Source organism: Globicephala melas, chromosome 9, assembly GCF_963455315.2.
Source record: "Globicephala melas chromosome 9, mGloMel1.2, whole genome shotgun sequence".
Taxonomy (NCBI): Eukaryota; Metazoa; Chordata; class Mammalia; order Artiodactyla; family Delphinidae; genus Globicephala; species Globicephala melas.
Genome location: NC_083322.1, coordinates 48,015,479 through 48,159,657, shown reverse-complemented (window position 1 = coordinate 48,159,657; position 144,179 = coordinate 48,015,479). Strand labels below are relative to the sequence as shown.

General features: G+C 39.5%; 1 protein-coding gene across 3 annotated transcripts; it reads right to left on the bottom strand.

Annotated features, from left to right (window-relative positions):
* Positions 1-38,531: 38,531 nt before the first annotated feature.
* HIBADH (3-hydroxyisobutyrate dehydrogenase) lies at positions 38,532-143,521 on the bottom strand. Of its 3 annotated transcripts, none has more exons than XM_030857412.3 (8): positions 143,329-143,521; positions 133,532-133,692; positions 122,329-122,438; positions 119,745-119,866; positions 53,064-53,197; positions 51,408-51,484; positions 44,152-44,308; positions 38,532-39,497 (listed from the first exon to the last, which is right to left on the bottom strand). In XM_030857412.3, exons 1-8 carry the CDS (start codon positions 143,417-143,419, stop codon positions 39,339-39,341), a joined length of 1,011 nt encoding a protein of 336 aa, XP_030713272.1. In that variant the 5' UTR covers positions 143,420-143,521; the 3' UTR covers positions 38,532-39,338. The 3 variants fall into 3 exon arrangements, with proteins under 3 accessions (XP_030713272.1, XP_069902432.1, XP_069902433.1); XM_070046331.1 differs by having other exon boundaries at positions 133,532-133,682; positions 143,329-143,447; XM_070046332.1 differs by lacking the exon at positions 143,329-143,521 and having other exon boundaries at positions 122,329-122,434; positions 133,532-133,672.
* Between the last annotated feature and the right edge of the window lie 658 nt (positions 143,522-144,179).

The window sequence follows — 144,179 nt, the reverse complement described above, 5'->3', positions numbered from 1 at the left end:
TGAAGGGAGAGAGGAGGGGTCAAATATATTAGGAAGAGACTCAGTATGGTGCAGTATCTCCAGAAACAAAAAGAAGAAAATTTCAATAATGATTTCTTCATGTTAATTTGGCTCAAGCCATGTTGGAGCTGCACACTGAGTTATCTGTCCCACGATGCAAGTATGGTAAAGGACACAGAGGCAACGCAGAGATCAGGGCAAAACTTCAGGGAATAATGACTGTTATCTTCAGAGAGGAAGGGAAATAGCAAGATGCTAGAAAAGAGGAATATCCAGTGTACAATAGAAAGCTCTTGGAAATTAAATACATGATAACAGAAATTTTTAATGTAACAGAATTGGAAGATAACTGACTAACTCTTCCAGAAAATAGTATAAATAGGGAAAAGTATGGAGAAGAGAAAGCTGGAGAATCAATTCAGGAAGTCTAATTTCTGAAAGATGATAGAACAAATAAAACAGACCAGGGAGCTATCAAAGAAATTACATAAGAAAACTTTTCCGAAGGATATTTTTCAGATTGAATGAGCTCCACAAAGGCCCAACACAATGAATGAAAATAACCCACAACAATGATATTGATAGATATCAAAGATATTATAGATTTCTGGGGATAAAGAATAAAAGCTCTGAGAGACAGAGACAGAGAGGACAGATAACAGATCACATGCAGAAGCAGGATGGTATCAGACTCTTCAGTAGCAGTACCAGAAGTTAGAAGACAATGGAATAATGCCTTTGAGGTCCTAAGAGAAAATAATTTCCAAGCTAGAATCTCATACCCAGCTAAGCTTTCAATCAAATATGATGGCAAAAAAGGACAAGATCTCAAAATGTATCTTCCATGTGTCACTTTGTTTTTTTTTTTTTTGGCCGTGCCTCGAGGCTTGCAGGTTCTTAGTTGCCCGCCTAGAGATTGAACCTGGGCCACCCGGGGCCACGGCAGTGAAAGCACCGAGTCCTAACCACTGGACTGCCAGGGAATTTCCCATGTGTCACTTTTCAAAAAGTTCCTGGAGGATATGCTCCACCAAAACAAGGTAGTTAAGAAAGAGCAAGACATGAGATTAACAACATCAGTCACAACAAATAAACAAAAATTAGAGGATCCAACAGAGAAGAGAAGAAAAAGGAATTTCAAGGATGACAAGGTAGAGGAGCATGAGAGCTGAATTCTCATTTCCACGACAGGAGGTTAATGGGTAGTAGCTGTAACTGAAAAACAAATAGCAGTATAATATTGTCATTTAGAAATATGAAGGTAAATAACAGGAGGTACAGCTAAAGAGATGAAAGGAATTTCCTGGACTCTCATGGAAGAAGAAATTGGGGGAGGGGATCAGTTGGGGACAGGGTTGCTGTTTTTCTTTCAAAGTCTTGTAGTAGTATTGGACTTTTAAACTAAGCACATTTATTACTTTCATACAAATTAAATTTAGGTAAAAAGTCCATGAGTATGCCAGAAATCATTTGTAAAATGTGTGTAAAAATAGCCCCTTCACCCACACTATTAGAACTCATCTTTCAGGAGAGAAGGCAAGCTCCTCTGATTGGTCTTTCTTCTTCTCAAATGGTTTTTGAGCAAACTCTTGGGAGCCCATCAATGCAAGAGTAACAGCAGGAATCAGGACTGCAAGGAAACAGTTACCATCCCATAAAATTATTGCCTTTACCAAATTAGAATAAACCTGTCAAAGCGATGTTTAACTATCTTTATGTAAAAATCAAAATGGTCTGACTTCAGCTGTCAAACAGACTCTTCCAACTTGTCTGTAACAAAGTGCTCCCTTAGTAAGTCATATACTTCAGGTTGCATTTGCACTTTGGGGAGATGGAGCTGCCAGCCCAGGAATCCCTGCCTTTTCCACGGCTGCCTCTGGCACACATAGAATGGCCCGCTAGCTAAGTTGGCCTGGCAGTTGCAGCAGGATGGGTGAATGTCGCTGCTGCAGGAAAACTATGAAGTAAAATATCATTGTACCTACCTCACTGATCAATAAAACAAAATTAAAAATCTAGCTTCTCCACCTGAATGAGAGGCAATTTTCTGTGGCTTCTCACATTTGCTAGAATTTTACAAATATGTTTCCCCCAAACCACCAGATGAGAAAAATCAGTACAATACTAGTTATTTTTATGTGCTGCCTCATCCTTTATACAAAGTATCTCAGATCACTTTAAAGTGAGCGGGAAGAATGGCAAGTGTGATTTATAGAGCCTGAGGGACCAGGGCTAATGCTGCAGAAGTAGGGGATGGCCCACGGAGTACTCAGGAAGGAAGGAAGTCTAAGAGTCGGATACGAACCACAGTTACTTTACCCTTGCAGGGACAGGGAAAGAATTGTAGCAGGAGTCACAACTTTACTCTCAGAGTTGAGGAGGTCATCATGGAGGGATGGTCAGAACTAGAAGATAGGTGAACACTAACAAGGGTTGAAATGCTTATAAATCTCTCTTCACACTAATTATTTTTTAGAAAGAGCTTTACTGAGATATAATTTACATTTCATGCAATTCATCCACTTAAAATTCAATGGTTTTTAATATATTTAGGGAGTTATGTAACCATCAATCAATTTTAGAACATTTTCATCACCTCCCAGTACAACCCATACTCCTTAGCGGTCACTGTCCCATCTCCCTCCCTGCCTGACATACAGTCGTACGCAACCACTATTCTACCTTCTGTCTCTATGGAGTTGCCTTTTCTGAACATCTCATATAAACAAAATCATACAATATGTGGTCTTCTGTGACTGGCTTCTTTAATGTAGCATAATTATTTCAAGGTTCATCCATGTTGTAGCATGTATCAGAAGTTCATTCCTTTTTATGGCAGAATAATAATCCCTTGCATGTATGTACCACGTTTACTTACCCATTCATCAGTTGGACATTTGGATTGTTTACGCTTTTTGGCTACTATCACTAATACTTTAGAGAACATTTATGTATCAATTTTACTGTGAATATGTTTTCAATTCTCTTGGATACATCTCTAGGAATTTCTGGGTTAAATGATAACTCTATGTTAAACATTCTGAGGAACTGACAAATTTTCAAAAGCACCGTTTTACATTTCCATCAGCAATGTATGAAGTTTCTAATTTTTCCACATCCTCATCAACACTTGTTTTTACCTGTCTTTTTAATTATAGCCGTCCTAATGGGTATGAAGTGGTATCTCCTTGTCCCAATAATTTCTCATCTTTAATTTCGTTCCTACACTCTCATGATATGCGGGCTTTAATGGCCAGTGGCTGTTTTATTAAAATTCCAAAATGGAAAGAAAAGGATCAATAAAGAACTCTTGAACCTCAGTGCACCTCTTAAAATTGTCCACAGACCCCAATGTTTGGAAGAAAAATCACCCCGATGCTTGGAAAGGGTAAGCACAGAGATTAAATAAACTATACATTATCACTATTCATTACCACCATTACTTACTGAGGACATATATACCACCAAAGGACCATGCCATGTGCCTTAGAGGAAATGAAAAACACACAGGCTCCTGACCACCAAGGATTTGCAGAATTCTGGAACTCATAATGATGGCAATAATACTGTTTGCACACAATTTAACAGACTATAAAGGGTTTTGAGATCTTAACTCTGGGTTGTTTTGGGTTTTTTCCTCAGAAGTTGAAAGTTAAAGCAGCCAGGGGCTCTGTGAGCCCTCTACTCCCACAAGACAAGGGATCAGGGGCTTATCAGGAGGTAGATGTGCCATGGGGCAGCATGGCAGAGGAAATGTATCTGACAATGGCTCTGACAAGGAGCCCCACGTGCACAGAGCATATGAAGAGCCAGGAAGGACTGGTAGCCTGGGAAGGAAGTCCGATCATGTTATGACACCATGGGCAGGAGAAATCATGGGGTACAGAGACACGCACTGGGGGGCCTAGGCGCCCAGACAGGAGATTGGGGACCAAAGGGAGGGTGCCTGGGCACACATCTGCCATGACCTCGTGAGCTGCCACTGGCTTTCCCAGGCCACCTCCACTTCCCTAGCAATACTGGCCCATTTGTGAATTTTTGAATGTGCTGCCCATTCTTATCTTTGTATGTTTCTTCTATAGGTTGTTTCCTGAAACACGTTCCTCCAATTCCTACACAACATTGCCAAAGACATTACCATTCAAGACGGCATCGGTTGCTTATTGAAAACCTTTTGCTCCCTCACCACCACTTAAGTAAACGTGACCAAAATGTGGCATTCAATGCTGTTCCCAGTCTGCCCCAGTCCCCCTTTCCCAGCTCCACTGTGCCACCAGGTAAGCCCACTTCTATATCCTTTCTGAACTGGAATCAAAAAAGAGCTCTAGGGCTTCCCTGGTGGCACAGTGGTTGAGAATCCGCCTGTCAGTGCAGGGGACACGGGTTTGAGCCCTGGGCCGGGAAGATCCCACATGCCTGCCACGGAGCAGCGAAGCCCGGCGCCACAACTACTGAGCCTGCGCTCTAGAGCCCTCGAGCCACAGCTACTGAAGCCCGTGCGCCTAGAGCACGTGCTCCGCAACAAGAGAAGCCACCGCAATGAGAAGACTCTGCACCGTAATGAAGAGTAGCCCCCGCTCGCCGCAACTAGAGAAAGCAGGAGTGCAGCAATGAAGACCCAATGCAGCCAACAATAAATAAATTAATTTAAAAAATAGGATATAGAAGTATTATTCAACCAAAAATGCAAAATGACGAAATATAAATGAAAAAGTGAAATGCAAGCATGCTTTCATTTAACAGTGGTCATCAATATCAGTGAGCCAGAAGAGTAAACAGAAGCATAGTTCCTGAGCCCGATTATTCTCCATCACAGTAAGATGTGTATGAAAAAGGAGGGGATGGTGCTGGCCTTTGAGTTGATTTTTTAAGAAATGCAGTAGACTTGTACATTTGTGAAACAATTGGGCAACGTCAGAGATACATTTTGTGGTATACTGTGTCCTCAGCAAGCAAATTGATCTCTAGAGAAAATACCTATAGTGCATTAAACATGGCTGCAAGTTCTTTGCCACTCCTCTCATTAAGAGGTGGATCTATATCCTTTTACCCTGAGTCTGCGCTGGCCCTCTGACTTTCCTCATCCAATAGAAAGCAGCAGAAGTGACACTGTGTAACTTCCAAGGCTGAGCCTGGAGAGGCCTGCAGTTTCTCTTGTGTGCGAGAAATGCTCCCTTTTGGAATCCAGACTATGCCATGAGACACTCAAGCCATGTGGAAAAACTGAATGGAGAAGAACTAAGGTGCTCTGGTCAACAGTCCCAGATGAGCGTCCAGCCACCAGCCAGTGCCAACTGCCAAGCACACTGGTGAGGCAACTGAGAAGTTCCACCCTGGTGAAGTCCCCACCCAGCACCACACAGAGCAGAAGAAACATCCAGCTGAGCCTGGTTAACGCTCAGAAATGTGAAAGACAGTAAACGGCTGTTGTTATTTTAAGCCACCAAGTGCTGGTGTGGTTTGCTTTCCAGCAGTAGATAACCAAAACAAACCCTGACTCAGAACCAGGCAGGGTGAACTTACTGGAAAGTGAGACCAATTCAAAATTCTGCTCAGCCCTAGGAATACCAAAGTGGGACAGAAATAAGACTTTCTGCCTCCCAGGCAATTCCCAAGAGAAAGAGCTCAGTTGGCTGTGGAAGAATTAATAAAACAATGCAGTAAAGTGAGATAAACTGCTTTGTCAGCAGTGTCACTGGCAAAGTGTACAAAACCTATCATGCCGTTAAAGTAAGCAGTCTAATTACTACAATATGTATGAAGTGAAATAATCAACTTGCAGTTTGATGAGAAGAGTATATAAAATCAGTAGCTGTAAACAGCACGGTGAATCAATAAAGCTTATGAAAATGGGATTTGTTTTGTGTGACTGTGAGTAACAAATGCACATGTCTTGCTCTTAGGAAACGAGGAGAGGGCCCTCTGTGGTCTGAGGCCACATTCAGGATAGAGGGTTGATGTGTACCTATCTACTGCTTGATTTATTTTGCTTACATCCAGGACTGTTGGGTTTATTCTGATTCTTTAGGTTTCGCATTTGCCCAGACACCTGTCACTTGCCCATTTTGCCTCCAGCCCAGTGGACTCCTGCTTATCAATGTCCAGTTAATACCACCTCTGTGAAGCCTTCCTTTATTCCTCCTACCAATAACTAATCATTTTCCTTAGTGTGTCCCAATGACACCTTTTACAAGTTGTTAAAACAGCACATATCACCTTGTTTCAATTTCTCATTATGTGAGCTTATTGGGGGCGGAACTAAGCCCTATTCAGGTTGGTATGCCCTCTAATGGGTAAGACCTGGTCCTGGGCATGTAGAAAGGCTACACAGTGGGTATTCAGTATTCAAATGGATGTGGAAGGACAGAAAGAAGGTTAGATGGGGGCGGGGGGTAGATTCCCCTTAAATGGTGACTTATGGAAAATCCTAAGGGTTGAAAAGATAGGAAAGGAAATTATGCAATGGCTTGAGAATTTCTCTACGGGAAGGGTCTAAGCATGGGAGTACTGTTGGAAGGAGAGGTTAGAGAGTCTGCTTAGAAGCACACTCTTAATTTAGACTTCATGTTTATTTGGGGTGGATTTGGGGCTCTGTTTGAGGCTATGGAAAAGCTAAAGCCACCCCTTGGTACAACCACTGAAAAACGTGCTTGCAAAATAAGTTTGATTGGTTCTCAAAAGCTTACTGGTTGGTGGCAACATCTAATGTGCCCAAAGAAGGCAACTGGGACTGAGAACAAAATTACCTGATTGGGGTTTGAAGCTTGACCACTGGGGCAACAGCAAGAAAGCGTCATGATTTCACAGCACCGGGCATAGAGATCTCTGTAGATGGGGTCTCTGTCTTCCAAAACTGTTTCTCAGCCATGCCTGGGCTCGCCCCCGTTCCTTGGAGACTTTGATTTGAGGACAGGCCCCTCAGCATTTTCTAAAATCTTTCCGGGTGTTTCTAATGGACAGTCAGGATCAGAAACCATTCATTGCTCTAGGAGCTTACATTCAGATCCAAATGCAATGACAGGGACCATAGTGTTTTCAGGATACTCTGGCAACAGAATAAAAACATTGCCTGCGTATGAAGAGAGCCACATTGTATATACATTAATTGAGCTGACATTTATTGAGTGGCTATGATGTGCCAGGCCCCATGCCAGGGGCTGGGAAACAACCATGTGCAGCGCTCGTGGCGTTTACATAAGTCTAGTTGGGCTATTAGACATTAAATAATAAACACATATGTAATTACGAATTGTGATGAATGTTCTGGAGGAAAGGACAAGATGCTGTGATACAGAATAATCCAGTTTAGGTGGAGTGGGGCAGGAAAGGAAAGCAGAGAGCAAGTCGCATTTAGGTTGAAACCTCAGAATACAATTCAGTGATAGGTGTGTTTGAGGAGATGGAGGTTAGCATTAGGTTGAACCACATGAAATTACTGAGATTTAACCATTTATGACCTACAAAATGGCAATTTCATACGGTTCAACCTAATATAAGCATGTAATCTGAGCAGGGACCGGGGAGAGAAGGCATGGGGTGTTCTCCTTTCATCGTAGCAGGTACAGATGGCTGCAAGATTAGAGACAATTGCAGCCAAGGAGGAAAACCTGCAACCCCACATTACAAAAGTAGCACTGGAATTTGAGCAGTATATCGAATGTTTATAGCATCCCTTGATTTTAAATACCCATACTCGTTCTCAAATCACTGAATCGATGTTTGGAGAAAAAGCCAAACTTCCGTTATCTCCCCTCCTTCTAAAATAGAAGTGGAGAGGGGCTGTTGTTTAAAGTTTGGTTCCTGGGGGCTGTGCATTTCTGAACAAATCAGCTGCTCCCATCACCAGGTAACCACACAGCGGCACACAACATGGTCCACTTACCATGACTGCATAACAAACCTCCCTGAACTTAGTGGTGCAAAACAACCACCATGTAGTATGCTCATGGATCCCAGGGATCAAGTATTGGAAAGGCCACAGTGGGATGCTGCTTCTCTGCTCTACCATGTCTGGGGCCTCATCTGGGAAGATTTGGACTACGAGGGGCTGGAATTGCTGGAATTGGAGGATCTATCTCCCACATGGGCTCTTCACTCCCTTGTCTGCTACCTGAGCTGGGATAGGTGGAAGGCTGGCTCAACTGGGACTGTGGGCTGGACTACTGCCCTTGGGCTTCTCACAGTCTGCTAGCTAAGTTCTGAGAGGAAGGGTCCCAAGAGGGGACCTTTGAAGAGCGAGCATTTCAAGAAGACCAGATCAAAGCCAACTGGCCTTTTGACCCTGTTTCAGAAGTCACAACGAATCCTTTCTGCCACACTCCATTGATGGAAACAACAACAAGCTTACTCATATCCAAGCAGGGGGAGAGAGGGACAAAAATCCCACCTCTTGATGGGAAGACTGTCAAGGTCACATTGCAGAAGAGCATGGGGGATAGGAGATATTACTGCATCCATCTTTGAAAATGCAATCTGCTGTGAAGTGATTAGAGAGTAACACCCAGAGAAGCCTTCATGAGGGGCCAGGTAATGGCTTTGCACAGGATAGTTGTGCCTGGACAAAGTGAAGGTGAGGGCGAGCTACCCCTGTTACAAGAAAGAAGTGATTCCAGCAAAAGGACTTTCCACAAACAACACTTCTATTGTCATAGTGTGCAGAGCAAACAACACTTCTATTGTCATAGTGTCTGGTTCTTCTTGAGAGGATGGAGACACGCACACGCAGTTTAGAGAGACAGAGGACTTCTGCTGGCAGAGCCAGAATTTTGCAAAGCATGTTAGAGGGAAACAGAGTCTTCCAAAGAAATCAAAGTCTCAGTTTGAAAAGACCTCTTAAAGAGAACTGCAGAAGCAATATCTGAGATTTAGTGACTGGAGGCAAGAAGCAGATGTCAAGATTTAAGACGCCTTAGACTGCAGCCTGGAAGGAAGGAGCCAGGGGGATAAATACCCTGACCTTTCTCAACTCCTGCCCTTTGATCTCCTGCCAGTACCTCCCTTTGGCCAAAGCAAACCAGAAGCCAGAGGGCAGGAAGTCTGGGCCAGGCAGCCCCTGGAGGCCCGCTTTTCCAGGTACAGAGCGGTGTGGACAGCGGTGGAGGTGGATCCAGAGCACAGACCCTGAATGAAAGAACACACTCAGAGTCTGTAACCCACACTGTGTGGACACCTGGACCTGGGAGGTCCAATCTGTACGCCTAACCTAACTATTACATTCAAGGTTTGGCCACCGGGATGAGCACAGCTGGGATAAGCATTGTCCTTATTTTGTGTTACTGAGGCTGAACTCTGTTCACAGACGGTATTTGTTGGAATGCTCCTGCAGCGTTAGTACACACAGACAGAGTGAGTGTCTCTGTGTCCCACGTTATTTATTATATAAGGCAGGGCAGCGAGGGGGTTGAGAGCCAAGCTCCGGAGTCACACAGCCTGGGTTCAAATCCTTGCTCTGCCACAGATTAGTGTGGTAGGTGAGTTACTTAACTTCTCTGTGCTTTAGTCCCCTCATCCTGAAAGGAGGGATGAAGATCACTCTGCATGGGGTAGTCTAAGGGTAAAATGAAATCGTGTGTATCAAGCACAATGCTTGACATGTAGTTTAAGGATCTGATAAATGCTGTTATTGTTCTCTTGCAACAGAAGCTTTCTGAGGGTCGTTTACATGCGGAGAGCTCCATACTTCTTCAGTGCAGTGTGAAGTTGCTTTAACACCCTTTTCAGTGCTATTTTAATAACACGTCTCTTAGTCATACTTTAACCCTTACCCCCGATACACTGTCAGGCGGGCAAACATGTAGAACATTACAGTCACAATTTAAAATACATATGCCTTTTGACTCAGCAATCTAAGAGTAGGATTTTAACTCACAGATATAATCACAGATACATCTATTGTACCCAAAGAACTATGCACAAGAATATTCTCTATAGTTTATATTTCAAAAGATTATAACACAGTTTAATCTTTTAAAAAACATCTTTAAAAACATTTAAAAAAATCTTTTACTGCTGAAAAACTGTGAGAACAACACAGTTTTTCAGCAGTAGGGACTGGTTAAATTACGGCACACAGAATGAGGCAGATCATTCTGATATGAAACAAACTCCAAGATATTCTACTGAGTGAAAAAAATAATATGCAAAAACAATGCTTACAGCGTACCACCTCTTGAAGTTCAAAAAGGATACGGTGTATATATACGCATGTGGGCGCACGCACACACACACACACACAGGCTGGTATATATGTAGACTAGCTCTGGGAGGACACAGGAAAACTAGTAACTGGGGTTGCTCCTTGTGCAGGGGAAACAAAGGCCTGGGGGGGAGAGGGGCAGAGGAAGGGAGCCTATTCTTTGTCATACATTGTTTTGGACATGTTCAGTTTATAACTAGGTGCATGTATTACTTGGTAAAATTGATTAAAAATCCCAACACAGTAAATACACAGCAAAGGATACTGCTCTATACAGTATACAGCAATGACACGTTTGGGGGCTGAAGGAATAATGTGAGCACATTATTGAAAATGTAACACTTAGGTATCACATTTCTAATGATGTACAGCTAGGATTTCTAGGGATGTGGAGGAAACAGGGAGGGACGATCCACATGAAGGGGAACATTACCTCGGTTTCCTCAGCTAGGAGACGTGGCTCCACGGTGAGGGCTCTGACGATGAGCAGGGGTCTCTCTCTGGGTGGCTTGGCCAACTGTCCACATCAAATATCATTCTCACTCCTGCCGTCTGGCAAACTGGATGTGAATTTTAAGAGGCAAAGCATCAAACTCTGACTTCCATTCATTCTTTTCCAAGATGTCAGTTGCTAACATTTTTAGCAAAATAGGACTATCTTAAGGATGCAGAGTGAGGAAGCCTGGCAAACGCTGGGAAAGTGAAGGCCTTGCCTGGAGAGCAGGAGAGGTTTCTGAGTGACCTTCAAAAGCATGATTTACTGCCCTGCACCCAAAACCCTCCCTGCTTCCGAAGGGGAAGGCTGCCCATGCAGAAGCGATGCCTACCCTACACCACACGGGGCTCTGTGAGCTCCACCACCGGGTTGCTGCCGGCGCAATTTAACCTTAGCCTGGGCCCCAGGAGCTGACCAGAAGTGGCAGCCTTCCCGTGAGGCTCAATGGCCTCCAAGACCACACTGCATCCTTAGCAATGGCCCATCTGCAAATGACCAGGGCTCTCGGTGACCCCCCTGAAGAAGTCACAGCCCTGGACCCCCTTCCCCTTCCGCCCACTCTGATGGACTGAGCCAGCACCTCCGTTGCACAGGGCTAGAGGCTGGTCACCTAGTAGACAGTGATTAGACCCTGAATCAGGCAAAATTAAAGCACAGACTTCTAAATTCTGGTGTGCAGAGCTTGGTGGAGTGGAAAGTTCCCTTGACTGAAATCGTGTGGACAAATAAATATATCCCATCTCGGTGCCTACATAATTGTTCACAGGCTTCCCACATAGGCCAGAATTACCACAATAGTACACACGTTTGATGCAGAGAAAATCAAGGAAACAAAGGCCTGAACCAGAGCAGCAGGGCACTAAGTAGCTGATAAAATCCAGCTCCTCTGATTTCTCTGGGGTCTGGCTTCCTCTATTGGATCCTCACCTGGCCCGGGAGTCCTACAGATGACTGCACGCTTCTCTTACCTCTGAATCCCACTTCATACTGGGCATATTTGCCCAGAAGGAATTCATCTGTCCTACATAATTTTTTTTTAAAGAAATATACTTTTCTTTTAATGAGAAGCCTGTAATTTTCACTTGACCCCTGACTGCAGTGGAGATCCCAACCTAGGTAGCCTTTCCCCTGGAATCTGGAGTGTGAATAAGTCCTAATTTGCCGTCACTTCCTCTGGGCCAGGCCCCTACTAGATGGTTAACAGCATCATCTCACCTAACCTTCACAACATTTTCTGAGCTGTGTTTTATTTTTAGCCCCATTTTACAGAGAGGAGACAGGTTCAAAGAAGAAAAGCAAGTCACCTATAGTCACCTGGGCAGTGTGACTATCACTCAATACACCTCATGCTCTTTAGTAGTTTAACAAACAACAAAAACTCAAAAGTTAAAAATCCGAGATTCCATTTCTTGACTCCCAAAGTCCTGCTTTTGAATTCAATGACATGGCCCTGAAGTCCAGGCCACGCAGGGTGGAGATCAAAACCCGGCGGCCGCGCGGTACCCAGGTGCATGCAGGGAGAGGGCACCGCTGCCCGCCGCTGTCCCAGGGGTGGCACCTTTTCCTCTGCCAGGCCAGATGCGTTCCCAGGTGTCTGCCCCAGTGAGAAGCGGCTGCTTCCAGGCAGGTGGGGACTGTGTGTAGGCAATGGCAGAGTTTGACTAGGCAGGCTCCTGGGAGTGGGGTCTGCCCTGGCAGCCGTCATTGGGCATTCCCTGGGGCTCAGGACGCCCAGCTGCGGGTGCGCGTGGGGCGTCTCCTCAGGGGCGGTCCTGCGCGGGTCTCCATTCAGGCTTCCTTGCACCTTCTCCCAGCGGGGAGACCGCCTGTTTTCATCAACCTCTAATGAGGTCCCTACCTGATTTAACAAGAGCCAGCGCTGTCTCAGCTATTCCTGGAGTCTTTACAAATCTTTACTTTGAAATCCCTGGAGAGAAAGAAAGGTGCCCTAAACCTTTCTGCCCTACCTTTAAAGGGGTTCCCATCCCACATCCTCTCCACTCCCCCACTTCCCTAAACCAAAGGAAAAGCATTCTTTGCAATCCCTCTAATTAACAGTTTGTTTTTATTTTTCAATATTTGGTGGCCGATTTAGTTTAAGATCCTTGGGGAATTTAAACTACATAGATTAAATAAAAGCAGCTGAAAAATGGAGAATGTTTCAGCAGAGTTTCTTTTCTGTTTTTAATTGGTAGCAGCACAATCTGTAACAAGGTGAGTCTAATTCCATTCTGCTGAAAGAAGAAAGTTTTATTTTATTATCCTTCCAAGAATATCTAGCAAATTGGCAGTGTTGGTGGGGTTTTTTTCCCCCCTAATATAATGAAAGGGAGAAAAGCCCCAATTTCTTTCCATTTCTGAGGAATCATCAAGTGTGGGAGTCAAATGAGGACATGGATACGTCCCTTGCATCAAGACTCTGCCTTACTCCAGAGCCCTGACCCTGGCACCCATTTTCTCCAGTCCAGCACAGGCTGGCTGCCCCATCCCCAGCCATGAAGGCCAGCCTGCTCCCGCTCCACTCGGCAGCACCAAGTGCCTTCTCCCCTGCAGCCACTCTGAGACATCTCCCCACTGGAGACAGGCGGGCCTCTGCTTCACATCAGCTTTTTCCTTGACCTCTGGACCAGTCAATTACCTGCTTTCAAGCCTCACCTCCTCCATGAAGCTTCCCCAGACTAACACAAACTCATCAGACTACTCCCTTTCCGTGAATTCCACACAATCCTGCACTGTTGGGCATAATTCTCTAGCATGGACAGCAAGCTTCAAGCTTTCACAGACACTGTTAAAAACTATTATTTATATATTCTCAGTACTCTTATACTGGTCAATTAAAAAGCAACTAGATACAGCCTTAATGAAAGGCAGCTTAGTAATATGAATCAAAAAACTTAATATTTCATCGGCCCTTTGACCCCAATTATACCTCTAGGAATATATCCTCAGGAAAAAACATGTATGAAGGAATGCTCATTAGAAATATTTATTACTTCTAAAATTTGGAAATAATCCAAGTGTCCAACAATAGGAAAATGGTTAAATAAATTATAGAGCAGCTATACAATGGACTATTCTACAGCCATTAAAAATATTATATAATAATACTTAATGACAGGGAAAGTTATTCAGGTTATATTTTTAAGTGGAAAAACAGGCTTTAAATTAATGGCAAATTTTACTTTTAATCATCTAGCTTTAGCTCAGAAGAGCTAAAAAGGGAAATAGACAAGTCATAAAATTACAAGGCTCCCTTTATTCTCCCTTCTTCACATGTTAGATGAAGAAAAAATTAAATATAGACAAGCAAGGAAAAAATTAACCAGGTTGTTTCTATCCACATATAACCACAATTAACATTTTGATGGACCGTCCTATCTTTTTTCTATGTGTGCGTGCATGTATGCATGGGGGTGATTGCATGTATCACGTTATACACTCTTTTACTATTATTAGAGTCATTGAGACTATAATATACATCTTTGATATTAAAAAGTCTAATGTTATTTTGTATTTTTACTCTCTTCTGATGATACAAGAAGCTTAGGTCACTACTTTACCTCTCTTCCACTTCTGATCTCATGTGATATTGTTGACATGTATTTTAATTCTATATATATTATAAATTCCACAAAGCATCTTCATAATCAATATTTATTTATGTTCCCTACATACTTACACTTCCCATTACTCTTTATTCCTTTCTACACCTCTTATTTCCATATGTGATCATTTTCCTTATGAGTAAAGAACACTCTTTAGTATTTCCTTTAGTACATGTGACAAACTCATCCATTTTTGGCTGAAAAATCACCTTCATTCTTGAAGGATATTTTCACTGAGTATAGGATTCTAAACTGGCAGTGATTTTCTGTCAGTTCTTTGAAGATGTTTTGAACAATTTTACTCTGATTTGCCTAGGTCTGGTTTTTCTTGTATTAGTCCTGCTTGGAGTTTGTAGTGATTCTTGAATCTGTGGCTTGATGTATTTCATCAATTTTTTCAAATCCCAGAAACTATCACTGCAATTGCTTCTGCTCAATTTCTCTCCTCCACTTTTGGGATTCCACTTACACATTATGTTAGACCTTCTCACAGATTCTTCATATCCCTTATTCCTTCTTCTGTTTTTTCCTCATCCTTCAAAATATCATTCCAAATATTTTTTAGTGACCTTTCAGTTCATTAATTTTCTATACAGCTATGTCTAATTTTCTATTAAACCCATCCAATGAGTTCTTCAGTTCAGTTCTACAGTTTCCATTTCATTTTTCTCTGCCCAAAATCTCAATTTTATCTTTTATATCTTTGAACATATCAAGCATGATTATTTTAAAATCTTCATTAATACCTCCATTGTCTGGATAATACCATTGTTTCTGTGGGTCTGTTGTTTCTCTGGATTTTTATATGTGTGTTTTCTTTCCTTGTGTGTCTGGTTATTTTTGACCGAGAGTCTGAAATTGGATAGGAAAAACAGTAGAAAGAATTTGAAGTCTAGGGTGATGTTATCATTCCTTCAGAAAGGATTTATGTTTGCTTCTGGATGATAACTAGGGACATAGCAATCCAAATTCAGATATGAGAGGATTTGAAACCGGGGTTCAGACTCTTTGAGAGTTAGTTTACTTCTGGTCACCTTTACTTCCAAAATATAGATATTTAGGGGTATCACCCAAATTATGGGATGCTTACTAGGCTCCCTCACCTTGGGAAGACTTAGACTCCAATTTCTGTCTCCCCATGTCCTGCAAGGCTACCAGAGCCCTGCTTAGCTTCTCAACCTCCCCACCACCTCTTCTGTAATCGGCAGATGTGACCCTACATGCCACTGGGTTTCCATTGCTCTGGGTGTCTATCTTCTCCCAAATCTTAACCTGGTAATTCTTTTCTGCCTTATTCACTCTCTAATGCCTTCAAGTGGATTTTTTTAAAAAATGAATTGGCCCAGCTTTTCTAATTGTTCTCAACAAATAAGTTGATCCAAGTGTCCTTATCTGCCACTACTGAAAGTAGTGGGTAATTGGCCACTGTGTTTCTTGTCATTATTATTGAGTTAGTTGTTCTTTGTTCCTTTGAATATCAAAAGAATTGCCAACAAAAACTGTAGAAAATCACTTCTGCCTGGGGTAAAGTTGGGGTAGATAGCCATTCAAGGATCCTTTCTTTGTGGTTTATCTACTTTCCCCCACTTTACTGGTCAGAGACTGATCCATGATGTTGCCTATTTCCTAGCAAACCAAGGCCCAAGTGAGACTAAATCCTGATGTCTGAGTACATACCACACTGCCTTTTCCTCCCTGAGGTCTAATTCTGGCCGAGAGGTGGAAGCCTGTAGTGAGTCAGTTCTACTGCCTCAATTCTATTGCATGGGGCTGTGGAGAAGAAGGAAAATTACAGTCTGCAATTCCACACACCAAATACCTGGGAAACCAAGCTGATGCATCCACAAGATAACATTTTAATTTGCCTTTTGCCCCTCTCACTTGAATTGGTGAGATCTGCAGCTACTGGCCCCTTTTCTGAGTGACTCACACACTTCTGTGGCTAGTGCTGAGTTTTGCAGCTACCAGAAAGAGAATCTAATGTTTCTTTTTCAAAGGTCAAGTATATCAGTGTTATTAATTTCCTATTTAAGCTAATTTTAAGAAACAGCCTTTGGAAGGAGAGAGGATGAGGTGGTATTCTATAATAGCGCTTCCCTCTCCAAGGCTCCTGATGAACAGAAGTGGGTCTCGGGAGGAGGTGAATGTAGTGGTGTTGAGGACCTCAGGGCATGATGCTTCATGGTTTCTGGCTTCTTAAGGAAGCATCAGAAACAATGGGTTTTCTGTGCCCCATAAAGCCTATGTCAGTTAGTGACCTTTGGACACCGATTAAGGATGAGTACCATAGAACTCATGCCTTTAGAGAACTGGGAGGTTTCTTTTTGTTCCTTTTTTTTTTGCCATGCCACATGGCTCACAGTTTCTCAGTTCCCTGACCAGGAATTTAACCTGGGCAATGGCAGTGAAATCTCAGAATCTTAACCATTAGGCTACCAGGGAACTCCCTAGACAACTGGGGGTTTCTAAGCCTGGCAGGGAGGGAGCTATCCTAGTTCTATCACATTCCTTCCATCTTTCTATGAGAGGAAGATCTGCCAGACTGCACCTGCTCATGTGAGCACCAGCTCCCCTCATAGCTCATGAAAGATTTTAACAACACTGCTAGCCCCTCTCCCTCAGGCAAGTTCTTAGTGTAGCTCTTTCCCCATCCTAACCCGGCTTCCAAACCCATGGGATCTAAAGTAATAAAGGCTCTGGGGAAGCAAACTTTAGAAATTGAATTCAATTTAAATCACCTTTGTTGAATTCTTGGGGCTGAGAATATGACCAGGACATTGCATCTTTGAAAGAATCAACAGTCTTTAGTATTGATATAGTGACCTCAAGATGTCTATCATATGCTTTTGGGGGGAAAATATTTGATAATACCATTTTAGACAAATAGACACATCTACATATAAGTAAATGATAGTATATACATTTTAAAAATCTAAAAGAACACAAAACATGCTGTTAATATAATTAGGAAGGGAGGACTTAGTTTTTTACTTTATATACTTTTTTCCTTTTTTCTTTTTTTTTACAAGCAAGAATTACTTCTTAATAAAGATTTAAATTTTTTAAAAATAGAGGCTTTGGGGCTTCCCTGGTAGCACAGTGGTTGAGAGGCCGCCTGCTGAACCCGGGACACGGGTTCGTGCCCCGGTCCGGGAAGATCCCACATGCCACAGAGCAGCTGGGCCCGTGAGCCATGGCCACTGAGCCTGCGTGTCTGGAGCCTGTGCTCCGCAACGGGAGAGGCCACAACAGTGAGAGGCCCGCATACTGCCAAAAAAAAAAAAAAAACAGAGGCTTTGGAAGAGTTTCAGGAAAAATAAAATTATAACAAAATACACAGGAATACTCAGAACTTTAAGTTATTTTAGATTTAAAATTCTTTTCAGTAATTGATTCATTTTTTATTCATTCCACACATATTTTTGAACATCTCTGTTCTTTGCATTTTATTACTAGGTGATTTTTAAACTTAAAATGGGTAGAGGGAGCAGAAAAGAACCATGAAAGGAAGACCAAAGAACTAGAAAACAAGGTCCTTATGCTTAAACTTACATAATTTATTCATCTCACCCAAGCATCCATCCATCCTCTCAATGAATATATACTCATCAGATACTTAACTTCTTGCAGGACTCTATGCTAAGTACTTCAGGGGATAAAGAGATTAGAAAAATCACTCCCACCTCTAATGATTCCACAGTCATGGCCCTAGAATGTTTGTACAATGTCTTGGACATAGTAATGCACCTCCCAGATCCACCTTAAACAAAAGATCTGCTAACTCAGCTGCTGGGAGTGTTGGACAAGCAGCCTTCAGTTGTCAGTTCCTTCAGGGATGGCCTCAGCTCCGGAGAGCCACCTGGCCCAAGGTGTGGCCCCTTCCCAAGTGGCCGATATCCAGTGACTGATCGTTACAGGAGCATAAAGGCCCAGACATCTCAGTACAACTTGGGAACACTCTGAGGGGATATTCTACGTCCAGAGCTCCTGTGGAACTGGCTGAGCCTACTGCTGGGCTTGCATCACAGCTTGGCTTCTCTATCTACTCCAACTCCCCTCTCCCCCATTTTCCACAGGTGATGATACCAAAGGCATTCCTTAATAAACATTCTATTCATTAAACTCACTCTCAGAGTCTGCTTCCTAGGGAATTCAACGTGCAACACACTAGCCCTAGAAAACTGAATGGTTACAGAAAATGTTAGAATAAGTCAGGTTCATCTACTTCTTGGCATTAGTCCAGCCAGGGCTACAGAAGCAGTATTGCATAGGGCAGGGGTTGGCAAACTTTTCTGTAAAGGGCCAGATAGTCGGGCTTTGCAGGCCACATAAAGTTTCTGTTGCATATTTTGTGTGTGTGTGTGTGTCTATGTAAGTGTTTAAGATGTAAAAATCATTCTTAGTAGATTGGCAGTAGAAAAACACAGGCAGTAGAAAACAAGCTGCATGCCGTTGGGTCATAGTTTACTGACCCTGGTGTAGGGTATTAAGAGCATAGACTTGTTAGGAGACCATTCTCCGTGGGTCGCTTGTATTTCTGCACATCTAGCAAAGCAGAGCCATGAATGACATTGTCCCACACTACCTTTTTAAGTATTTTGTATAGCCCACAGCCTAGGAAGATACAGCCTCTCCCTCCACAGAAGAGGTCAGGCATGCTCTCTGCCCACTGTAAAAGACTGCCACTTAGGTAACATGGGAGATAGAGCCCATCTAAGTCTCTCTTGGCGTCAAGCCTATTTCATGATTTTTCCAAAGTATACTGTGCCTCCTTCTCTACCCGCTTTCTGATGTGCCTTCATGAGGGAACATGTTTCCTTCCCTCCCCCACTGAGAATCTCTGACTTAATGTCAGTGGAACCTCAGCAGGGTAAAGAACTATAGACCAAGTACTGTAGAGTGTGTTCAATTTTTATTACTTAAGTGAATTCTCTGTTATTTGTAAAGTGTAGGCCTACAAATACAGAGAAAGGAAGACTTTGCTAAGGGCTGAGTGCTGTACACGCCTTCCCTCAATTAACTACACAACAGCTTTCACGATGGCAGCATCAGCACCTCCCCTTTGCCGATTAAAGAAATCAAGGACCCAGGAGGTTGTGCCTCTGCCTGAGGGACTGCCAGCTAATCAGTGGTCCAGGGGTATCCCCACGTCTACTGGACCCCGAGGCCTGTGCTCTCTTTCATATCATGGGGTGTCCTCGCTGTTCCTTTCTGTTCGTGGGTCTCTAATCAGGCCGAACCAGGATCACCTGGGAGTTTTAAAAAATATGGCTGCCCAGGCCCCAACCCAAACCAATTCAATAAGAAACCCTGGGGGGCTTCCCTGGTGGCGCAGTGGTTGAGAATCTGCCTGCCAATGCAGGGGACACGGATTCGAGCCCTGGTCTGGGAAGATCCCACATGCCGCGGAGCAACTAGGCCCGTGAGCCACAACTACTAAGCCTGCACGTCTGGAGCCTGTGCTCCGCAACAAGAGAGGCCGCGATAGTGAGAGGCCCGAGCACCGCGATGAAGAGTGGCCCCTGCTCGCCGCAACTAGAGAAAGCCCTCGCACAGAAACGAAGACGCAACACAGACGTAAATAAATAAATAAAATTCACCTCTTAAAAGAAGAAAATTTAGGGCACTGAAAATTATATAGGACTTCAGCTTAAAAGGGAATCCTTGCTTCTCAGTTGCTGGAATTATTAAAAACAATAATAATAATAAAAAAGAAACCCTGGGGATGGAGTCTGGGCATCTGTATTTTTAAAAAACACCTCCCCGGGTGGTTCTCATGTGCAGCAGTGTTGAGAGCCACTGACCTCTCTGCCTCTGGGGGGAGGCCTGTCCCTTCAAGGCCCCGTGCTCGCCTGTGGGTTGAGGGGAGAGGAAGGCTCACTGAAGCCCGCCTGTTCCGCCGCTTTTCCCCACACACAGAGCGAGGTCACTGGCTTCTTGGGTGCCTGGGAAGCTGCCAGTCCTGGGCCTGCCTGCTCTGGCCATGGCCCTGGAACAGAAGGCTGGAGTCCCTGCACCGCCGATGGCACTCTTAGTCTGCCACTTGCCAGGAACATTCTGTGGCTGAATATTTCTGTCAAGAAGGTGACCAATAAAAATGGTACCTGCTCGAGAGAAAGAGCAGCTATTAAAACACCGGGATGCCTGGGGTGGAGGCTGGGGGTTGGGAGCTTACTCACAGGGCCAGACAGGGAGAGGCGTGACCTGGGCTTCTTTCCAGAACTCTTCCAGAACCAGAACTGCTGCTCTGACCCTGCACAGTTATTCTCTTCTCGGTGCCAAGTAGGACGGAGCGCGGGGCTCCGGGATGTTAGGTCTGGCAGATTCCAGAGCTGATCATCTAGCAGAGGGTTGTCCGAGCTCCTTGCCTGCTTCTGCCTCCGCCTCCGCCTCCCTTACAGCCCACCTGGTGCTCATTTCACTGCTCATTAGCACCTCCTCCAGAAGCTGAGGCGTTGGGGAGGAGGTGAAACTCAAACCCAGCAATTCTGCCTGTTAGCAGCGCTTATAAAAGCCTTGACGCTTATAAAAGCCTTCACGGAGGAGCAGGTGAATGCAGTTGGCTAGAACCCGAGCCTCCGGCATCCTGGTGCCGCAGCTGCCTGGGGCCTGGCATTTGCCGAGCGTCTCCTGTAACCACCAGAGCAGCAGCTGATGGTGTGAGAGGCGCTTGGGAATCTGAGAGGTGCTTCAGAAGTGATCCTCCACCAAGCCTGTGAGGTGGGTACAATTCTTGTCTTCCTTGACGGGTCTGGGAGAGGCCAGTGACTTGTCCAAAGCCACGCAAACTACAGCGAGTAAGTCCACCAGGAGTGTGAATTCTGGCAGAAGTCGGAGTCCAGATGCTACAGGCCTTACTCTACCCCTCTGGTTTCCTACCATGCACGCTCCATGTGAGGCTTAAGGTCCCCACTCTCAAGGGACTTCTGACCCAACAGGAAAGGAATGTCATTTTTTGAGTTAAAGTTGAACAACCCACAAAACCCAAAAGGGAAGTGACATGTGAGAGTCACAGCTGCTGAGAGGAAGAGAACCAGGAGGGGGATCTTGAAGGGGCAGCATCGGAGACCCACTTTGAAAGGGAGCAGCATTTGGGTAGATGAAGATCAGAGGAGATTCTAGGCAGGGACATGCGACGTCGGGGCTGGAAGCCCTTCAGAATGACAGGGGCTGTGGTCAGGTGAGCAGAGGTGGGATCGCGGCTGGCCTGGGGCAGTGGAAACACCTGCTGCTGCCTGGCAACCTCTGAAGGCTGAGCAGGTCAGGTCTGAGTTGTGGCTGTGCTCCAGGAAGGCCGCAGGGGCGACCGTGGGTGGGATAGGCGGAGGGGAGAGCGCACAGGAAGCAGGATCAGTTCTGCTGCCATCCTGGTCCAGGCTGAGCCAGGAGGGAGGAGGGGCCTGACCAGCAGAGAGATGCCCCACAAACCAAATCATCCCCGTTCTTGGAGCCGGTAACCAACTCCAGGCGGTGCCTTTAAAATGAGACTACGGGGCTTCCGCGAAGTCAGGTTACCTTGTTACGGCGTCAAAGGGGTTAGTTTTTGGTCCCCAGATGGCTGACATATCTGCTCTGGGATTTACAATTTTTCTAGAAATACTCAAGTTCCTGGAATTCTTAAAGATTTCAAATCCTTCAGTAATTTTTTTTTTTTTTGCGGTACGCGGGCCTCTCACTGCTGTGGCCTCTCCCGTTGCGGAGCACAGGCTCCGGATGCGCAGGCTCAGCGGCCATGGCTCACGGACCCAGCCGCTCCGCGGCATGTGGGATCTTCCCGGACTGGGGCATGAACCCGCGTCCCCTGCATCGGCAGGCGGACTCCCAACCACTGCGCCACCAGGGAAGCCCTTTCAGTAATAATTTTTAAACATTAAAATTTTCTCCAGCAATTTCTTCCAGGCTTCATAAAGTCAGCTATGCTATTAGGCTCTCGGAAGAGATATAAGAGGGTGGCCTGTCTTCTGAATAATCACCCAGCAAATCTCAACCAGTGCGACTGTCTCTCACCAGGCTCCCATGTACATAGTTTTCTATCTTGTCATGATATGTCTCTAAAATGAACAGGCCCACAGAAGATCTTAAAATGAATGCTCAGTTCCCCATACACATCTTTCCCTCCTTCCTACCCTAGAACAGGTCTGGCAATAGATGATTTAGGAAAGTTTTCTATTGTCTTGGCGCACACTGACATTTGCCTTGTGAAGCAGGTAAGTGCTTTTTTCCAAGATGCATTCAGAATTTCATGCTGTGTTTCTTAAAAGCTGTGATTAGATTGATGGGTGGTCAGGAGCCCACCTCTCAGGACTGTCTCCCTGCCTGCCGGGCAAGGAGCAGCCTTTATGCAGACCATTTGCCTCCCATTGAGCTGATCGAAGAGTCCAGTCCATAGGCTGGCCTGTGACTACGGGGGGCTGGGAGCAGAACACTGAACTGGGCCAATCAGATTCCAGCTCTTGAGAATTTGATCTGGCAAATATGGAGGAAATCAGGCACCAATATGAGCTGAAGTTGAAAGGACGTGATGATGGAACAAAGTATTCGGAGAGGGACCATGATGGGCCAAGTGGAAGACAAAGTTACGAGGCAGCAGAAGCAGAGGGCAGCCCACTCCCTAGAGCTGCCTTGGGTCTTGATTTCAGATTCCAGCTCGGGTCCATGTATATCCCATCAGTAAACCTTCTGCTTTTGGAAGTGCTCTCAGTCTGTGTTTTCTGCTCCCAAAGAATACCCCTTCAAACTAAAAACTTACTAATTATAACCTAACACAGTATCCCCTAACACAGCATGGGCTGAGCCCTACTCAGTCACCAGCTCTTCTCAGACCTGAATGTGAAAAGATGCTGTTATTTTGCAGATTCTGATTCAGCAGGTCTGGGCTGGGTGCGGCTGGGGTTCTGCTCCCAGGTGATGCCATTCCTGCTGGTCCTAGGTCCACAAGAGCCAGGGGATAGGTAACTGTTGTTACTTATTTGGAAAGAAAGAAAAACCTAAACCAAACAAAGCCAACAAAGACTAGGTTTCCAAGCTATCCAAAAGATAGGCAGTAAAGAAGCAAAATCAGTGATACTTTCTAGCCCTTTTCCTTTCTATGGCATTTAGAAAGAGAGTGGATGTAGATGGTCAAAAGTGACACGACTACAGGCCACTGAAGTTTCAGGATACTGTAATATTTGAGGCAATCTTTTTTTCTTTAATTTTTTTTTAGAGCAGAACTCTTGGGTTTTTAAATAAATCTGCTCTCTGGCATCAATAAATTCCATCATTTGCTAAACGGATTGGTTTTGAATAATGTCTATGACTCTTACAAGAAACTGTTACATTTCACTAGAAGGGAGTATGATGGAAGTTGGTAATCATTCTAAACTCAGCAAGTAAGTTTCCTGCTGCGTCATTTCCAACAATGCTGCTTTCCACTGCTGCTGAAGTTTGGGATTCATATTTTGTCATTGAAATTAGAAGGCTAATTCTTGACTGAATGCAAACATCATCTTCCTCACATGTATTTTCCTGTTCTAACTGCAAGATGGATCAAACTGCACACCCTCTTCCAACACCAAAAAGCCCCGCCAGGGTAGAGGTAATAGTGAGATGGGAAATAAAGGGAAGACAAGGGGTACATTACTGCAAACATGAAAGTCAACCTTGGAGCTGGTTTAATGAAATCCAAAAGCATAATATAAAAATGTGAGCTCTAAAAATATCCAGTAGACTACATACTTATCTTAAGGGGGAAAAAAGGACTTTGCCTCGGTGGTATCTTGGGCAATGGCTCTTTTAGTCCATTACAGTTGTGAGCCTTTACTGCCTGTGATAAGCTGGGGCCTCACCATGAATTTTTAGTGCTTCAGGTAGGGCGAGCACAGCTTTCCAAACTGTAAATTACTTTAGCAAATACTCTGGACAGAGGAAGTAAAACAGAAGACTGAAGCTGAGAGGACCGTTTTTTATACTCCCTCGACCCTGCTGCTTATCTGCATGGGACATTCGGGTAAAAGCAGGTTTATGCCACCCCCAATCCCTAATCTGAGCAGCCTTTGCAGTTGGATTTTGAGTAAACTTCAAAACCCTCTGTCACTCATGCAATAGATGTGAACACAACTCACCACGATGACAAACACAAGTGCATATTGCAGGCCTAAGCACCACCTTTCATGAGATCACATTTTTAAAATGTTTCTCTTGGCCTTACTAATCTACTTCTTCACTATTGAACCAACTTCTGCTTGAATCAGTCAACAACAGGGTCTTTAATCGACAAGGTTAGTACAAGGGTAAATGCTTTAAAATCTCACTAAGATAATGAAAAGTATGCAAACTATATAAACCAGACCATTCACATGTGGAACATAAGATCATTTTAAAGATGCTGCATTGATCATGTCCTCTGAATGTGAAATCAACGCACATTGTACAGCACACAGTTTTCTTAAGGGGACAACAGGACCAAATATTTGAAAGTGGAACTGAGTTTTATCGAGTATCTTCCATGGGTCAGATGCTTTATATATACTCTTTCATCTCATTTATTTCTCCCGAAAGCTCTATGAACTGCTTTTCCATTTCAAAAATAAGAAAATTAAACTTTAGAAATGTTAGTGTGCTAATGCCATGCTGGTTTTCAAATATAAGTCTGCCATACTCCAAAGTCACTATTCTTTCCCCCGTCTCTCTAGCTGCCAAATAAAGGCAGCTCTCTCTTTACTTCTCTCTTCTCCCCTATTCCTGACCCCGTCTTCTCCTGGCTGCGCACAGTAGCTCTATTTTATTTTCTATGGCTCTATTATTTATTCTAGGATCATGTTTGTCTGCCTATGTACAATCATTTGCACTCCCTCTCCAATAACTAGGAGGGCTATAGGTAGCTAGAAGCAAGGATGGATGGATAATTTTCACTGGCCATGCTGTGCCTCCATTGACAATTTAACAGATGTAGGGAGCATTCAGGGGTTCCTATAGTCCTGTGGTAGCTCTTCATACCTTTCTCCCACCTCCAAAGCCAAACCTCTTCACCAGTTGACTCTGGGCCTGACAAAGCTTGGCTGGAAAGAGCCCAAGAAGGAGGCTAAAGCACAGAAAAGGCACCGAACCACTTGTCAACACTATAAAAACAAGCTAAGGGGCTTCCCTGGTGGCGCAGTGGTTGAGAGTCCGCCTCCTGATGCAGGGGACACGGGTTCGTGCCCCGGTCCGGGAAGATCCCACATGCCGCGGAGCAGCTGGGCCCGTGAGCCATGGCCGCTGAACCTGTGCGTCCGGAGCCTGTGCTCCGCAACGGGAGAGGCCACAACAGTGAGAGGCCCACGTACCGCAAAAAAAAAAAAAAAAACAAGCTAAGATGAAGGAGTACACTTGTAAATATATCTCTGTGTGCTCAATTACAAATGTTTCATTATTTCTTTAAGATGCATTACTAGGAATGAAATGACTGGGTCAAAGCGTTTACTCTGTGGCAGGCACTGTGCCACGTGCTGCACATACATTGTCTTTTTAAAGCCTTTCAGCTCCCCCATAAGGTAGGTAATGTTATCATCTCTATTTTAAGATGAGAAAACTGAGACTGAGGGAGGCTGTCACCTGTCCAAGGTCACATACTAGGAGATAGTAAAGCAGGGATTCACGCTCAGGCCTGACCTCTTTATGGCCCAACCATCCTGCTTCAACGTTGCCATGTTAAAAGATGCAGGAGGTGAGTGAGGGAATGAAGGGTGGCTTTCATCATTATTTTCCAAAGTTTGATTATAAGTTTGTAAAATAAAGGTGGGTTTTTAAACCTATGTCGCTCATGTATATAAGCCCAGGAAAACGAGAATAAGCAAAGCTTCTGGCTTTCTGCTGCGATGGGTTTCCATGTTCCCTAAGCTTGGTGATTAGCCAAGCAGCACTTCAACGAAATGGGCCTGTGAGTCCAGTCGAAGCTTTTACCTGCCAGCATCCAGATACAGCCGTACTGGGACAGGGACGTTTATTGAGTATCTGCTGTAGGTCAGAGGCTGGGCTAGTGGTTTTACATGTGTAATCCTGATGCCTTGGAATTGGCCTTGGGGCCCTTAATAACAGGGGCTAAGCGTTGTTGCTAACTCAGGAGAGCTTCCAAAGCTTGGGGCAGCACCCAGATGGCGCCCCCTCAGGCTTCCTGAGACCTGGCAGACCTGCCCCACCACAGCCAGTCTGCTTCCCTCCAACCCCTCCAATCCCTCGTGCTCAGAGCCCATGGCAGCAGAGCCCACAGGAGCTTGGCTCTGTTCCTGGTGTTCCAAAGGAGGGGGAGTGTCAGAGTATTACTAATGAAAACTGGGGATGCTTATAACAAAAAACTGGTATCTCATTCATTCATTCATTTATTCATTCATTCTCCCAACAAATGCAGTATCTAGTGAGTCTATACTATGTGTCAGGCACTGCACTGGGTGGCTGGGACACATGTAACCACAACGGACCTTGTCTGCATGGAGCTCCATCCGGACATCTGCTCAGGCACTGGTCTTGCTGACCTGCCTCAGGCTGGCCTGAGCTGGGAAGAAGTGAGCTGGAGAGAGATGTCTATAGAAATAGGGAGAGGAGCCAGGATTCCCACTGTTGCGCGTCTAGGATGCAGGTGTTGCTACGTGTCAAAGACTCCTGAATGGCAGGTTGGAGCCTTCTTGTCAGTAACCACATAGAGGGCTCCCCCCCAGGCAAGTGCACCTGCCTGAAAGACGCCGTCAGGTGTATTCCCCCGTGGAAGCTGAGAGAGATGTAGAAAAGGGCAAGTTGGAGGGGGATCTCCCTATGAGGAAATACTGTGTGTGTGTATGTGTGCAGGTGCGGGGGACGTGAGTGTCAGAAAAGGGACCCGTAAGGCCCTCCAAGGCCACATGTATGTTCCCTTGAGAGATACAGAATGTACGTGACCCAGCTTTCCTAAGGAGTACAGGTGTCTTGCTTGGTCGCAAATGGATTTCACTGGAACCCTCTCCCTAGCAATCTTCACAAGCAGGCAACTCAACAAGACGTCCTCTTCCTCCTCAGCCTAATCAAACCCATCTGGAGAAACACAGGGCATGGCCTCCCTTTACACCCCCTATCCATCTGAATTACCTGGACAGGACCTGGAGTCCTGGCCAAGTCAGTATGAAATTGTCCCCGGCCTTTTTTCTAACACTTCCCAGAGCTGGAACTTTTTTTTTTTCAGAGTGGAATGTCTCCAAGGTGACATTTATACGAGTGTGCTGATTTGATCTGGCTTCTAGGAAGCAGGGTAAGGTTGAGGTCCTTGGCCTTGACAAGGCCAGACACAGAGGCTGAAGGTTATTATTTAAACCCAAGTTCCCAAATGAGCAAGTTAGTGTCACCAATGTTTACAATGCTTAAAAGCATCTCTCATAAGCAGAACGACGCTGCTGCAAACCAAAGAAATAGACCACTGCCCACCGTCAATTCACTGCCGTTTTGGAAGGTCAGAGTTGAAAACTTCCGAAATCATTTCATTTTCTTGAGAAACTGTTTATTTTCAAAGTTCTCAGTTGTCTCTACTGAGCTGCCCATTTGTTATCTATTCAAGGATCAGAGTAAGCAAAGGTTTTCTTTTGACATTTTCTTCACTCCAAAATTTAAGGAGAGAAGATATTCTTGATTTCTGATAGCAAGGCAATTACTAGTTATTCTGAAAATCAAAAATAAAAGTACAGTTTGACTGATCAGAGGATCTTTTCTCTCTGGGAATACTGGTCTTGCCATCTCTCAAGCAAAGGGCTGCTAACTAGCAGAGATTTTAGAACATGTGTTTCCTTTCCTCTACTGTTCCCATTTCACCATAATGGTAGGCTCTAGAAGGTAGGCTCCGTGAGGGCAGGGCTTCTGTCTGCCTTGAGCACTGAGGGAGGGAAGCCCGGCCCATAGAACACAGCCTGACTCCAAAGAGGTCCTCCAGAAACTTTTGAAGGTAAATAAATATTTGTGGTCTGAGTCTGCAGCTCCATGTTACCTTTTCTGTGATAATTCAGATTAATCCTCCTTTATCTCTCAAATAACATAGAAAGGGAGAAAAGCCTTTTTGTAACCCAATTTTAAACTCATAACCTACATCCTTCATTATATCCTTCACAATTTGGAGCAAGCAAAACAGGTCATCATTTTCCCATTAGCTGCAGACAGCAAGGGTTCACTTTATATGAATATTCTTTCCCTTTCCCACAAAATAATTACCTAAGATTTCTAGCTAGAAAAAAAAAAATGGTGTAATTTCTAACCTGAAACGGCATCGCTCATTAAGGTTGAAAAAGTGACTGGGGCTTGCTGAATCCTATGCAAATCAGTCCTGATGAGCCCTTAACTAATCTGTTTACAAACCAGACCTGCTAGACAGGCCTCAGTGATTTTCTATCAAAGCAAAGCACTGCTCTTTATGGGCATCTGGCTGTCCCTGAATGGGGAGTTTAAACATAGACTCTTTCCTTCAAAGTAAGATCAAAGGATTTATTACTCTCAAATGAGTGCATTATTTCCACTTACTACCTTCTTGTTTGTAATCTGTGTTTATTAACAGCACTGTCTCAGGTTTACTTTGTGAATTACTAGTTTCTGAAAACAGTAGAGCAGTTTTATGGACCACAGTATACATTGGTGGAGATTATGTAGCATATAATACATAGAATGGTCCATCAGATAGGACATTACGCAAAGACAATTCTCTGCAAAGATGACAATACCTGACCATGCAGAATTCATTTATGATTTCTTTTTTTAAGAGGAAACCATCTGGGGACTTCCCTGGTGGCACAGTGGTTAAGAATCCGCCTGCCAATGAAGGGGACACGGGTTCGATCCCTGGTCTGGGAAGATCCCACATGCCGCGGAGCAACTAAGCCCATGCGCCACAACTACTGAGCCTGCGTCCTGCAACTACTGAAGCCTGTGCGCCGAGAGCCTGTGCTCCGCAACAAGAGAAGCCACCGCAATGAGAAGCACACACACTGCAACGAAGAGTAGCCCCTGCTCGTTGCAACTAGAGAAAGCCCGTGCACAGCAATGAAGACCCAACACAGCCAAAAATCAATCAATCAGTCAGTCAATAAAATTTAAAAAAACAAAAAAAGAGGACACCATCTGGCATAACAGGGCTAACATAAGAAAAGATTCCCCAACTCTAAAGAGCTGGAGATTAGGTAACCCTCTGACTGCCTCGAGGAGAATTTTCTTTGAAGTTTTATTTCTTCCGAAGAGAGCAAGTAGGCCAAGCTGTACCATAGATGAGGGATGCTATCAGTACTGTTCCAGGAGAAGCACAACCAGGTATTTTCAAAAGATAACACGCAGATTGTTTTTAAAAACCAAAAATGCCAGCATGTGACTGACATCACTAATGGAATCCTTCTTTCAGAGAGTCCTTCAAGCCAGCAGTCTCCCCAGGGCCCGAGTGAGGGAGGACAGAGGCATCTGCCCTCCCTGGTCTTAACATGGAGATTAGAACCCTGTCCTTCACTCCCACCCTCCAATTCATCTTAGGAGGATGAAGCTGCCAAGAAAATTGCATCTTTTAAGATTTGTGGTGACACAGGTATACAAGGTGTCACTGGGTGTCGAGGGTGTCACTGACCTACAAAAGGGGCCAGACTAAACTGCTGTGAGCACAGCGCAACTCAGGGAACATGCAACGTCGGAAGAGGCAGCTTTTAATGCCGCTAGTTGGACCAGCCAGAAATTAAATGGGATGGCCGGGAAAGGCCATAATCAGGGATCAAGCCACTGTTCAAAGTCATATCAATTTTTAATAGTGTTTTGTTTTGGACACTGAAGCAAGCATAAATTCACAAGAATAAAAATACACTTGTCAGAACCCCATGGTCAGACCCCTACCAACCCAAAATGAGTTGGGCTGAAAGTGGAGAGGCGGACAACAGGGGAACTAAACCTATCGTAAATCTCTTTAAAAGTCTCTTCCTGCTTATCACTTTCCAAGAGTCCTTGATGGCCCAGGTATGCCGCTGCAAAATTGGAAAAAAAATCAGATAATATGTATTAAAACCATGTCAAAAAAGCATTCCCGGGCTTCCCTGGTGGCGCAGTGGTTGAGAGTCTGCCTGCCGATGCAGGGGACACGGGTTCGTGCCCCGGTCCGGGAGGATCCCACATGCCGCGGAGCGGCTGGGCCCGTGAGCCATGGCCGCTGAGCCTGCGCGTCCGGAGCCTGTGCTCCGCAACGGGAGAGGCCACAACAGTGAGAGGCCCGCGTACCGCAAAAAAAAATAAAATAAAAATTTTAAAAAAAAAGCATTCCTGCACACACAAACAGGATCAGAAATTACGTTACAGAGACTGGAGAAATAAGACATTCAGACCGCAAAGTCGCAAGCACAAAATTATTTAACCTGGAGACATGACTCCTACAACTCAGAAGAGGAAAGTGGTTCTGCGAAACTGCACATTAGGGCGTAACTGCCCAATAAAATATGTTCTTAATGAACGTTTGTACTGTTATCTATAACATGGTACACATATTTGTGTGCAGAGGCACGGAATACAAAGACTCCCTCCTTCTCCAGCAGTTTGCTTTATCTTTCATTCCTGGGTAGTGTCTGTCTCCTGACTGGCTTGTTAATGTTAACTGTTTGCATCTCCTTTGTCTAAAATATGGACTTTTCATCTCTGAGACAAAGGGTCAATTCTAGGCAAAAGTAAAAGCCAAATAAATGAGTTAGGAGTTAACTAGTAGAGCATACTTATATTAGCACAAATAAGCTATCAGGTCTCCCCTGGTCATCTTGGCTCATTAAAGGGACAAAACTAAATCAAGCAAGGAGAATGAATCATGTTTGGCACTTATAGAGAGCAGGCTTGGGGTCAGGGTTAAGGTCATTAAGAGGAGAGAGGGATTAAAGCTACATTTGCCCTTAGGGTCTCTGAGATTGGAACTCTAATGTGAAATTTCTGGAGAAAGGCTTCAAATTGTCTAAAATTACCATAGACTATTTCAAGTTCTATCCATAAATGGAATGAAAATTAAGTTCAACAGGCATAAAACAAATGCAAAATAGCGAAATTGATATCATCTGAGCTCTGCTCAGAGGGGCTGAGAAGCTCCATCTGGAGGTGAGTTTACCCTTTCAGGGCACAAAGCTATCTCTTCTTAGAGTCAGGAGGAGTAATCCACCTCCAAAAGGGCCAGACCGTACATTTTTATAAGGAGAACTGGTGACAATTATGCCCAATTTCCTATGATTTAAAGGGAAAATTATGAAGGATTTTTTATTTTCTGATTTGACAACGTCAGTGAGAAGTTTTCTACTGTAGGATAGCGTTTGGTCCTGAAACAATATTTGTTCTAACCTACAATAATCCCAACTCTCAAGCATTTTAGGCATTTATCATTTTTAATGACTATAGCAAATGCCAAATTTTGTCCTTTTGAAGATAAAATGCTACACTCAAAAAGTCACGGGATTTGCATATACAGCCAAGGCTGAGAAACACACCCCAAACCTGCCCTTTGATTTTATGAGTCTGGCTGTGAGGAAGGTTTCCATAGTCTCTCCCTCTGCCAATGTCATTATTTTACAGAGAGGCCTGCCAAAATGCAGCTCGGAGCTAAGCGTGTGTGTCAGGTTTATTCAAGTGGCTCATTCTAGATGAGCTCTCTTGCCATCTCTTTACCAGGCATGACGGACTATCATTAATAAAAATGTATTGATCTCTGAATCTATTCCCAGCTATATATATATATAAAAAAAAACCCTAATACATGAAATGGCTATATGAACAATAAATAATCCCTAACCAGACAGAGTCCAAAAACTGTCAGAAGCACATGCCTCACATTTTCTTAAACCCTTAACTAAGAGGAATAAGAATTTTAAGCTAAAACAAACCTCAGAGATCAGTGCAATGCCCTCATTTTCAACAGAAGGAAACTGACCCATGATATTGGACAGGTGAGTGCTGACCCAGGGCTAGAAGGCAGGTCTCCTGTCTCCCAGCCAGGGGCAACTCGGGGAACCAGGGCACTGGAAGTCACTCCCTACAGGCTGCTTGCAGAGCGCCTTAGCTTTACTGTATTTTCCTATTAACATTCTGAGAGAGTCAAATTCTAGTCTGAATGAAGAAGTCTTCATCCCTTTTAGGTATTCTTGAATTATTAAATGATGAATACAATTAAATAGTAAAAGGTCATCTTCAATCTCTCTGCCACCGACGAGAGACGATTCCCCGTGCACATCGGCGCGATGGACGTGCTGGTTTATGGGCCTGACACCTTGCATGGAACGTTACAAATCCCTATGATGTCCTTAAGCTCCCTCTTCAATTGAACTGAAAGATGGCTAAAAACCCTACTCAGGCAGATGACTCCCCATTGGCTGGCCATCTGAGAATGCTCAAGGGGGCAGTTACTGCAGCTGAGGCTGGTGGTAACCTGTGCGCTTTTCCTGAGCAGCAGCAGGCTTCTGACAGTAGCCTGGGTAGGATTTATGCACCTGGATAACACCGCCCCCCATTCTCTGCCCGCGTTTGCCTTTCTCTCTCACCCCACCCCCACCCGCCACAGGAAGCAGACAGACCGCACACATTTCTGAGTGCTTAGAAAACAAGTCAAGATCAAAATCCCTGCAATGAGAAGAATGGCCAAAGAGTAGACCCAAACCATTTGGGGTTCCCTTACATATGGACCCAGCTGTGCCTGAGCATATGCTCCATCAACATGGTGTCAGATCACTGGGATGGCAAAAGAGTCTCTCAAACACCTAAGTATTCACAGAACCCCTTGAATAAATCAAACTTGTGTTATTATGAAATTTACCTTATGCCTCAAGGCCTAGGCAGCACGGTATAAAAGATCCCATTCGGAACTGCTGTGCTCCTTAAAGGGGAATATGTGTGCTTTATCTGCACGCAAGTTGACGTTTAAAGTACATAAAAACATGAGACTAGGGCTTCTCTGGTGGCACAGTGGTTGAGAGTCCACCTGCCGATGCAGGGGACACGGGTTCGTGCCCTGGTCCGGGAAGATCCCACGTGACGCGGAGCGGCTGGGCCTGTGAGCCATGGCCGCTGAGCCTGTGCGTCCAGAGCCTGTGCTCCGCAACGGGAGAGGCCACAACAGTGAGAGGCCCGCATACCAAAAAAAAAAAAAAAACATGAGACTAAAGCTTGCTATCAAAAATGCGTATTTTGACCCCATAAGTTTCTTCAAACAGCATACGCTAACCTTTTGACTAAGAAACCTTTGTAAAAGATCCCCACTCTGCAAGACTTCTGTGTCCAGCAAACTGCATCATTTATAACCCAAAGGAAAATAAACTTGATCTGCTAAGGAAGCATCTTTCAGGGAAAAGTTCATGCAGTTTGTAGTTGACCTAACACAAACGCAATGCCGCCGCTTCCACTCACTTGGTCATTTATTGAGCTCTTATTCAATGCCAGGTGCTGTCTTCAACAGGGGGACTCAAAGCTGAATAAGACACATTCTGTGCCCTCAAAGAGCTCACAGTCTGTTGTAGAAGACAGATGAACATAATGCAAACATAATGTGAGAAGTCCTATGATGCAGGCTGTATCAACAAAGAGCTATGGAAACATAGGGGAAGTGACTCAGCCTGAGGTGGCCAAAGAAGGCCTTTCAGATGATATGGTGCCTGAGCCAGTCGGCCAGGAGTGGAGGAGAAGGGCGTTTCAGGTGAAGGAAGCAGCACGTGCAAAGGTCCTGAGGTGTGAGAAGCATGGCATGCTTGGGAAATGGCAAGTGCTGTGATTCACAACCTGTTGCCCACAGGGTACCATAGAGGAAGCAAAGGGCAACGGCGTTGGTGAAGTAAAACAGGAGCCAGAGCGTGAAATTGAGGGGTTCACACTGCACCCGAGACTAAAGGTTGATGCAGGTGAATTTCAGCCTTCCACTTCCCTTGCAGCAGGGTGAAAAATGAATTGCGGAAGAACCAGACTGGTGCCCAAGAAGCAGCTGCGAATCTACAGAGGCAGAAAGATCAGTGGTTGCCTGTAGCTTCGGGGTTGGGGGAGGGAGAGAATGCGAGTGACTAAATGAGACTTTTCAGGGAGGGGGTGGCAGTGATGGAAAACTGGATTGTGGTGATGACTGAAAGTCACTAAATCATACATTTAAAAGGAGCAAATTTTACTGTATGTAAAATTATACCTCAGCGAAGCTCTTAGGAAAAAAAGAGAAGCAACAACACAGAGACAGAAGTATTCTAGACAGGAATCCATGACGGTGTGCAGTAGGCACCAGAGATTTAGAATTCGCTTTGGAGAGTGGGTGGAGGAGAGAGCGGAGTCAGGGATGGCTCCTGGGAACTTGGATGGGACAGGGACCAGGAGGAAAAGCAGGTCTGCTGGGGAGGATGCAGAGCTTGGGTTCTGACACACTGAGTTTAAGATACTTGTGGAATATACACCTGAGCAAGGTTTCTCACACTCCCTGTTATTGACATTATTCTGATTGAGGGGGCCTGCCGTGTGCACTGTAGGATGTTTAGCTGCATCCCTGGCTTCTACCCACTAGATGCCAGTAGAATCCCCTCCCTCAATGTCTCCAGACATTGCTGTATGTCACCCAGGGCAAAACCTGGTTGAGAACCACTTATCAATAGAGAAGGATCTTAACTCATGACTTTTCCTTAGTTTTTCTTTTTCAAAGTTATTTCACACACCATAAAACTCACCATTTAAAGTGTACAATTCCGTGGTTTTCAATGCATTTGCTAAGTTGTGCAACCATCACTACTAATTCCAGAACATTTTCATCACCCCAGAAACCCCATACCTAGTAGCAGTCACTTCCCATTTCCCCCTCTCCCCTAGTCCCTGGAAACCACTAATCTACTTTGTCCCTGCAGATTCACCTTTTCCCCGACAGTTCGTATAGAATCACAGTATGTGGCCTTTTGTGACTGGCTTCTTTCACTTGGCATCTGTTTTCACAGTTGATCCATGTTGTAGCGTGTATCAGTACTTCAATAAATTTATTTTTTATTTTTGGCTGTGTTGGGCCTTTGTTGCTGCATGCGGGCTTCTTCTAGTTGTGGTGAGCGGGGGCTACTCTTCGTTGCAGTGCACGGGCTTCTCATTGCTGTGGCTTCTCCTGTTGAGAAGCATGGGCTCTAGGCGCGGGCTTCAGTAGTTGTGGCATGCAGGCTCAGTAGTTGTGGCTCGCAGGCTCTAAAGCGCAGGCTCAGTAGTTGTGGTGCATGGGCTTAGCTGCTCCGCGGCATGTGGGATCTCCCCAGACCAGGGCTCGAACCTGTGTCCCCAGCACTGGCAGGCGGATTCTTAACCACTGCGCCACCAGGGAAGTCCCTTCATTCCTTTTTATGGCCAACCTTCCATTGTATGGATATACCACGGTTTGTTTATGCACTCATCAGTTGAGGGATGTTTGGATTGGTTTCCACTTTGTGGCTATTTTGAATAATGTTGCCATGAACATTCATGTACAAGTTTTTGTGCAGATGTATATTTTCATTTTTCTTGAGCACTTTCTAGGAGCAGAACTGCTGGATCGTATGGTAACTCCATGTTTAACCTTTCGACGAACTGCCAAAGTATTTTCCGAAGTGGATGCACCGTTTTACATTCCTGGCAGCAATGTATGAGGGTTCCACTTTCTCCACTTGCCAACACCTGTGATTGTCTTTGTGCTTGCCAACACCTGTGATTGTCTTTGACTCATGTTTTGTTTCAAGTTTCCAAAAGAGCACTTAATATTACGCTACACTGTTTATGATAACTTTATACATGAGAAAACTAATGGTCAGGAGGGTGACCTACAGGGGTAAGGCTTAGAGGTCAGTAAAGTACTTTCCAGCACTAAGATTTATTATTCTCTGTTGAAAAACTGTATAATTAATTACAATACCACTCTATCACTCATATAAGATGCTGGCAGCTTGACACATGATGTCTGTGCCGGGTTTTAGTTTTTAAAGCTCCATCCATGCTTCTACCCTTCCTCTCTCTACTCAAAGATCCCACTTAGCAAGTATCCTCTTTTGTGCATCATTGCTTTTTCCCTCTATGTGATCATTCCACCTCCATCAGCATAACCCCATAACATCTCCCATCCTAAAAATATAATTAAACTTCCCTTGACCCCATGTTCCCTACCAGTATCTATCCCATTTGTCTGTTTTCTTTTTACAGCAAAACTTGAAATTTGTCTCTCTTCACTTCCTCCAGTTTCTCTCCTCCCATTCCCAATCTCGTTTCTAACACTCCACCAAAGCACCTGTCAGTCAACGACTTCTATTTCACCAAATCCAAATGACTGATTCTCAGCCCTTATATTACTCAACTTATCAGTAGCTTTTGATACAAACTTGCATTCCCTCCTTAAAGCCTGTCTTCATTTGGCTTCTAGGACACTGTTCCTAGAACTGTTTTTTACCTACCTTACTGGTCACTGAGTCTCATCTGCTGGTTCTGCCTCATGTTCCCAACCATTAAAAGCTAGAGTAACACAGGGCTTGGTCCTTGGACCTGTTTATTAGGCACCTCTATTAGGTGCCTAATCTATTAGGACGTCTATTAGGCACCTCAAATAAACCCGATTTTTTTCTCCTATACCTCCCCCGATCCTCCCTCAATTCTTCTCCTACAATCTTGCTCTCACAGAAGATGGTCTCCTTTCTTCCACCTTCTCCACCAACCTTGGAGTCGTCCTTGACTCCTCCTTTTCTCTCTCTCCTCATCCATCAGTTAGTGGCTCTATCTTTTATGTTCAGAATCTGACGACTTCTCGCCTCCCATCTTTATCATTCCGTCCCAGCCACCATCACGTCTCACCTAGATTATTATAACTGCCTCCTACCTGGCCTCCTGCCTTCCACCCTTGCCCCAGGGTCTATTCTCCACACCACAGCCAGAGTGATCCCCCTAAAAAGTAGCTCAGGGCACATCAATCCTCTGAACAAAATCTTCCATGGGCTGACTGTGATATTATGGTGTTTGCAAAATCGCCCCCCTACTGCCCCCTCTGTGTCCACACTCTTACGTAGTCCCTGTCCCATGCTAACTCTGGACTTGGCTAGGTGACTTACTTTGACCAATGGGACAATAGAGCCATAAAGCAAGCAGAGGCTTAAAAAGCGCGTGTTCATTTGGTCTTGTCCTATGTTGCTGCTGGGAACCTTCTGCCACCAGGTCAGCAAACTTGGGTTAGCTTCCTGAAGGATGGGTGACCATGTGGACAGAAGCCCCAAGCATTCCAGCTGTCCCTGCTGAGTGAGGCCAAACTAGACCCTTCAGCTCCAAATGAGTTAGCCTAGTCAGATGAATAACACGGCCCACCTTGAGAATCTTGAAAAATAATAAACGTTTGTTATTTTAAACCACCAAACTTGGGGTGTGGCAGTGTATCAGTTAGCTTTTGCTTTTGGTAACTGACACACTGCCTGTTTCACTCAGAATAAAAGCCAACATCCTAACATGGCCTCCAAGGTCCTACACGATCTGGCCTCCCTCATTTTATGGCACTTCACTAACAGCCTCGTTGGTCCTCATATCTGGTGTTATCCTACCTCAGTGCCTTTGTACTTTCTGTTCCCTATGCCTACAGTGTTCTTTCCCCAGATATCTACATGGCTTGTTCCCTCACTTCCTTCCTATCTCTGCTCAAATGCCACCTTACAAAGGTAACTTCCCTTACCACCCTAATAAAATACCCCAGGACTCCCCATCCATCCCCCTTACCCTGCTTTATTTCTCCTTTTAGTCCCGATTATTACCTGACATACACATTAAACATTTATTTCTTGTCTGTCACACCTCCTCACACACACACATGCGAGACACCAGAATTTATGGTCTACAAGGGCAGGATTTTATCTGTTTTGCTTATCACTGCAGCCCCAGCACTTACACTAATGCCTGGAATTTTTGATCACCAGGAAAATGATGGACATAGCAGTCCTTCTGCTAAATCTGGTATCTAGGCCTATCGCCTTAAGTATTTCTAGGGGCTGTGGTGGGGAAAGCGGCGACTATGCTCCCTACTGGGACATATTTCATTTATTGCAGGCCAAATTCCTACAGCACCCACAACCCAGAAAACACTGAAACAAATTCTCGTTAAGGATGCAGGCAGAGCAGTAGGATGAGGGCTGGCCACCGGTCAGTTCACACTCGGTTCCTCTCGACCTCCCCGCTCCCTTCCCTTCCTTCTCATCCTTTCCCCATTAGTCTGCAACACCAGTTTGTCAGATCATTTGACTGTTCACCAAATGGTTAGGAAGACACAAAAACTCCAAGAAAGTATTATCAGCATAGAAATTTATTTGAATTCAAAATAATATGGTTATATTTAGGATAATATAATAATTATCTACAGCACATATCATCGTAGGCTCTGAAACAGTTCTAAAGATGCCATTCTTTTGAAGTCAAAAAATATGTAGTAAGAATGTACAAGGAAGCAAAAATATAAAAAATAAGTTTGCTGAGTATTGGGAGTTGTTACAAGAGCGGCACACCACGGTAATATAACAGAGTCCAAATTACACAGCATGCGGCAAGGAGTTCTCTTGCTTTATCAAGTCCTGGAAAATAAACCAGTAACCTCAGAATGCAAGAATACCACCACTGGGTTAACAGGGCAAACTTTCTGAGGGACACAGCGAGTAATTCACTATACTTCCCCTTTCTCTAACTCCTTTCCTCACACCCATTTCTTTTCTTTCCTCCAGGAGAGGTTTTATCCTGTGGAAAAAAAAAAATTGGTTTTATTTGCAAAGTAGAGTAAACAATATCCTGATTGAAGTAGGCAATGTTTTAGCTAATGATGCTCAGGAATCAAACTTCTGAAAAAGGTCAGTCAGCGAGCTAGCAGAGCCCATCAGCGGCTCGCAGAAAAAAGACAAAAATTCAGATAGTATGTGTTTGCTAAATAGGTAAAAAGAATAAGCAGTTAAAAATGGGTGAAAAATCCCAGGGTTTACTGTGAACTAGACAAACAAAAGCAGACAGATGACCTTTGATTAAGTCCATTTACTTGTGGAGTGAGCTATAAGAGGCTCCAAGATAGAGTTTGGCTCCCAACAGTGTCCACAGCCAAAGGGCAAACTCAGAACGTCTCCTCCTCTCGTAGAAACTGGAACACGGATGAGAAGTCTTTTTTGGAGTAGCCCTTCGCACACATCATCCTGTAGATCTGATGGGCCTGACTGCCCAGAAGGATTGGGCTCTTCGTGCTGGTAGCAGAGTCTTGTGCTAATCCCAGATCCTAAGTCAAACAAGGGCGGAGGGAATACATTGAGGTTGGTAGTTAAGGCTCACTTCAGAACTGTGGCTCCTAATGCTTGGGTTTCAAAGAAGAAAAAATGAAGCCTGAAAAAATAAGATACTTACAAGCACGATGTTAAGTTATATATATATTTTTTATACGCCCTTTCTTAGCTGCAAAACTGCTCCAGAGAGAAAACCTTGATTTCTGAGTGGCCTCTCCACTCCTCCACCCTCCACAAAACCTATCTGTTTTGTTTTGACTTCGGCCAGGTGTTCCTATCCAGGTGAGATCACACAGAGAAATGCTTTTTCAAATCTACAGAAGCCTGTAAGCCTAAGACAAACCCCATTATGAAATTAAGCATGATGAAATTATCAATGATGAAAATATCCATTCAATGTCTTAAGTCAACACATATTTAACAACTGCTGTGTGCTGGGCACTGTTCTAAGTCCTGGTGATATGCAGTCATGATAATAAAACCAAGTCACTGTTCTCAGGAACGTACTATCCAGCGTGGAAGATAGACAGTAAAACAAATACTAAACTTCCAGACAATGACAAGTGCTCTGGAGAGAAATAAAGCAGGGTAAGGGGTCAGAAAGTCATATATAGCAAGGGGTGGGGTGGAAGGAAGAGAGTTCTGATTGATGAGATGTTTAGGGAAGACCTCCCGAGGCAAAGACACTTGACCTAAGATCTGAATGTGAGGGGGCAGTGAGTTCTTTGGAGAGCTGGGGGAAGAGAGTTTCAGGTGGGTGGAAGAGCAAGGGAAAGGCCCCCTGGGGGGGGCATGGCTTGGATGCTCAAGAAACAGTAAGAAGGCCAATGAGGCTGAACTAGAATAAGCAAGGGGCTGGGGAGGGAATTGAGACTGGGGATGGCAGAGGTGCAACATGGAAGCTTTATGATGTCTGGAGACGAAGCTGGATTTTCTTTCAAGTGCAACAGACAATCAGCTTCACAACAACACTTTAACATCTCTGAGCGCTAATGTTTCATTCAGAGAGTTTTGGAAAACTTATTATTGTCTATTGTTTAAAAGCAGACAAAAGTTAACATAATGAATCTTTTATAGTTAAACTGTAGTTAATGGTATCCTCTACTGTAAGAATGGAATCTTGTCCAACCTTGAAATATCTGGGGGTAGATGGAAGACAATGGAGGCATGGTTAACTGAAACAATATTCCCCACATTTCATTTGTGATTAAATAAGTGCTGCAAACAAGTGGCAAAACCAAGACTTCCTTCTTACCATTACCATCTTCATTTCCTCCACCAATGGAAAAGCCAACAAGCAATCAAAGAGGAAGACAAGAAGCAAGATGAGGCCTATTTGTATTCTTTGAGGAACACCCTTGATAACGGAGTAGTTACTGATACCATCCACTCAAAGGAGGAAATGATTCAAGGGAAAAACAAGCAAAGTTTAAAGAATGGATTAAATCTCTAGCCTCTTGGATATCTATGATGCTATAGGTGTTAACAGTATTTTGTGCTTACTTGTAGAATTTTCACATGTAAACCCACAGATTTGGAAAATCTACGTAACCTTAAAGTCTTCTACGGCTTTCACTAAAAAGCAAGTTTAATTACTACCCACACACTTCACAAATGTGGACAGCTACATTATTGCTTATACCCAGACAAGCAGATAAGCCTCTTTTGTCAACGTCATTTTGCTGCACATCTGCAAGATGCATTTATGTAAAAACGACAGAAAATCTACATAGAAAGACTGCCTATCATTTTTAACCTAGTAGTATAACTAGAACATAAGAACCTAGAGTAAACACAACATATCGAGGAGAAGACAATGCTATTGAGAAGAAAAGGCTATTAGAGGTTTTCAAAGGGGCAAGTAAATATCCCAAATAAGAGCTAATAAAACCAAAAAGGGGAAGCTAAAATAGCTTTGGTGGCTGCTACCTTAAAGGGTAGACATTCTAAAAAGAGAAAGGTGATTTAGTCTATAAAATCCTAAGTGGCTTGTCAATCCTGAAATGTTAGAAAAGAAGGTATCCTTTGAAGCTTGTAACATATAATTTAAAATAAACAAACACCCCACTTCACTAATCAAATAAAAATATTTATGAATTCTGAGCTCAGTGGGTGGTACAGGAAAAAAATACAAAACAATTGCAAAAGGTTTCAACAAATTAATAGAGGACCAAATCGTTATGTATTACAAGGACACAGGTACACTGGGTGAGTAATAAGAGTGGTCATAATTTTCCATAATTTGTTCCTTAGTGGCCATCAGAAACAGACTTCTAGGTTGTGGGGTTTAGAAGAAAGATCTAGTTTTTGTATTGATTATGTTCTGATTATATACACACTATATATTAGAATTTTATGATGTTAAGACATAGAAATAGGGCTTCCCTGGTGGCGCAGTGGTTGAGAGTCTGCCTGCCGATGCAGGGGACACGGGTTCGTGCCCCGGTCCGGGAGGATCCCACATGCCGTGGAGCGGCTGGGCCCATGAGCCATGGCTGCTAAGCCTGCGCATCCGGAGCCTCTGCTCCGCGATGGGAGAGGCCACAACAGTGAGAGGCCTGCGTACCGCAAAAAAAAAAAAAAAAAGACCTAGAAATAAATGTACAAGCCTCTACTTCAAGGACACATTAACATTATCTCCCCCAACACAATGAGATCTAATGGTAGTTGAGCAAAATATCTCCTAGTAAGTAAAGGCCTGATCTGCCCAAGCAGGTATGATTGCTTTAATCAATGTAGCACTGATGGGGACTTCTTTAATCTCTATCAATTTCTGTACACAAGTCTAATTAGTTACGGTATGTTTTGCTAACAGCTATCTGAGGTGATGAAAGCATTTTTTAAGTTCCTTTCTAAATGCTTTCATTTTAAGCAAAATTCAGAAATCTTGCTCTTTATAAGCGAAATGACAACTTACAAAGAGCAAAAGAGAACAGGAATGTCCATATGTTTTACTACTGTACTGTCTTATGCTATCTTTTATTATCAAGAAAATAATTTTAAAGGACCTCAACAGGAGCAGATTCTTCCTGGGCAGGGACACTGGAGAAAATGATGGAAGTAAAGGTGTGACGTAGAGGAGAGTCCCCAAATAAAGCCAGCACTGCTTACAGGTTACTTGTCAGCTGCTTCCTCTGTTGGAGCCATTAGCAGTATTTTAGGAACCAAATAAGCTAACAGGTCACAACCCACTTCATACATGTACGTAAAGCAAACTGGGCATAAATGCGATTCTTTCACTCTTCTGTGTGCCCTAATAAATGACCCTGCAGCTTTGTGAAAACAATCCACTTAAGGAGCTACTTTCTGTTTGCAACAAGAGCAACACGGCACAACTTACAAAAGCCTGTGTGGAGGATACGCAAACCTAAATACAAGGTACAGATCGGCATAAAAATAAATATTTTCTTAAATGAAACACGAGGAGAAATAAAACTACAAAATAAGAAACGTAGTTTCAAACATTGCTTCATCCAATAAATATTTAAAGTGAGCCAACAATGCGCCAGGGGTCTGGCTGGAGGGGCAAGGAAGGAAGAGGCAGGCTGAGGGAAGAGCAGGCGTCGAGGGCTGCCAGGGAGAGGGGACAAGAGGCCAAACGAGTTCGGTGTGGCTGAAGCAGAGGAGGCAGGTGGGAAGGCAGAAATGAGCTGGTGAGGAGAGCAAAGGCCTTTAAGACAATGTGCAGAGATGGACTTTAATCTACAAGTAACTGGAAACCATGAAAGAGACTTAACAGGAGAGATGACATAACCAGGGTTTTACATTTTAGGAAGTCCACTCTTTACCGTAGAAAATGAACTGGAGAAGAAGATGAGAATGAAAGGCCAGGAGACCAGTTAAGGGCAGATGTTGTAGAAGCTAAACAAGGTTCAGCCAGGGTACTGGTAGTGGTAGAGAGGGCAAGTGGGTGAATTCAGGGCACAGCCGAGAAGTAGAATGGATGAAACATCCTGGGAAATGAAGGAGAGTAAGCTGAATACGGTATACAACTGTACATATTCTTACTTCTGTCAAAAAGTAAATGGCAGGGGTGTGGGGAGTGGGGTAGGGAATAAGCTCTCACAAAATCTGCAAGTCGTTTGTCTAAAAAGTATTTTCTAACGTTGAGATCACAAATGAGAGGAGGCCAACAATTTGCTTTTCAAATGACTTTATACATAAACGTATACATTCTTAAAGTAGGAAGATGCATTTAGATATCTAGCAGCATGCGAAAGGTCCTCTCTTCTTCTGTGATACGTATATCCAATGTCATTATACTATTAACCGTCGGAAGATGCTTATTACTGCTTCCGTTCTAAGGACTTGGTAAATAATGTAAATTTAGGATGAAGAACAACATTTTACCGGCTCACATTACAAACAAACCCCAGCACAAAAGAAGAATCCCAGCCTATTCTTCTCATCTGAAAGGCCAGGATTAAAAATGAACAAGATAAAAGGTTTTTATCCACGCTAAGTTTTAAATAATTTCCAGTGACTGGGTCACTAGTTTAGTGATCTTGCCTTCTAGGATAGACGTATGATTTGTTACGAGAGGGGAGAAGTGGGGGTAGGCTGAGGTGGGGCGACTGAGAAAGGAGGGAAGGAGAACGAAACCACTAAACATTTCCCCGCTCTCTTGGGTAGTCTCTGCATTTACCATACCTTAGCCATGAGTGTTGTTCCGAATCCACCCTGATAGTTATTAGCCGAGGGAACTCCATCCATCACCCCAGGTACAGGATTATAGGTGTCACTTGACCAACATCGTCCTGAGCTCATATTTAGGATTTTAGCCAAGAGTTTTGGGTCAAGCCCTAACCTGTCAAAGAAGGTCAAAGAAAAGAAGTGTTAAATGCCAAAATATACAAGTCACGTGTGATTATTTATGTGTGAGGATGCTCCATCTTCTCTCTCCATTTATGATATGTCTTCAAATATCTAAGCAGACTGACTAGAATGAAGAATCCAATCTTAAATTATAGGGTATTAAAAGCTAGTGATTAAACGTGTCTGAGCCAGGACATTTTGCACTGAGAGAAAACCTTCTGCACTACCCTGCTTTTAAGAAATAACATACGACTGCATAAAAGTATTGTTGGTTTACCACACACATGGGTTTTCTAGTCTTTTGGACATTATTGCATTTATGTGTCACGTAAGAACCTTAAGCCAAGATGATCATCTAAATTCTACAGTCTTTACTCACAAGTGATGTATTTCAGAAAGAAATATTGACAGTTAAATTATGTATCATGGGAGTCCATGTGGATGCATTTATATGTATGTTTATTCCTTTAGCTCTTATGAGAGAATAAATGCAAGAGATGAGCCACAAGCAGTAAAATGAGCTTCAGGGAAGTTATCGTTATAAAAGAAGACATTTCTTGCTGGAAACTTTTCCTTATTTATTAAATCTTCATTAGACATTCTTGCTTATGAAGCAAGTCTGCACAGAGTTGTGACATATGCTATCTATTCAGAGACATGCATTATAGTTCTGGGTCAACTGCTGATAAGGTTACTGATCCTGATAAAACAAAGCTTGCCCAAGCGGAAACATCATTTGTTCTATCACTGAGCTGATGGCATAAACGGCTGTTCAATGTGGACCCAGAAAAAAAGTAGAATTAAAATGCTCTATTACTTTATTCCAAGTATCTTAGTGAAGCCTGGGAAGCACAGTTTTGCTACGTATCTTTGAATCAAGTTTCAAATAAAACCTTCTGCTTTTTCTTAAAACCAATCCCTTTCAGAATTAAAAAAAAAAAGATTAAACAGAGACACATGTAAATATTAAATGAACTGTGCATTTTGGGGTGCTGTTTAGTACTTGTGTGTTCAAAATTGTCTGTCTATTTCCAGATCAGAATAGAATGACCAGTAAAACCTTTCTCCAATGCTCGAGCAGGGTCTAGGGCTAATAGCCAGGATATGTACGGACTCACCACATAACACAACTGTTATGTAATCAGGCTTTCAAGGAGCAGCTGTGGTTCAAGCAATACTATATGGCATGCCATGAAGATGAACTCACATGGTAGCCTGTGTTATAATGAGCGGTTTTTACTAAAGATTATAACAGATAAAGATTCCATCTAAATCAGCTGTCATACATTCTGTTCAACTGTACACTGCTGGAAAGAAACCTGATGGTTTCATTCATTCTTTTATAAAGATCCAAGTTTGTTACATGTATAATTTGCTACTGATGCTTCCTTTCCCCTTTCAAATATAATTAGGCTATCAGGATGCTATGGTAACAGATGACTTAGGAAAAGATAAAGTCAATGCACTTAGGCAAAAATTGTGAAAAGTAAAATCACAAATGAACAACTAGTTAATTTGCTATAACTGCAAATATATTGTCTAAGCACAAATATGCAAGAATGTATATGTCTAATGTGCTCTATGAGCAGAGGATATTTTTAAAGACCCCAAAACACTGTCTTTACCTTCCATTTGGAATATAATTCAGGCTTCCTAATTTAGATTTTCTTTTAAAATGGCTCATTACATTCAAAGCAGCAGAGATACTCCCCCTCCTTATAACCTACCAGGTTAGACTCAACAGTGCCTCACAACACTCTTTATTGCTAAAGAAATTCATACTCTGTCTATAATACTCACCAAAATGGGAGCAAAGCTTATTATCCTTTGTAAAACGCTACATTTCATTTTTCTTGAATGTTCAGGGAAAAATACTGGCGCTGATTTATGGAACCCTTTTTGGTGAACATATTACTATTTAGAAGCATCCTGAGGGGCACACACAAAAATGAGGTGGCAGTTGTTATGGGCTCACTTTTCAAATCTGATGCTTCCCCACCATGCTGATTCTCCTTAGGAGATGGCTACTCCCTCTCCAGTCCTCCCCAACCCCCCAACAGCAAAGTGTATCATTAAAAAGTCAAGTTAGAAGTGTTTTGCATTTCGTCTTTCTGAGGATTCTTTCACTGGCATATATATAACTGACAGTTAAAATTAGACATGATATTAAAATCAGTTACTGAAGTCCTCTGTCTTCCACTGTGCCCAAGGCTTGTAATGGTCTGAAACCAGCTAGAATACACAGTAATTGTCATTCAGGGAGTCTATCCTAGAACGTCATGCTTCACTGGAGAAGACTGAGTTTCATTTGAAATCAACAAATTAATCCAAGACAGGTATCTGAAAGGGCAAGTTTAATAGGAAGCAGCTACTGGGCTCTCAACCATGATAAAATGTTATTGCTGTTTCCCTGTAAATTGGCTGGGAACATATGATACTTTCTGCATAAGAGCCCCATTGCTGTTCAGGAGATATACAGCTCAAGCCATCAAAAGGATGACAGTCTGTCAGTCCCCATAATAACTTGCCACTGGATGTGGTTCGAGAGTGTGCGCATGCATGCATGTGGCTTTACAATTGCTGGAATGTTCTCTGATATAAACAGAATGAATTCATTGCTCTGACCGCATATATAACGCAACTCAAATAAACGTCACTGTGTCAAATCTACTCACCTTTAAAACACAAGAATTTTAAATGAACTTTTGGGAGAAGTAAAAATGATGCATAAACTATAAGAAAAATTAAAGAGAAGCCAAGTGTTTGCCTTCACTGTAACCAAGGCTTTTAAGGGCCAAAAAAGTTTGTTCACCTTATAGTCTCTGTAAGTATCTATACTGTCTGGTTTTATGTAAGAACAAAGCAAACAATGTCCCTAAACTGAGATGTTTGTATCACAGGAACCGATCTGGAAATGAAACATCTAAGACTATGTCAACTTAAATCAATCATTCTGTTATTCACCAATGTTTACGCAGACCTGCCATCTAAGAGGCTGTGCCTGCCCTCCAGGAGTGGGCCAGTTAAGACACCTGCCCAGTAACGTTTACCTGAGGCAGGGGAAGAGCCCCCTGACCCCCACCTCATTCGTCTGACAAATCTTCATTGAGTGCCTATTACATGCCAGGGATGTTCTTAAGATAAAGTGGTGAGGGACTTCCCTGGTGGCGCAGTGGTTAAGAATCCGCCTGCCAATGCAGGAGACATGGGTTCAAGACCTGGTCCGGGAAGATCCCACATGCCACGGAGCAACTAAGCCCATGCACCACAACTACTGAGCCTGCGCTCTAGAGCCCACGAGCCACAACTACTGAGCCCGCGTGCCACAACTACTAAAGCCCACACACCTAGAGCCTGTGCTCCGCAACATGAGAAGCCACCACAGTGAGAAGCCTGAACACCTCAACGAAGAGTAGCCCCCATTCTCTGCAACTAGAGAAAGCCCGCGTGCAGCAACGAAGACCCAATGCAGCCAAAAATAAATAAATAAATTTATTAAAAAAAAAAAAGATACAGTGGTGAGCAGACAAAGCTCATAGAGCCTGCATTCTAGTTGGGAAGACAGACAATAAACAGACAAATAAATATATAATGCTAGCCAGTGAGAAGTGTTATAAAGAAAAAAAACAGTAACGTACAATTCAATTCAAATACCAACCACCACCACCATCACGTCAATAACTACCATGTATTGAGCACCTACTATGTATCGGGCACTGTTTTAAAAGGTTTACATGGATGATTTAATTTACTGTTCACAACAGATACTACTGCTACTGTGGATAGATACTATTATTTTTGTCATTTTACAGATGAGAAAAGCTTAAGTCTGTGGCAGAGCTGGGATATGGTCATCAACAGACACCCACACTCACTGCCCTGAGTCTCACTGGGTCATATGGGTAGTCACTTAATCAGCCAACATGATGGCATCCTATCAGTTTAATAAGAAATTGGGCCAAACCTTTATTATAAACCTTTTGCCATATGTTATATCTATCAGGGTATACAACTAAGAGGTTTCAGTCATCACCTAAATGAAAAGGCAACACCTTCTTAGGGAAGTAACCAGGAAGCTAAAATTATGCTTGTGGGAAAGTTCTCATCTTGAACGGCCTTCCAAAAGTTTGACTGTTTTAAGCTTCTTTTGGTGGAAGGAGACAATATGGCTGTTGCTAGAGGGGCCTGGACCCTGTTGGCAATGCAAACAACTTGTTATACCGCCCATATTGAAAAAAAAGCAAACCAAACAAAAAACATAATTTCTGGCAGAACAAAAATGAAAACAAAAAAACAAAACTCATATTACCAATGTTATTCTTACGTGGTGCACGGGAATAAAACCTCTCTAACGCAAGTAAGGCCCTTTCAGTACCATAAAACTATGTTCTGAGTCCTAAATAGATCCCAATTAGAAGGCAGAAAGTTCTAGTAAAAAAGAATTTCTAAATATGTTGTATACCAATATTTTTTATGCGTTACTTTTTTATAGCATTTAAAAATCTAACATCCATAAACACTCATTGTAAAAGATCATAGGGTCAACAGTTTAAAACTATAAGGTTTTATTCTTCTATTTATAAAAGGGAAACGTCAGTGTTCAAGAAAATACACTGACTTATGAGAATGAAATTAATCAGAAACGATCACTTCATGGGAATAGGTAACTCAATTTGTAAATGTTGACATTAATTCTCTAAAAAAATTTTTACTTCAGAGTGAACAGAATATAAATGTGGCTGAACCACTTCGATGCTATACTACTTGGTGGGAATTTACTACTTGGGAATTTATGCTTGCTGATGCCAATTTTCTCTTTCACCTTGCAATGCTCAATAAATCGTGGCCGCTCTCTATACTCTATTAGAGAACATTCCTGTCATTTTAAACCATGTCTGTAAACCATGGAGAAAAGACAATAGCAGAAGCAATCATTTTTAGGACTTTCAAACCACTGAGAATCTCTGTAAGATAAACCGATAAAATCCTAATGTCATGAAAATAAGCAATTCGTTAGTACAATGTAGAGCACCATAAACTTACAAATTATTGTAACAGTTAAGTAAAAACAATGAGTTCCTGCTTTGTGTTCAGACATGTGTGTGTGTGTGTGTGTGTGTGTAAATATTTCATTTACACACATATACATCAGTAACAGTAATAGAGTTTTGGAAAAATTAAACATTGAAAGTTTCATATTTCTAAATATTGTTTTTGTCATAGTGGATCAAGGCCAACAATAAGGGAAAATCTATTTATTGCTTCTGCTCTTAATATTGCTGTTTGGAATTTTATCACTTTCTTTTCTCTTTGATAATAAACTTACTCTAGTAGCCAATGTATACATTTCATTGTATACATTTTATTCATTTGATTCAACTGATTTTCATACTACTCTTCATTAGCTGGCTTTTGGAGTTAGACTTCCATAAGCACTTACTGTACAAAAACTTCATTTTAGAATGATCACCTAATAAGACTTTTGCTAGGAAAATTATTTGAGGAATGCTAGAGGATGCCTAAGGAACATTCTGATCCAGTGACGTTTAAAGTAAGCAGCAGAATATAAAATAAACTGGCAAAAAGAGAGGGAAACTTCAGTATAGTATAACCTAGGCTTTTACTTTTTTTATTATATACTCATTTATATCCAGAAAAATGAAAAAAAATTCTAAAGATGCAAATGCATACTAATGCTCTAATCCTACTGTCAACACCAATTAATTTTGTATGCAATTTTGGTTCCAGAAATTTACATTTTCCTCCTCCATAAAATTAATCTAGAGGATGAACATAAAAACAAGTTACTAGTAACCGGTTTTTCAATTATGATAAGTGACCCATAGCCTAAACTGGCTACAATACAGACATAACACCCTGAACAGCTTCTTATATACCACCAGTTTTATTAAGGCTTTGTACAAATATGCCTTACCATCTTACAGACATTCAATTTTAAAATGTAAATGGTACAGGATATTGATAAACCAATTAGCGCTGATGCAAAGCAAATTCCTCTTTTGTCTCAATTACAACATGACAACTTAATAGGTCAAGACAGTTTAACATCTGAGACAAGGGCAATTCAATAAAACAACAGCATCTTGATATGGTAATTAAGAGGAAATGTGAATCCATTACTGTGTTTTAAAAAATATCTCAAGCACTTTGGCTCTTTTTATTGCTTTCATCAAAAGCTATGGTATGAAACACTACTCTGATTTGTGATATATTTGGCAAGCAGTTTGGGGACGTGTGAAGAAAACACCTCAGTAAAAGCATCTTTCTCATTAAGCATTTTCTAAAGTAAGAAATGTATATTTATTATATTCATGAAATGCAAAACACCCCAAAAATTAATTAGGTGATTAATCATATGTAGCATTCCTAACCCAAAAGATTAAAGGCTAAAATTAAGACATTAACCTTAAGCATTCTAAAGGATGATCACCATCGTAGGAAAATCTGAATTCCTGAATCACTTTCAGCAAAGTATGAATGCCATTTTATTTCAATGAAAAGATATATCCTTAATGTAATGTAACAGAACCCTAGGGAAGTTAAAATGAAAAGAGTTATGCATACAAGTTTCGGCTTTATGAATGCCATCCAGTTTATCCTGAGAATAAACAACCAAGAACCCTTTTAGTGTAGATTTTGGGGACTATATTTAAAATAGATACATGAAACCAGTCACATGGTAGCATAACACCTGAATTCACTATACATTAAAGCTGTATTTTATACAAATGTGTCCTACACTGCCAGAGATTGTTTAAATTTTATAGTAAAAGTGTCTCTTGCCTTTCGACATAATAGAAGAAATGGAGCTCCCATATAAAAAGGATAATGTAACTTCAAATATAAAGCACAATACATTTTATGGCTTATGGCAGAGAGCATTCATGCTCTCCAGGGTCCTATTGGTCGTCCAATAAGCAAAGTCTATTAAAGTTCAATAATGAAATACTTTCACAATGTTCCTAGATCAACTGATTTATCTCTCATGAACATTTGTTTTCAACATCAGAAAATCAAAATGGAAAGCTCATAAAAACTGTTAGTATATGAAAATGTACTATTCAACAAACCTGATTCCCAGATTCATAGCTTCAGCGGTTCCAATCATACTAATAGCTAACAGCAAGTTGTTGCAGATCTTCGCAGCCTGAAAATAAATTGAGTACATATTAAATATCTTTATTTTCAAGCTATAACTCACAGGAAGATTTCTTCACCTTATTCCACGTTTCTAAAAGTAAGAGCATCCAACTTTTGATTCTTTCAAAGGAGGAAAGGCACTTGGTGCTGCAAGCCTCCCTCTGAGCCTAACACAAGATCCCAGAGCAGACTGGGAGGGGGTCCTCTTCCCCTAGGGAAGAGCTCTGCGGTGTGGCGACTGAGCTACTCCTATGGGCGCAAGCACAACAGGGAATACTGATTGATGTGGCACAACTGCTCCTTCAGGAATGAGGCTGACATTCTAACTAGGGAAACAGGAGTAACACACCAAATGAAAAGGCAATGAACAAGCAAACACAACTAAGTGGTAAACTGTATGGTAGAAACTGTAAGACAGAGACAGGCGTTCAGAGAAACCAGATCACTGAGGGCAGGTGATCACTGAGAGGAAGCAGAACCTGAAACCATCTCTCAGAAGGCCAGGCAGGATTTAAATAGGCAAGAGAGGGAAAGAAGGAGAGCAGGGAAAAAAATAAATACGCAAGGGCATGAGATACTCCTGAGAACAGTAAGAAAATGGACTCATGTGCAGTGGTTTTAAGGAATGAGGAGAAGTTTGATAGTTAAGACTATGTCAAGAGCTACGGAAGCTAGTGTCCACATTTGACGTGGTACGAAATAGGGATCTGTGCAAAGCGTCAGATCTGGGAAACCTATGATGATACAAGCATCTTGATGGAGTTGGTTTTGGTTACAATGTTGGCAAAGTGGTAAACCTGGTATCCAGAGATCTACTAGGCCCAGTGAACAGTAAACAAGGTGTGAGATAATGAAAGATTGAACCAGGTAATGCGTGGAATGAACAAGATAGCCAACAATGAGAGCCACTGAAGCAAAAATCAATAGAACCTGGAGACTGACTGGACCAGGGAATGGAGACAACAGATATATCTAAGATCACACCAAAGTCCTGAATAAGATAAAGCTGGTACCAGTGACCAGGACAAAGCAGGAAGAGGAGTGAGTGATAGTGTGTGTGTGTGTGTTGGGTGGGAGGGGGACAACCAGTTTAATTTCAGAGTTCATTGTAGTCATTCACCTCTACCTGATCAGAGAATCGATATAACACATTTCTTAATGAAAATGATCTGGTTTTTTAAGAAAAAGATTAAAGGGCATAGGTTACTTCTACCCGACAGTACTACAAATAGAGCTGTGGCGAGCAGTTACAAAATTAGAGGGAAGATAACAGCAAATCAGATAACACAAGCACTTCATATAGAAGCCATTTTAAGGATAATTTCTGTGGTCACTGGGATAAGTATGTCAAAGTTTGAAATGATGGAACTTTTCATGTCTTTTTAAATTACTGGTTTATCTCTGCTTACTTCCAACAGGAATGATGGAAAACTAACTCATTCCAAATTAATTTTAGAAAATCTGAGCAAACGAAGAATCCACAGATTGAACAGAGTAAGGAGGAATCAAATTGTGGTCAGGAAAGAAAAATGAACATTAGCTGATTCTATATCATCAAGTCAGTGTCACTGCTGTACAAACGTTACCTGCCCAGTCCCAACGGCTCCACAATGCACCACATTGGAGCCCATGCACCCCAGAAGCTCTTGGGCAGCAGCAAATTCTTCTTCGACTCCTCCCACCATAAACGTGAGGTTCCCAGACCGAGCAGCTCCCACACCTGAATAGTTTGGGGGGTAAAGGGATAGAAGAAGAGGGTTACATTTCTTCAAGTGTTTAAGTATATTATAAAATTAGAGAAAATCCTCAAACCAAATGAAAACACCTTGCCTCCAAGTTATATTTATGTCAGGCATAAGCCTCTCTTGGAATATTTTAATTGTCAAGTATCATGCAGGTTACTTATAAGCCAAAGGCGACATTCAGATTCAGTCAAACTCTGCATTCATCTCAAATATTCTGGCACGATCATGGAGTACCATGGGGATTTAAAATGTGAATTTTATTATTCCCATGCATCTCTTATTCTCCTGAGAAATCTATTCAGTAATAGAAAGTATATTAAAAAGATAACCTGTGCCCTGACCAGCACGGGAGCAGCCAGAGGGGTCAGCTGCCCGAGTCTGGATCTGGGGTCTCTGGCTCACTCGCTCGTTCTCTGCACACTATGTACAGATGAGATCTACAAAGAGAGGGACTTGTCTCTTTCTCCCGTAAACAAGTAGGCGTTTCAGATGGAAAGATTCTTTGTAGGTAAAGATTCTTTAAGGTAGGGCTTCCCTGTTGGCGCAGTGGTTGAGAGTCCGCCTGCCGATGCAGGGGACATGGGTTCATGCCCCGGTCTGGGAAGATCCCACATGCCGCGGAGCGGCTGGGCCCGTGAGCCATAGCTGCTGAGCCTGTGCGTCCGGAGCCTGTGCTCCGCAACGGGAGAGGCCACAAGAGTGAGAGGCCCGCGTACCGCAAAAAAAAAAAAAAAAAAAAAAAGGTTCTTTAAGGTAAAGAAAACAGTTGCTTAGCTAGACTGATTACTCTGATGTGCACTTTCTAATATTATTTGATTTTTCTTTTCCCTCCTGCTATACAGGCACACATAGCTTGAAGATTTTGTGGGGTCAGTTCCAGACCACCCCCATAAGGTGAATATTACAATAAGGTGAGAGTCACATGAATACTGTAGTCTATTACATGGGCAATAGCATTATGTCTATAAAAACAATGTACACACCTTAATTTAAAAATTCTTTACTGCTAAAAATGCTAAGCATCATCTGACACCAAGGTTACCACAATATTTGTCTTTTTAAAATAAATTATTGAAGTATAGTTGATTTACAATGTCATATTAATTTCCACTGTATAGCAAAGTGATTCAGTTATACATATATACATTCTTTTTAAAATTATTTTCTATTATGGTTTATCACAGGATATTGAATATAGTTCCCTGTGCTATACAGTAGGACCTTCCTTGTTGTTTATCCATTCTATATACAATATAATAGAAAAACCCAATATTTGTGAAGAGCAATAAAATGAGGTATGCCTGTACACCTTTTGGGCAATTCATTCTTAGTGATATGTCAGGAAGAAGAAATAAACTTTAACATTGGTTTGGTCACTCCTTAGCAAAGGTTTGATGTATGTTCACTAATGGAAATGACTGGAGAAGCAACTTCTACTTCAGCACAGAAAATATGGCCTAGACTTGTCTTAAAAAGGAAGTGGGGGGGAACTTCACTCATCTAAATTTTTATTAACTATAAAATAAAACCAAGAGCATTATTACTACTTTTAGCATTAGAGAAATCTTCATTTATAATTTTCAAGTTAGGTTTTGTTGTTCACAACCAGGAAAGTGTGTGGAAGAGCTACATTAGTACAATTTTTGCCTTTACAACTTATTTATAGTACAGCTAGGAATAAAGAAACCATAACTGGGGCTTCCCTGGTGGCGCAGTGGTTGAGAATCTGCCTGCCAATGCAGGGGACACGGGTTCGAGCCCTGGTCTGGGAAGATCCCACATGCCGTGGAGCAACTGGGCCTGTGAGCCACAACTACTGAGCCTGCGCGTCTGGAGCCTGTGCTCCGCAACAACAGAGGCCGCGATGGTGAGAGGCCCGCGCACTGCGATGAAGAGTGGCCCCCGCTCGCCGCACCTAGGGAAAGCCCTCATGCAGAAACTAAGACCCAACACAGCCAAAAATAAATAAATAAATTTATTTTAAAAAAAGAAACCATAATTGTACTATGTATCAAACCTGGCCATTCGAATATACACAGCTGCAAGTAATGGCCTACTTTTGAATTTAATTTATTCAATGAATACACAGTTTTTAATACATAAAAAGCCAAATGAGGAGATCCTTATTTCATTCAAATTGTGAATATTTTGCTACTGCCAAACCAAGTAGCCTTTCTATTTTACAGTTCATGCTATTTTTAACTAATTATTGAAAGCAAAAGAAGTCAGCATTATGTCAGCCAAACAGTGTTGGTAGAGGAAGTGCCCACATGTTTTGAAAGCCTGAGATGCTTATATATGGTTAAATTACATTATTTCACAATATTTTCAGACACTGTGGAACTGGTTATGTACAAAAACCCAATTATAAGAAATGCTTTTAATTAACTCATCTGTGTCATTTGAACATTCTGATAATGTTGAAGTTTAAGTGACTGTCATTTCATTAGTTTCTAATTTACTTCACCAAGATGGTGGGATCATTAATGTTTTACAATTATTTTTGCTCAATTTCTATGGCCATTTTAATTTGAACCACATAACCAACCTCACTCTAAATCCTGTTGCTCCGACCTGGAGAAATTATGTAGATGATATAAGTCAAAGCTTACAAACAAATCCAGCACCATCCATCATAGGTCAATAGCTTTGTATCTAGATTACAGGCTGCTAAATAGCTTCAGAGAGTCATTTATTAAAGGAAAATTAATGCCGACAATGGTTCTCAGCTGGTTAATCTTTTGACAGGTGTACTTTCTCACGTGTTCAAACATGCACTTCAAAAAGAAGAAATAAGTTACTTAAGAGAAGACCACAAAAGAATAATTCATCTTTTAATTCAGAAGTCTGTGGTATTTCCACTCCTTCCTCCGCTCATTATGGTGGTATAATTATTTCCAGCTTTATCATAATCTACATTCAAATGTAAGGGTCTGACTAACCTGGGTAATTCTGAAGTTTTGGCATTCCCTGGGACCAAATTCTAACTTTCCATGCATATTCAACCATATGACACTATCAAGGCTAGTCCCATTGCAAAGGCAAAATTAAGAACTAAGTTATCCCCAAATAAATGCAACCATTTTGAGCTTTGAAATAACATATAGAAAGCCAGAACGCTAAAGCTGTGTTAAGACATCTCATGGACTTCAGAAGACATTGTATAGAAATATTTTGATGTCTATGAATAAGAAACCATAAATTACACTGCCATGCCATTTTAATTCAGGTCCACTCCCCAAAATAGGAAAATATAGAATATATAATTAGGCAGCTGAAAGAATATTGGGAGAAGTATTTATTTTACCTTATATTTTAGTAATTGTACATACAAAACCAAAATATGTCCTGTGCTTAATTTTATTACAGCATTTATACACCTTATTAAATTAAAATCTTTGACTCTCTTACCCAATTCCTCTGTGACACCATAAAGCACTCACAAGGTGAGCATTGGGCCATGTTTATGTCAGCATTCCCTTATCTGTCACAGTGTGTGATACATTCAATAAATAGTTGTTCAGTAAATTAATTTATGAGCATGGAACAAACAGTAAAGGATCTGGAGATGAAATATCTGGTTTTGGGATGTGCTGGCTATGTTATTTGTTATTATAAACAAATTACAAAACTTCTCTGAGTTTCAGTGTATAAAACAGGAAAAGCATTAATAACTTCTTCATAGAGTGGCTGTGAATATATGATGCTGTAAAATATAAAATGCTATTTAAATGTAAGGCCTTACTACTTTATAACCTGAATCTGCAAAGTGGGAGTTTTATCCTCACCTATATAATGCGTTGAGTCCTTTCCTATTTGGTTACCTAAGCCACTGTCTTTTCCAGGATAATTTTAGCCTCTCTGGCTAAACACTGGCTGGCTTGAGCCAATCCTATAAATGATGGAAGCAGGCTGGTCCAGATTAAGAAATACAGGACTTCCCTGGTGGCGCAGTGGTTAAGAATCCGCCTGCCAATGAAGGGGACGTGGGTTCTAGCCCTGGTCCGGGAGGATCCCACATGCCGCGGCACAACTAAGCCCATGCACCACAACTACTGAGCCTGTGCTCTAGAACCCGCAAGCCACATCTACTGAGCTTGCATGCCATAACTACTTAAGCTCGCGTGCCTAGAGTCCATGCTCTGAAACAAGAGAAGCCACTGTAATGAGAAGCCTGTGCACCGCAACAAAGAATAGCCCCTGCTCAACACAACGAGAGAAAGCCTGAGCGCAGCAGTGAAGACCCAATGCAGCCAAAAATAAATAATCTTAAAAAAAGAGAAATACTAAAGTGGCCCATAGCCAGTGATATTAAGATTACAGTGAAGACCTCTTGTAAAACCTTTCAAAAGCATCATAGCATGGGAAAATGACAAGAATGCTGCATTTGTTTGGTTTTATTCATTCAGCAAAGTTAATCTACTAAGAATCAAGCCCATGGTAAGCCCTAGGGTTATAGATGAATAACATATGTCCCTGATCCTTAAGTTACACATCCGTGATCCAGCCCCTTCTCTCCTTAGCCATCACTACCACCTGGGATGAGCCATCACCATCTCTCACCTGAATTACTGCAATAGCCTCCTACCGATCTCCCTTTAGCTCTTGCCTCCAAAGTCTATTCTCCATACAGCAGCCAGAGGAATCCTTTTAAAATACAGCTGACCCTTGAACAATGCAGGGGCGAGGGGCACTGACCCCCCGCACAGGTGAAAATCTGAGTCTATTTATGGTCAGCCCTCTGCAGCTGCAGATTCAACCAACCATGGATCGTGTAGTACAGTAATATTTACTATTGAAAAAATCTGCGTGTAAGTACATCTCCTGTTGTTCAAGGGTCAGCTGTATAATTCTAGTTCATGTTCCTTCCCTACTCTCCAGACTCCAAAGTGTCCCATCACTCTCATATAAAATCCAAAGTCCTACAAAGTGGTATGTGATGTGGCCCTTGGCTACCTCTCCTATCTCATTTCATACCATTCTCTTCATTGCTCTCTGCTTTCCAGCCACCCTGGCCTCCTTGCTATTCCTGAAACAGGTCAAGTAAGTCCCCATCTCAAAGCGTTGCACTTGCTATTCCTTCTGCCTGGAATGTTCTTTTCCTAGATATTTATGACTTGTTTCCTTTATTTCATTCAGGTTTCTTCTCAAAATTCACCTCTTTAGAGAGGCCGTCCCTGACCCCTCAACCTAACAATCTAAAATGGCATCCTGCCACTCTCCATCCCTTTTTCCTGATTTAATTTTATTCACAGCATTGATTACCACCTGTTTATATTAACACCTCTATTTGTTTCTGATCTGTATTCCCTACATGAAAATTAGCTCCATGAGAGCAGCGACTCTGGCTTATTCACCCCATATTCCCAGTGTCTGGTACATAGGAGATGCTCAGTAAATACAGTATGTATTCCAAGAGAGAAGAGGAAGCAACGGTGAAGGGAAGAGCAAGGAAATGAGTGACTGCAGTATGTGCGAGAGCTGCTCTACTAGAGACACGAACAAAGCATTTGTCGTTCTAGCAAGTTTTTTCACCTATAAGGTGAGATGATTAGACAAGATTATCACTGAGTTACATTTAAGCTTTTGAAATTCTGTAATTTGGGATTCTCAAGTTCACATGCATACACTTTCCCACATCATATTAATACACAAAACTGCAGTACGTTTCATTTTATGCAAATAATATATAAAAAGTTCCAGATTAGAGAAAAGAGATAGAAAATGAATTTTCTCATGTAACGACGGTAATTAAATCTGACAAGCCTAAAGACTTGTGGTTGCCTTTAATGCTTTATCTAACGCTTTCCTGTGATGATGCCTCCCGTGTTTCTCTCTCATGACCCTAGAATCAGAAAAACTGAACTCATTTGTACAGACAAATGAAAAGGCAAATGCCCAAACCATTCAAAATGGGTGGCGGACTACCCTGCTTTTAAAGTGATAGACATCTATCACTTCTCTTGGTAGCAGTTTGATTTCAATCAAGCACTTTAAATCTAATCTAAGTCTCTAAGTCTCTCCTCCCCTTTATAGAAAAGGTATCACAGGGAGCCTCCATTATCTAAACTACCTTCCTTCTTTCTTTCCTGCCACTCCTACTAATAGTTGACATAAAAAATGTGACCATTCGAAATCCATTCCTCAGTGGTTCTCAACCCTGAGAATGACAAAGAAACAGTCCTTGCCCTCAAGGAGTCTGACAACTAGTGTTTGTGGTGATGGCAGTGCGTGGGTGGGTGTGTATGGAGACGGGAAAAGAGATAAGGAAAACACACAAATATGATGAATAATAAAAGACTGTTGGGCTTCCCTGGTGGCGCAGTGGTTGGGAGTCCGCCTGCCGATGCAGGGGACACGGGTTCGTGCCCCGGTCCGGGAAGATCCTACATGCCGCAGAGCGGCTGGGCCCGTGAGCCATGGCCGCTGAGCCTGCGCTTCTGGAGCCTGTTGCTCCGCAACGGGAGAGGCCACAACGGTGAGAGGCCCGCGTACCGCAAGAAAATAAATAAATAAAATAAAATAAAAGACTGTTAATGCATGCTACAGGAGAGGTATACACATAGTTGTAAGGAGGTTCAAAGAAGAAAATATCAGCAGCAAGTATCTCTTCAGTGCCTTTAACAACTTGCTAGATCTCTGTGCTAGGTACAATTATTCAGGGAATAAGCATATTTTCTAAATCAAAAATTAGGACTCATTTTCTGGTATTAGGAGACTATCTATCTGAAACACAACTATTCCAGAAAGTCCAAAATGTAAGGTCATGATAGGTATAAAACACAGTCTTTGCCCTCAAAAAGTCTAACACATAATTAGGAAAAAGAGACATATACTCAGAAGTAAATGCCAAAAGGTAGCGTCGTATACCAAGTGCCAGGTGGATGAGGACAATCTCCGCCATATCCCGATTCCCCCTTTCCTTCTGTTTTTCAACCTCTATCATCAAAAGAATAATGATTCTCAGAAAGAGAAAGGGTGAAGAAGCAAATAAGAAATTGTTCTCGGAGAGTAATGGTCTTACTGTTAACTGTCGGTAGGTTTGTGAAAACTTTGATAAGAATACAGGTATTATGAATCCACTTGTAAATTGTGTTCAGAGCAGTTTCAAATAACATGAAGTGAGCAAATAATTTTGTCTGTTTATACAGACACTGAGTTCTGCCTGTTATCTAAATGTACATAATACCCTACCTCTCTTTACAACAGATTTGAGTTTGCTTACTAGAACAAAACAATCAGAAAACTGAAAATCAGAATTAAGAACAAATACCAAAATGAAACCATAAGATTTCACAATGAATTTCAAATACAGATCTCAGTTTTTTGGCAAACCCTATTTGGGAGAGAAATAAAGCAGTCTCAAGGAAAACATAACTTATCCTTGAACTAAATTACATGCTTAAAATATTATTTGGAACTTTATGCAGGTGACAGTAAATGAAGTAATGGACAATGTTCTTCATATTTTTACATCGAAAGCAGTGATAATTTTTTCAAGTTAAACTGAGCTAAAACTCAGTTCCCACTTTACATCATTTTCTGGCTAATCTTAGCCTTGTACCTATAATATAAGTCAATATTAATAACCTCATTCTAATATTTACGTTTATCCTAATCTTTGGCATTTTTATTTGACAGAAGAACCAAAACAGGCTTAAGTCTTAAGTTATGCATTAACATGAACGTGACCAGCAGCTGAAGACATTATTCATTATTCCTCACCATTTCTATATAGTCTCACAGTTTCTATTTTTTCCATTAAGTTATTTTTTCTGAAGTACTTAAATGTTTATGTTTCGGCAAAAAAGAGACCTACATAATTCACTGTATCTTCCCCCCTTTTCTTGAGTTGCAGGAAGCAATAACTTTCTCTTCTTTCTCCTTAAATGGTTTCTGATAATTTCATTTTTAATATTCTTCTCAATGAACTCCAACCACTTCTCTGGTTTCCTCATCTACCCCCTGCAACAAAACCCACTATGCAATGCATACTGAAAACCATTTACAGTGGCTGTCATGTGCAATGACTTTGCATGCATCCATGCCTTTCCTGGGCTGTTCCCTCGTAAGAAATTCCCTTCCCTTTCTTCTTTGCCTAACTCCTGCTTATCTTTCAAGACTCAACTCAGGTCAACTCTGAGAAGCAGTGCATGACCATGACCCCCTTCTTCTATTCTTATAACATTCCTAGTGATATCTCTAGTAAAGCACTGATACTAATCAATGATTCTTCTGGTGTCTTGATAAGATCCTTATAGGCATGAGCTGTTTGAATCTTAGCATCCAGCATGTGTCTGATAAACATTCATTGTCTTTTTAGGAGGTAGGCAGAGAAGAAATCAATGATCAATAAAATGACCAAGAATAGTAAGACAATGTTTTCTAGCTTATCAAAAAAGCTCAACTTTGGAGCAGCATGATTCTCCACATGTGATAATAGCATTTTCACTTATTGCTGAATAAGCATGCGTGAGCGTTAAGTGCACACGTATGGAGACATTAGAATGAAGACTTAAAAAATGAACTTGTGATCTGAGTTGTGACCTGGAGTGAAGGTCACACCACCTGGACCAGTTACAACACCTCTCAGTCTTGGTTGCTCCATCTACAAATGGTGATATAAAAACAACTGCCATACTTAATTTGAAGCTCAAATGAAAGAATACATTGGAAAGATATTTTACACAGTTATTACCCTGGTGTTATAAAAAACTTAAATATAACAAAAAGTAGATCTACTCAGCTTGAACACGTCGAAGAACTTAGCCAAGCAGTAGCAAAGAACTGAAATATAGAATTTAGCCTTACTGAGAAGCTGAACCAAGGGATTTGACAGAAAAACTATTATGCAAGTGCAGGTAACTTAGAATAACGATTTATAAGTCACAAATAAGGAGATCATTTTCGATCCTATGACTCTTGAAAGAAGTCTTCAAATCCAGAGAAGGAAGAGATGGAAATCTAAAAAGTACAATCGAGTTAGATTTGTCTTTAATACTGTAAAAATCCTGCCACCAAAGCACTCTCATTGATATATAGCAAAACATAGTAAATCACTTAATTTACTCAAAAGAACTTAAATGTTTTAACCAGTCTGCCATCAAAAGAGATCAAGAAGAGGGCCAATGGGACTTGGGCTGCAATGTGAGCCATCTTTAAAATGCAATTGTTCTAATCATTTTCTACAGATGCAGCCTCACAAGGGGCTGCTGTCACAGGGACCATTTACGACTTGTTATGGTGTCTCTATTGTTTACCAGCGACATTCGCTGAAAAAGGCGACAGCTGGGACAGAAAGCTGCTACTCAACGAACAATATAATCTCGTGAAAGTAATCAACAAATTTAAGGGTGTTAATTAACTTTACACTTTATCATGTTCAATTAGTTGTCCTTTCTAGAAAAGATTGCCGTGCACAATCAGTTTAGAGCGTGCCATGTTTGATTTGTAAGTGATCACTGTTTCTGTTTCAGAGTCCATGTCAGATGTTCTCTTGGGTTTTGGTGACACAGATGAATGGCTCTGCACATGTTAGGGGGTGATCTGGTTTAACATAAGCCAGCATAACATAACCCCTTGTTAACACTATTTCTGGCATTATCCAGGCTGGAAATGGAAAAGCAAAAACGTTCACTGCGCTAAACAAAGTTTAGTTCGTTTTTTCCTGAAATAAACATAGACACAAATACATGGAGAAATAATCAATTTTTCATCATTATTTTTCAAAATAAGACTTTTCTTTTGACGGCATGTTTGGGATCATTTCCTCCCAGCAAGATCTCGAAGCTCTGCTACATTATGCACAAAGCACCACTGTATCCTCAGCCTTTACAAAGGCAGATAGCCTTTTCCATGGCAGGTGAACAAATGCTAGGGATGTGTTGTTAAGTACTAGCTGGTGTTAAATTCTAGAATGTGACTTTTAAATCCAGACGCTCTATTTTATAAGTGTGGGAAATCTGCAAGGGAGTATATTAATCTATGAATGCAATGTGTTTTTCTCTTACCTTTAATGCACCTGTTCCTACTTGCTAATAGCATAAGGAAAAGTTCATGACGCAGTGACAATATAGTCAGTACTGCATTTTAATGAAAGTCACTGCAGTTCCTCTGAACTGATAAATAAAGCTTTGTATCAAAATATTTCATAAGTCATTGATGCAGTGAACAAAACCCAAATCTGAGGTTTGGCAAAAGGTGTCCATCTACAGGAAAACAGAAGCAACGGACATGCATCTATCTCTTTAAAAACAAAACAAAACACACAAAACACCCATCTACATAGGATTTTGAAACATCTTCATAAAGCTGCACCTTGCTCTTTCAGGCTAGCTGTTTCCCACATAATACAAATTAAATGCATACAAATAAACTACAGCTGGTCAGCTAGTTATAGCACACACAAGGACAAAGCTGAACTTCTTCAAAATAGAAAAGTTGTTAACTCTGAAAGCTAATAATGTCCTAAGTTAAATATTAAAGAAGGAAATTATAGGCTCTATCTGAAACAGCTGAAACCACAATACACAGCAGCAGAAAACATTAGTTTTCTGCAGAAGATCTGCAGGGAGAAGGGAAGTGGTCGATAGATCCTTAAATTGGAAGCAATAGCCATTCTTCTATCCCAAGTTGGCAGCTGCTACATTTGCAGACCTGGTTCATTATTTACCCATAATGACCATCAAGCTGCAGTCAAAGTCAGATCACAACAACTGTCAGCAGCTCTTTTAATTAGCCTTGTTTGAATTCAGATAAATATCACAATAGACCTGCTTATGCTTAAAGAGCAACAGAATGTTCCGCATGGAGCTGGGCTGGTTTGAGAAGGACCAACGCAGAAAAGAAGCCATCAGAGTGGGGTTTTTAAAGGGTGCGGTAAATTGGAGAATGAAGTGGTTTGCTTTTATTTTGAAAATCACTTTAAAAACCAATTCTCTGACATCCACCCCAGATCAAGATAGTACATAACATTGGATTTGCTATGAAACTCTAGCCTCCTAAAAGCTACATATCTGGAGCCCAAGGAGAAAGTTAATGATGTCTTGGGAGAATGTAATTTTTAAAACTCCATCTTGCAGATAATGTATCTTTCAGTTTTAAAAAAATCATTTTTAAAAGTCAAATAAGAAATCTGGTATTAAACAGCTTGCAGCCTTTACGTCCTTTTATTTTACTTTCTTTACGAGTTGCATAATTTGCAACATTTTTCTGTGATAGGAGTCAGACACTTCCCTGTACATTTTCTATACATTCCTTGCATTCAGCATTAACAATCACAAAGTATAGCAAAGGCTAATAATCCAAATTGAGTAATCCCATCACTGCCATATTCCACAAACCTCTGGGATTCCCCTCCATCTCCAGCTTGCTTGAGAAGAAACACAAGCATAATGATCATCCGCCCTCTATTTTTTTTTTTTTTTTTTTTTTTTTTTGCGGTACGCGGGCCTCTCACTGCTGTGGCCTCTCCCATTGCGGAGCACAGGCTCCGGAAGCGCAGGCCCAGCGGCCATGGCTCACGGGCCCAGCCGCTCCGCGGCACGTGGGATCCTCCCGGACCGGGGCACGAACCCGTGTCCCCTGCATCGGCAGGCGGACCCTCAACCACTGCACCACCAGGGAAGCCCCCCCGCCCTCTATTTTATAGAGAACTGATCGTTCACATGAGTTCTGCTATAACTTTGGGGGAAGGTAAAAGAAGTGATGGCTGACAAAGAAGGGAGGGTAGACAATGAGGAGGAATAAGCAAAAGGCCAGGTGATAACACGGCAGCAAATCAGAGTAAACTCAGGATAGCAAGAAACTAAAGATTATGAAGGCTGTGCTAACAAGCTACACTCAGCTAACTGGGAATTATCGCCTCCAGAACCCACTGGGGAGTCCCTTGAGAACCTGGACTCTGGAATTGTGGGGCAGGCATAGTTGAAGAGGTGGCACTTCCAAATGTAAGCTAGCCGTAGTCCACTCTGCCATTCTTTCCAGCCCCTTAGTTATTCAGTACCCTTTTGCCACCACTTCTATGTTGCATGATATCATATTAAGAAAGGGTAATGATCAGATCTGCATGAGGATCAAGGACACGTTACTGTTTATACAGAGTTTAGATCCCACTTACTATTTCCTTACTGAGTAGAGAAACAATCCTATAGGAAGTAATAAAAAATTATTATATTTGTGGTCAACTTCAAGCACTAAAACCTACAGAACAAAACTTTTACTGAATGCTGTGAGACCAAATATGTGGTAAAGGCCACTACTGAATGTTGACGATGTAAGTGGTATGAGAACTCTGCACTGGTTTCATGAGAATGAATCATGGCAGAAAGGAATGTTTCTTGCCCTACCTTTTTTTCCCCTGAAAGTAAAGAATAAGCCATTATACATCATCCTATCACAGATGACACGACAGCCTTCTCCCTCCTCACCTCTTAATACAAACTACCTCCTGACTACACTCACAGCCAGCAGCTTCATTTCGTTCAGGATGCTGAATACAAAGTCAACTTGTCAGTTCCAAGTCTGGCTCAGCGTACCTGAACCAGGATCTATTCTGTAAGAATACCAAAGAAAACCTCACGTCCGTTAGGATAGCAACTCTAAAACAAAACAGAAATATAACAAGCAATGGCGAGAATGTGAGAAATTAGAAACCCTATGCGTTGTTGGTGGGAATGTAAAACGGTGCAGAAGTACAATGGAGTATTATTCAGCCTTAAAAAGGAAAGAAAGGGGCTTCCCTGGTGGCGCAGTGGTTGAGTCTGCCTGCTAATGCAGGGGACACGGGTTCGAGCCCTGGTCTGGGAGGATCCCACATGCCGCGGAGCAACTAGGCCCGTGAGCCACAACTACTGAGCCTGCGCGTCTGGAGCCTGTGCTCCGCTACAAGAGAGGCCGCGATAGTGAGAGGCCCGCACACCGCGATGAAGAGTGGCCCCCACTCGCCGCAACTAGAGAAAGCCCTGGCACAGAAACAAAGACCCAACACAGCAAAAATAAATTAATTAAAAAAAAAAAAAGGAAAGAAATTCTAACACATCCTACAACATGGATGAAACTTGAGGACATTGTGCTAAGTGAAATAGGCCAGTCCCCAAAAGACAAATGCTGTATGAGGTACCCAGAGTAGTCAAATTCATACAGACAGAAAGTAGATGGGCTTTCCAGGGGAGAGGGGAAGAGGGAAATAGGGAGCTACTGTTTAATGGGTACAGAGTGACAGATTTGCAAGATGAAAAGAGTTCTGGAGATCGATGATGGTTTAGTATTTGCAACTACTGTACGTTTAAATTAAATAAGTAAATTAATTAGAATACCAAAGAAAATTTTTTAATTGGTGGCATTCTGATTCTCACATACTCCAAAAGATCAGAGTATTTCAATGAGATGCTATTAACTTCAATATAATGAATTTTACAAATCATTAATGCAGTTATGTAGAGAAAATTGAAGACTAGAGTCTTATAACCTCCATTTAAAAAATACACAACAGTTAACGGGAAATAAATAAGTGTACACAGTTGAGCCAAATGGCTCAAAACTAGGATCCTCTAATTTTCAATATTACGCTCATTCCACTAGGCCAAGTTGCCCCCCCCAAAGAAAAATGCACAAATTCTGATGAGAGGTCAGCTAGGAGTTAAGGTGAAAAAGGACACTGATCAAAACACAAGGTCTAGGATCAAGAACTGGTTAAACTAAAAGCATAGGTTAAAGAAAGAAGCAAATGATTTTAAGTCCATGCAGATTGGTACTTAAATTTAAACCACAAACATGGGAGCAGGGAAAAAAATCCCAATATGTTATACATGGCATATATACACATGCCATCATACATAAAAATAACACCTAGTGGCTTGACTTAGTTGGGGTGAAGGGCAGGCATGTGGAACATGAGAAAATATAAAACAAAGTGAAATGGCTTCAAGATTCAAGAGAAGGCAATCATCCCAAAGATAATACTACTTGGAAGCAGAGTGACGGTTGTCTGATTTGCCTAATTATGAAGCCAGATTTAGGCCAATGGGTTACTTATTTAATCTTCTTCTAACCCAAAGGCATGAGACATGATGGTGCCTTTGTGTGAACTGTGAAAAGGTACCCTTCAGGGCAGATGACCCAGAAAAAGGCAGCCCCTTTGGGTGGCCAAATCAGAAAAAGGCTTCACCTTAAACAGACAGAAGGAGGTGAGAACACCAAGTTTGGCACGTGGAGAGTACACTGAATTTCACCCCCAATTCAGGTCTCCTCAGCAGGGCACGACCTTCAGAGCGTAACATCTTGAGAAGGCACGCCAGACCTATGTTCCAGCTCCAGTTCTGACAGGACAGGGTTATTCTGGGTAAATCAATTGCTTTGAGCCTTAGAGCCCTCTCCTATAAAATGAATCTCATCTCCAACTGTACCAATCTGTGAAAATAACAAGTTAATCACAGGTAATCCACATATCCATTCAGCACTACTGAACTCCTACTACAATCCACAGCACTAGGCTAGGCAACTTCAAGGCAGGGTTATAGTCCCTTGGCCCCAAAAGCTTCCAATCCAAAAAAGTCCAATCTAACGAGCTCAGCCCTCCTCTCACACAGAGCCCAACCTGGTTCTTCCTTCTGCACGTCCTTTCTCAGTTAAGACATTACTACTATCCGCATACACTAGAAACCCCACGGCAACATTTCTCAAGGCCAGTTCCTCAGAACACTACTTCTACAGGATGTTTTTGGATGTTTACAGTGATGTGGTAGCTATGTTGTTTGTTTCTGGCCAGTAAGGTTTCCCATTCTCCTTCTGTTAACAAATCCTGCCTCTCTGGCCAAAGGGTTGCACTCATAGACAATAAGGGTGCTCCATCCTCAGGAAAACAGTACCTAGTCCATGGGGCCAAGGAAATACAACAAAACCAAGAGTTCTGCCCTGGGTTGCTAAGCTAAGGTTACTGAAGGCCCAGGTGAACAGTGTCTGCAGTAAAAGATAATGAGGTTGACAAGCAAAAGCACAGCAGAAACTAGCAGATAATAAAGACAAAAAAGAGTATTTTAGCCGCATGAGGTGCTCAATTCTAGTCACTAAAACCCTGGCTCTTGAAGCTCTTCTTTCAATTTGAGAGCTACCCCAGTAATTTCCTACCCTCCTGCCCGCAGTCTGTCAAACTGATTAAAGGCTCTGTGGTAAAATACATACTGGGTTAAACAAAGTTAAACAGATACCTAAGAATTTAAGGGCTTACTTTAATATGCAGATATGCACTTTGAATAGTTCCAAAAGGGGGACAAAGAATGCATCATTTCTCAAATTTATTTGAATACAAAAAAAGAGACCTCCTCAGAATTAGTTTTCTCAGGAAATGCTACTTCAGTCATCTGACTTCTTTTTAACTGTCTATATCCAGCTACTAATTTCTGTCGATTCTGATCTGAAATTTCTATTTTGGTTAATATTTTCTCAGTGTGTTTTCTCTCCCCTTAATGTTTAATCTTTTTGTATAGTTTTTTTTTTCTTACTTTCTTTCCTTTTTTTTTTTTTTGGCCACGCAGCTCGGCTTACAGGATCTTAGTTCCCAGACCAGGGACTGAACTTGGGCCCTTGGCAGTGAGGGCATGGGTTCCTAACCACTGGATGCCAGGGAATTACCTGTTTTCTTTTTTTAAAAGATGTTTGGTACATGACTCTTTTTGAATTATGGTTTTCTCAGGGTATATGCCCAGTAGTGGGACTGCTGGGTTATATGGTAATTCTATTTTTAGTTTTTTAAGGAACCTCCATACTGTTTTCCATAGTGGCTATATCAATTTACATTCCCACCGACAGTGCAAGAGGGTTTCCTTTTCTCCACACCCTATCCAGCATTTACTGTTTGTAGATTTTTTGATGATGGCCACTCTGACTGGTGTGAGGTGATACGTCATTGTAGTTTTGATTTGCATTTCTCTAATGATTAATGATGTTGAGCATTCTTTCATGTGTTTGTTGGCAATCTGTATATCTTCTTTGGAGAAATGTCTATTTAGGTCTTCTGCCCATTTTTGGATTGGGTTGTTTGTTCTTTTGATATTGAGCTGCATGAGCTGCTTGTAAATTTTGGAGATTAATCCTTTGTCAGTTGTTTCATTTGCAAAATGTTCATTGCAGCTCTATTTACAACAGCCAGGACGTGGAAGCAACCTAAGTGTCCATCAACAGATGAATGGATAAAGAAGATGTGGCATGTACATACAATGGAATATTACTCAGCCATAAAAGGAAACAAAATTGAGTTATTTGTAGTGAGGTGGATGGACCTAGAGTCTGTCATACAGAGTGAAGTCAGAAAGAGAAAAACAAATACCGTATGCTAACATATATATATGGAATCTAAAAAAAAAACAAAGAACAACTGGTCATGAAGAACCTAGGGGCAAGATGGGAATAAAGACACAGACCTACTAGAGAATGGACTTGAGGATACGGGGAGGGGGAAGGGTGAGCTGGGACAAAGTGAGAGAGAGGCATGGACATTTATACACTACCAAACGTAAAATAGATAGCTAGTGGGAAGCAGCTGCATAGCACAGGGAGATCAGCTCGGTGCTTTGTGACCACCTAGAGGGGTGGGATAGGGAGGGTGGGAGGGAGGGAGACGCAAGAGGGAAGAGATATGGGGACATATGTATATGTATAACTGATTCACTTTGTTATAAAGCAGAAACTAACACACCATTGTAAAGCAATTATACTCCAATAAAGATGTTAAAAGAAAAAAAAAGATGTTTGGGTATGTCTCTTATGGGGGTAGACAGCTGAATTTTTAAATTACAATCTCATGAGAAATGAATTTAATTTGCTTATATTTATTGTAATTAGATTTATTCCTAACACATTTTTTGTATTCACTTCCATTTTTCCTTAATTTTTTTTTTTCCTCTTCTCTCCCCTTCTGTTGGATTGAAAAAAGTTTTCTAAGATCCTTTTCTTCCCCCCTGTGGGCTCTGGAAGCTATGAATCACTTTTCTATTCTTCTGATGATAGTCCTCAAAAATTTTACAGATACAAAATTAACTATAAAATTTTCTAATAATATCTGAAGGTTTTCAGTGTTTCTATTCTCTTCTCAATTGTGAACCTTAGCATGCTTTAAGCCAGAGGACACCTCTCTACTCCCCCACCACACTCACACCTCAAATCTTAGTGTTGTCCAGTTTTAGTTTTATCTTTAACACACAAAAACAGGTTTTTTAAAGTCAGTTCTTAAAGTTTGTGATTTGATTTTTAAAATCATTTCGTGTTCATGGTTGTTTCTTTTTTTTAAATTAATTTTTATTGGACTATAGTTGCTTTACAATGTTGTGTTAGTTTCTGCTGCACAGCAAAGTGAATCAGCTATACCTATACATAAATCTTTATATCCCCTCTTTTTTGGATTTCCTTCCCATTTAGGTCACCACAGAGCACTGAGTAGGGTTCCCTGTACTATACCGTAGGTTCTTGTTAGTTATCTATTTTATAGATAGTGGTGTATACATGTCAATCCCAATCTCCCAATTCATCCCACCCCCGACCCTTCCATCTCTGGTATCCATACGTCCATTCTCTATGTCTGTGTCTCTGTTTCTCCTTTGTAAATAAGTTCATCTGTATCATTTTTCTAGATTCCACATATAAGCGACATTATACGATATTTGTTTTTCTCTTTCTGACGTACTTCATTCTGTGTGACAGTCTCTAGGTCCAATACATGTCTCTGCAAATTGCAGTTTCGTCCCTTTTTATGGCTGAAGGTTGTTTCTTATATTTTATGCCTTTCTCCTTAGATTCATTTTTAATTCTTACTGAAGAATATTTAAAAATAATTTCTTAGGTAAGGTTATTATTATGATTATTTTCTTTCTTTACATGTGTAGAATTCCAGTTTGCAGGCTCACAAGAATGAGAGCTTTTTGTTTAATCCCTACTCCCCACCCTCCCACCTCTCCCTCTGGCCATCTGTGCTCACTTCTCCCTGTATATTTTATAGTTGACTCTTTTGGCCTCCCAGGCCCCCAGTTTAAGACCAGTTCTTACACCGGTGGGGGTTGGAGCTCCTGCTCTGTGGCATATTAGGGACATTTCAGAACCAGGCATGGAGTCAGCAGGCAGCTTGGTTCAGTGCCTGGTCTTACCATTGTAATTGTGTCTTCCCATGTCCTAGGTTCAGAACTTGCTTCTGGACTCAGAGCTTAGCTGGCTGATGGCTGTAGTGCCACTCAATGCACTCTATTTCCACTCTATTTTTGGTCCATGGAGACACGTATCTTATCTTAAAGCACAACTATGTCTTACTGACTTTCTCATATATTTGATTACAATATTCTATTATTTTCATGCACTTGGAACTGGTACATCAAAACATGAAGTTAGGGCTTCCCTGGTGGCGCAGTGGTTGAGAGTCCGCCTGCCGATGCAGGGGACACGGGTTCATGCCCCGGTCCGGGAGGATCCCACATGCCACGGAGCGGCTGGGCCCGTGAGCCACAGCCGCTGAGCCTGTGCGTCCGGAGCCTGTGCTCCGCAACGGGAGAGGCCACAACAGTGAGAGGCCCGTGTACCGCAAAAAAAAAAACCCACAAAAAAAAAAACCATGAAGTTATTCTACCATCTTAACAAAATACATTTTATTTTTCTCTAATTGCTCTTTTCTTTCCATTATCATCTACTACGCTATGACTCTGTTCATCTCTCACCTAGAATATCACAAAACTTAGGTGGTCTTCCTCAGTCTGCAAACACTCCCTTGAATCCAATTCTCACCAATTCCATGAGAGCCATTCATCTTATTTGTCTCCTTGAAATCTTTCAGTCTCTCTAATTTACCTCAAAATTGGAGTTTTCTTAGCATGGCATGCTAGGTCCTTCAAGGTCTGGTCTCGCTCACCTTTCTAGATTAATTTCTCAGCCTCTGACACCCAACGCCTGACACTCTAGCCAAATCAGATGACTCTTTCTTTTCCCCACTAGAAAAGATGAACATCTTTCTTGCCTGCCACACTCATGCTATCTCCTCTTCCTGGTATGCTGTATCCACATGCACTCCCTACTCCAGCACCCATCTCAGGTTCTGCTTAGCCAGCAAAACTCTACTTACTCCTCAAAGTTCAGCTCAAGGGCTATATCCAACCACCATCCCCTAAAGTACTCAGTAAGCCTGTCTATGCATCCTCCTCAAGTGCTTTATTCATCCCTCTGTTCTCAATCACATCACTGTTATACTTGTTTACCTGTTTGCTTGCCCTAGACCATGAGCTCTTTACATAATGGCCGTTTAACAAACTGACAATTTTTCAGCAGAGGTAGAAGAGGTCTTATAATGTAGAAAATAATGACTAAGAGAAATAATGAATAGCATTTTATTAAAAAATTTTTTTCTTGATTTGTCAATGAAAACAGAAGGTGAGGAAAGCCATGGAAATCTGTATGATACAATGTATAAAATACTATTGAGTTCTGGTCACTGTAATATCAGAAAGAAAGTCATTACATTACCTAAAAAGAATAAAAAAAGAGGGTTTGCTCTAGCACTGTTCGTGGGAATGTAAATTGATACAGCCACTATGGAAAACAGTACGGAGGTTCCTTAAAAAACTAAAAATAGAACTACCATATGACCCAGCAATCCCACTACTGGGCATATACCCTGAGAAAATGATAATTCAAAAAAATCATGTACCACAATGTTCACTACGGCTCTATTTACAGTAGCCAGGACATGGAAGCAACCTAAGTGTCCATCGACAGATGAATGGATAAAGATGTGGCACATATATACAATGGAATATTACTCAGCCATAAAAAGAAACAAAACTGAGTTATTTGTAGTGAGGTGGATGGACCTAGAGTCTGTCATACAGAGTGAAGTAAGTCAGAAAGACAAAAACAAATACCGTATGCTAACAAATATATATGGAATCTAAAAAAAAAAATGTTTATGAAGAACCTAGGGGCAGGACAGGAATAAAGAGAAGATGTAGAGAATGTACTTGGGGACACAGGGAGGGGGAAGGGTAAACTGGGATAAAGTGAGAGAGTGGCATGGACTTATATATACTACCAAGTGTAAAACAGATAGCTAGTGAGAAGCAGCCACGTAGCACAGGGAGATCAGCTCTGTGCTTTGTGTCCACCTAGAGGCGTGAGATAGGGAGGGTGGGAAGGAGGCGCAAAAGGGAGGAGATATGGGGATATATGTATATGTATAGCTGATTCACTTTGTTATAAAGCAGAAACTAACACACCATTGTAAAGCAATTATACTCCAATAAAGATGTTTAAAAAAAAAAAGAGGGTTTGGTGTTAAAAAACCAACAAACAAACAGAATTTAACCGAATAAATTTTAAAGAACTTATTGGATTTATCCAATGCTTCATCAATCAGACAGCAACCAATCTAAAAGACAGAAAGGAGTTCTAAGGAGCTATACAAAATGAAAGATTTTACAGGAGGAAGGGAGTGGGAACAAGGAACTTATACTAGACAAAACAGTACACTGGTTTTTGGAAGGTCATTTTCCTTTAGGTGCTATCAGGGGTGTACTGGGCAGATTACCTAACTAGTGCTGATCAGGCAATTCCTGATGGACTGGTTTAAGTTTACATTTCTGGGAGAGCTGAAACTGTAATGAAGGTAAGTCTCAGTTTGGAGATGTGGGGCTTCGCATAAGTGACTCCATTTTGGGCCTGTTGTCTTGTTTTTAACAATTGTTAATCGTAGGATTAAAAAAATAAAGAAAAAAAAATTTTACCCACTGAATTTAAAAATACCTACACACACACACACAAACACACATATATAAATATATACAACAAGAATTAAGTACACTGTTCAGGAAAATATTTTTTACCGAAGAAAAATGATAAAGAAGCCATATGTCATAAAATAATCAATTGCATGAGTCCTCATCGAGCTTCCAAAAGCAAACAAACAAAACACTGGAGCATCAACTGAAAGGCAATTCAATAAATATTACACACCAGGAAGTATCCACTATGCCCACATCTAGAGACTAGATTTAAGCAGTATTCCCCAAAATATAAATACATCCTTGCAAAGCTCATGTTTATCTTCTCAAGTCAAATACATGTGTGTATGTGTTTGTATGTCTTGAAAGCCTGACTAGAGGGTGAAACCAAGAGTCACATGATCAAAGGTGTAAACTGCATTTCTTTCCTTGCCCTCTTCAGGGACTATACTAAATTAACACCAAAAATGTATTCTGAAAATAAAACTTATATTAAAGATAACCATAAATTAGAGAATATATAGTTTCAATTTAATGGAGAAAACAGTCCACTCTCCTTCCATAAGCTGCAGTATTGGAAGAAATGTCCATCAGTAAGTTAGTTCACTAATCCTAAGACTCAGTTTTCTCTTTTGTTTCTTTTTTTTTTTTAATTGGAGTATAGTTGATTTACACTGTTTTTACTTTCTGCTGTACAGCAAAGTGAATCAGTTATATATATATATACATACATACACTCTTTTACATTCTTTTCGCATACAGGTTATTACAGAGTATTAAGTAGGGTTCCCTGTGCTATACAGTAGGTTCTTATTAGTTATCTATTTTATATATAGTAGTGGGTATATGTCAATCCCAATCTCCCACTAACACTTGTCATTTTGTTTTGTTTTTTCCATAGTAGCCATTACAATGTGTGTGAAGTGGTATCTCATTGTGACTTTAATTTGCATTTCCCTAATGATTAGTGATGTTGAGCATCTTTTCATGTGCTTATTGGCCATTTGTATACCTTCTTTGGAGAAGTCCACTCAAGTCCTTTGGCCAATTTTAAATTGGGTTTCCTATTATTGTTGTTGACTTAACTTTATTTTTCAAAATGTGTTTTGAAAATTAAAAAGGAGTTTAGGAGCTCTTTCCTATACTCAGCTTGCTTCCTTATAATATACTTTCAAAATCTATTCAAAATTTGCATTTGCATTCTCCCAGAAGTCTTACTTTAGCTGCATCGCAGTTGAATATATATTTTTTCCATTATTGTTGAGTACTATTCTTTTTCTCTCATATGACTTCTTTGAGTAAAGAATATGAACTCTTTAGAAATGTGATTTTAAATTTCAAATGTATAGAAGGTTTTAATTGTAATTAAATTGCACTGCTGTTAGACAATGCAGTCTATAAGATATAGATTCTTTGGAGTTAGAGACTTGCTTTATAGCCAACTTTGTGGTCACTTTTTAGTACTTTTTCCATGTGTCTTGAGAAATACATTTCTTCTTCAATTTCTGGGTATGAGGTTCTATACACGTCCTCCAGATCAAGCTTGTTAATTGTGTTACTCAAATCTATTGCATCTTTTTTTTTTTAATTGATCAATTGCTTAAGAGAGGTATACTGAAATCCACTATTATGGTGGACCTTTACCAATTTCTCCCTGTGGTTCTATTCTTTTTTGCTTCACAAATTTTGGACGTTACTTTATTACGTGCAGTACATAATGTTTTTAAAGTAGGTCTGCTGGAGATAAATTCTTTTAGTTTTCCTTTAGCTGAGAATGTCTCTATTCCACCTTCATTCATGAAGGATATTTTGCCATACACAGAATTCTGGTTTCAGCACTCTAAAAATGTTGTTCTACTGCCTTCTGGGCTTCATGGTTTCTCTGACGTCATTCAAATCATTGTTCCTCTGTAATGCATCACTTTTCTCTGGCTGCTTTCAAGGTAATTTTCTTTTTCTCTGATTTTCGGCAGTTTGTTTATGATATATCTGGGCATGAATCTCTGAGTTTATTCTGTTTCAGGCTCACTGAGCTGACTGGATTTATAAGTTTGTCTTTTGTCAAACTGGGGGCCCTTTCAGTCATTTTCTCAGTCATTTTTTTCTTCAAATATTTTTTTCTGCACCACACTCTCTCATCTCCTTTGGGAACACCAGTGGCACAAACATTAGACCTTTTGATGTGATTTCACAGGATCCTGAGGCTCTGTTCATTGTTTTAAAGTCTTTTTTCTCTCTGTTGTTCAGAACAAATAATTTGTATTTGTGTCATTTCTATCTTTGAATTCACTGACTCTTACCTTTGTCATATCCACTCTGCTTTTGAACACTTAGTGATTTTTTTCAAATTTCTAGGTACTGTTTTTTTCAGTTATAAAATTTCAATTTGGTTCTTTTTTAGAGCTTCTATTTCTTTACTTCTTGGAACATGGTTATGATAGCTATTTTAAAGTCACTGCTTGATATGAAACATCTGGGTAATCTGAGTTGGCATCTTGATTGTCTTTTCACTTGAGAATTTATCAGATTTTCCTGGTTCTTTCCATGTCAAGTAATTTTTCATCATATCACAGACATTTGGAATATTATATGCTATGGGACTTTGGGTCTTGCTCAAATTCTATGGAGAATACTGTGTTTTGGTTTTTGTCTGTCTGTTTGCTTTAACAGACAATTGGCCAGGTTAGGGTCAAGCTGCACACTGCAAACCTTTTGTGGGTTGTGGTTTCAATGTCAGTTCAGCTTTCAAAGTCTCAGTGGTGCTATTTGAATTATACTACATATGCATTAGCAGGGGCCAGTCTGATACTTAGGAGATGGTCTACCCCATAGTTAAGTTCTTAAAGCTTTTGGTATGCTGCTTAGGGTGAGATCCATGCTGTATGGCTCTGGGATGGACCCAACAGAACAGAAAGGTAGAGATTCTTGGCAGAGAAATATAGACTATTAAAAAGGACTAGGGCTTCCCTGGTGGCGCAGTGGTTGAGAGTCCGCCTGCCGATGCAGGGGACACGGGTTCGTGCCCCGGTCCAGGAAGATCCCACATGCCACGGAGAGGCTGGGCCCATGAGCCATGGCCGCTGAGCCTGCGTGTCCGGAGCCTGTGCTCCGCAACGGGAGAGGCCACAACAGTGAGAGGCCTGTGTACTGCAAAAAAAGAAAAAAGAAAAAAAAAGAGAACTCCTGTATGATATACAGGAGTAAATGATTTATGTCTGTTTTTATGCCAATACCATAATGTTTCGATTACTATGGCTTTCTAACAGTTTGAAATCAGGGAGTGTGATGCCTCCAGCTTTGTTCTTCTCAAGATTGCTGTTGCTATTTGGGGTCTTCTGTGGTTCCATACAAGTTTTAAGATTATTTGTTCTACTTCTGTGGGAAATGCCGTTGGAATTTTGACTGGAATTGAACTTAATCTATAGATTGCTTTGGGTAATATGGATATTTTAACAATATTAATTCTTGCAATCCATGAACATGGAATATTGTTCCATTTATTTGTTATCTTCTTCAATTTCTTTCATTAATGTGTTATAGTTTTCAGTGTACAGGTCTTTCACCTCCTTGATTAAATTTATTCATAGGTATTTTATTCTTTTCAAAACCATTTTAAATGGGATTGTTTTCTTAATGTGCTTTAGGTGTAAAATGAACACCAGATTTTAAAGACTTAGTGTGGAAAAAAAGGATGTAAAATACTTCCATAATTTTTATATTGATTACATGCTAAAATGATAATATTTTAGGTACACTGGGTTAAATGAAATATTATTAAATTATGTTCCCATGTCTTTAATGTGAGTACTAGAAAAATTTTAATTACCTATATGGCTTGCATTATATTTCTATTGGACAGTGCTGTTCTCAGAGTTTAAACCTAAAAGTTAAAATATTTGATACTGTAGCACACTATAAATAGAGAATCAAGAGGAAGAACTTGTTTTATAGAAAAGATGAGCTTGACTGAGAAAATGAGTTTAATTTAAGGAGTCCAATAGATTAAAATGCAGGTCTAGAAAGTAAAAAACCTGTGATGGAAATACAGAATTAGGAAAACACTTCAGAGATGAGCTACTTAAATTTTGGAAGAGTAAATAAATGCTCATAGGAAAAGTTAGAGCCCACAGCTTAGAAAGAGGAAGAAGCAGCAGTAGGTAGATTTTCTCAAAGGACAGGAAGGGCTGGCATCCTGGCTGGCATTCCAAGCTGGATCTCTGAAATCACTTCCCACAGAAACATGATACTAATCGTAACTTAGGAATATTGTGTTGACTACATTTGAGGTAGAAAATAGGGACCTAAATATATTAGAAAATGTTTCCAAGGAAAAGTATATTCCAAATTCAAACAGGTAACATTTTACCTTTTTATAAACACTCTGCAAGTTAGTGTCTATCATAATAAAGTACATACTTTATTCCTCTAATAATATGGAATTTACGTATGTATTCAGTCACTGGAAATAATAATTGAAGAGAGCTGGAGAATACAGTTCAAGTTCAAAATGCACATATACTCCAACTTTTTAAAATTTTGATAAAAACACAAGAAATTTGTAGCTGTTATAAGCAAAAGGTTATTATTATTTTTTTTGCATTACGCGGGCCTCTCACTGCTGTGGCCTCTCCCGTTGCGGAGCACAGGCTCCGGACACGCAGGCTCAGCAGCCATGGCTCACGGGCCCAGCCGCTCCGCGGCATGTGGGATCCTCCCGGACCTGGGCACAAACCCGCGTCCCCTGCACTGGCAGGCGGACTCTCAACCACTGCGCCACCAGGGAAGCCCGCAAAAGGTTATTTTTAACTAAACTCTCAATCTCTGTATAAATAGAGCTATGCAAATATGAGAAACATCATTTCAAAGAATTAAATACATTTTCCTCTCCCCTAGGTGACTTAATAAAGAACTATTTGTACTTAATAAGAACTGTTTGTATTTTAGTACTTTTATTTGCCAATTTACTTGCCAAGAATCCTTGGACTCAATGGATCTGCAATGTAGCTGAGGAGAAAACACAGGTACACAAGCCATTACAATGCAAGGTGGGATAGTAAGTGCCCTGTATGTTACGGTGGTTCACAGGAAGGGTGACCTCTACCTAAGGAGAGTATCACAGGAGGTGGCATCTATGTTGGGCTTAGAATTTGACAGACAGGAAATGAGGAAGAGATTAAAATCCCAGTAAAAGAAAAGTATGAACAAGAACCGGAGACTTGAGTAAATGAAGTATACATTTAAGAAATAGTCAAGGGTCCAGTTTGGCTAGAAGTTAAGGCATGTGAAGAGAAGTAGTAAGAAACAAGAGTAGAAGAGTTAGTTGGCTCCAGACTGTGGAGGACCTTGAATGGCAGGCTGAGAAGACTGGGCTGGCCTGGGTGAACAATGTATCAGGTGCAGACAGAAGCAACCCTGACAACACTGAGTGGATACAGGTGGCACCTCCTACCTGTGAATGCGGAAACTCGGGTACCGAGGACCGACTGTTCTATGCCTTTTATATAAGAGACTTGGGCACAGGTGGATTTTAGTAACCTCAGGGGGTCCTGGGACCAATCCCCTGCGGATACTGAGGGCTGACTGTATAAGCACTCGGCAGTTGCCTAGGAGCAGGGATAGTAAAGGCAACAAGAAGCAGAGGAAGTCTGAGCAGCAAAGCGCTGAGGTACCTGCTTTCTAAGCAGAATGCACAGAATTGTTTTCGAGAAAATGAAACACGTGTGCACGTGTTCCCTTTTCTTCCCTGTGATTAGGAGGCCTCCTCTTGGGCAACCAGCTTCGTCTTTAAGGAAGAAAACAAATTTTTATCACATGAGCAGGGAAACCTGCCTTTTCCTTAATGGATTCCGAGCTGGACAGGCTGAGGAGAGACATCTGCTTGGAGCGGCGGTGGCGGTAGCAGCAGCAACACAGCACACTTGCTCACACGCATACAGTCTTCCCTTTGCTGGCTGGCTCAGTCCAAGTCGCCCACCCTGGGATGCCTTTAATATATGCAGTAAGAGTCACGTTCTACTACTCACTGAATCAAGGCTGGAAAGCTTGAGGAGAAACAGTCACTGAGTAAATAAACCAGCTGAGTCACATTAAAGTAGAAAAGGAGCCCAAAGGAGGGAAGAAAGAAACCAGGTGAGACAAAACAGAGAGCAGAGATGGGATCAAGAGAAACCAAGAAAGAAGCATGAAGATTTGAGACAGGGGAAAGAGGGTGGAATGGATCAGAACCATTACATCTATGATCACATAAATGGATCTTTCATTTACAGTGGAACTTTAGTTCAAAAGAACCTTTGGTCCATGAAAGGGGTGAAGGTGATAACAAAGTTAATTACATCTCATAATTAGTAATTAAGACTAGATAACAAAGGCTTTGGCAATACTCCTCTAATGATGGAGGACCAGCATCTCAGAAATAGTATATTAGCATAAGCACATATGCAAAATACATAGAATCACTGCCACAGTTAACTTGTCATTGAATGATTAAATATGAATTCATAATTAGAAAAACCCACACTGTAATTTATTGGCTTTCCTGACTGTTCTGGTTCATTAAACGTTGATTACTAAACAGTGACCTCTAGTGGCCTGTAATTTTCTAACGCTATGTTTCTCTTTGAGTCAGCATAGATTCCAAGAACGTGTTTATTCTAAATAAGGCTGTTACTTTAAAGATGTTAATATTCCTTTTCCCTATAAAGGGAAATATTTCTTTTACCGTCCCTCCTTAAAAAACATTCTGTGTGACAAATACAAAGTGCTAAGTAAGTTTTTCTGCTTCTGCCCAAGTGTCACATATTCATTAACAAATCGTTACTGAGCACCCATCTATATATGACCCTGAGCTGGGTGTGTGGGGTACTTTATTACTACTTGGCAACTGACTTCATTCATTCTATACTGTCCAATCAGAAACTAAATTAACATTAATACAATAGTAATGCTACTACCCTTCATTGCCTATACACACACGGGACATGCTGAAAACACATTTTAATTTAAAACTCAAAGAGACTAGTAACTTCAGATTCACTGCATACTGAACTACTGAAGTTTATCTTAAAAGGTAGTTGCTTAGCAGCTGTTCTTTAAAAATCCAGCCCATTTCTTAAAATTTTCTTTAAAAATAGGTTTTTCTAACAATGACACTTCTCAAGAAATCTACTTCCACAGTACATAAGTGAACTTTCCAAGTATCATCTCTCCCTTAAAATGAATACATCTTTTAAAAATATCCATATGCCTAAAATTCAAAATTAAACCCAACTTACAAGACTGTAAACATACTTGCTTTTATTAGTTGCTACGCAGGTATACTCATTCTTGACAGGTTCACAATATGAAGAGAAGACTTTGGGTATGTTATTAAAAGAATTCTACATCCCTTTGTCCCTTCAGATCAGTCAAAGTATTGATCCCGGTTCTCTAAAGTAGTGGCAATGCTGCAGCTTCTTTAGAGAACATGATTAAGCCTCCAATAAATTTAAGATGTATCAATAAACAAAAGAAAGACATACTTCCTCATCTACTATTTCTACGGAACACACTGGTGTGGGATACCAGTTGTTTTCCATGATGATTTAATATAGTAGCTGGATAATGAGTTGTACCTTCTGCAACAACCGAATCACCATTTAATGCTATTATCAACAGTTCATGACCCACCAGCAAGAAATGTCAACCTGATTAATCTAAACACTGCTGACCTCAATAAAAAAAAAGGAAAAAAACTTACTCCCCACTGTTATTAACATCTACTGTTCCTCAGTATGAAAATACAGAAAACAAATCTTCAGACGAAAAAAGTATTTTTAGAGAATGTGGTATGCAAATTTTGCTAAGTGAAACTTAATAAGAGTTCTGAAAAGGTAGAGCTGAAGACAATACTTAAATATAAACATTTGTTACAACTAAGGGAACTATTTTTTTGGAGATACCTGTTTTTATAAGTTCAATATGTTATTTAAAATATTTGCTTTATTTTCTTAAACAGAGAACATCCTAAACCAGGGTTAGAGTAAGAAGTCATTTTGGTTTTAAAGTTCACTGTTAAACTCTTACTTCTTATACACAAGTTTCAAAATTAACCAGAGACAAGCCCAGAATAATCTAAAAATACAGATTTTGGAATGCCATTTGCTCCCATGAGCATAAGGTATAAGAGTGCTGGTATGAAATACTCATTTTCTTGGTATTATTGTAGTATATCCGCTTGCATTTCAGCCTGTTTCTGTTTTACACAATGGGCATTTCTGATGGGATGTAAACCTGAAAGGGTTGCATTTCAGAAGAATTTATTTAATGCTGCTGTTCTAAGATTTCTATGAAGTAACAGAAAAGCACACACCCTACCATCAGGTTTCAGAAAGGCTCATTAGATCACAAATTGGACAGCTGATTTTTGCTTAATAAAAAAAACTTTCTTCTTCACAATATGCCAGGTTTTCAGTATCTACAAAAAAACAAATTCAACTGTTGCTTCCTTGTACCTGACTGAGACGCTAAGGAAAGCACCTGAGAATAGGCAGAACAAGTCAAGATTCTCTACAATTGAATGTCAACTTTTTTTTTTCAAATCAAGCCCTGTATGGTTAACTAAAAAGGTTTAACCTGAGACCAATGATAAGGAAATAATCAGACAAATCCAGAATGAGAAAAATTTCCATAAGATGACTTATCTGGACTCCAAAAATGTCATCATGAAAGTTTTTTTTTAAAGGAAGAATATGGGAACTGTTCTAGATTAAAGAAGGCTGACAAAACATGACAATCAAATGTAATACATGAACCTTTATTAGAAAGTGGATCACAGAAAAGGAAAAGCCCAGTTATTTGGGGGAGTAATTGAGAAAATCTGAATATGGGCTATATATTAGATGACACTGAATCATTGTTAAATTTCTCAGATGTGATAGCAGTCTTGGATTTATACAGAATGTCCTCGTTCTCAGGAGATTTATGCTAATGGTTTTTAGATGGGAGTGAATGCTTCAGCCAAAAAGAACAAAGTATGGGGGGCTTCCCTGGTGGCACAGTGGTTGAGAGTCCGCCTGCTGATGCAGGGGACACAGGTTCGTGCCCCGGTCCGGGAAGATCCCACATGCCACGGAGTGGCTGGGCCTGTGAGCCATGGCCGCTAAGCCTGCGCGTCCGGAGCCTGTGCTCCGCAACGGGAGAGGCCACAACAGTGAGAGGCCCGCGTACCACAAAAAACAAAATAAAACAAAACAAAAGAACAAAGTATGGAGGGAAGAGTCTACAAATTGAAATGAAAAACAGAACAAACACAACGTCGTAAATCAACTATACTCTAATAAAATTAAAAAACTGAACAAATAAATAGCACTGATCCACATATAAATGGCATGTCTGTATACTTATTATTTAGAAATGTTTCACAAATTCTACTTTTACTGTGTCTTTTAAAAAGTCAGGAGGTGAAGGAGGAAAAATTCTGATGGAAAGACCAATGGAGGTAAATACTTGCATCTTGATTTACAAAAGATACCTTCCTAAAACATCTGAGTCAAATTTCTATAAATGGAGTAATTCTTCATTAATTTACATTATTATACTGCTGAGTTACTCTGTATCTCCATTTTTACAATCAGGTTTACATATGTGCTTTCTGTCCCTAGTAGCTCTGAGTCTACCCTGGCAATAGCTTCCCAAGTAAATGACTAACCACACTAATGGCATTTGTTCTAGGCTATCTACCACGGCATACATATAGAAATTACCTGAGTGCCATTTTATGTTTGTTTTACAAATAAACATTCAACTGCCAAAAAACAAGCTAGTATCTTTATCCTAATATTATCTGACTGACATCAGTAAGTAAACAGGGCTCAGGGACTATTTCTGTAACATAGTGCCATGCTGTTGAGTTACAGGCCATGAACATCCATAATGCTTACTTCTGTACTAAACCACACACATGTATATTGCACATGTACATTTTCAAAATACACAGAAGTCCGAATAGCCACATTTCTATAAATTAGTATTTAGGGAAAAGAGATATAGAACAAATTGAAATATGTGTGGCTGTTTTTCCTATGAGTTTCATGAAACAGAGGTGTCAGGAAAATAAACACTCTTCTTCTGATGTTAATCAAAGAAATTCAATCAATTAGATTACGGCCACAATAGAATCTGCCTCCTCAACAGGAGAGAAAAAGGATGGAGCAGGCATTTGAACCCAGGCCTTCTGAGCAGCAGATTTCTACAGATCCACTCATTTGTGGAACTGCCACCAATGAAATCCATTTGAAAAGGCTTGAGCACTTAGATATCGGAAAAACCTCAGCTCTCAGTAACCGAAAAATATCCAAATAACTAGAATTATCTGCAAAAAAATTCTAGGAAAAAATTTCAGATAAGCATATTCGTAGGATCTCAGTAGAAAACTCTTTAGAACAATTATTTTTTGGTGAACAGATCTGAACTTCTAATTATAAAACATAGGGAAAGATCATTTATTAGGTATGTATGTTTTGTCCTTTTCAGAGCTTATAATTTATATCTTTCTTCTTTCTAGAAAGATTCATTCATTCACTCATTTATCCATTCAACACAAGTCTGAGTGCGTAACTATTATGGATTATGTACTGTTACAAGCACTGAACAGAACAGAACAAATCTCTGCTCTCAAGGAGCTTATATTCTAATAGAGTAGTTCTTAACTGCAACTGCAAAGAACAACTGCTAGAGATTCTGATTTAACTGGGGAGAAAGCAAGAGGGGTAGAAATCAGAGCAGAAGTACAGAGGTAAACTTTAGATAGAGCCCTCAAGGTTCATCCACTGCGACAGGAGGGAAGGCAGAATATATGCATAATATGCATGTAGGTTAGTAGATGTGGTGCTGGGATCACGTGGAAGTTCTTTCAGGATTGTCTATTTTCTCAGTGAAAGTTAAGAAGGAAGTTCACTAGCTGACGTTGGGGAAGGGTCCCAGAAGTCTGAAGAGAGACGAGAAGGTATGAAAGAATTGTTTAGGTAATGGAAAGGGTGGATGAACTAAGGAAATGAAGACCTGCAAAGCAGCCTTAAGGGCCCACTTGAGATTAGCGATAATTACTCAATAATTTAAAAGGGAAACCAGGCCAACATGGGTATCCATTTATTCCAACCATGTTCAGCTCCTCAAGGGCAAGTGAATGGCAGAACAGTTGGATTTGGCCAGGGATGGGGTAAATTCAACAGAGGGAAAGAGGAGCAAGGGCGCTGATCGTGTAAAATCATGTATCATGGCACATAAACTGAGTAGGAAAAGAAGTGAGACTTGAGGAAGACAGGGATAAAGAATAGGCTGTTTGGGGCTTCCCTGGTGGCGCAGTGGTTGAGAGTCCACCTGCCGATGCAGGGGACACGGGTTCGTGCCCTGGTCCGGGAAGATCCCACATGCCGCAAAGCGCCTGGGCCCGTGAGCCATGGCCGCTGAGCATGCACGTCCGGAGCCTGTGCTCCGGAACGGGAGAGGCCACAACAGTGAGAGGCCCGCGTACCGCAAAAAAAAAAAAAAAAAAAAAAAAAGAATAGGCTGTTTTACTATTCTGCTTCAGTTCTTGGTTCCACCAGGCACAGCCAGTAACTATATTGCTTGTCTTCTCAACATCTGAAACTCCCTTCTTTTAAAATTACTCAATTCTTTTTCTTTTACAAGAGGTAAATTTCTTGAATACTACTGTTTAGGAATAACCAAACATAGCCTATAATCTTGGTCTTTTTTACATGTCAGGAGAATTTAGTATTTGCAGGTCTTTCAGTACTTAAAGACCAAGACACAGAATATCATTTTTCCATTCTCACCAAAAAAGAGAGGGAGATATTTTTTTAAGGGAGACTTCCTTTTAATCATCTCAGTGTGGAAAAGGTCTTTCCAACTATGACACAAAACCCAGAAGCCACAAAAATTTATTTTACTACACTAAAAAATCTGCATAGAAAAGTTAAAATGATAAACCAAAGAAAATACTTACAATTTACATCTTGAAAGGCTATTTTTCCTTATATGTGAGTCAGGTACCAAAAATGAAATGGGCAAAGACAAGGACAGTTCACAAAAAAGAAGACAAAGAGCTCTTAAACGTATGAAACAATGCTTGAGCTCTTCTGAAAGAAAAAGAAATACAAATTAAGCCTTCACCAAGACACCATTTTCTACTTAGCAGTCTGGCAAACAAAACAATCTGGTACCTCACTGACTGGTGAGTGTTCTGGAGAACAGCCTTCACATGCCCTGTGGGAGGTTGGGGGGAAGGGCAGTACAGGCAGAGCCCCAACAGAGGGACATTTGTCAAAGTTCCTCAAGATGACAATTTTGACTTGACCTTTGGCTGAACAATTCTGCTAGGAATTCACTCTGCAGGTATCTTTTCACATTTGAATAATGCTGTTCTTACAAAGTCTTAGTTACTCTCTGTAGCACTGTTTGGAATAGCAGAAGTGTGGAAACAAATGCCAGTCAATAAGAAAAAAGATATATTACAGTACATCCACACAGAGAAATACTATACTGCTGTCAAAAGGAATGTGCAGACAAGGAACCATGGGGGGAGAGGGGGAGGGAGAGAGGGGGAGGGGGAGGGAGAGAGAGAGGGGGGAGAGAAAGAGAGAGAGAGACGGAGGGACAGAGGGAGAGGGAGAGAGGGAGAGGGAGAGAGAGAGAGAGCGAGAGCGAGAGCGAGATTCTATTATAAGAAGAATCTGAAAAGAAGAGACCAATCCAAATGGGTTTGGTTTCTTGTGGTTTTTTGATAAAGGCAGATCCTCTAGATGAAATACTGTACTTGAAGCATATTTATATGAGAGAAGATAAAAGAAGTGGTGTTTGTTTTCTTCTCTTTGGATACAACTAGTATCTGAGATTAGGGGCAAAAAAGACTTACTGCTTTTGACTTAAGATGTAGGGTCTCTTTTGAACAGAACAACCACTTGACTGTTCCTCAGTTGGTAAGGAAATCTATGCTTCTTTATTCTCCTTGAAACATTATATTGTATGCTTTGAGTCCACAATCCCATCCCTACAACTCTGTTCTACAAAACCTCTAAAAGCAAAAGGTGTTTTCTTCACTCATTTGACAGCAAAACTTTACCTGAACTGACGTGAGGTTATTTATATATTTATAGTCTTTATTTATCTCTCCATATTAATGGCACATATTATGCTTAGTGTGAATATTCATATATTTCACTGCAGAAATAATTAATGTGTTTGATTACAGAGGGTGGCCCTGCCCTGCTAGGGATGTTACGTAATATATGGTTAAGTATATAGTATTATCTTCCTAAAAATTTTAAAACAAAACTCATGGTTCCAAAAGTTTCAAGTAAGGGATTATGAACTTAAAGTGATATTTTTTTCTTTTCCTATTTTATGACCAGGAACCCAAATTCTGGCTTGGCCATGGAGTTATATCAATAATAATTCACTTCCATTTACTGAATGATTATGATGTACCAGGCACTGTTTTATATATGTTATTTTAATTTAATTGAACACTGGGGAATAAGTCTTTAAGACCCAGAGATCTTGAAGTTTATGAACCTTAATCCAGGTTTTCCCCACCTCAGAATCTCCCAGAGTGAGGAGCTAGGCTAGCTGTTGCTGTGTTCATCCGGTGGTTTTCATTTCTCTTTTATCAGAGGCAGCATATTATAGGGTTCAAAGCACAAACCTTATACGTCTGAATTTACTCCACCTCCACAAACGACTGAAGACATGTTCTGTAACTTCTTTGTTCGACCATTTCTACATCAGTAAAATGGGGGTAACAACAGTCCTTACTTCAGAGTTGTCGTGAGGATTAAATGTGATAATGTCTGTAAAGCATCCGGCTATTTTACAAAAAAGTACCTGGCTGAGGACTTACGTAACTGCAGCTCATTAAATACTAGTTTCCCTTACCTATCTTTACCAAAAGGCATGTGTATGATGCTATTTACTTTTTGTATTATAGCTATTGGTCCACAGGTATTTTTTTTCCACAAAAATGACAGTCACCTGATATGCTCTTCTTGTTTTCAAAGGACCCTTATTTTGACTTCAAAGGAAGATTTACTAGCCACTGAATGTCACCGATACACCGCTGGCATACAGAATTTTAGACCTGAGAGAAATGTTAGAGGGAAGTAAATACCTAGGACAACTATCATATACCAGGCATTATTACCTCACTTAATTCTTTCAACAAACTTGAGAGGTAGCTATTATTGTCCTGATTTTTAAAATAAAGGGAAAAAAAGATGTGGCACATATATACAATGGAATATTACTCAGCCATAAAAAGAAACGAAAGTGAGCTATTTGTAATGAGGTGGATGGACCTGGAGTCTGTCATACACAGTGAAGTCAGAAAGAGAAAGACAAATACCGTATGCTAACACATATATATGGAATTTAAGGAAAAAAATGTCATGAAGAACCTGGGGTAATGCAGGAATAAAGACACAGACCTACTGGAGAATGGACTTGAGTATATGGGGAGGGGGAAGGGTAAGCTGTGACAAAACGAGAGAGTGGCATGAACATATATACACTACCAAACGTAAAATAGATAGCTAGTGGGAAGCAGCCGCATAGCACAGGGAGATTAGCTCGTGCTTTGTGTCCACCTAGAGGGGTGGGATAGGGAGGGTGGGAGGGAGGGAGACGCAAGAGGGAAGAGATATGGGAACATATGTATATGTGTAACTGATTCACTTTGTTATAAAGCAGAAACTAACACACCACTGCAAAGCAATTATACTCCAATAAAGATGTAAAAAACAAATAATAATAAGGGGAAAAAATTTCAGGTTAGGTAACTTGGTCAGTAAAGAACAAGATGTTTTCATCAAAAGCCAGGAGGAAACAGTATCTCATGATGCAGTCTAACATTCTTACAACTTTTTTAGACTTTTTCTACCTCTTTCAACTGCTTAATACATGAGTGTTACAGAATACATTCGAAATAAACATATTATATATTTATAATGATTTTTAAATGGAATATTGTATACATTGTTTTATAGCCTGCTTTTCTTACCTAACAAAATACTGTAACATTTTTTCATATCAAACATTTAACATTTTGATTCATATTATGTAATCTCATCAATTCTTGGACATCTGGGTTATTTCCAAGTAATTATTATTTTAAACCAGTGATTCTTAAACTTTCTGGCCTTAAATATTATTGAGGACCCCAAAGCTTTTGCTTACGTGGATTATATCTATCAGTATTTACTACATTAGAAATTAAAATTGAGAAAATTTTAAAATATTTATTCCTTAATTCACTTAAAAACAACAATAAAGCCATTACATGTTAACTATTTTTATGAAAAATAACAAGACTTTCTAAAGCAAACGGTGAGAAGAGTAGCACCGTTTTACAATTTTGCAAATTTCTTTAAATCTGCCTTATTAGAAAGCAGCTGGATTTTCATACCAGACTGAATGCAGAAGCAGATATATGTTGTTTCGGTTGATGAATATAAAGAAAAGTGGGCTTCATATGGGTATGAAGTTAAAAAAGGGAGGAGTATTTTAAGAACCTTTTCAGATAACTGTGGACATTTTTCTTTGATAGTAAACCAAAACTTTGAAAAATCATTGGCAACAAATACTTGAAGTAACAGGCTCACTTTGTTCTTTTTCTGTAAAATGTCTTATCAGTCATTCTTTTAAGTAAAAATGATATTCCACAGAAAAACAGTTCAGCTGGCAACTCAATCACAAAAGTACTTTTCCTGAAGACAATCACAGTACCTGTTATAGCAGAAGTGTTTTATGTATGCTTTCCATTTTATCACATGGAATATTTAAAAAAACACATGTATTCAAAGATCAAGATTTAACAAAATTAATAATTTGTATTGCTTCATCAAGGCCATTCTTATGTGAAATTGCATGCAGGTGGCAGCGAAGAACATGATGCCAGTGTCTCGATTCATGCTGAGGGCCAGTACTTCTACCCACCATTCCTTTTGCACTGTAATATTAGTATTACTACGAAAATAATTTTGACCTCATGGTCCCACTTGGGGTCCACGGATGGCACAACGGGAACCAGTGTTCTGAACAACACTAAACGTGCATTCTCACAGCTAAATCTTTACATACATTCTGAATTCAGGGGGATACATTCTTAAAAGCAGAATAACTAGATAAATTACTTTACATACTTTTATTAAGCTTTTGATGCATCCAGCCAAACTGTTCTCCGAATTGGTTGAAATAATTTACATCCCCAATGGCAGTCAGTGAGGCTACATATTTCCCGTCTTAGCTAAGAACAGACTTTTCTATCTTTGCTAATTTGAAGGTTAAAATGGTAACCTTCTGGACTGTTTTTACTGCCATAAAGTCCAAGTTGCTCCAGTATGAACTGTGTTGTTTCACTAGAATTCGGTTGTACTGAAAGTAAATGAACTTGGGGCTAGTAACAGCAAATTTCTCATTTTACTGAAAAATGCTTCTAAGTAGAGTTTTCCTACCCTTAAAAAAAAGTTGTATTGTCTAGTTACATGATTTTTTAGAGCAGAAGTGTTATAAGATGGCAAAATTCTCAAGAACACAGATGTAAACTTCATTAATAGCACGCACAGAGCTGGCCTTCCTCCATGTTTGGTCCAATCTGAGAAGATGGGTGGTTATATAATTCTTCCACATAAATGCAGTCCACCTGGACATAGGACCGGGGGCGGGGGGGGGGCGGGGGGGCGGGGGCGGGCGGGAGGTGGCCTAAACAAACTAACTTCATACCAGTTCACTCACTTTCTCTGCAGCTTATTCTTGAAACATATGGTTTTTTCTTATGAGCAATAAATCCAAGATAAATCATTAAAGTATCACCAATTTCCCCCAAAACAAATATGCCCTTGTTGCAAGTATGCAAAGACAGAGGGAAAACATAAAAAATAATATTCTCTTCCATCTCGACTGACAGTCAACACGTGCTCCCAGGAAGGTGGCCACCTTGGTTTCAAGGTTTTAAGAATACAACATAATCCAGAATGACTGCAGTCTAGAGCAAATGTGTTTTTTAAAAAAGCCTGTCCTCTTTGAAAAGGAGGGGAATTGCCCTGGGAGGCGTTAGCTTTGCGGCTGCGACGGTGACCACCTCTACTTCCCTGGGACAGATTTCTTCAGCTTAACAACCCTCACTGGTGACTTGTGACATTCTCCTGCCAGTCCCTGCAGGTCCCGTACCCTGACAGGCCATTATGAAAAGGCTCTCTAACAGGGCCACTGGCTGTCAGAAGCCACCAGCTGGCCTGCCACAGCCCTGCAGTCGCCAGGGTCCAGCTGCCAGTCTGGGCGGTGCTGTCCATGCTGAGCAACGTGCCGCCCAGCTGCTGCGTGGTCACGTCCATCTGGAGCTCGCTAGCTAGACAAATCTCTATGCCTGTCAGATCTCCTCAGCAAGCCTTATTATGCAAATTCAATTACTCAAGTGTGCCCTATTACTGCTGGCTAACTGCTCATAGAACCAAGCTCACACTGACAGTCAGTTCATATTTTTTGCTCACCAGGAAGTACCTCATTTATTCTTGCTTTGCTATTCCCTTGTATCATTAAAGCTGAACAGCCAAAGTCCACGGTATTCTAACCTCTCTGCAGTGGGCTACGGTTCTCCACAAAAAGCTCAGAGGAAAATTAATTACAAAAGGAAACCTTCTAATCAGACATGAAGTGGTGTTAAAGCTATAGCCTCCTTACACTTGACAAGGATGATTTTACTACTAGAAATGTGAAATTTAAATCTTAATGACCGAAAGAAAAATCTAGTTTAACAAGTTATACTGGGCCAAAAAAAAAAAAAAAGAATTATTAGGAGAAAAATGCTGTAGTAGTACTTTTACTAATATCCACTTTCAAATAAAAAGGAAAGAAGTGACAAGAAATTTCATCAGGTACAGTTCATGTTGATGGCTCACTGCCTTGTCTACATTCCTCCCTCCCCAGCCAGGCACCCCGGAGACATGCACACCCTCCCTCCTTTGCCTGCACCCTCTTCACCTCCCCTTTCAATTGGGTTTCTTTCTCTTTTAACACCTCTTTTTAACCAAGCAATAATTTGAAGATTATTTGGGATGTGAGTATTCAAGGGCATTTAACTATTTCTAACCCTTTCAAAAAGCACCTGAGAAAATATTCCACTAGGCTAAAGCTACAGTTCAGAGAGTCTCACCCAAGTAATGTCATTATAAAATTAGACATTTTAAACAAGTGAGAAGGTAAGAGAAAAAGATGAGTTTATCAAGTAGTTGTACTTCCAAACTAGTGGTTTCTATGCTCTGAGTACAGCAGTTTGGGAGGCAGAGGGTCTAAGTAAATGTTTGTTTATGAATCATTCAATGGTACAAATACCAACAGAAACTTAGCTAAAACAGATATTGCAGAGTGACAGAATGATATTTGGACCTCAGTCCCCAAGGAATGTTTCTGGTACAAGAAAGTTTAGGGTCTTTACTCTGAAAATAACAATTTACTGTTGACTGCAAAACTGAAAGAATGAAGACACAGCTGGCCAGGCACAAGCCACATTTAAAATGTATTTCAGGTTTAAAGCCTAAAGACAAGGGAGGGAGGGTTACTACTGGGTTGTTTTTTTTTTTTGATTTTGGGTGGGGTTTTTGCTTCATTTTCTAGCTAAGTAAGGAAATAAGGAAAGACAGTCCAAGATAAATGCAAGGCAATATTTTGGTAACTACTGATACAGATATAGTATTTTTAATATCAGTTTTACAGTATTTTTACATCGGTATATACACTATTTTCAATGTATATAATAAAATATATAGTACTTTAAAATATATCTCAAAACTATCTTGTTATCTGATAAGATGATTTAATTCATAATTCTCTAGTTTTGCTTCTAGGAATTACTAACATTTCCTTAATTATAGCTGAAGAATAAACACTCTAAAAGCATATAATAGGGAATTCCCTGGTGGTCCAGTGGTTAGGACTCCTCGTTTTCACTGCCAAGGGCCCGGGTTCAATCCCTGCTCGGGAAACTAATTCCGCAAGCCATGTGGCGTGGCCAAAAAATTTAAAAAAAATTTAAATTAAAAAATAAAAGCATATTATATTCTCTAATTATTTTTACTGCTTTACCTGTTCTTGATCAAATGGGGAAAGCACAGTGCCTATATGCTTGGCCTTAAACCCCTAAAAATGTATTGCTTAAAAATCGCTTCTCAAATGCTTCATTTGTCATGATTTTAAAAATCAAGTATCTTTTAACTTCTGAGAGACAAATTTCAAAAGAAATTTACAAAAGTTAAAATTGCAATGGGAAACAAATGATTTCACTGAAGTATATAAAAGCATAAATATATTATGTATGCAAATTAGAAACCATTTGTATTCGTAAGAACAAATAGCTATCCTATAGTCATGACGTTAAAAATAAACACTCTAATGGCAATATTAGGAAATAAAGGTAATACTGAAAATGTGTATTTTTATCTAATGAAACATTTTTATCAACATGCTATATTTCTACTTATAAATTCAAATTAATAAAAAAGGGTAAGTATATTTCTGTTACATTTAGAAATCATTAAAATGTATATACTTTGATTAGGAGAAACCTAAGATTTATTTTAGTTGTTTTCATTTTTATGGTGGTGATGGGATTCAGAACACACTATCCCAAAATATGGCACCCTGATACACTGAGTATTTTAAACTGGAGGAATACGAGAACAGCAAGCAGGTATAGGAAGGACTCTCTGACCTTCCCTTTTCCCTAAAACAGATTATAAGACCCTCACGTGAGAGGTGCCCTCCCTATATCCAGAAGAAAAGAGCATCTTTATCTCCAAAGACAAAGAGACACAGAGGAAACGGAATGAACAGGCTTTGCTATATTTACCCCAGTTTACTATCCTTAACTCACACCTTTTTGTCCTATCATGTTTCTCTACGATTTTCCACTCTTCATCAAACTTAGTATAAAAACAATCAGGTTTAAACACTTCTTCAGGTCTTCATTTCCTCATGAAGGTTCTCTATTTCACAAAACTGATATTAAAGAAATGTTTGGGACTTCCCTGGTGGTCCTGTGGTTAAGAATCCGTCTTCCAATGCAGGGGACATGGGTTCGATCCCTGGCTGGGGAACCAAGATCCCACATGCCACGGGGCAACTAAGCCCGTGTGCCACAACTAGAGAGAAGCCCGCGCACTGCAACGAAGAGCCCACGCACCTCAACGACAGATCCCATGTGCCACAACTAAGACCCGACACAGCCAAAATAAATAAATAAATATTTTTTTAAACAAATAAATAAAGAAATGCTTATGTTTTTCTCTTGATAATCTGTCTTCTGTCAGTCTAATTTACAGGGCCCCAGCCAGAAAACCTAGGAGGGTAAAAGGAGAAAAAAAGACATTTTTTTCCTCCTCTATAAAACCATTTCCCCCAAATCTTTGTATACAAAGTAGAAAATCAGTAACTTGGATTCACCCTTAAACTACTCTGCTCAAATTCTTATTAACTAAATGAGAACTTCACCTTTTTCTCCTTAATACAGAAAGTTCCCAGCTTAGTATGGTTCGACTTAATATTTTTCAACTTTACGATGGTGTGAAAGCAATATGTAATCAGTAGAAACCGTACTTCAAATTTTGAATTTCTATCTTCTCCCTGGCTAGCGATATGCAGTATAACACTCTCTTGTGGTGCTGGGCAGGGCAGCAAGCCACAGCTCCCAGTGAGCCACTTGATCACGAAGGTACACTAACAACCCTTCTGTACCCAAACCACAACTGTTTTTCACTTTCGGTATAGTATTCAATAAATCACATGAGATATCCAACACCTTATTATAAAATAGATGATTCTGCCAACTGTAGGCTAATGTAAGTGTTCTGGAGACATTTAAGGTAGGCAAGGCTAAGTCATGATGTTGGGTAGGTTAGTTGTATTAAATGCATTTCAAATTATACTTTCAACTTACAATGGTTTAACGGGATGTAACTCCATGTAAGAAACATCTGTGAAAGATCTATAATTCCAATGTGATTTTAATGATAATAGGAGTAACTAACACTATTGAGCGCAACTATGGACCAGGCACCTTTCTCTAGAAGCAACCCTATGTGGTAGGTATTATTTATAACATCCATTTTATACACGAAGAAACCGAGGCACAGAGATATTAAATAACTTGCTCAAGGTCATATGGCTAGTACGCAGCAGAGAAACTGACCCTAAACTTCACTACCTCCAATTTATTGTAGAAACTAAGAGAAAAATAGAAATCAACCACCTGGTGTAAGACAATCCTAAAAACGTGATCTGGGGAAATACCCCTCAGCACATAAATTAAATTGAAAACAGTTATGTTCTCTGAGCAGTTTTCTCTATGGCAGAGATTTTATGGTTCACTTCTGGAAATGTGTGAACTTGAAGTCCAGACATCTAGTAAGCAACCTGAACTTGAATCCTGAATCCAAATCCCGTGAAATTTCCATCGCACCATGCTCCCTCTTCTCAAAGCTCTAGAAGTCCTGTTTTGGGAATCGGAGTCAGATATCTGATTTGGGATACAACATACCCAAATAAATAGTAACGTGTATCCTTCCTTCCACTCTGATTACATTAGAACATTCTGGTAAACGTGACCCTGAAGTTGGAGTTTTGGTGAGAAAAAAAAAGGGAAAGACAAAAATCTCATTATTTTATTTTCACAAGAACCACAGACCTTAAAAATGGCATTACAGAAAGGAATGTGCTCACTCTGGAAATTCATTGGTTTTATTTTTATGGACCAATAAGAGTTTTCATCTCATACAATATTTCACTTAAGCCTCAAAATAAATAACATATATAGACTCAGTATTAATACTCTCACCACTTTTACATATACCCAGAAAAGCCGAGGCTCAGAGAAGTCAAGTTATTTTCCCAAAGCTACACTACAGGTGGTGGAAACAATGGAACTTAAACCTGTCTTCAGATTCCTCCTAATATAAGTGTTCTTTCCACTATACCCAACTCATTTTCATACTGTTATTAAATACTCTGCTGCTCCACTATAGTAAATCAGAATTTCCTTTCTATACAAATCTACTTTACAAAGCAAAAATACTGGTCTTCAATCATCTGAATAGTTTCTTCTTGATTCTTTCATAAGCATAAAGGTTTCCCACAGAATCAAGTCAGCAAAAAACAAGCACCATTCTTAAAAGACCTCTGGTTTGAAGATTTTAAAAGGAACATCTGCTATTACTTAACTACCACCCATCTGATCCCTTTATAGAGCTTTACCTCTATCTATACCTCAGTTGTAGAGCATTCTGAAAGTATCTGTTAATTCCTTCAGAGTCCTAGATAAGGATCTCACTTAATTCTGTAAACTAGCAATATCACTTTCTTCAAAGTCTGGGCATAATACTAGCACCTGGAATTAGAAAAGTATTTTCTTATCACATTTAGAAGATACTACGAGAAACAGTTAAGTGAAATTATATTTCCAGCCTTTCAGTGAAGCACTCTGCTAGTATCAGTGCTTGAAGAGCTCTTTCAAGGAATAGAGAAATGGTTAACAGGAGAAAACAGCTCAGGAAAAGTGCTAATACTGCAAGAGAACTGCCTTAGTTTTCCTTTTCATAAGTGACTTAAATGATAACACCATCATATTTTGGTATCAAATGGTCTCATCTAAGGTTAAATTTTTTTTATAAGCTTAGCTTTCATTTTTTCTGAATAGAGGCATTATCCAATTCGATTAACTGAGTAGAGTCAAAATTATCATTTAAAAGACTCTCCACAAACCTCAAGTCTCTCCAGGCCCTGAGCCCTCTCAGCTCACTCAGATATCCCTGAGCCCACTGCAAGTTCTAACTGCGTCCAGTCAACGACACAGGCATTCTCATTATTTAGTTTTATTACCTGCAAGCATTTATAGTTAACACAGCATAAGGCATTTACAAAGATGATATTTTCTACAAAATACAACGAAATGTGCCTTCTTGAAACTCAGTTTAACAACTTACTTGTTAACTAGGTAAAAAGACATTTTTAAAAATGAAATCATGGGGCTTCCCTGGTGGCGCAGTGGTTGGGGGTCCGCCTGCCAATGCAGGGGACACGGGTTCGTGCCCCGGTCCGGGAGGATCCCACATGCCGCGGAGCGGCTGGGCCCGTGAGCCATGGCCGCTGAGCCTGCGCGTCCGGAGCCTGTGCTCCGAAACGGGAGAGGCCACAGCAGTGAGAGGACAGCGTACCGCAAAAAAAAAAAAAAAAAAAAAAAGAAAGAAATTATGAGCTTCTAAAAACAAAATATTTTGTTATGTTAATTTCTCAGCTAGCCTCTTCTACTCCCCAGTCAACACAAATGCTTTTCTGAATGCAGTGATTCTGGAAGAACCTTCGCGGTGAATGTCTTGCCAATCTGGCCCATTTCATCTCTTGCCAATTCCCCCTCCATTTACAACCAGAAACGCCCAAATCCAGAAATATCAAACTGCCCTATTTCAGTAAAAACACTGTGCTATTTCAAGTTTCTGTATCCTTGCACATGCTATATATTCCCTTTGCCTGTTCTCCCCTGGCAAATTTCTATTTATCTTTTAAAATGTAATTTAGACCTCACCTATTCCAAAAAGCCAACCATGAGCTCCTCCCCGCCAAAAAGGATCAATAACTTCATTTTGCATGTTTTATGTTACATTTAGTACAATGTGTTGTTTTATGAATATGCGTCTGCCTCATCTAATACATTATGATGACTTTGAGGGCCCACTCATCTCTTCTCCCAGCACCCAGCAGAGAACACAGCACATGAGGTGCTCAATAAATGTTTGCCGGATGAAGAATGCTGAAGAATAAAGGAGAGAAATCTGATGAAAAGAGACTGGATTTTCAAGTCAGGAAACGAAAGAGTAAAGATGAGAAGCAATAGAAGACAAGGATAGAAACAAAACAAACCACTGGGATGAACATGGATATTTTTTATTCAAAAGCTGCACCTCCGCCTCGCTTCCCCCATCCTGAGTTATTCTTGGTGAATTTTATACACTGACTTCTTGTAATGCCTAAATCTAAGATACTTTTAGGAACACAACCAAATGAACAATCAGGTTACCATTTTCTCTAACTCCACAACCACAACTCTAGTTCAAACTGCAATCCCCCTGTGCCTGGCCTATTGCAATAGCCTCCCAATTAGTCTCCCAGCTTTTACCCTCACCCTGCCTCTAAAATATTTTCCACACTGTAGCTATTGTGATCCTTTAGAAATCCAAATCCGATCGCGCTGCCTCCCTGCTTAAAACTTTCAATGGCTTCGCATTCTCCTGAGCATAGAGAACAAAATGAGTAGCATGACTGAAAAGGTCTTGATAAGTCCAACCTAACTCCTCTCTCTTCAGCAGTGTCCAACACCATGCTTCCCTGCAAATGTGCCACCCTCTGCTTGGAATGTTCTTCCCCTGTGCCTACTTAATTCATTCCCTTATCAAAGATCACAAATCAGTGACTACTTTCTCCAACAAGAAAATCTCCCTATTTATATACTCCTATAGCCCAATGTATCCCCACTGCACCACAGGAGTAAAAACACTGTACAGCTTTTTGTGATCATATGACTAACATCTGACTCCCCTCAACTAGATTATAAATTTCGTGAGGGCAGGGACTGTGCCTATTCTGACTGCTTACTTTCCAGTACCAACGTAGTGTCTGACCCACACTAGAAACATAATAAATATCTGTTGAGGAAATGAATAACGAAAGCACACATTAAAATAAGAATGATGGAATACTTCCCTAACATAAGTTTTTCAATCTCCCTCAAACCAAAAGCTACCACTGTATTTACGATCAAATCCATAAAAGCATTCTCATTAACGTCAGAAACATGACAAGGGCACCTGTTACCACTACTGTTATTCAAAACTGTTCTGGAAGTATTAACCACCGTAATTAGTTAAGAAAGAAAGAAGAGATCCGAAATTTGGAAAAGAAGCAAAATTATTATTTTAGAATTGGAAAACCCAAAAGAACCAACTGAAAAACCACTAGAAACAGTAGAAGAATTCAAAAGGGAAGTGAAATTCAAATTAATATATAGAAATCAATACTTCTCATATTTATGAACAAGTTAGAATTATACAAAAAGAAAGGCTCCATGTTTGCCAACAACAATAACAAAGATAAAAAGACTTTGGAGGGACTTCCCTGGTGGTGCAGTGGTTAAGAATCCACCTGCCGATGCAGGGGACACGGGTTTGATCCCCCGTCCGGGAAGATCCCACATGCCGTGGAGCAATTAAGCCCGTGCGCCACAACTACAGAGCCTGCTCTCTAGAGCCTGTGCTCCGCAACAAGAGAAGCCACCGCAACGAGAAGCACACGCACTGCAATGAAGAGTAGCCCCCGCTCACCACAACTAGAGAAAGCCGGTGCACAGCGACGAAGACACAACACAGGGAGAAAAGTAAAAAACGACTTTGGAATAAACTGCATGAGAAACATCTGGTGCACAAATAGAAAACTTTAAAATCCTAATAAGAGACATAAAAGAAGAAATCAATAATGTGTAAATCTTACTCTTCAATAGTTTCATAACTATATTAATTTTTCATAAATTCATCCATAAACTCAGCACAATCCCAATCAAAATATTAACAGAATGTTTTGGGAGGAACATGATAAAATGCCTCTCATGTCTATTTGGAACCATAAACAGGCAAAAGTAGTCTGGAAAATTCTGAGAGGGGAAAAAAAGACTAATGAAAGAAGACTAACCTCCTAGACAGGAAAATAAAACAAAACAAAGTTAAAATGTCCTACCTAGGAAAGAATCAACAATAAGGTATCAATAGAAGAGTACAGAGAGCTCAGAATAGACTCAAATACATATGGGAATTTAGTGCATGAAATTAAGAGTATTTGAAATTAATAGGGAAAGATGGATTTTTCATTAAGTGAATTAAAAAAAGTAATTTGGATCTCTACCCTCATTCCCTCCACCATAATAAATTCTAAATGAATCAAAGATTTAATTTTTTTAAAAATGAAATCATAAAATAACTAAAAGAAAAATGTGAAATTAAAAAAATTTTTTTCATAATCTTGGAGAGGGTAAGTCTTTTTTAAATAGGACATAGGGAATTCCCTGGCGGTCAAGTGGTTAGGACTCCACGCTTTCACTGCCAAGGGCCTGGGTTGAATCCCTGGTCGGGGAACTAAGATTCCACAAGCCGTGCAGTGCAGCCAAGAGAAAAGACAAAAGAAAAAGAAAAAGAACTAGGACATAAAACTCAGAAGGCATAAAAGGTAAGACTGACAAATTCAACTACATGTAAATTCAAAACTTCCATATTTCAAAAAGTACTATAAACAAAATGAATAAAGAAAGGACAGACTGGCAGAAGATATTTGCAGAATATGTATCTCCCTACACATATTCACACTCATTAAAAATATAGCCTAAGAGCATGTGTGTGTCCACACACATGTGTGTGTTTTCTCATTTATGTATTCCCAGGCCTGGACTAGTACTTAATATATGGTAGATGGTCAATAAATATTTGCTGAATAAATGAACGAGCATCTGACATTCATACATATCAATTAGAAAAGATCAATGCCTAGCACAGTGCCCCACACCCTCTAAGTACTCAACAAATAGCTGCTGAAGGAATGAATCCAATAAAAACATGCCTAAAGGACAGGAAGAAGCAATTACTGGAAAAAAGAAAAACAAATAAATGGTCAATAAACATTCTTAAAATGCTCAAACGAACTCATAATTTAAAAAAAAGAAGAAAGTAAGAAAATCAAGGCCACACTATGACATTTTTAAACAGATTAAAAAAGAAATGTAAAGATAGTGTTGACAAGAGTGTGAATAAATACTTTCCTACATTGTTGGTGGAAGTACAAACTTTGGTGGAAAAACTGGCAATGTCTAGCAAAACTGAAAAGACACATACTCTTTGACCTAGCTATTCCATTTCTTAGAATTTCTCTGATAAATTTGCATATACTGGAAAAGACCTATGTTCAAGAATATTCAGAGTAGCTCTTTTGTAATAGCAGAAGTCTGTCCACATAATAGAATACTTTGTAGTAATTAAAGTGTAAAATAAATCTATTACATATTAAAAGATACTAAATTACATTAAATTAAAAATAAGTTGCAAAAAAAGAATCCCATTTTCGTTTTTTTAACAAGTGTGCATACGCATATACATGCACTAAAATATTCTTAAAATATTAAGATGCAGTCTTCAATTACAATATACAGAAGCTTTGAGAAGAAACGGGAGAGACCTTCACTTTGTTTTAAAAAACTGAGGGGTAGGGGATTAGGAGGTACAAACTATTATGTATAAAATAAACTATAAGGATAAATTGTACAACACAGGAAATACAGCCAATATTTCATAGTAACTGTAAATGGAGTATAACCTTCAAAAATTGTGAGTCACTGCACTGTATACCTGTAACCTATATAATACTGTACATCAACTATATAACTCAGTAAAAAAAAAGAATAAGAAAAATAAACATTTTTATTTTACCTTTAAAAAAATAAATAAATAACTTAAGAACAAAATAAGTAAAAACTAGAAAAGGCAGGAATAAAAGTACACAGAGGAAGATTTTAAAAAGAGAGTGAGAGAAGTGATAAGAAAAACTTACGGCCCTGAGTCCATATTTATGACTCATATCCTTACTTCCAAAAAAGATTTTGAGATAGTTGATAAAATGACACAAACACATAGATCACAAGCACTAAAGGTACGGAAAGCAGGTCTCTCATGTTCACCATTGTATTCCCAGTGTCTAGCAGCAGACAGTACGGACCAAATAAATATGTGTTAAGCTAAAGCTACAAGTAAGAATGGAAACCATATGGAAGAAGGGAACATTGGGGAAAATAATGATTACTGCTGGGTACCTTAGCTCTGAGTCTCCTAGCAACCTCAGTAAAAGGAAAAATATGATGCTGCGAGTCAATAATCTTCCAACAGGTACATCACGGTGGGAAGTACTGCCAGGATCCCCCGAACCAGACTCTTTTGCATCCTATACCTCAGATGCAGTAACCATAGTCAAAGACCTGTGTGCACTCCAGACACCACTGAGACCACCTAGTATTCTTATTCTTTCCCCCAATACCAGCAAAAAGAGGGGCTTAAGACTGTGGACACCCTTACTATTATGCTTTGATATGTTGCTCCGGACTATTGAAGCTATGAATACGTTAAGAGGTAGAACATAAAAGATAAAGGAGCTGGAAGAGGGAGTTTCAGATCAAAAACTACAATCTATTTTTAACTTCCTATATTAATGTAAGGAAGGAAGTATTAATGCAAATAACTGAAATGTGAAGATAATAAAAATTGGCAAATTGCCCCCACAGACTCAGTTCAGGCTCCAACTTTACTCCCAGATGTGTCACAGCCAATCTAGAGTACGAATCACCCAAGAAAGAAATAAACTGTCTTCATTTTTTTTTGGCCGGGCCACACAGCTTGCGGGATCTTAGTTCCTGACCAGGGATCTAACTCGTGCCCTTGGCAGTGAAACTGTCTTCAAATGCCAGGTAATTTGGTTAGAACCTCCTATGTGTTTTTAGCTACAAGTTTATTCGTAAGGAGGATTCAATCAATCAAAATTTACGTCAATACAGTAGCTAGGTGGTGGACAACATCTTTCAACTCCACTGTAGATAAACCACAGATTTGCATAAAAGCTAGAACTACACAATTATCTAAAAATACTACTAGTCTAATTAATCAGAATTAAACTAAAGAAGTTGTGGCCAAAGAGGGAAATAAATGCCTCTTACAATATTAGAAACAAGCACCAGGAAGTCTTTTTAGCCATAAAACTAAGGATAGCTATGCTATAAAGACTTCAACACTGTCCCATGAATAATCTTTCTATGAACACAAGAGAACTGCGTAACTGCTTTGCATTCATTCTTCTTTTATAAAACAGGAACAATCCTTCATTACAGCCATCTCTCCCCGTAGGCTCTGAGAAAAAAAGGTTTGACTATTTTTACCACTTATTTTACTTCAGACAAAACTGATCATCATGTCTAGCTTTTATTCCTAAACCTTCTTTTTTAAAGGAGGGGAAAAGCCACAAGCATCCATGAGAAGTACACATTATTACTGTTGATCTGCTGATGGGCTTGTTTGCTCAAGGGTTTGAATACTCTTGATTCCATTTTCTTCAGGAAACTGAAAGAAATAGTAATCTTTCCAGATCAAACTTCCACCAAGCAGTTTTAGTACAACATTTATCATACCTAGCAAAACCACCAGAGGACAACTCCATCTGCTACAACAAAACAGAGAAAGATAAAGGTCTCCTAACACTTAATAGCACTTTCCAAAAAAAGGGCCATAAACCTAACACCACTGAAAGAGAAATGCAATCTGCACTTTGCAGACCTAGACAGGAATTGCTTCAATACTATCTTTTTCCCTCTTCCTCGCCATAAAAACTACCCACCCTAGTTGTGATGTACAAATCTACATCCCAAGGCTCTTAGGAGATTAGGAACCCGCAAGCACCAACAAAGACAGGAAACAAGGACTTCTTTCCCACACAAGCTTTGTCACCATTTCATTTCAATAATTACGTAGAGTGAACATTGAAAAGAAAAGCAAAAACTGTGCCCACTTAGAAGCATAGCCAAGACAAAGTGGGTACAACTCAACCTGGACATACAACATAATCACCCCTGTCAAACAAAGGTTAGATGCAGAACACCTTAAGAGAATCTGAGATTGATCCCATCCATTTTAGATCATTACTGAGAAGGAATCATTAAGGAGCCCTTCAGAATCCAAACACTGTATCAAAGATGTGTGTTCAGATATGAGTATATATACACCAATAAGTCAACGTTTGGGGTCCAGAGGAAAAAAGTTAATGAAATGCCTTCCTTGGGTTTAATTTAAAGCACGGTTAAAAGGAAGGAAGTTTAAGAAATTTCGGTAGAAAAAAACAGATGCAATTAGATAAATTTTTCATCCTAAACTTTATTTTGAATCCTTTACATTTACATTTTTAATTAGTTTTTTAAATTATGATTAAAATTAAGCAGGAGAAAGGATAATAATGCAAATAAAATTAAATAGCAATGACTCAAAAGATCAGGGGTTTTTTTTTGTTTTGGGGAAGGTTTTTGAAAAGTTTTTCCTCAAAAAAGGTTTGCATGAAAAAATCATACATAAAAAAAAAAAATCATGCATAGATGCTTGTTCCTTTCTTTGTAATTGTGCACATTGTAGTATCATCATACAAAAAAATTCAAGTACATTTAAAATTCAGACATAAGTAAAAGGAAGGTATATCACCTTCATTTTTGTTGCCAAGGGAAAAAAATTCAGAGTTTAAGTTACTAAAAGATGTGGAGGACATAACAGAGAAAAATAACCTCTTATTTCTTGGACATTCGGAAATAATATTTTAATTGTCTTTATTTGGCCAGATGGGGAGAAGAACCAGATGAAGATGCACATCCACACAGATGCACATCTATCATTCTCAACGGAAAGTAAGTGGGAAATAGTAAATGGTTAGGGCATGAAACCACAAACAGCTCATTTTCACAGTAACTTTTTCCAAAACTCATTCCCCAGTTGTGACTCTCATATCCACATGACACATACTACAAATTAAAATAAAAGTCAACAACTCCTTATTTTGGAATTTATTTGAAGTTTATTCTGGTGTTCAACTGTACTGCAAATATACTTAATAAGGGGTAGACATCAAAGTTACCATTACAATGCTGTTTTTCTCCTATTGTTAACTTTACATCTACATATAATTGATAATATATACAAATTCCCTAGTTCTCTCCCTTCAACAACAAAACAGAATAGGTATTGTTCCTTTAGGTTCCATATTATTCTTTACCTCATTACTACAGTTTTTCCGTATCACCTCCCCTTCATGAAAACACTGTCATATGTTCACATTAGCATACTTCCTGAAATATCACAGTTCACTCTTTTAAAGTCACAACCTCTATCTTCAAAAAACACATCACCACTTAAAACTGATGCATAGATAAAAAACAAGAATTCTTCATTTTTTTTCCATGAAGAATCTCATTATCACAGGCTGCTTTGGTTAGAAAAGATAACATCACTGAAGTCAGGCAAAGCTAATCTTGACCTTACCATAATCAGATGATCCACTAAAGGTCCCTTCCAGTACAACCAACAACAGGAAAAGAGAGAAAAACCACACAAAAGTTACATTTGACTAACTTCCAGTTTTCATCACTATCCAGTTGGACAATTTTCTGACCAGCAATAATCATTATTCCCTTGGAATTTCAGCCCAGTAAAGAGCAGAGTCAAAATATCCTTAAGAAAAAATTTTTTCCAGAAATTTCTTGCCAGTATTCTCTACTCTGCCTTTTCTATCCTTGCTTTTCACAGCAATCCACCTAGTATGCATTTCTGGAGACAACTGGGTAATCCTTAGAATAAGAACAATCTGAAAAGGAAGAAGCTTCACATATGGCTTCCAAAATAACCTGGGAACTGGTACAAGGCTCTTCTTTAGCGTTCTGAGCTATAGTAACAAGAATGGTCGTTTGTTTTTTCCCTGTTTAACACACCAATATAAGGGGAAGAAGGGCCTACTCATCACTCTTCTTTCCAAACTACTGCCAATCATGCTTGAAGCTAGAAATCTGTGAGGATGAAACCAGACATATCACACTTGAAATTCTCACTCTTAGCATATGCAAAGTAAGAGGTTAGGCGAGGTTCAGTTTGTTTTCCAAATATATACTAGCATTTTGCACTTCAGCACACTTGATCTTTACAAAATTCAGAGAGAAACTGGCAAAGCAAAATGTCATAAACATCGTATTTTCTTATGGCTTTCAATGAAACCTATGTTTTATACTTAAGCTATGAGGAGTACGGGTTTGTTCTTTTTTTTTTTTTAAACTAATCTGAATTAGGTATAGACTTAACTTTAGAATAAAACTTATCAAAAGACACAGACAAACACACACCCAACACTACTCCTAAAGGCCTTCTATAAAAGCTGTTGGGACAGATTTCTTTTAATAATATGACTGAAGAACTGTGCATATTGAGAGGGGTTAAAAATATGACAAGATAAAAACCATTGACTCCCGATACATTATAATTCTTTCAGTAAAACACATAATGATAGTCATAATGTCAAATCAGACTAAATACTGTACTTTATTATTATCGAGCAATAAACTTTGATACACTGTTAGTCGTTAAGTCTTAATGTTGAATAATATAAGCATACTAAAAAAAGTATACATGAACACTGAAACCCATTATTTTTGTAAAGGCCAATTTTGGGTATTTAAAAAGTTGTAAAAGTGCATTTAAATAATTTATTTTTGAAAATAAAAATTTTAAAACACAAGTTAAAAGAGTAAACACATGTGAAACTGTCCTGTGTACTCAATACTTCAACTCCATAGCTAAAAAGATACCCTCTGGCTCCTTTTAATATTCCAAGGAGGTTATTTTAGAGGGTTTAAAACTTCTGGTTTTGCATTTTCTTGTCCCTTTTATTCTTGTAGTTGACTAGATTCAAGCATACAAGACCAAAATCAAAATTGGTTTAAATTACCTAAGTTGACTTTCAGTTGGTTAATGATTCCTCCTATATCTGGGGAGGTGAGGGGGGGCGGGGTTGTCACTGAATGGTGATAGCAATGGAGCATGAAGAAGTATTTCTGTTGATTTTGTTTTTAAATTACAAAAAAAAAAAAACAAAGCCTTCTTCGTTATTCTAGCAACCAAAGAAATTCCAAACTTGAAGGTACTGCTCCTTTCATAATATCTTAAAATCCTCTACCTAAAATGTTTTCTTTTTTGCTATGTATCAGGCTAATTCTTATAATAATTCCATGTTGTCACATCGTCCCTTCCTAAATGAGCCTCAACTTGCACACTAAAAAAATGAGGACAATCTGCATTTCATGAAGTTGCTATAAGATTAAATGGTTTAAAATACACAAATCACCTAGCATGACAGCCTGCCACACCAAAGGTACTTAATAAATATTAGTTGCCTTCTTCTAAAAATTTCTGTATTATGAATTTTGAGGTGATTAAAGATATTCTGAATCTACTTATCGATAAGGCTATGTGCACTTTTATGCTTTCCACTCCATTAAGATTGTCAGGTTTTTTCTAAGGAAGGGGGGGAGGGGAAGCAGCAGACAAAAACTGAAACAGAAAAACAACACAGATGCTGTTGCCCTTACTTTCATTCTCATTTTTTTTATAAACTTGACTTTTTATCCCTCTCGTCTATTTTTTCAAGAAATAAAATTTTTCTTTGTCTTTTTGTTAAGAAATCAAGTCTACAACTAGGCTGACATTCTATGTCAAAAGTACACCTAAAAGTGAGCATGGTGTATCTTGGTTGCTGAATATTTTATACTGTAAGGGCCTCATGCAGTCTCTTAAAAAAAAAATCACACTGAAGATTACTGACCACTAAGCATTCTCTCTCAGTTATGAATTATTTCACACCACTTGAAGGTTTCACTTGATTAATTTTATATGAAACATACTTTCTCCTTCTTTACTCTCATTCCCGTTGTTTTTTAAGCCACAGAATCCACTGATGACTAAACTCTTTGCATTCCAGTTCATTTCTCAACACCCCAACACCCACCCACCCCAGGAGATGCCAGCATTGTTTGTGAGGAGTTGGAAACAATACACTTCCACTGCTGGTTAATTTACATCAGATTCAGCCAGGCCTGGGGAGCAGTGTGCGGTCTTTTCCCTCTCTTCCTCCTCCCGTTCCCCCCTCCCTTTTTTTAAATTTAAATTACTCTTTTTAATTTAAAAACTTCTGGATGTTTTATTACCTTGGCAGCTTTACTTTTTCTCTGGATAGACGAAAAAGGTAAAGCTTAAACAGTTTTTGTCAGGTTAATGTCTTTTCTTTTTTTTTAACACATGTATCTGACATCCAGAATCCATAGTGTATAAAACTGCGATAATGATGTTGCATTTTCCACACTAACGCATGTTTGGCACAATTTCATTGGTTTTTATAACATAAATATCAGCAGCCTCTTTTTCAGCAGCTACACATGTGCTCCTAAACGATATAAAAGGATTTGATGCTTGCTTTTTGCGACTTTCATTCTTTATTTTAGAAAACCACACAATATTATACATGCAAATACAGTAAGTCATTGTTTCCTTGACCAATATTTATAGAAAAGTACAAACTTCTTTAATTAAAAAAATCTAATATTAAAAATACTATGAAGTCTAAAAGCCAGCTTTTCTTTGAAAGCCACATTAACTGTCTCCTTGTCAGCAAAGTTATGGTTTAAAAAAATTTTTTTTCAGATATCTGGAAAAAAATTATGTTAAACTCTTTAATAAAATTTATAATTAAAGCCATCTCAGAGACTGAAATCCTAACTTTCAACCAAAAAATTTCACTGAATTAAATATTTTATCTAAAAATCAAGTAAGTTAAACATGTTCCATCAACACAGTTTACAAATAAGGTAGGCAAAGACTCCCCAACATATGCAAGTGATACAAATAATTAAGAATCACATTTCATCCATTTAAATTTTAAAATACTTCCACCTATGAGACTCCAAAAGTATGAGTACATGATTTTAACTTTTAATATTTACTTTCTGCACTACTTTCTCTTCCCTTCTTATCCTAGCTCCCCCTAAACCCCCAGCACATACAGAAAATAGATCATTTAGGCCAGTGGTATCTGAGTACATTGCCCCTCCTCCTCTACTTAGACAGTCTTGCCTTTTATATCTATGTGGAGGTTCCCATGGCAACACTCACTTACACCAACAGTATTCCAACTGAAATGAGAGAAACCAAAATCTTAATGCTTCATTACTAAATTACACACACCCTAACTAGCAAGGATTTTTTCCCATTATTTTTAATAAAAAAGTAGATTTCTAGAATTTCAGCAAAAAAAGTCATTTAATATTTTAGAAATAAGTAGAAAAAGTCACTGTAGGCAATTATAAATATATATGCATATTATTACATGAGATTTGCATGTGCTTATTCTTATTACATAAAAGCTGACTCAATTATAATTATAAATGGTAAGTATAATTTTTACTAATCCAGCCTACTGTATCAAATTCTTTTTTTTCCCCCTTAATGTTGGCTACATAGCTCACAAAAACCCTGGTGAGAAATTCTAACAAAAAAAGGCAAGAAGCAATTCATGGACAGCAGGAGGCAATTCCAGAACACAGGCACAATCTTTAAAGAAAAACCACTACAGCTTTTTGATGTTAAATAAGTAGAAATATCAGCATACAACAAAGCTAAGAAGCAGACTGTTGTATCAAGTTTAAAAGTAAAATATTCAGTGTCAAATGTCACGAGCACCTTTGTCTAGACTACTTTCAAATGTGAAATTTTCCTGATTTTTAAAACAAAGTTTTCTTTGTAACACCAAAGGTTCGAATGTATTTAGTTTTAGTACGACACACATTACAATCGAGTTATTCAAAATATAGGGAAGGGGAGGGTTGAGTGTGTACAAAAGCGGGAACAACAAGGTGGGAGGTCAAACATTTACTTTGAAAACATATACATTTCTTAATCAGGCTGTACACACTAAGAAGCCTCAGAGGAAGAGGTGAGAGTATAGAATGAGCAACATTTCATAAAGCTTTTTGATAAATAATCAAAGCTAATCAAAGCTAAGCATTAAACATCTCTCTGTACAGTGAACACATTTTTTAAAAGGATAAAAATCAATAGAATGTACACTGAACCTTATTTATTCTGACAAATACTGTAGCACCTGAATACTTGTATTAAACAATGTTTTCTGTACAGAGTTTATTAACTTATATATGAGTTCATAAAACAGAACATTAATATGTATTTTAATGAAAAAATCTTTTTTATTAAAATTTATAATGAGCCTTTTTTTCCTGCTTTTACATTATCACTTTCTTAAAATGAGCTGATTCAAAAGACTTCCTCAAAACCAGTACAGGAAACTGCAAGAATTTACTTTCCCCAAAACAGCTTTTAAGACATGAACATGAACTGCCTAATGAATCTCATAGTTAGGCTTGTGAAAAGGACCAACTTGCACCTTTCAGAGCTCTTTCCCTCTTTTTAAAAATTCCCATACAGTGAAACCTGCTGACACTTTTTTTATAAGGGCTGGGGCGGGTGTCGAGGGGAGTAGGGCAGTGATTTGCTGCACTGGGGTGGTTTCTGCAACATTTGTGAGGGTTTTATAGGCAGGATCCTCTCTCGAGTGTTTAGACAAGTAAAACAAAACCAAAAAAATAAACAACTGTTAAATGTTCATTTTATTTAAAAAAAAAAAAAAAAGGCAATCCTCTGCAAATGTTTCAACATTTTAATTTACTTTCATTTCAGTATTAACCACCTAAAAGCAAACACTTGCAGACTTCAGAAATCTTTTTCAGTTCTTTGGAGAGAGACATTTAATCAACCTTGATATTAGATGTATTTTTAAGCTAACTTAAAAGCAAAATCTAGAAAAAGTATTATGACCTCTCCTGAACAAAAAAGAATGTATTTTAAAATCCTCCCTTTATCACAAGCAGGTTTGGATGCAATGCCACCTGGTGGCACAGAAAAAAAATTTTTTTAACAAGGCTTAGGTTTTTAGAAATTGAGCTGTTCTATGAAACACCAACCATCCCTTTTGACTACTCTGCCTTCCTCCTAAACAAGCTATTCATCCCATAGTTTAACAATAACAGCTAATTTTTATTTTCAAACTTTAAAAATTTTAAGCAATTAACTGCATGCGACAATTTCCTTAGTGTTTAAATATCATAAAGGAAGCAAAACATTTTTTTTCAAAAACCTAAATTGTACGAAAGCTTTAATTTTTAAAAGGTGAAATTCTTAAGAGTCGGGGGTATAGGGACAGAGTAACCAAACTGCTTTGTAAAATTACACTGTATAATTAATTCCATGGTAAGAACGTTTTTATGGTGTGTTTTGGTGACCTTTTATTACCATCAAGTTCACAATGCTGGTGGGCTGCCTTTTAATCCCTCCGCAGACAAAGGCCCTAAATAAACACAGATCCCTTCCTGGGAAAAAGTCCACTCTGGTTAAATGGTAAGGAAATGAGTAAATCATTAGTAATCTTTAAAGCCAAAGCTATAAACTCAAGTTACCTTAAGTTGAAATGAAAGTGTCCTGCAAGAGTTTCAAAGTTCTGTCACAGATAGAAATCTCCAGCTCTTGACTCCAGACTAGGCGCCAGCTGATAAACAAACAATTTAAGTCAAGAGCTGGAGAATTCCCAGCTTTTTCATTTAATGGCTTTGGCCCAGAGTATTTACTGCCTCCAGTTTTATTCTCACTTAGCTCTAAGAGGAAATTTAAACTCATCATTATCTTAAAGCCCCATATGGGTAGCAGTCAGCTCACCTGATAGAGCTCCGCTTACTCAGTAGAAGTTTGAGTCTCAACTAGAAGTGATGTCATAATGTAAACTAATTAACTAGAGTTTTAGGTTGACTTTTTAACAGGTTAAATAAATTTTGTTCAATATAGTTTATATTCCCACTTGGGGTAGTAACAATTCCAAAAAATTTAATTCTGCAGTTTTAATCCAAACTACCAGCTAAAATGGAGGACAGTGTAATGGCTTTCTCACTCCCCGACAGGCGCCCACCCTGCCTCCCTCTACCGCCACTCTCACCCTCGTCCACTAGCCCTTGAATATTACATAAAGCAACTTTTCTGCATAAAATATAGACTATTCCTATTAACTTCAAAATACCCAGTGTTGCTGGGTGTGTTTCCTAACAGAGCAGTGTGTAAGATTTAAGATGTAAATGCTTAATCATGAAAAGCTGTTGATTTTATACGAGTACTAATAAGAATATAAAAGTACAGCCCAATTAAAGCCCATGAGATACCATCAAATATTTCTAAATGCTGTTTTTAAAAGTTTGCTACTAAAGATTATAGATCTCAAAGTCAGAACTATACTGTTGCTCCCATTCCTTTCTCAAAATTACCATTTACTTTTAGAGGAAAATCTCATCTCTACTCAGGATTTTATGTCAAAATAATTCTTTCAGCTATCTGAGTGTTTGCAGATATTTGACAATTACAATAAATCAACTATCCTTCCGCTAGCTGCTTATCTAATGAAAAAATGCTGCAAGAAAATTTTTATAGCCTAAGGTAAAGGGTTAATGTGGCATTAATGCAAAGAAAAATTCTTTCCCACTTCTTAATTTTCAGAAAGTTTTATAAACCTACCTTGGCTGGAAAAGCAAATTAACTATTTCAGTGTCTGCCAAGACTATGTTTCTACTCTTTAACATATGTACATCGTACATTAACAATGTTGGCTACTTGAGACCAAGTATTACCCTCACACGTAAGACTTAGTGGAAATGAAATATAATTAATGATAAAATCACTTGTATGCCTGGCCTCATATTATATTTCACTTTAAAAAAACTCCTTACGAACAATGTTACCTTAGAGACTGCAGTGGATAAACATTCTGATGACCACAACTAATAGTCAATAACTCAATAAAAAAAGATGTCAGATACAAATCTTAAAATTCTTAATACTCTTCTAAAAGAGTCCACATTTCTCCATCGCTGGAGGTAATCTCAGCTAAATACAAAACAATAACAAAAAACCCTCTACCTTCAGGTCAAGTTAAATTACTTAAGGCAGAAGGGAGATGGCGAGTCGGCTATCATACCTTCATTGGCCACGTGGGGAGGATGGCTACTATGAAGTGTGCACGTATACTTAAATTTTTCACAATTAAAACACCCCAAGTAAAACAGAATTGTATGGCAAATATATACAGAGAAGGACCTAACCTCAACTTAACATACTTTTCAACTGCTAACATTATCAAACTTTCTTTAAGAAAATCAGACATCTAAAACACTGCAAGTAAGTCTGATAATGGTTTGATTGCGATGACAAGGCCCTTGTCAAATTCTTAATTCCACTGCATCCTCCCACTTCACCCCCAATAGCTATCCAGGGATCACAAACAAAACACAATAAAGACATAAGGGATACTGGAACTAATTTCACACTGCTTAGGCATCAATAGATGTTAATGAAAAATAAATTATATACAATTAATAGCTTTAGAAGGTTTATTTACTAAATCTACTTCACCTTTATATAAATACTGCTAGGCAGTCCTGAACTATGTGACCAGACCCAGTTGTGTCTGGTCTGACTTACATCCTGAATGGCAATTAAAGGACATTAAAAATACCCTGGGATTACTTGAGGCAGGACCCCTGCCTTATCCACGCTCTTTCCAACAGACCCATGTGAGGAGAACCCTCCACCACAGGACAGAGCCTGGCAAGAGCAACTCTGGTAACGGTTACTTGACTGGAAATTGCAATGCAGTTAAAATCTGGCCTGCAGATTTGGAGATGAGGGAATCGCAAACTGCAATAGAGTAAATTCTTAGAAATAAACTAGGTTCTTGTTAGCAATAATATTACTAACAATAACTGATAGCAATAATACAAACACTGAGTGAAGTGATCACTTTGCCTTCTCTAGCCCACTCTTCTACTATTTTCTGAGGAGACAAATTATTAAAGCTGCCTCAACCATGTTATCTTGGGCAGTGAGTCAGCAGTCTTCTCTAAACATGCTAAGAACTCATTAACACCTTATGCAGGGACTCTTGTCCCTGACAACTGTTGTAAGGGAGTCTCAGGCACGCCAAAGAATGTAAAAAGAGGTTTTTATGGGCACCTCTTCTTTGGGACTAATTTCAAAGAAATCCTTGGAATTTATTTACCAAACATTTCTGAACCACTTTGTGCAAACTGGAGAAAATCCCAGGCAAAATGTATTCTCCAGAGACAGAAAGGATACTTAATGGATCAGGGTGATAAGTAAAATTATGGTTAAATGTAAGTGGATATCATAATTAACCCATTTCTGGGTGTACTGGTACTGATGAATCTTATGTCATTTCTGAGGAAATGGATTTGTCCATTAAATCAAGTTAAAGAAAATTTTAATTACTTGAGCTACTAACGCTTTAAATACCACAAATCAGACCAAGCAGAAGCTCACTTTAACATTTTTCAAGATAGAATAATCCAAGTCTCTGAGACAGAAGTCAATGCCACAAAGTACTTTTAAATTTTATAATAAATAACAGAATCGATCATTTTAAAAGCATCATAGTAGTACAATTCTTTAAAGGGAAGAACCCATGAAAATGAATTATCTTAATCATGTTAAATCAACTTATTTCAAATCATTAAAAAAAAATGTTACTGATGTAAGACTAAAATCTAAGAATAAATACTGCACACAATACTACTGTGTAATCAAACAGCTTGTGAGAGCATCAAAGACCTATTGATAGCCCGTTCCCCTCCATACATTCTAAACTATGGCAAATTCAGTTATATGAAATTTGATAAAAGAATCTGCTTTTGGACAGAAATAGCAATGTTTCAGCCCAAAGCCAAGTAAAATTGCCAAGTTATAAACCTCTCTAAGAAAATGTTTTAATGGAAATACCAATAGACCTTTAACCATAATGGTGTTAGGTGCCAAAATATAAATAATTTTTGTTTTTGTGCTCCCTTTACCATAAATTAGGTACAGGTCAAGTGGAAAAACAGTAGGTATCCAGCTCAGTGAGCAGTTCCAGTTCAAGGCCAAGACTTGCACACTTGATTTTAAAAACAATAATGGAGTCTATATGAGACTTTCATTGAAGAATTTAGCAAGCAAGTCTATCTCTCTAAGAGAAAGTCCTTAATAGGTTTTGTGCTTACTATTCCATATTCTAAGAATATCTCAAACAAATTACTAAAACTTAACCCAGCCAAGTAAGTAGAGTATTAAATCTGGTTTCCTGGTAGGGAACTGTTATACAAACACATACACACAAGTTCAATTATTTAATTTTGATATTAATCCCTAACCGGAGCAATATTTTAGCAAATCTATGAGGCTTGCCAGCACAGAAAGCCTGGGGCTAACTACAAGGGCCACTTCAGAGTCTCTTCAACTCAAGGTTTCTATGCAAACCTACAGACATACTAGGCAATCAGTGAGCTTATTCTTCAATTATTCAAGCACAGTTAAGTGCTATAGTTATGCCCTTGGAGCAGACTGAACAGTAGTCATTAGTCTCAAACAATAGTTTTTAATTTGCTTTATGTCTAGCATTCATTATACAAGAGAGCTAATCAAATTGGAACTAACATTGTGATAGCAGACCCATTCCATACTAAAAAAAAATGCATGTGTCCAAATTGGTGTGACTAAACAACATTTCACATTAAAGGATTACAACTTTCATAAAGATGTGATTTACACAAGACAGATAAACAGATTAGGGCATCATACTTATGAGGCCAGTGTCATGGGCTACTAGAGAGCCTGGTTAGCTTTAGTTTGAGAACCACAAACGGTTAAACAAAGGCACGGTATTAGACATATGGGGAGTCAGTGTAAAGATCATTCAGTTTAACTAACTCCGAGTGAAACTACCTGCTAAATCCTAGGGATACAAAGATAAATGTTCCACAAACATACCAAGCTTGTCCATGCCTCAGAGCCCTCACAGAGCACCTCCATCTACTGAGAACACTTTCCCTTGACTGCACATTCAGATCTCTGCTTAAATGTCACTTCCCCAGAGAAGGCATCCTGTCCACTCTATGTAAAAGAGCCCTCCCCATAGTCTCTGTCTCCTTAACTGTTTACTCTGTTTTTTTCCTTCATAGTACTTATCATTGAAATTATTCTTGTTTACTTGTTTATTCTCTCTATTCCTACCAAATCATAAGCTCCATGAGGCAAAAGATGTTCACTATCTTTAAAGCTCTAACTCTAGTACCTAGAACATACCTAGTATATAAGTACTCAATAAATGTTTATTATATGAAATCAGCAATCAAGGTGCTCTCAGCATAATAGGATTAGAATGTATAATCAGAAAACAGGATATAATCTTGTAAGAATTATATAAATACAATAATTTAAGTATAAGACATTTCATTAAAGAAAAAATGAAGACCTTCATTTTTAGAGTTACTTTTAAAGTTCCAGGCTCTCCCTAATATCCAAGTAAACTTCTTTTAACTTATTAACAGAAGTACAGCAGAAAATGAAACTAAAGGTGGTAGGAGAATTATAGGAACTAACCAATTTCCTTTCTTCCTTGCTTAAAGAATATTTACTAAAGAACCATCAAATCGAATTCCAAATTCCACTGGTTCCCCCTCGGATATAATCAGGAATCATCTATAAGATTTCTAGTTGATCTTCAACATAAATTTTCCATTTCTAGAACTAAAAATCCTTCTCTAGCCCTAGAATCGGCTGTATAAATCAGATCTGGTGTTTCTCTCTTTAAATATCCATAGAGGTGAATATAAGATAAAAGTCAAATTAAGTATTAATAGAGCAGAAGAAACACACAAGGTAACAGTAAGGCTCTATTTCTTAAACTGGGAGGAGAGTACACATGGGCCTGATGTATACTTATACTTGGTACCTTTATAATTTTATAAATATTTTGTATATAAATTCAATATTTAACAAAAATTGAAAAAAAAAAAGTGTTACTCCCTGCACTCAAAAAGCTTAAATTCTACAGGAGGAAGTGAATCAATGCCTATAAATATAATGTAATGTGGGCTTTGATAAAAGCATGTACAGTTTGACAGCTTCTAAAGGAAGCACCAAATGGGCTGAGGCATGATCTATGCTACAAAGTGTTAACTGTACAAGTAGAAAAGTTACTCACATTGGTTTCAGGATGATAATGATAGCAGTTTAAGCATCACTTGCTTTTGATTTTTTTAAAAAGTCACATGGAATTTAAATAAAATTATATCATTTGTAATAAGGATGATGTATAAAAAGCTGCAATAATGAAACCTGAGGAAAACCTTCAATGTATTACTCCATGGGCTAGTAAAATGATACAGTAAAGATTCTTTTCATTGCATTCCCCAGAATAAAAGTTAGTAGAAAGCAGAAGAAGGGGCTGGACTAAAGAAATGAATCACTATCTCAAAAATCTATGCAACTTCAAATTCATCTAGGTTAAAAAAAAGCTTGTCCTTAAAATGCTAACCACAGAATAAGGAGTATAATATGTTCCTATTTTAATTTTTAGAATACTACTGTATTTGTAGGTAATAGCTCTATATAAATACACAAAAATGCATTTTTTTTAAATCTAAGATAAGGAACAAATGAGGGGTGAGGGAAAATGGACAAACATGGGGGAAATTTTTGAGGTTTTATTCAAATTACCTCAAATAATCCATGTTTAAGACTGACAAATATAGAACCTCTATAAAATTGTGGTCCCATCTTGGGTATCTAACTTGGGTATCTATGCTTTTTCCAGGTCCCTTTTCCTTAATTTTATTTAGTTAAAATATAATGATTTTTAAACCAGTCAACTCTAACTTACAGAAAGTTTCCTCTATTTTATTTTAACTGAAAAAGTGGAGACATTTTTAATCCGTCATATTAAAAATATAAAGATAATAACTATGAGAAGACAAACATAAGCTTCTATTATATACTGGCTAATCTCATAATGATCGTGTCAACCGATAAATTATCACAAACCACCTCTACACAAAGCTTCCAGTCTATAAGCACAGATTCAAGTATTCACTATTACAAATTAACATTTTTGCATTCTTAAACTACAAAAGTGGGTTTAAAAACAGCTTGATAAGAACAAGGAGTAATTTCAAAGTTTTATCCCAAGGAAGACTATATTATTTTTAAAACTTAAAATAACACTTAAAAAATCAAGTTGGTATTCTTCATTATCAAATGATAATTTCAGGCTATACTCTTGAAGCAAAAGATCAACCAACAGCAAGATCATATGTACCATGTATCAATTTTTTAATTAAATCACAGAACCACTCAAAGAAGAATTGTTCACTTTATTAAAACCATTCTACAAAAAAAATACCAACACCAAGCTTAAAACTGCTTATTAGTATTTTATGATCAAAGATCCATACCACATTATAAACCTTTACACCCCAAATCCTACTTAACCAAGTCAATATAACCATTATAGGGGCTAAAAATTATTTATACCTCCACCTATACTCAAATGTGGTTTGGGATATAAGATACCTTTACAAGACCATTAGGTTCTTTATGAAAAAAATAAACTGATTTAAATCATTATATATATATATATATTTTTTTTTTTTTTTTTTTTTTCTTGCGGTTACACAGGCCTCTCACTGCTGTGGCCTCTCCCATTGTGGAGCACAGGCTCCGGACGCGCAGGCTCAGCGGTCATGGCTCATGGGCCCAGCCGCTCCACGGCACGTGGGATCCTCCCAGACCAGGGCACGAACCCATGTCCCCTGCATCAGCAGGCAGACTCTCAACCACTGAGCTACCAGGGAAGCCCTATTTTATTATTTTTTAATCCCAAAGCCAACAATCGAGTTTAATATAATAGGAGTAAAATTGCTACTCCATTGTATACTGCTATATTGCTATAATTACATATGTATGTATGTGTATATGTATACAAATACATATGTGTGTATGTGCATATATATTATATTCGATCCTGCTATTAGTATTTTATATACTCTTAAGCTTTTAGAATTTTATTAGTGGGTCTCCTTGTCCTCTGATTGAGATGATGATGATTTCTAAGTATGTCAATGTTGTGAAATTTATTTATTTATAGACCTTCTAATATTAAGCCATCTGTACATACATGAGATAAACCAAACTAGGTGGTAGTGTTTGATCTCTTTCATATGCGGTTGGATTTAGTTTGCTAATATACTTTATAAAGTTTTTACTTCTATATTCATGACTGATGTAGACCTACAGTTTTTCTCTTTCATAATGTTTCCGTCTGGTTTAATTATCAGAGTTATACACATCTTACAGAGTGAGTTGGGGAAGCATTTCCTCTTTTTGTATTGCCTGGAAAAGTTTGTATAAAATTGAGATGGGGTTCGAGCCCTGGTCCGGGGAGATCCCACATGCCACGGAGCAACTAAGTCCATGCGCCACATCTACTGAGCCTGTGCTCTAGAGCCCGTGAGCTACAACTACTGACCCTGCATGCTACAACTACTGAAGCCCGCGTGCCTAGAGCCAGTGCTCCGCAACAAGAAAAGCCACTGCAATGAGAAGCCCACACACTGCAACAAAGAGTAGCCCCCGCTTGCCACAACTAGAGAAAGCCCGCACGCAGCAACGAAGACCCCACGCAGCCAAAAATAAATAAATTAAATAATTAAAAAAAAAAATTGAGACGATCTGCTCCTTGAAAGTCTGGTAACACTCACCTGTAAAACCACCTGGGCCTAATGTTTCCCTTACGAAATTATTTTTTCTTTTTTGCCACTTCTTCAGTTTCTTTAATAGTTACAAGATTATTCAGGCTAATTATTTCTTGAATCTGTTCTGAAAAGTTAAAATTTTCTAGGAATCGATCTATCCCTACCCACAGTAATTTGGACCAAAAATTCATAGCTCTTCAAAGCTGTAATATCCTATTATCCGAATTTAGAAAAAGCATTGTATTTTAAGAGTATTAAATAACATAAGTCAGTTTTGCTTTGTTTTTATTTTTAATGAGGAAATTGAGAATCTGCAATAGCTCTAAAAATAACTGGATATATCTTGGGTAGCACAAAATCATAACTGTTACTTATGACAAACAGAATAGATGTGCGTATATTTTAGCTACCACTTACCACCAGAAACAGGGGCATCCATGAAAACTGCTCCCATTTTCTCAACTTCTTTGGCCAATTCTTTTGAAACCATAGGATCAATAGTACTGGAATCTATTAATAGTGAGCCTTTCTTCACTTTTCTAAGTAAATGAACAGAAATATAGTTTTTAAAAACTATAGTTTTATAATTTGAAAAATATAGTTTACAACTCTGAATAAGCATTTCATGCAACTACCTATATCAGAATCTGCTAAAATTCACCAGATATCAAGGAGGTCTTTGGTTTAATATTAAAAACATTATTAGAACTGGTTCAAAATCTCAAATTCATTTTCAGATCAATTATAGTTCAAAGTAAACTCGAACTATTTCAAAGAAACCAAAATAATCTAATAATCTATATGGTATAAATTCTGGTTTCAGGTGAAATACTAACCATAATAATATAGGTAAGCTAAGATGTAAGCAATTTAAAACACCTATTAACTTTAAAAGGGCTATTTAGTAGGATTTAAATTTTTGTTTGTAAAGTAGCTGGGTCTCTTTAAAAAGTAATTTATTTGTCTTTAACAAGCCATATTGCAAATTTCACATATCCATTTTCATTTCCACTAGGTAGAATAAACATAAGCAGTTAAAATTTAGCCATTTGCTTTAGGATGGCATATTCTTTAATAACTGCAACTTTGGAAAGACAAAATAAGACATCAAACAGGCAGAAAGGAAAACACAGGAATGGACCTATAAATCTCACAGAGACTTTTTGTTCTTTACAGTAAATTTATATACAAACATTGGTAAAAGGGGGAAGCAGTCTTTTCATATATCATATTTTACATCAATAGTTAAGTGGCATTCTTAAAGTAAAACAGTTCTGTTTGCACTATAAGTGCAGACTATATACCTTACAGTCTATAATCTATGCCTATCTTCACTGGCTTGGAAACCGACCTAAATTACAATTTATTTAAAGGGCTATGGCTAACCTTGAATTCAAACGTCCCAAAATTCTTACTACAGATAAACTAACCCAGAGGACATTTAATCATAACCATGATTGGAAAGTTAGAACTGAATAAATAAAAATATTGAAGGGGAAATAGAAAATCATTGCTGAAAACTATAAAAAAGAAATTTTTTTCTACAGAAAAAAATAGCACGCAAAATGCTTTAAACAACAATTTTAGACATATGAATTGATCTGGTCCAAATGCAACGGCTGGGTATGTTCCATAGAAAAGAAATAGCACACTCTGTTATATAGATCACCTCAGTATGTGGAATTCCACTTTACATACCCTAAAATATAAGAATTAAGTTTACCAGTCTTCTGTGATATTAATATTTTTAAGATCTTAAAGCTTTAAGCAAACGGGAAATGGTCTCAAAAATTATACACGCACAGGGTGTGGGGAAATGATCCGGACCCAAAAGAAAATAAAGAACTACCCATGAGAAGCAAATTACACTTCAATGTAAAGCCAAAATCTTTCAAAGCACTCCCTAGACAAAATTGCCCTGGTTGTTGGCCACCATATTCCGAGTAAAGGATATTAATAAACGTAGGATTTTGTCTCCACAAAGTTTTTAGTAACTTTTTCTTCAGAGGTTAAACAGGGGCATAATTGGAACAGACTAGGTCATGAGACAGCTAGGTCACCTCAGGACCACATACACACTGTGGGCCTGAGGGCTCCATCCAAAATGAGAATCTTTCAACTTTCCCTGAAATCTAAACATTTATCTTATCAGTTTTCTGCCTAATATTCAAGTGTCTGTTGCTTCTAAATTTGCTAGTTTTCCAAAGCAATTCAATTTCCCAAAACCTCAAATTTCATGTATTACAGCTTCAAGAAATTAAACCCTTTCTTTTAGCCCTTCATGTGTCTACAAAGCCTACCAGTTTGCTCTAGCTCTCTGCTGAACTTCAACAACAAAACAAGTTAGGAACAGGAATCAGTAAGACCAGAAAACTAAATTCAACCGCTGTCATCCTAACATAACCACAAGGGTTTGGCAATAGGTAGCAAGTAACCAAAAGGTTCTCAAAGCCAGGGAAGCTAGTTACTGGGTAGGAAACTCTGACCTAAATTATATATTATTTAAAGAGCTACTGCTAATCTTTAATTCCACCCTCTCAAAGTTCTTACTACAGATGTACTAACCCAAAGGACATACAATAACTTTTTATTTTATAATAAATTTTAAATAATGGTGTTCTTTCCAATGCTTCGTTTCATTTTTCATAGAAATCTCTTCCTGAATTTCTGTAAACCGTAAGAAAATTATGCTTGTAACATTTGTACAGTTTAAAATGCAAGCTTTAAAAATCTCTTAAACAGGTTACCAATGTAAGTTTAACGCAAGATTAAAGGGAAGAAACAGAAAGCAAAAAAAATGTATTCCCAAAAGTCACATACTTGACTTCAGTGAAAAAATAACCCTTTACAATGAGAGAAACCACACCATTCACTTTTAAGACATAAAAATACAGTACAAGAAGGTTTAACAAACATAATTGTAATTTCACAATGGTTCTAACAAATGTGAAATTCATAAACTATCATAACAAGAACATATCTACAGTTGAGAAATACATACTTTAGAATTCCATTTGCTCCAGAATAAGCTTCTATTGCATTGATGCTGGTGGGCAACATTGTAATAATTCTGTCAGCTTTTTCAGCTACATCTGCTGGGGAAGACACTACCTTTAAAAAAAAAAATTGCAACGGCACATTATTTAAATTAAATGCAAGCAGCTCCTACAGTACAAGTAGGATCCACTTTTTATGCATGCCCATAATAGTGACAGTGAATAAAAACTAATCCTTGTTTTCAAATGACAAAAACAAAAAACGAGCAAAAAAAACCCGTTACTGCCTAAAATAGAGTCCATTCCTTCACACATACAGATGCAATTTCTATGGAATCACATCCACTGTTTACTTTAAAAAGTGTGAAGTGAGTTGAGGGGGAAAAGGGCAAAACCCAACAGGCCTGGGAACGGACACACTTCTCATGGATTCCTCTAAGTTGGATTCTTAAACAGCATACTTTTTGGTAGATGCTCTAAGAAAAACATTCTCGTATATCAGACTTGGTAGCTGAACTACAGGATACACCAATTAATTCACGGCAGCAAAATCCACAAGTAAATTCTCAGGCCCCCATTACCACTATCTTCCAGCCTCTATTTTCAAGAAAAAAAAAAATTAAGCCTGTTTTATAAAAAGTCAAGACAAGGACATAAGCATGCACTGCACTGAATGTGAGTACCACCATGAAGTCTGAGAGCATGAGCTGTCAGGTCTCCTGTGGAAACCATATATACAACAACATACGAACAGGCATCAAGGTACGCTCTCTCTCTCAGAAGTCAGAACCCTGACTTCTGCTTTAATGATGACCATGAACATACTGTACAAGAAAGCTGCTCTGCCCATCCTCTGTACATATGTTTACAAGTATGGGTGTACATACCCTCACTCACATTTCCCCCACCCCCTGCTCTCTCGAATATATACACCATGATACACCTGGCCAGCTGGTCAGCAACCAAAGAGGCCAGAAGAGACCAGGAGATCACTTCTTGACTGAAACTCTCCTTTAACAGAAAGAATCTATCACCCCAATTATCACGAAAGCTCCTTTCCAAAGCCTTTTCTCTCTTTAAAGAAAAGACAAGGAACTATCAGGAGGATAATCAAAACTTTCTCCATAGGAGAACTGGCACATAAGCATCTTAGGAATGGGAACGCCTCTGCTTTTCATGTGGTGGAAGTAAACGAAACACTTTCTTTCTGTCTTTGATGTACAGCTGATGAAAGAATGAGAAACCAAACACAGTGTGCAATCTAAATATTATGAGCTAGAAGCAATTACATTTCATTCTTCCGTAAGAGACTATCAGCTTCTAAATCAAATTCTACATAAAGGCAGTTTTAACATAATTTCATAAGTTGTATTCTAAAATTTCGGATAATCAAGTATCCTGGCACTTTGTGTACTAAGTGATAATATTAAACACCTCAGACTCTAAAGCCAAAAACAACAAAAAAAAGACAGTCTCTCTCATCTAAAGGCAATACAGCATTTTAGAGTCTACAAAGTGGCACATTCAACAATATGTATATTTTGATATATAGTGGGGATCGGCCACAAATAATTCTGGAAAAAATTTTTTTCCATCAAATTACAAAGTAATACTTAAGTTAGGTGAAAACCTTTCTTACACTCAAACAAATACTGAGATTTGAAAAGAGGCAACTATTTCCTGGCAAACAATTCAAGTTTCCTTAAGAAAAAAAACAGCTCAGTAAGATGAGAAGAAAAGGAAAAGCTATAGGAGTCATAATTCTCTACTCTTGGACTGTGTCAAGAATATGGGTTACATAGAGAGCCCCATCTGTTCATCCTATTTAAATGAAGTAATAAAGGCATGCAAAATGGTGGCATACCTTTCAGCTGCCTTTCCTTCTATCTCAGCTCCATCTCTCTTGATCTTTCAGGGACTGTAGTAAGCCAGCCCTGAGGTCTAAGAGTCAACTTCAGACTTTCTCTTAGGAATTCAGAGTCTCTTCCACTGAAGGAAATTCAATTCCATCTAGATAGCTCCTTGAGACATGCCCTCAGGGGTACCAACAATTAGCTCACAGATCTAGGAATACTTCACACCTCCAAGCTTCTTGTGCCAATTCATGCAACTGCCAAGTGCATGGGGTGGCCAATCAGCCCCCTGCATCCCTAGCATCTGCTTCTTGGGATGCCTGGGTTGCCAGAGTACTGCTAACCCCTCAAATATACAGGAAAGTAGTGTCAAAGCTCACAGGTCTGGAAAAAAACACACAATGATAGTGATAGCTGGAATGTCACCACTGTACTGGCCACAACTGCTCCATATGTAACAACTATATAAATTTGGTACATTGTAATAACAGTCTCTAATTTGCACTACAGAAGGCATGTTTATTAGACAGACAAGTGTGTCCAGTTATTCAAATCATCTTGCCTTCCATGTGATGACTTCAAGACTCTGAAATAACTGACTAACAAAATTTGGCCATGACTCAAAAGCTGGCAGGAAAAAAACAAACCTTATTGCCAGTCTGACACTCACCACAAAAGCCTTTAGGAGCCAACCTAATTAGAGTCCCTTCAGTTACATTTGCTAATTGAATGGATAAGCAAAGACAGCATGGATCAGGGAAAGGAACACTAATTTGGGAAGCCAGAGACTGGGTTTAGTTATAGCTCAGCCACTAAATCATCTGTGCTTTTGTGCAAATCACTTAACCTCTCTGGCTTCAGTTTACGAATCTACAGAATAAGAATAGTGACTTGGATTATCTTCAAGCGTTTCTATCTCCAAAGTAGAAAGGAAACTTAGCCAAGGGAATTTTTCACATTTAGTAACCTTAAATTCTAGGAAGGCACACACTCTGTGAAAAAGGGCTGATGGTACAGGGAAGCATCTGCAATGACTCAGTACAAATGTAAAGCATTAACAGGACTCTTCTACACCTCCACATGTGTGGACGGTCACTAACCTGGCTGACCCTGGAACATGGCTCTGCTCTGATTGTCATGGCCATCCCAGAAAAATCTCTTGACAATTCCAACTGCCTCATTCTTACACCATTGTGAATTAAGGTGACCCTACTTTTCCATTATTTTAATTTTGATTACAGGAGATTGGTTCCCTTCACAATATCTACAGTCATTAAGAATTTCTGCAACTAGATTCATCTGTATGCTAGTAAGCACCAATGGCAGGTGTACAATATAAAGATTAGACAACTGGACAGATTAAAGACAAAATCTGCTTTGCTGGGTGGGTGGCGGGAGGAATGATGGGGGCATCAGGGCCCAGAGCAATCTGAAGTAACTGCACCTCCTTTTTACATATCCAATGGAAGGAGACAACAGTTAACCTAGTTGTTTTACATAAAGAGAAAAATCTCGCTGTCTCTGCTAGACGAAACAGTCACATAAGTGAAGCTCAGCATTGCTTCCACATAAAGCAAATGGGTAAGAGAAACTTGCAAAGAAACAAGATGAACATGACCTTGGTTAAACCTGCCACTCAGTGTATTTTAATCTTTCCAAGTAGAAATGCATACTGTTGCTTCAAAATTGCACTACCCTTGGGCTTCCCTGGTGGCGCAGTGGTTGAGAGTCCGCCTGCCGATGCAGGGGACACGGGTTCATGCCCCGGTCCGGGAAGATCCCACATGCCGCGAAGCGGCTGGGCCCGTGAGCCATAGCCGCTGAGACTGCGCGTCCGGAGCCTGTGCTCCGCAACGGGAGAGGCCACAACAGTGAGAGGCCCACGTACCGCAAAAAAAAAAAAAAAAAAAATTGCACTACCCTTAAAAAACTGACCAAAACGGTTTTTGCCTACATCTTGAAACATGTGGTCAACAATGATGAAGCCCACTCAGCAAGAGACTTTTAAAGTTCTCATCTAACAAAACCTGAGTGGATGCCAGATTAGATCTCAATAGAATTACTTAACCAAACATGTTCAGCCTTCTAACCCAGGAACAAGGTGGTTCCCAAGTTTTTAGAGAGAAAACAAGAGAATCCAATTAAGCCTAGTTCAACCAGAAAACTCACACAGAAATGCTGCATAAGTCCCAAGACTTTTGGCACCACTCAGAGGCATCTCCAAGGAAATTCCCACACAATGAAAATGAAAATGAAGCACAAGTCACATGCCCTGGATGCTACCGCTTAAAAAGAGAAATTGGTATCTTCTGTAAAATAAAAGGACACAAGGGACTCTGCAGAATATGTTCTTAAACAGGGATGCAGTCAAATCACTTTATCTCCTAATTTGGTTTTAATTTTTATCATCATTCTTTCATTTAAAAATATGTCTAGGGCTTCCCTGGTGGCGCAGTGGTTGAGAGTCCGCCTGCCGATGCAGGGGACGTGGGTTCGTGCCCCGGACCGGGAGGATCCCACATGCCGCGGAGCGGCTGGGCCCGTGAGCTTATGGCCGCTGAGCCTGCGCGTCCGGAGCCTGTGCTCCGTGACGGGAGAGGCCACAGCAGTGAGAGGGCCGCGTACCGCAAAAAAATAAATAAATAAATAAAAATATGTCTACAATTCTATTCCAAACAACTCTGGACTCAGTGACTCAGCCAACACAGTGGTGCATTTATATGTGTGGTGTTGGGGAATGCAGATTTGGGAGAAATATGGTATAGATACTAAAGCAACAACCATAACAGTAGTAACAGTAGTGGTAGTAGTAACAGCACTTTCTATGTGCCAGGTTCTCTAGGGCTAAGATGAAGGTACTATTACTACTGCCATTTTATAAGATGAGAAAATTTAAGTAGAAAGAAGTTAAATAATCTGTCTAAAAGTCACACGGCCAGCACATGATGGAGTTGAGATCTGAGCTCAGGCAGCCAGGTTCCTCCTGGGTTTATGCTTTTAAACCACTACATTCACAATTTATTGATTCATGATTTCTAATACCCAAAGGCCTGATAATTATCACGGGTTACATTCTTAGAATAGATGCTAGAAGTTGAAATGATGCATTGTATGTTAAACCCGAGTTTCCAACAGAAATAAAGATATAATAAAGGGATACGGAGAGAGGAAACTGTAAATTTTTTATGGGAATGACCACAAGTAACATATTAAACCAATTATAAATGCCCTAATAGAATTGGTTAACATGTAAAGGTATAAATAAGTTCATTAAATACAGTCAGGCACGTGAAGCATTTTAACATGTCCAAGTTTTTATTTCCTTCATAACCCACGTAGTATTTTTTACTACTAGGTACAGCTGGAAGGAAAACCTCCAGGGTGGTAACACCCTAAAGCACTTCACCCAGAACTGCAGGTGGATCTTGCACCTTGAGGGGAGGGAGGAGCCAGGCCCGTGGAAAGCAGAGCCAAGAAGCAGACAGAAACGGATCTAATTACATCTGTGCCCAAAATTCGGCTGTGCCTGGGTTCAGGCCACTCCCCAACTCTTCAGTTACATGAAACAATAAATGCCCAGTTTTTGCTTTTAAAAAAACAAAAAAACACTTCTTCAAGGAGATGTCCAAAGAGCTTTAGAACTATTGATTGCTTTTTGATCCAGATATGTCTAGTTTGGTACTTTCTCTCCCTGCAAATTTCCCACTGAAAGCACAGTTGACATTTGAAATCAACTAGCCATGTTTTCTGCAGACTTTGAGGGAAAAAAATTCTGTTTTCTTTGGCTGCCATTTCATCGACTTCACTTGAGATAGTAACATCAGGGAAAGGAAGGGACACCTGTCCTTAAAATGTAAGAGTCAACTCAAATATAATTTGAATTTTTGAACTCTTAATCCATTCACCGCACTATTGTGCACAATGGCAAGAAGTTTCAAAGTTTTCACCTATATTTTTCCATTTCATCCCAAGTCTTCTCTTTGTCTTTTAGTAGTAAAATGAAACTCATTTTTTCCTTTATCAAACATTTTAAAACTAAATATAGCTATGAATTAGTACTACTGACATTTTAACACATCAGAAGTCACACATCCAAATTAACGTTACCTTTTAAAGTAGGGGTCTTAGGAAATTACACTTGCTCAAATGACCAAAACGGTTTTTAAGCTGCTGGCATAAAAATCATTTATCAACAAATGTTTTCATTTTATTATGACAGAATATTTCCCCTCAGGCCCAAAGCTTTTTTATACCCTTTACCCTTCTCCTGTCATTTATCTCAATTTCACGTTCTCCTGCCCTCCACTGCTGTTGTAATCAATACTCAGAGGACCTCTTAGAGTCAAGACTCTGAGAGGAAGCAGAGCGGTGAGGGAGATGGGACGTGGGAAAAGAGGGTTCTGCCTTCCAGGCTCTGCCGCCCCAGTGTGAATCGCCCACGCAACTTTCCCACCGTGTGCTGGGAGCGGGGCAGGGCTGGGAGCTGTGGGCAGAAGCTAAGAGAGTCTCACGCTTCACTAATCTGGGACAGGCAGCCACCCAGAACCCATCCTCCTTCCTTCCCCACACCCACTTATGTATCTCAAGGAAGAAGAAAAGAAGGAAAATCTAATAACTGAGTCTGTGTCCTAGAACCCTCTGATTTCTATCCAGGAATCCAAGAGTTCTCGTCTCCATGACCTTCATTTCAGGCTACAGCATTTCTGTTTGTAGGTGAGTGAAGATTAAGCACAATATTTATGTAGCTCTCTATCAGAAATGAAACGACTCTTAAGAGTTACTTATTATTTTTCCCCTCAAAACCTGCTTCAGCACTTTATTACTGTCAAAATACAATTTTAATAAAAACTCCCTTCTATTATTTAGTCTTGCCACCTGAGACACATCTAATACATTGCCACATCCAACTCAACCTGTTTTATTCTCCACAGCACTAGGTGGACTGCTAGACACATGCAAGGTACTCAACCTGTATCGGTCGACCTAACGTAGAAATCTCTAGAAACCTGGAGAGGCTTCCACTTTTAAAGAAAATTGCTCCTTTGTCCCCATTCTTCACCTGGATAAATCCTTATTCTTGTGCTATCTACCTAAATGTCTAGTCTTCAGAGAACGTCCCTGACTGCCCTCTCAGCCAACGTAATGCAGATTTTACTGAAAACTGAAGAGACTCTTCTTCTTTCCACATCACAATTTGGAATCACATATTTGTGTGATGTGATAATCTAACACCTCCTGTTGGTCCCCAAAGGCAAAGACTGTAACTATTTTGTTCTGGGCTATATTCCCAGTACCTAGCACATAGAAAGTACTCAAGAAACATCAGTCAAATTAGTAAATTAATGAACGTCCTATCCCGTTTTGCTAAGAGATTCTAAGGTAGCCTTAACCCATAGTGATCAAAGCAATAAAAAGTAACTTTTCTTCACAAAGAAGTGAGAGACTCTGACATTGTCATGTGAATAGAAAGCATTAGAAAAGGAAATAACAGCTCTGTAGAGCAGAGGTGAAACCAAGACTTATGGGAACTTACTTAGAGCTAACACACACACTCCTTACTGTGCCAAACATCATTTTAAGCTCTTTACATATATGAATTCATTTAATCCTCGTAACAACTCCCTGAGAAAGGTTATTATTATTATCCTTATTATTTTACACATGAGGAAACAGATATAGAGACACTAAATAACTTGCCTGAGATTGCAGATACTAAGTGGAAAGGGCAGGTTCTAAACCCATTTTGTAGATTCTAGCTGTACTGGTTTCCAGTGGCTGCCGCAATGTTACCCCAAGCATGGTGGCTTAAAACACAGAAATGTATTCTCACAGCTCTGGAGGCCACAAGTATGAAAGCAAGGTGTAGGCAGCACCATGCTGCCTCCAAAGGAAGATCCTCCTTTGCCTCTACTAGCTTCTGGCTGACCCTGGTGTTCCTTGGCTTGCCACAGTATAACTCTGAAGACTGCCTACGACTTCCCACGGCCTTCCCCTTGTGGCTCTCTGTAAGGACACTCATCATTGCCTTTAGGGCCCACCCGAAATCCAGGATGACCTCATCTCAAGATCTTAAACCTAATTCCATCTGCCAAGACCCTGTTTCCAAATAAGGTCACTTTCACAAGTACTGGGGGTTAGAACTTGGACATTTATCTTTTTTAAAAATCACTTTATTGAGATATAATTCACATAACATATAATTTGCCCACCTAAAGTATATAATTTGATGGTTTTTAGTGTATTCACAGATATGTGCAACCAACACAATTTTAGAACTTTTCATCAGTTCAAGAAAAAAAATCCCATATCCATTAGCTATCTCTCCCCTATGCCTGCCTCCCTCTTTCCCCTCCTCTCCCAGCCAGCACTAAACAGCCACTAATCTACTTTCTGTCTCTACAGAGTTCTCTGTTCTGGACTTTCATGTGTCAGTGCTTCATCCGTTTTTATGGCTGAGTAATATATCATTGTATAGATATACCACATTTTGCTTACCACTGATGGGACATTTAGGTTGTTTCTATCTTTTGGCTATAATGAATAATGCTGCCATTTATATACAAGTTTCTGTGTGGGTATGTGTTTTCATTTCTCTTTCATATATACTTAGGAGTAGAATTACAATCTCATCAGCAGTGTGTGATAGTTCAATTTCTCCATACTTCTTGTTATCTGCCTTTGTAATTCTAGCCAACCCAGTGGGTGTGGAAATCTCATTGTGGTTTTGATTGCATTTATCTGATGACTAATGATATTGGCATCTTTTCATGTGTTTATTCAGATCCTTTGTCCATTTAATTGAGTCACTTGTCTTTCTGTTTGAATTGTATGACTTCTTTATACATGCTAGATACAAGTCCTTATCAGATATATGATTTGCAAATATTTTATCCCATTCTTTGGGTTACCTTTTCACTTTCTTGCCCTTGTTCTTTGCAGCACAAAAGTTTTCAATTTTGATGAAGTTTTATTTTTAATTTTGTTGCTCATGATCTTGGGTGTCATATTTAAGAATCCTTTGCCAAATTCAAGGTCATGAAGATTTACCCCTATGTTTTCTTCTAAGAATTTTGTAGGACATCTTTTGGGGGGCCACTATTCAACCCACTGTATACCCACTCACTATACAATCCATCATAATAGATAACTATTATTTAATTCCAACAAATTTCATTGGTGCAAAACAACATATTATACAAGGGTGTGGTATATAATCATTACTGGCCTGACATTAACTGATCCAAAAGAAATCTAGGCACTTCGTTTTCTAGTAGACTAGTTTATAAATAGGTAACAGGTAGCTACATTTCAGAATCATCAGATGTCACACATACACTTAAAAATGTCTCATACATAAATTTCATTAATTAGTGACTACACATCATGTAATTAAAAGAGCTAAAGCTCCAAAGTCAAAGACAGACCTTTGTTCAGATCCTGGCTCCTGCCATTCACTCACTGTGCAACCTTGGGGATGTTATTTAACTTCTCCAAGCATCAGTTTCCTGAAAATACTTCTGTTACAAAGATAAAATTAGATAATATGTACAAAATATTTAGTAAAAGACCTGACACGTAGGAGGTACTCATTAAATATTAGTTTCTTTTCTCTCTCTTTTAAAATGTAAATGTCTCCTTCACTCAAGTGTAAGTCTTATACTTAAGGTGGCCTTCCTTCACACCTACCTAAAATTAGCAACACTAAAAAAATAAGAATTTTGTTAGGAAATGGAGGTAAAAGGATAACTTCAGAATATGAGGCAAGTCAGGCAGAGCATCAGAAAGCTCCAGAAATCTGGCAAGCAGCAGAAAAGAGATTCACAAAGGGATGATGACCATTTCAGTTCTCCATAGGCAAGTTGTTAAGTGCTACAGTAATAGAGGGAAGAGTAATGGCATTGGTCACAATTTGAAAGGCCCTAAGCTTCTGCTTTGCCAGTCCAAGGTAAATCAGTTTCCATTCAATTTCCACCTCTGTATTACTAGAAGGGGTAGAAAGAGGAAGAGAAATTCATGTGATCTTTCATAAACACACACACACATGAAAACTTCGGGAACATTATTCTCCAAAATGCCAGAAGAATATGCTGTTATTACTTTGATTAAATTCTGTATTTAATTGAAGATATTTCCTCTGTTTAGAGACCAAGTACCGTTGTTACTCTTACAAATAAATATATAAACCACTGAAAAATGCCAACATCAAATAGATGTGTTATCCCAAAAAGTAATATCCATCTCCTCAGAAAAACAATCCATCCCAGACTGAATATCAGCTTGGAACTCCTTACCATCCTTGAAGATGGTAAAGCCATCTTTCCCAGAACAAAGAATTGATCAAACCTCTCCAACAAGTCTAAGTCCCTAAGCTACTTAAGCTACTGCACTGGTGGTACAGTGTCAATATTCAGAGATTATATGGGCATAAGCAGCCACAACCCTACCCTGAAAAGTTCCAAGATGATACTCACACATCCTCAAACAACACTGCTGCCACCCCCAGATGGCATACAAACCATGACGGAGGAGGAGATGGAGGACATCCAGATCTGCAAGTAGCCTCTAAGTTGCTTAAACCTGTTCTTTATGTATGCATTGCATTTTCTCAGTATTTATTTCAAGCCTATTACCTAGAAGTTGACAATTTATTTGTTCTCTAACCTTTTTCTATACTTCTCAGGAATTTTTTAGTATTCACCCAGTTCTGGGATTACATTCAGCCCTCAATTACCACTCTACAACTTGTACAAGAAGAATTTCCTTCATATCTTGAAAAAAAACTCTAAATTCAGTTACTAGTAAACGGTCTCATGTGTGTGTGTGTGTGTGTGTGTGTGTGTGTGTGTGTTTGTACACATATTTTACATATCATATAATATACACATATATAATATTACATATAGAGAAATAAAACTAACAAGTTAACTTTACAAATCCATTGTGTATGCTTCTAAGAAGATGTCACTTATTTGAATGTGGAACATCAAAATCTAGAAAACATTTTTAAACATCAAAATCTAAAAGAATCGGGGGCTTCCCTGGTGGCGCAGTGGTTGAGAGTCTGCCTGCCAATGCAGGGGACACAACTTCAAGCCCTGGTCTGGGAAGATCCCACATGCCGCGGAGCAACTGGGCCCGTGAACCACAACGACTGAGCCTGCGTGTCTGGAGCCTGTGCTCCGCAACAAGAGAGGCCGCGACAGCGAGAGGCCCGCGCACCGCGATGAAGGGTGGCCCCCGCTCGCCGCAACTAGAGAAAGCCCTCGCACAGAAACAAAGACCCAACACAGCCAAAAAAATAATAATAATAATAAATAAATAAAGTTTTTAAAAAAATCTTAAGAAAAGGTCTTACCTGTTCACCTGCATCTAGAAACTCTTTGCATGCATCAGGGAACACATCATAAATAATGAGTGGATAGCCATGTTTCATGAGATTTTTTGCCATTGGATTCCCCATGTTGCCTACTCCAATGAATCCAACTGGAGTCTTAGAAGCCATTGACCTAGAACACACTGATTTCAATACATTAGCTTTAACAGGAGCAGTAACATGCTTTTTTGTAAATATTCACTCAATATGAAGAAGTCATTGTGATTTTGATATTTTCTATCAAAAAAAACTTTTTAAAGATTAGTTTTAAACTAATGATCATTTAAAGATATCAACAATGTATAGGCAGACTAACTTCTGAGTATATAGTTCTCCAGGAAGCAATCATAAAATTTTAAGCATTCTCTCCTCTGCTTTCTATCTCTATAACATCCCCTTACTATTTTTAACAATAAACTTAATGTTATCATTTATTAAATACCTATTATATACTTTACCTGTTAAGTGAAGTATCCTAGATTCTCTTATCTATATTACCTTCTCTAATAATGTGTATTAAAAACTGAAAGTATTCAATAAAACCTGTATCTTGGACAAGGTCCAAGAATGGGAAAACGTTTTACCTTCCCACTTCCACATTTATAGAAACCATCCCCTCCAATGGTATAAAAAACAATCTTAATAAAAATGTTAAACCCAGAAGAATGTATTTCAACCAGAAGTCACCAGTTTATAAATGGGGTCCTAGGAGAGAGCAGGGGGACACTTCCATGGGCTTTCCATGGCCAGGGTAACAGTCTCGGGATCCTGAGATAACAACTCCGCGCACTTTCAGAGAAGGGGCATCTCCATTTACAGAAAAAGAAAATTGTTCTTAAAATGCTATATGCAGGGCTTCCCTGGTGGCACAGTGGTTAAGAATCCGCCTGCCAATGCAGGGGACATGGGTTCAAGCCCCGGTCCGGGAAGATCCCACATGCCTGCCGCAGAGCAACTAAGCCCATGAGCCACAACTACTGAGCCTGTGATCTAGAGCCCGCAAGCCACAACTACTGAAGCCCACATGCCTAGAGCCTGTGCTCCGCAATAAGAGAAGCTACCACAATGAGAAGCCTGCGCACTGCAACGAAGAGTAGCCCCTGCTTGCCGCAACTAGAGAAAGCCCGCACACGGCAACAAAGACCCAACACAGCCAAAAATAAATAAATGCACACACACACACAAAAAAAAAGCTGTATGCAGATTTTGTTTGATTTGATTTTCTTCCTTTTTACAAAAGGCTTTTTGAAATCACACTGGGGCATACAATTCAAGGTAATGCTTTTTGCAAGAGAGCAGACAGGCTTCGCATCACCATGAAAATAATATTAGACACGATTTCTCTATTTCTAGATTTAGAACTCCTCTCAAGTATTTACTGCATGAAGTACTATGACACAAGCAAGAGGTGGTCCTTGCCCTCCAAAAGTTCACAGTCTAGTGAGAGAACAAAGAGAAATAACTCCACTTGCCCATTTCCGTATCATTTCCCGGCTTTATTTTTCCTTTTTCTTTCAAGGACTCCAGTTTTAAAACTGTGTCGTGCACCAACTAATCACAGTCACCCTTTTTCAGATCCTCCCAACTAATGGATCCCTGCTCCTCCTTCAACTTAATCTCAATGTAATGAGATTTCCTAAAAGCAAGTGATTTGAAGCCCTAATGCTTAAGAAACAGAGGCCTTCTTGGGTCAGAAGCACATTTCATTCCTATGAACTCCATGACTGTCTCTAACATTTCTGTTGAAGAGGGTGTCATTCCTGTGCATCATCACCTTACCAGTGCTGAGTTTAACATGCTGGGTATGATAGGAGTCCTGTGCCTAACTTTCTGGTTCACAAGGGGTTTAATGACAGAGAAATGACACCTCACTGAATTTTTATTTTGATATTAAGCAGAATGAGAAGTATACTTTGTAAGAGAACTCTAGTACTAACAACTAGCATGCCTGACTACTGTGTTAAGCTTGAAAAGGTATAATTTAACTAAGAACATTAGAAACTAGGAATATTATTATTTAACTGCAGTTAATTTTAATAGGCAACTCACTCTAAGTCAAACACTTAACTATGGCAAGGTAGAACCATAATTCATTCACACATTCAACAAATATGAAGCAACTATCATATGTACCATGGCAGATGCCATCAAAGACACAAATGACATACAGTCCTTGCTTTCAACCAGCTTAAAACACAAGAGAACGACTATGTACACAGACACTAAAACATGAAAGTGAAGGATAAAGTATGAAAAATAATGCTGATACTAAAGAACTCATCTGGTTTGGGAACTTGAAAAAGCTAGCATTTGACCTGAGTATTCTAGGATGGGTATAGGCTTTCAAATGGAATCAGAGTAGGAACAAAGGGAGCTCCATATAGTAAAGGAATGAGTATGCACATGAGTATATGCAAGGAAATAGGAAAGCCAAGAAAAAAATGAATAATAGTAAAAGTTAATATTTGTGGCAATTTTACTACATGCCAGACACTATACTCAGTACTTTATAAATAGCACTGTCATCCCACCCCATCATTAAGCCTGTCTTCCAGCTCAGGTCCCTGACACTTGGTTAGTTTAAATAAAATGCCCAAGACTTTATAAGGTTGTAATGCCAAGATTCATATTCAGCCAATCTGACTCTAGGTTCTTCATTTTTAAGTGCCCTCCACTCTTCCTACAGGACGCACAAAGAAACAAAACAGCAAGATTAAGATTGAAAGAAAAAATGCAACCATAATGTGGAAGGCTGGGAAGTATGCTCTAAACAATTTGAGTGTATTTTGTAAGCAAGTGGTGGTACCCCAGACTGAATGTTTGTTTGGTCCTCCCAAAATTTCTATGTTGAAAAAATAATTCCCAGTGTGAGGGTATTTGGAGGTGGGGCCTTTGGGCAGTGATTAGATCATGAGGGGAGAACCCTCACGAACGGGACTAACGCCTTTACAAAAGAGGCCGCAGAGAGCTCCCTCATCCCCTTCCACCATGTGAGGACACAGTGAAAAGATGGCTGTCTTTGAACCAAGAAGTGGGCCCTCACCTGACACTAAATATGCCAGCACCTTTATTTTGGAATTCCCAGCCTCCAGAACTGTGAGAAATAGTTCTCTGCTGTTTATAAGCCACCCAGTCTATGGTATTTTGTTACAGCAGCCCAAACAGACTAAGACAGGTAGTTACTGAAAGGTTTGGGCAAGAGAAATGACCTGACCAAACCCATGCTTTAGGACAGAAATGAGGCAGCAGTGTACAATGGATGAACTAAAGGAAGAGCCTGGAGGCAAAAAGACCAACATAAAAGTGACTGTCTAGGTCTGTCTTAGTCCATTCCAGCTGCTGTAACAAATATACCATAGTATAGTTGTTATGATGACTTAAACAACAAGCATTTATTTCTTACAGTTCCGGAGGCTGGGAAGACCAAGATCAAGTAGGCAACAGATCCAGTATCTGGTGAGGGCTCACTTCCTGGCTTGCAGATGACCATTTTCTTGTATCTCTGGAGAGCAGAGAGAGAAGACAAGCTCTCCTTCCTGTTTTTAGGACACTAATCCCATTCATGAGGGCTCCACCCTCATAACCCAATTACTTCCCAAAGGCCCCACCTCCTAATACTACCACAGTGGGGATTAGGATTTCAACACATGAATTTTGGAGGGCTACAAACATTCAGTCCACAGTAAGGGCAGAGTTAATAAAGACTGGTGGCTATAGAAAAGACAGATATGAAAAATATTTCAAATACAGTAGTAAAAGGACAGAGTAATAGGTTGGATTATAATATAATTACAGAAGAAAAGGACAGTGACCTTAAAAACAAAGCAACAGAAACTATCCAAAACAAAACACAGAAAAAAGAATTTAAAAAATAAAAAGAACATTAGTGAGCAGTGAGACAGCTTCAACCAGCCAAACACATAGCGAAATTGGAGCCCTTAAATGAGAGGAGAGCAAAGTGGGGACAAGAAAAATATGTGAAGAACTAATGGGAAAAATTTCCAAATTTGATGAAAACCATAAACCCCATGCATCCAAGCTCAGTGAACCCCAACACAAGAAACATGAAGAAAACTATACCAAGACACATCATAATCAAAATGGCCAAAAGCAACTGGCAGAAAAAAGACATTATGTACAAAGGAACAAAGATAAGAATGAAGGCAGATTTCCTGTCAGAAACAAAGCCAGTGAGAAAACAGGAGAGCATCATCTTTAAAGAACTGAAACAAAAAACAACTGTCAAGATAGGAATCTATCTAGCCAGTGAAACTGTACAATTATAGATGTTTGAGTATGTAGAGAGGCATGAGGAAACTGATGGGGGAGGGGTGAATGCATACATTCACTGTCTTGATTGTGATGATGGTTTGATGGTTTCACAGGTATATACACGTCAAAACTCATCAAACTGTAAATGTTAAACAGGTGCAGTTTATTGTAAGTCAACTATATTGCAATAAAGCTGTTTTTAAAGAGTCAACATGTTTACAGAAAAAACAAACAAGAGAAGACATTTCTCAATCTAAAGATACTGAAGTGATATATCAACCGAATGCAACGTGTGAAGTTTGAATGGATCTGGATTTGGGTGTTGGGGGTGAAAGTCTTATGACATTCTAAGGAAAATTATGAAATTTTAAATATGAGCTGTATATTAGGATGATACCAGGGAAGTGCTAATTGTCTTAGGTAATGGTAATTTGGTTATGTAGGAGACAGTCCTTCTTAGGAGATTCACACTGAATCATTTAGGGTTTAAAGTGTCATAGTGTCTGCATTTTAATTTCAAATGATACAGGTGGGATATGAATATACTTGGAAAGAAATAAAGCAAATATGGCAAAAGGCTGGTTAACAACCTTTGACACTGAGCAAAGAGTACACAGATGTTCATGGCATTATTCTTTCAATACTTTGAAATTGTTCATAATAAAAGAAGGGGGAAAAACTTAGCACATCTCAAAAAAAAATCACAAACATGACAAAACACAAATAACTAGGAAGAACACTTGCAACACACGATAGAAATAGGGCTACTTTACTATATATGCAAATAACTTTAAAATCTGGAAGAAAAATGTAAATAATCCATTGTTTTAAAGTATGCCAAAATCACAAAATGACAGTTAACATAAAATATTTTTAAAAAACTTTGAAAAAATGCTCAACTTCTGTCATAACTAGAGTAATGCAAAACAAAGCAATGTAATACCATTTTCACCTATCAGCTGGACAAATGTGTTTCTTTGATAAACTCACACCTGGTTAGAAAGGACTGATAAAACATATACTCTCATACACTGTAGAATTGTATTTTATGTCATCCTTTTAGAGAGCAATTTGAAAAAAGGATCTACATTTGAATTTTATTATAAAATTTAAATTTAAAATGTACATACTCTTTGACCCAGTAATTCCATTTGCAGGAATTTATACTACACGTAAGGGGTCAGCACACTTTTTCTTAAAGGGTGAGGGGGTAAACAATTTCAGTTTGGGGCCACGAGGCCTCTGTCACAACTATTCAACTCATCCGCTATAGTTTTAAAACAGCCATACACAATATAAAAACAAGTGGCTGTGCTTGTTTTCCAATATAAGTTTATTTACAAAAACAGGGACCCAGCTATTGGGCCACAGTTTGCTGACCTCTACTACATATAAACTCTGAACAACACAAAAATATAGTTTACTATAGGAATGTTTGTAACAACAGAAACATTATAAATAACTAAATACACATTATTAACAGGGCACTTAATTTATAATAACTAAATATACATTAACAAGGTACTTGATATTTCATAGAAAATCAATACAATGAAATAGTATGTAATGTTCAAAAGAATGTGATATATCTATCTAAAAGTATAAGGAAAAAAATCTCCAGGACATGTTATTAAGTGAAAAAAAGCAAGACGCAGAGCATTATATATAATAACATACAGTATATGAGAAAAAAGAATACATATGCATTAAACGTTTTCAAGTTTCAGTAAGATGCTTAAGAAACAGCAGTTACAGCTAGAAAGTTGGACTGATGGGTCAGAGTTAGAGAAAAGACTCTTACTTTTCATTTTATAATCTTTTGAGTTTTTACCATGTGCATATAACTTTTATGACTACTTTTATAATAAATGAAATAAATAAACTGGCACACAGTGTTTAATAGTGTTATATGAATGAATTACTAACTAGAGAGAGCTTTCATCAAATGAGGATAAAAGTCAGTGCTGAAGCAAGAGTAAAGACAGTGATAAAGTGGATCCATCAAAGGTAATTTGTATTGCAGCAACCATTAAGCAAACGCTGCAGGTTGACTCTCCAATATCCTTTCCTCCCAGACCTATGGTGAAGTTCCAAATTACCTAAACCAATTATGGTACCTGCATCTCTCTGCAAATGACTGTTCACAGATTGGCAGCCCTAAGTAAAAGATTTAGAAAAATCTTTTTAAAAAATCTTTTGAGAAAAATCTGTGAAAAATCAGAGTATGTAATAGGAAATGAACTAGAGATTAAAGAAAAGATTGTATCTAATCAGCAAACTCTTGTGACTCTCCGTAACACTACTTAAGCGGCAGCCAGGAGGAAGAAGAAACTAGCCAGAAAATTTGGCAAAGTTAGTTTCTAAATATACAGATGTAAATTTACAGATTATGACCTTTTCTCCAATGGGACATGGACAAAGTTATCCATATCTTGGTAACATGGAGTGCCACCAAAAACCAGGAGACTCCAGGTTTCAAAATGCAAAAATTGGTAATAGGTTAATTATTTTACACTTCTAAAAGTTTTTTTTCTCTCATCAAAGTAATTCATTGTAGAAAACTGAAAAATACGAAAAAGTATAAAGTCATAAGGGAAAAAGTTAATCTTACTACACAAAAATAATCAGTTAGCATTTTGTATAGCCCTTCCAGTCTTCTGAATGCATTTTTTCATTATGAGACTCTATACTGCATACACACCTTTGTGTCCTACTTTATCACATATTATGTCATAAGCATTCTTTTTGCTTTAATGCTAAGAGTTACTAAACTAAGGGTAGTGACTTACTCTATAAAGGCCTTTATTATTTGGGTCAAGTTATTTTAGAAATACAGTTGACCCTTGAACCATGAGTGGGGTTGGGGCACTGACGCTCCTCACAAAATCCAAGTATAATTTACAGTTGGCCCTGCACAACCTGCTCCAAATCTGCAGGTTAAACCAACTGTAGTACAAATTTATTGAAAAAAATCCATGCATAAGCTGACCCATGCAGTTCAAACCCATTTTGTTCAAAGGTCAACTGTATTCTCCTTATGCAATTTCACAAGTTTAAGGTCAACTTTTGGTCCCCAGAACCATGTGCAGCTTTTCAGAGTTTCATGTGCAACCCTAGAAGCTAATGTAAAGAGGGAAAAAATGGCATATATTTGATTTATACAACGAGTTATGCTGTTTTGAAGGCAGAGTTCGTACACACACAAAGAGCCAATAATGAAAAAGAACTGTATTCTCATTTCTGTCTATAATGCTGGCTAATTTTCCCACTCCACTTTTGGTCAGGTGGTCGCTTTAAGATGATCCGTTACAAATTATTTTTCCTTGTACTTGTTAGTGAATCAAATGACTGTAGAGGGTCAACATCTTGTCATTTTTTTGTCTGTACAAAGAAGTCTGAAACTAAATTTAATTACCTTTTAAGATAAAACATAAAACTTACTTTTATTAAATGGTGATGAAATAGTAATGTATGAAAAAAATAGTAATGTATGTCTAGTTTAATAGTTCTCATTTTTCTATTTCCTTTTCAATGCTTTAAATATTTTAAAAGTAAGACATGCTATTACCAGCAACTTTTAGATGTCATTTTTTTCAAGCTGTAAATAACTGTATAGATCTTTATAATATTACCCTCCATATGATATAAACATCTTAAACATACCATGGAGACAAACATCCCACAGAATTCAGAACACTAAATAATGTTACTATTTGAACACAGTTCTTTCTCTTAATGTTCCTAGACTCCAAACTGGCACATAATTTTTCTTTTAAGACTCCAACATCAAAAAAGTTAACACTTTTGTAGTAAATTAAAATTAACAAAAATGTTTAAAACAATTCCACAGAGTAAAAACAATTATTGAAGCATTTTAAACAATCATCACACACACAAAAAAATTTTTTTAATTTGTCATAAATCTATATTCTTACAATGTATTTGGGTCAAAGAACAAGATCATATGCCAAAGTAGTCTACCAGCATTTCAAGGTAGGCCTTTCCAGTCTACAGAAGCACTTATTATAGTCACAGGCCTCAGACTCTTCTTCCATAAATTTTAAGAACTTTCCTGTAACTCTAAAAGGTACTTCAAGGGTTCATTAAAATACCGTTAGAACACCTTGTAAAACCACTAAACAGCACGTATGTCTTCCTTGACTAATCAAAACTGAAAGAATTGTGCATTCATGTGAAAACTGGTGCTACGTTTACTACTGCAGAAGAGTGATTTTTTTTAAGTATCTCCAGTGTAGGAGGCATTTTTTGTAGTTCAATACATGTAGCTCAAACAGTGGTTACACTCAAGTTTGGCAATTTCTGTGAGTTTGTATCTCATAACTGTGATTCTGTATCAGACATCTGTTCTCTCCCATCATATGGAGCTTTCCCTTTTAAAGCCAGAGAGGAAATTCACTCTTCTGCTTAGATTTTTACTGAGGGGGAGGAAGGGAAGCTGTTAAGAACTCAATTCCCAGCCTTTTTTTTTAAAGTAAAGATCAGAAAAAATTAATACCAAGGCTTTTTCAATCTCCCAAGTATGAGCGTGCTAAATAGTGCATTTTCAAAACTAAAAATTTTACAGGAAGACAATGGCAATTTCCCCACAAATCAACCTATTTTCCAATTAAAGAGGAATCCTGCTGTAGAAGAAAAGTGCAGGAATCATAAAGAATCAAGGACTACTTTCTAGATCCTGCTGTAATATCCTAATTCACTTATCCAAGGGGCTTTAGCTTCTTCCATCTGAAAAATGAAAGATTAGTTCTCTGTGGGTCTAAAAACTGCCTCTTCCTAAATCGATGGTTAGCTTCCATAACTTATAATGATATGAGGGGTGGGAGGGGACGGAAGCAGGATAGGTTCAGGCCACAATTTTGAGAACGTTGAAAGTATTCTGGTTAATAATTTGACAGAAGTGTCATCTTCAGGTAGCCCAGTTACAGAGAAGCGGTGGAAGCCCGCCTGGCCGGTCAAGGGTGACTTAAAACTTTGCTGGAAAGACTGATCACCTGATTCGTAAGACTTCACTTGTGTAAAAACATCAGAAACAATTAAGGTGATTAAAACAAAAATCAGGGCTGCGGCCGAAGAGCGCGCCCACCCGGGGCGCTGCAAGGCCAGCCAGCGCTGCAAGGCCAGGGGTCGCTGGGGTGGGTAAGGGGTAGTCCCTGGGGCTGGGCCCTCCAATTGTCCTCAAAGCCCTAACTCCAAAGAAGCAGGACTCGGACCCAAATACTCCTCTCTCTACCCCAAGCTCTTCCCATTCCTTCCTAAGTCCCAAAAGGACGCCGAACCCCATTCATCTACATCTGGGTGGGGAGAATGGGGGGAAGCACTAGTGGCGCGGGCCGCAGAAGAGGCCAGGCCTTGGAACCAGTCAAAATGTTGGGTTTTAAGCCCCGATCCAACCGCAGCGCCTCCGGTGAAAAGACCTCTTCAGCCATCAGGGAGCGCGAAGCGGGCGGCCGGAGGAGGGACTGGGGAAGAAGGCGCGAGGTCCTTACCCGCTGCAAGGCTGGCCACTGCCGGTTGCTGCCGGCGGCTCCAGTACCGGAGGCCGGAGGCGGCTCCACGGAGCCGTAAGGAGGCTGCCATGCTGCCCCCGCCCCGCCTCCCCACGGTGACCTCCGCGGCTCCCAGCTCACCCACTGACTGCTAGGGTGCGTGGTGCGGCGGGCGGGATAGGCTGCGGCGTGGGGCCGCATGCGCACGCGCTCTGCCGCTCGGGGCGGGCACCTACCCGCAAGGGGAGGAGCGCGGCCCCGAGAGGCGCGGCCCGGCGGGACATAGGACGTCAATCCCCTTACGGACAGGGAATCAGACCAATCAGAATTCCCACATCCTCCGCCCTTTGCGAACCACGAATAGGAGGCCTTCTCGGAGTAGCACATCCGGAGCCCTGGCCCCGCCCCCAAGTTCCTCCCTCATTTACAGACTGAGGGCTGGAGTCTCCTTGTTTACCAAAACGCAAAGGGTTTGTGGGAGGCGGCGGCTGTCACTCACGGCCGCCTCCTTGGAGCATCTGACCCTCAGAACCGCCCCCTTGGAGTGTTGTAACTGCATGTGTTGCTTCCTTGCAGTCAAGGGCATAACTTTGACTCGCGGCAGCTGCTGCAATAGTTAAGCAATGGCAGAAATTCCCAGTCTTTACAAGTACAGGGATCTACTTTTAACCTCAGTAAAACGTGGGTCTCTTGATGTTAGCATTTGTATTTTTAGTGTCTGTTCGTTGAGAAACATTCACAGAAATCTACCATGAATGCAATGTGTTTAAAATTATTTGATTTTATTTTACCCAAAAGTTTCTCCATGAACTTGAAAAATTGTAGGAAAACAACTTAATATTGTTTTCTTT

Excerpts from the sequence above, each read along its gene's own strand:
- HIBADH (XM_030857412.3), bottom strand. The coding sequence starts at position 143,419 with ATGGCAGCCTCCTTACGGCTCCGTGGAGCCGCCTCCGGCCTCCGGTAC. Across the intron at positions 133,693-143,328 it reads AGTGGCCAGCCTTGCAGCGG|TGTGTTCTAGGTCAATGGCT; the intron begins GTAAGGACCTCG and ends TATTGAAATCAG. Across the intron at positions 119,867-122,328 it reads GGAGCAAATGGAATTCTAAA|AAAAGTGAAGAAAGGCTCAC; the intron begins GTATGTATTTCT and ends TCATTTACTTAG.